At 37.9% G+C, this 144,179-nt stretch overlaps 1 protein-coding gene and 1 pseudogene across 2 annotated transcripts; one reads left to right on the plus strand and one right to left on the minus strand.

Moving 5' to 3' along the window:
* The first annotated feature begins 16,451 nt into the window (after window positions 1-16,451).
* On the plus strand, window positions 16,452-107,992 carry USO1 (USO1 vesicle transport factor). 2 transcript variants are annotated; one of them, XM_057726041.1, is made up of 25 exons: window positions 16,453-16,698; window positions 43,312-43,398; window positions 43,476-43,540; window positions 50,270-50,346; window positions 64,003-64,103; window positions 65,254-65,356; window positions 65,560-65,615; window positions 70,686-70,806; window positions 79,281-79,459; window positions 83,631-83,771; window positions 85,908-85,996; window positions 86,388-86,542; window positions 86,961-87,172; window positions 88,830-88,850; window positions 94,891-95,001; window positions 95,325-95,443; window positions 95,595-95,776; window positions 96,426-96,547; window positions 99,327-99,465; window positions 100,792-100,955; window positions 101,526-101,615; window positions 103,886-103,984; window positions 105,244-105,351; window positions 106,325-106,540; window positions 106,979-107,992. In XM_057726041.1, exons 1-25 carry the CDS (start codon window positions 16,633-16,635, stop codon window positions 107,066-107,068), a joined length of 2,913 nt encoding a protein of 970 aa, XP_057582024.1. In that variant the 5' UTR covers window positions 16,453-16,632; the 3' UTR covers window positions 107,069-107,992. The 2 variants fall into 2 exon arrangements, with proteins under 2 accessions (XP_057582025.1, XP_057582024.1); XM_057726042.1 differs by lacking the exon at window positions 88,830-88,850 and having other exon boundaries at window positions 16,452-16,698.
* On the minus strand, window positions 23,152-23,960 carry LOC130848105 (40S ribosomal protein S3a-like; annotated as a pseudogene).
* Window positions 107,993-144,179: the final 36,187 nt, after the last annotated feature.

Raw genomic sequence — 144,179 nt, forward strand, 5'->3', positions numbered from 1 at the left:
TATAAGCCACTGAGTCTATGGTATTCTGTACAGTGGCTCAAATGGAGCAGGACCCTTGGGTAATAACAAACCAGCTCTGAAGACCCTTAGCTTCAATTCTATGAGAGGATATAAGCTAAAGTTGGCTAGTTCAGTTTAATGGGAAAAAAAAGCTTATTGAACATACCACCACATACCAGGTACTAAGCACTAAGCTATTACTAAACATTAACCATAACTTATAACTTATTTAAAAGCCAAAGTGTAGTGTGTGTTTGGACCTCTTCTTGAGTTAGCAGATGACTCAATATGAGAAACCAGGATAGCAGTCTCTTCTTGTCTACATATGTTCTGGCAAGATCACAGCTTTGTCTCAGACTGGAAACAACTGGGAAACATTGTTACTGGGTGGACCTCTGTAACCCATTGGTTAGAGTTCCCCTTCTAACAAATTATCTACTTCTCCAAAGTGGATGCGCTTACCTGGGGGAAATACCAGGGTTAAGCTATACCAGTGGTCAGGAGCAACCAACGACGTGGCCAGGGATAGATGTGGACAATCAGGAGAGGGCACAGGCTCTGCAATCAGAAAAATTTCAGCTCAAATTACAGTAGTTGAGCTTTGTGACCTTCCCAAGTTACTTAACCCTGCTCTTTCAACAGTTTCCTTTTGCAAAAGGGGATGAAAGTAAGGAGATTGAGACAGTTAATGGAGACAATATATGTAAAGTGCGTAGCACAAGAAATTGTTGGTAGTAATTGTTGTCGTTAGGAAATAATACCAACTACCACGAAACTCAAGTAAAACTGAACAAGCCAAAGGGTCTTCATAACAGGATGCACCAAATCTCCTTTCCTCCCACCCTACCTTACACTCTGTAAGCCAAGATAAAGGAGAACACAGGCAACAATAATGAGGCAATATTTATTAAGCATAGCTCCTAACTGGGCCAGGATGGACACCTGACCCAAACTGAGCCAGTCAGATCCCCAGAGTCATCCTGAGTCAGTTACTGGGAGCTGAGCTGTGAGGTTACATTGAGTATGGGCTGGGGTCCGGGCAGTGGCCAAAGCCACCTGCAAGCCTGGAAGCAGAGAGACCGAGAGTCAGCAGAGAAAGCAGGAGAATGGAGTAGATTCACTGAAAAAAGCACAGACAAGATTATGAAGCCTGACATGGACACACACCCACACACACACCCACGCTACCTGCACGTTGACTCTCCAGTGCTCATGAGGCCAGGCTGTACTTCCTAAAGATTTCCTTGAAGGTTCCCCTGTATCCTTACAAGAGACCCTTCTTTGACCTGAGTTCTTTTGCAAGACTCAGGATGGACCCCAGACTCTCACAAAACTTCACAACCTTAAGGGATGCAATTTCAGAATAACAGGAATAGAAGCACCATCGTGGTTGAGGTGAAAAGTGAACCAGAGAGAGGATGGATGATGTAGAGATAGAGATGTACGTATAAACCTTGGTATCTACATGTTTTAAATTTTGTTATTTTCAGAGACCCAGAGGTCTCTGACAGTTAGTGAACTGTCATTCAAAAAATGTGAGCAAGAACTGTTGGTGGGAATGTAAATTGATAAAGCCACTATGGAGAACAGTATGGAGGTTTCTTGAAAAACTAAAAGTAGAGTTACCATATGACCCAGCAATCCCACTACTTGGCATATACCCTGAGAAAACCATAATTCAAAAAGACAACCTCAAAAGCTGGTACAAAAGTGTAAAGCAATTATATTCCAATAAAGAGCTTAAAAAAAAAAAAGACACATGCACCCCAATGTTCACTGCAACACTATTTACAATAGCCAGGTCATGGAAACAACCTAAATGTCCATCAACAGATGAACAGATAAAGAAGATGTGGTACATATATACAATGAAATATTACTCAGCCATAAAAAGGAACGAAATTGGGACATTTGTAGAGAGATGGAGGGACCTAGAGGCTGTCATACAGAGTGAAGTGAGTCAGAAAGAGAAAAACAAATACCATATATTAACACATATATGCAGAATATAGAAAAATGGTACAAAGCAAACGGTTTCCAAGGCAGAAATAGAGACACAGATGTAGAGAACAAACATATGGACACCAAGTGGGAAAAACCGGGGGGAGGGATGAATTGGGAGATTGGGATTGCCATATGTACATTACTAATAAGAAAAAAAAATCAAATTGTACACTTTAAATATATGCAGTTTACTGTATGTCAATTGCATCTCAATAAAAGTTCTTAAAAAAAAATATGTGAGCAAGAGGTAAGCTACTGAATGAGCAGAGGACCTGCATTTGCATCTCAGTGGGCCTGTTACTGATCTTTACCTTTTTTTTAAAAGTATGTATTTATTTATTTATTTTGGCTGCACCAGGTCTTGCGGCGTGTGGGATCTTCAGTGTAGCATGTTTAGTTGCGGCATGCATGTGGGATCTAGTTCCCTGACTAGGGATCAAACCCAGGCCCTGTGCACTGGGAGCTCAGAATCTTACGCACTGGACCATGAGGGAAGTCCCATGATCTTGACTTTTTATTCATTCACTCATTTATACCTTAATCATTTTGTGAGAGAGATGATACATTCTAGGAGTATTTGACAATGTGAGGGATTTAGAAAGGTCACAAATATATATCTGGGGAATGTCCTGCTCCTAAGGCACTTTTTAAAAAAGAAAAACTTGGACTTTCCTTGGTGGTGCAGTGGTTAAGAATCTGCCTGCCAATGCAGGGGACACGGGTTCAATCCCTGGTCCAGGAAGATCCCATATGCAGTGGAGGAACTAAGCCTGTGTGTTGCAGCTACTGAGGCTGCGTGCTACAACCACGGAAGCCCACATGCCCAGAGCCTATGCTCCACAACGAGAGAAGCCACCACACTGAGAAGCCCGTGCACCACAACGAAGAGTAGCCCCCGCGCTCCACAACTAGGGAAAGCCCATGTGCAGCAACGAAGACCCAAGGCAGCCAAGAAAAACTTGGCTATGAAGGGAAGGAGGAAGGGGAGGCTAAACCTGGGAAGGCTTCTGGATCTTTGCCCAAGACAAACTCATATAGGTTAAGGTTGAATTTATTCCCGGAATCCTACCACTGTTCTTTTTTCATCTGTCTTGCCCTTCCTAAATCACCTCTTGCCACAAGTCCCTCATACTGCTTACTCTGAAACCCACTCAAAACTACCCTTCCCAGATAGTATCTAATGGTCCTCTTTTCTTTTTTTATGTGTATTTATTTACTTATTTATTTTTGACTGCATTGGGTCTTTGTTGCTGCGCACAGGCTTTCTCTAGTTGTGGCAAGCAGGGGCTACTCTTCATTGTGGTGCATGGGCTTCTCATGGCAGTGGCTTCTCTTGTTGCAGAGCATGGGCTCTAGGTGCTCGGGCTTCAGTAGTTGCGGCTCCGTGGGCTCTAGAGCTTAGGCTCAGTAGTTGTGGCACACGGGCCTAGTTGCTCCATGGCATATGGGAATCCTCCCAGACCAGGGCTCGAACCCATGTCCCCTGCATTGGCAGGTGGATTCTTAACCAGAGCCACCAGGGAAGTCCCAATGGTCCTCTTTTCAATTAAAGTGTTCATTCTCAAAAAGCATAGCTCTCATTTATCTCCTGAAGTATATGACAGAATTAATTCACACTAATATATGAAGGACAGTTAAGCATGATGAGATACTCTTTTCATTCATATTTGCATTTTAAAAGAAGATGTTTGTTGATCCAAAAGGCTAAGTCCTTCATGGCACACTTTTATGCCTTGTAAACATCTGTTGGGAAGATATTTTTTGATCCAAGGGTCTTTCCAGGACCTTTTATTTTTTTTTTTTTAATTAATTAATTAATTTTTTGGCTGCATTGCTTCTTTATTGCTGCGTAAGGGTTTTCTCTAGTTCTGGCAAGTAGGGGCTACTCTTCACTGCAGGGCATAGGCTTCTCAGTGCAGTGGCTTCTCTTGTTGCAGAGCACAGGCTCTAGGTGCTCGGGCTTCAGTAGTTGCAGCATGTAGGCTCAGCAGTTGTGGCTCGCGGGCTCTAGAGCGCAGGTTCAATAGTTATGGTGCATGGGCTTAATTGCTCCACATCTTGTGGGATCTTTCTGGACCAGGGATCGATGGATTCTCAACCACTGCACCATCAGGGAAGTCCCTCCAGGACCTTTTAAATCACACTGTCTACCCCTATTAGAATATGTTTCACAAAGACAGACATTTTTATCTGTTTTCAATCATTGCTGAATCTCCAATGTTTACAACAGTACATGGCATAGTAATTGCTCAATTAATGTCTATGGAATGAATAAATGATGATACCAGGATTCAAATCTAAGTCTGTCTGGCTTTAAACTGTAATGTTCTTTCTACTATATGAAGCTCTATCTCTTTCTTATAATTAATCTCTTCATCTAACTTACAGTAAAAGGAAAAGAAAGAGAAGAAGGAAAGAAAGAATGGAAGGGAGGGAGAAAAATAGATGGTACCAAGATTGATGAAATGAAATTCAGGTTCAGGCATCAGCTGCAACATGGGGCCCCTCGGGTCTCTCCTCAAAAACAAACTAATAGTTTTGTCAGGTGCTCCAGATGTTTCTCTTCTGAAACTGTTTCTACTTAATATATTTTCTAAGCTTGTTATTATTTGTGAGTATTTAGAGGAAAAAAAGGGCATCTTTGTTTAAAGAAAAATTTATCCAGAAGAAATTATGGAACAGTTGAAAGAAGAAAACATGACCCATATCTTTCCACCAAAATATAACCACTCTGAATTCACATCTTACTACATTCCTTTCTAGGCTTCTTCCAATGCATATATTTTAAATACTTACCCAATTTTATTTATTTTATTTTATCTTTTTTTTTTTTAATTTTTCCTTTGGCTGCCCCATGCAGCTAATGGAATTAGCTTGTGGTATCTTAGTTCCCCGACCAGGGATTGAACCTGTGCCCCCTGCAGTGGAATCGCGGAGTCCTAACCACTGGCCCATCAGGGAATTCCTCATATATACATTTTAAACTTAGCTATTATCATTCAGTATATACAATTTTGTATCCTGATTTATCACTTTTCTAAAAACTACTCCATCAGTTTTTATTTCTGTCATGTACTGATATTATTATTCTCCATGATGTTCAGTGTAAAATTCTGAGTTAAATGAAGTGAGATTTTCTGCTGCCAACTGGTATTAAAATTTCATGCTCTTTCATACAGATTCTGTGACAAGGGAATTTTAAAATTCCAATTCTTATCGTTGGCAGGAGACAAAAGAGTTTTACAATTCTCTCCTTCTGTTAAATATTTTAAAAACTGCAAAGAATCAATAAAACACGTGGTTGTGTTTATTTATAATGCTGAGCAAACACCCTTATTCTCTAACCATTTTCCCCTCCCAAGTCTTTCCAGATTATGATTCCTGGAGGAATTAATAGCCATTGCCCCAAAAGAGAACAAATGCCTTGGACTACATGGAGAGGAACACACCCAAATATAAAGAAATTTAAATCATGTTTTTATTAATTTACTATATACATAATGTTATCTTCACCTAGTAAATAGAAGCATTCCACAACAGTTACAATTAATATAGTTTTATATATTAATATACTGTAGAGGTAGTTTTAGTCATATAGCTGAAAAGATTTAAGCGAATACAGAATTTCTAAAACCAGCAAAAGGAAACTATGGTGTAGGGACCAGACTAAGGTTTGTAGACCTGATCTGCTATTTACTAGCTATGTGACCACAAGTGATCAAAAAAACAAAACAAATAAACAAAACCCTGTTCCCACAGGTTGGGGAGGGATATTTTAAAATATCAACCATGTTACAGGCTCCTTGGCAGATGTTTTACAAAGACCATTTAATTTAATCCTTACAATGATGCTATTGGGTTGGCAAGTTGTAGTAAGTTTTTATTCTCCCCTCTTTACTAAGAAAACCCCAATTTTATTGGAGGTAGCAATATGCTTATACCAAAATGAAATAATGCATTTCCCAGGCTCTCTTGCAACTAAGGTTGGACACAGTTCTTTTTTTTTTTAAACTTTTTCTTTTTTTATTTTTTACAATAAACTGCATATATTTAGAGTGTACAATTTGGTATCCCAATCTCCCAATTCATTCCCCCCCCAACCCTCCCCGCTTTCCCCACTTGGTGTCCATATGTTTGTTCTCTACATCTGTGGACACAGTTCTTAATAAAATAGGTAGAAGTTGGAAGATGGAGCTTCCTGGAAAGGTTTTTACACAAATAGCAGACTGGCAACTACTATTGATTCAGGTAAGAATTATCGATGGATGCTAAAACTGGAGGGTGAAAGTTTGATAAGAAACAGGATATTATCAATATTAAAACATATCCCCCAAATGTTATTTATTAATATTAAAGGGAAAAATAGTTAAATGTACAGTAGAGAAGTTTGGCAGACAACACCTCAAACAGATGATCAAAATTAACATTGCTAACAGTGGAACAAAGAAATGTTATGTACTTCCTGAGGTGATGCACTGTGAGAAGGACAGCACTTCTGCGATATTCCTAGCAAAGATGCCAAAGAGGCACCATCTGTAATCAAGAAGATCAGACAAACCCCAATTGAGGGGCATTCCACAAAATAACTGACATATTCTATACTCTTCCAAATACCAAAATCATAAAAGACAAAGAAAGACAGAGGAACCGTTCCAGATTGAAGGTGACTATAGAGACATAACATCGAAATGCAATGTATAATCCTTGCTTGGATACTGGGCCAGAAAAGAAAATAATGGGACTCCTGGCAAAATCTGAATAAGGCCTGTAGATTAGATAATTGTAGTGATATCAGTATTAATTTCCTGGTTTTGACCATTGGACTATGTTATTTAAGAAAACGTTTTTGTTGTTAGGAATTAGACACTGAAGTAAAGGGACATCATGCCTATAAATTCTTTTCCAGATGGTTCAGGGAAAAAAAATGTATATATTTAGAGAGAAAAAAATGATAAAGTAATAGGGGTAAAAATGTTAACATCTGAGGAACCTGGGTGAGAAGTTTTGGGGAATCCTTTGTACAATTTTTGCAATCTTTCTTCAATTCTAAAATTAGTTCAGAATAAAAGTTACAAGAAAAAAAGAGGGTGATGGATAGGTAACTTGTTGATAGATAATCTTTGTCCTTGACCTTTTCCCTCTTTCTTTCCAGATAAGGATGCAACTATGACCAGCTTGTAACAAAACACAAGAAAACCTCAAGCCAAGTATGGCTTAGCAGAAAAATTCCAGCTTAGATGCCAGACAATTTGTTTTAAGGCATTCTTTGGTTTTCTGTCACAAGGCAGAAGGTAATCAAAACAGATACAGCAAAGTTAAGTTTAATTTGCAAGACTACACCATTCAAAAGTGGCAGGACTAAAATGAAAACCCAGTTCTGTTTAGGTTTGCAAACAAAACATGCCATTTTGATCTATACCATGCTGAAATAGGAACAAGAATTTTAGCACTCCAGAATGAGCCTATAGTGGGAGAGAACCTATAGCAGGGCCTGGCAGAGAGGACAGAGATGCAAATGTTTGCTGAATCAGTGGTTCAGGAAACCAAACACATCTGTTTTCAGTATTTTGCTATACCGAGCTATTTTTAAGTACTGAAGAAGAAAAAAAAGCTGTATTTATGTGGGTGTAATACTCTAGCTGCAGATATTAGTCAGCAGTTTCATTCAGTTTCTTGGATCTCTTCTGCCTCTCTCCCCTTCCTCTTCTTTGCCTCTTCTCTCCTTCACAGAAGCCCTTCTAACCCCCTCTCATTATCAGTTGGCTCCTGCAACTCCATCTCCCACCCCACCCCTCAAAAAGAGGGCGAAAAGCTCTATGAACAAAGTGGTTCATTCTGCCAGGGAAGGCAGGAGTTAGCCCACAAGAAGGACCATCCTCCCTAAAATGTCAAGGAAAAATCAAAAACAGGGAGCCCAAGTCTCTGGCCAGAGCCAAGTAGCTACTACAGACCGACATTCCGAAAGCTCCAGGCAGGAGAGTGAAAGGTACAGGAAGGCACTGAATTCAGGTCCAACCAACCCATCAGATATGCAACTCTCCTGAAGTAGAAGGACACAGCAGAACTTAGAATCACTAATTCTATTAAAATGAAACGTGTTAAATTTGTAGTTTCATTGATTTGTTTTAAATGGTTATGAATTTTGAATTTAAAAAAAGATCGTGATATTTATTATACCATGAAATAAGTACCCAATACCAGTATGGTCATTTTGCTCTGACCCAGAAACCTGAACCAGCCGTAGATAGCAGCTCCCTCACAGGAAGGAGGCTGGCTATAGCAATGACCTATTTTTTTTTTTTTTTTAACTTTTTATTTTACATTGGAGTATAGTTGGTTAACAATGTTGTGTTAGTTTCAGGTGTACAACAAAGTGTTCAGTTATACATGTATCTATTCTTTTTCAAATTCTTTTCCCAATGAGGTTGTTACAGAGTATTGAGCAGAGTTCCCTGTGCCATACAGTAGGTCCTTGTTGGTTATCCATTTTAAATATAGCAGTGCATACACTGTCAATCACAACCTCCTTAACTAACCCTCCCGCCGCCCCACCTTTCCCCCTGGTAACCCTAAGTTCAAGTTTGTTCTCTAAGTCTGTGATTCTGTTTCTCTTTTGTAAATAAATTCATTTGTATCATTTTTAAGATTCCGCATATAAACGATATCATGAGATATTTCTCTTTCTCTTTCTAACTTACTTTACTCAGTATGACAATCTCCAGGTCCATCCATGTCGAGCAATGACCTATTGAGACCTTGGATTCTGAGCTATTTAGGACTCACTGTGCACATACATGGGAGAGAAGGAACAGTTTAAGGACTTGGGTCTGGGTCACTTTGGGTTTCACAAACTGCGGCCCTGCCCTGGAAAGGCCATGTGTGTATGGGGGTATTGGAGGTAGGGACAGGGTAGCGCAGAGCGTAAGCTGGAGCTCTTCCAGTTCTTCATACTATTCACTACTAGTGTTGTGTTTGAGATCCCGGGCAAGGCAGCATCAGGGAATAGTCAAGCCAAAGAGAAGACTTCTCTCCTCTGCCTCTCTGTGCTCATAATCTGCTCATCTTCCATTCCTCTGCCCATGGACTCCTGAGCTGCTGGCGACAATTATGTCCACACCCAGCTCCCTCTTCTTTCCTCAAACTGCATGCCAGTTCTGGACCCTCCACCTAATAGGGGAGTTACTGAGCCTACCTCAATTATACATACAATGTGTTCACCAATCACAGGCCATTGGTTGCTTATAGTCAACATCATTAAATAACTGGAACTGGGGAGAGAGGGGACCTTAGAGATATGGACTGGCTTTGAAAAGTTCTGGTCCAGGTCAGTCACCATCCTGCTAGCCTAGAAGCTCAATCTACACTGACAGCCTCTGATCTCAAGAGAGAACCTACAGAGTCCCCTGCTCTTGTACTCACCTGGACCACAGATTCAGGCAAATGAGACAGTCAGCTGCAACTTGCTCTGGGTCATGAATTGCTGATGAACGTGGCAATGACTCCATAATAAGTCATCTTAAGCTTCCATGGAATCTTGGCATCACCAACTAAGGCGAACTTCAAAGGACTCAGCCTAGCTGTGCAATGGGGTAGTAAAATCTTCTACTCCATCCTGGCTATCCAGGACTTGCCTGTTCAGCTAGTTGGGGGAACACAGCAAGTATGGAGAGGTGACAGTCAAATTCTCTATAGGAGGTAAGAGTCCCTGGGCTGGAGAGGATAAATTTGTCCTTCAATAAACAGTCTTATAAAAAGTCCGCTGGAACTGAAAATGGGATTTCCTAGTTTAGGTGTTTCATAAATAAGCAATTGTCTTTATTGTATTTTGCAAAGAATGGAAACACACCTGGACTGTACATTTTTAAAAGAAGGTGTAGCTATAGCTTGCTTGCAGATATAAATACAAAGCAATGTAAAATTACTTTTATTAAATAATGCAACATGATCTTTTGAACCTTTCACAGAGCAAAACCTTTCACAGCACTGATGCAAGCAAATGCTAGTGGCACTGCTAGGAAAATATTTTTCAAAAAAAAATTGGCAAGCAGTCAAGTCCACCAGGAGATATAGTGAGCATCTATCCTATTTTTCCTATCCAGATAAACTTTTTTCTGCCACAGTAGTCCAGCTTTCCTTTGAAGAAAGCCCCTGTTCCCTTGTTCTTATGCCATATGAGCTGAGGGGAGGATTCCCACTGCTTGTTTTAGAGGTGGGCGTATGAATCAAGGCCAATCAGAGCATCTCACACACAGGACTATAGGAAATGGCCCAACACAAAGGCACATGCTCCAATAAGATCCAACCAGTCATAAGAGGACTTCTGCTATGATTCTAAGAAGAGAGGTTAGGTTAGGTTCCTCTATGAACTTGGTCCTGGGAGATTACAGGACTGCAGCAACTGACAGCTAACTTGCCCTTGTACAGAGCCAGAGAAAGAAACCAATATAAAGGGCAGAGTCCAGATATAATGAAAGCCCAGATCCTGGAGAGATTATCTTGATGTCCCAGATCAAGCCATATCTGAAGTAACAGACTTTCCAGTAACATGAGCCAATAAAGTTTGAGTTGAGTACTATTACAGGGTAGTATCTTTAAATGTTCGGTTGTTAAGAAATTGATGATACATACCAAAGATACCTGAGTCTCCACTCTAACCTTTATTGAGTACTTACTCTGTTTCATGTACTAAAATACTAAGCACATTAAAGCTATTATCTAATAAAATCCTAACAACAACCACATGAGAAGGATACTATTATTGTTCCCAAAACAGGTAGAGGAGGACTTTGCATTCTGGACTTTAGTGCATGTGAAACTACTTGACTATTCTAAGTCCTTGCCTTGGTCCTCTTTCACATCTCCTAAGAGAGGTGGCTGTCCAACATTTTAGCCTCTGAATCTTTTTGTTCAAATGACATAGGACAGGGCTTCCTAGGTGGCACATTGGTTAAGAATCCGCCTGCCAATGCAGGGGACACGGGATCGATCCCTGCTTCAGGAAGATCCCACGTGCCACAGAGCAACTAAACCTGTGCCTAGAGCCCGTGTTCCACAACAAGAGAAGCCATCGCAATAAGGAGCCCGTGCACCACAATGAAGAGTAGCCCCCACTCACTGCAACTAGAGAAAGCCAGTGTGCAGCAATGAAAACCCAACGCAGCCAATAAGTAAATAAATAAATTTTTTTTAAATGACATAGGAAGTATAAACAAATGAAATCAATCAAATGGAGAAGGATGGGGGACCAGAACCCTCTTTCTTGCACCTTCTCTTCCAAGGAATTCCTAGGGCTTTAAAAAATATTTTTTTAAAGTATTTCATGATACATGATAAGAAAGGATGAAGAACACCTCTTCTTGTATGGAACAATTTCCAAGATATATTAAATGGGAAAAAGTAAGGTGTAGAACAGTGTGTACCATGTGCTACATTTATCTGTGTTATTAAAAGAGAGTACATATACATATACATATATCTGGAAGGATAAACAAGAATTGTTTATATTAATTGCCTGGGTGGCCAAGGAGTAGTAGGGAAACTTTTTGCTAAATACCCTTTTGCACTCTATATTTTAACCATGTGAATATATTACCTGTCTTAAAGAAGGAGACGGAACCGATGCTGACAGCAATAACTGCATTAGTGTAATGAATTTCAAACAAAACTGAGCTTGCCACTGCGAGGCTGAGATGGTTCTCCCATTGGGCTGCTATCTGATCCTAAAAATTTAAGTCCTTTCTTCCACTGACGTTTATCTTTACATATGACTAACTGTTAATTACTAAGTTGGTTACTGAAAGCCAACAAAATATTCATAAACTAAAATTAGTTAATAAAATTTTCCAAGGACCCTGTTTCTGACTCTGTTGAGGAAGTCTGGCTGCCATGCAATGCAGCAACACTGCAGAATTTCTGCTTCCAATCATACAAGCTGAAAGTGGGAATTTCCTCATGTGGGGAGTTCATTCATCCATTAAAGAGCTACCAATCGCTGACTGTGTGCCAGATACTGTGCTTAAGCACTGAAGATAGGACCATTTACAAAAGGGCCCAAATCCCTACCCTTATGGGTTTACATTCAGGTGGGAAAATATATAATAAACAAGATTCCATTAATCCTATGATGAACACGTCTTCACATTTTATGAAGCTAAAATTGGGATGCATCTTTTGGTAGATGGCATCTTACAGTCAGTCTTTCTCTGAGGTGCATTTGATGGCATCTTAAATCTGATGAAATACATGAAAATGATAATATATAGGAGAATAATGTACCAGACTGATAAGTGCTACAGAGGAAAATAAGCAGACCAGAGGAAAGAGTATGGGGAGGTTGCAACTTAGAGCAGTCAGGAGAGACCCAGGTAACATTTGAGCAGCTTTAAATAAGGTGAAGGGAGCGAGGCATTTCTCTATGTGGGTAGAGTAGCAAGCATCCAAAACACAGGAAAAAACAAGTATAAAGGTCATAAGGGGAAATCCAATTTCAGAAACACAAGGAAGCCAGTGTTGCTGGAGTGGATGGAATAAAGCAGGAGGTGAGGTCAAGGAGAAAACAGAGGGGCCACATTACACAGGGATTTGTAGACCGCTTTTCTGCTTAGTGCATGATCATTGCCTTGAGTCTAGAGAGGTCAGATAGCATAGTACACAGGAGCACAGGCTGCAGAGTCAGATTGCCAATTTATGTCCCAGCTCTGCCACTTCCTAGCTGCATGACATCAGACAAGTTGCTCTCTGTGCCTGTTTCGCCACCTGAAAGATGGGGCTAATAACACTACGCATAAGGCTGTTGTGAGGATTAAGTAAATTATTTCGTGTAAAGTCCTTTGAACAGATAGTCTAGCAAAGATAGAGCACAAATGTGTTTGATACTGTTATTATTGATTCATTATGAATTTCAATAGCTGCTTTATCATTATCAATTTATTTGGCTGTCTGTTTGGTTAACGGATAAAATTAATGCACAATGTTATCAACAATATTTTTGAACCCTGATTTTCCAGTAACTAGTCTTTAAAAACCTGTATGTGATATATTTCAAACACAAATTATCACCTCTACTCATCCCCCTAAGCAGGTATGGACAACACCATACCCCATCACCATCACCCTTAACCATAAAACAATCTTGTGCAATGATATTTCATTGTTATTGTTGAGTTTGCCACTAGAAAGTAAGAAAGGATGGGGGGGACTTCCCTGGTGGCGCACTGGTTAGAAATCCACCTGCCAGTGCAGAGGACACAGGTTCGAGCCCTGGTCCAGGAAGATCCCACATGCCGAGAAGCAACAAAGCCCATGCACCACAACTACTGAGCCTGTGCTCTAGAGCCCGTAAGCCACAACTACTGAGCCTGCAAGCCACAGCTTCTGAAGCCCACGTGCCTAGAGGCCATGCTCTGCAACAAGAGAAGCCACTGCAATGAGAAGCCCGTGCACTGCAATGAAGAGCAGCCCCATTCGCCACAATTAGAGAAAGCCCATGCACAGCAATGAAGACCCAATGCAGCCAAAAAAAAAAAAGAAAGGATGAGGAAAGTGGGCCACTGAACTAGGGGACTGTGGGAAGCAATTCTAAAACTGGATTTCAAACCAATGAACTCTGTTAGTTGCTCTGTTGTCAGAAAAATCATTTTTATTTACCCAAGTTAAAATTTGGGATTATATGTATTTTAATGATTCATGGCATTCTTATACTGAATATTTTAGACTTATGAAAGTAAGAAGTATAATGGCGTAAGTCAGGCAGCCACAATTTTTTGTTTTCTCTTTATTTAAGAAATGGTTCTTAAGCATCTGCCAGGTTAAAGAAATTATGCTAGATGATTAAAGGGTACAAACAGGAAAAAGACGTGGTCTCTGACTTTTCTCTATAAAATCAGTGGAAGTGGATTTGCATGTAATCTCCTTTCTCTTCTGAGTCCATTTCGTGGCTGCTCCCCTTTCAGACCCCCTACTGGGGTTAAAATTAGCCACTGTGCCCTCTCTGCCTCCTCTTGACCCTGGAAGCATCAAACAGCTCCACCCCTCCCCAAACACCAGGAGAGAGGCAAGACTATGAGATCAAGCAGAAATCTGGGGGCTCCACCCTCATCTCCTCTGCACCAAACTGTCCATCCCTCCTGCCCATGGTCCTTCCTGGCCAGTGGAGGCTGCTAGGGAAGAAAATGGGTCAAATGAAGGGAAAACTCATAGTATGCTGTTAGTGACTTAACTACACTCACCAAAATTTAAAACAAAGCAGGGCATTTTGAAAAGGCTAGTACCTTAAAACAATTCTGCTAAGATGTCAAGGTGCTGCTTTTTATTACCAAATAATACACGTAATAGATTCGTGAGCCCCACTCCATCTCGGAGCTTTATCCCTGATAAAGGGCACTGGGAGGCGGCGAGGAGAGGCTCAGAGAGGGGTGAGGCTTGGGGGCTGGGTGAAGTTCTTTGCACACATTACTTGGTAATAAAAATGCTGAGCATTAATTGGTTACTTTTTTTAGGCTGCCACGAAATTCCCCCATGGAAAAATGTCTGAAGCAAAATGTCAAGTGTTCAGTTTTAAAGCACAAGGACAATGCTTAGTGTATAGTATTTTTGGCAGTATGATCCCCACCATTCTCCAAGTCACCCAGGCTTAAAACCTTGGCACTAGGAACTTGCACCATAGCCTTTGTGATATGTGTTATCTGCAATTCCACCTTACAGATGAAAAAAGGACCTTTCTCCTCAGCATTATAGTCACATATCCTTTAATGTTTTGTTCATGTATCCATCAATATCACCTTTTATGGGACAATGCTACGCTACACAGATATAAAAATGAACAACATAGTCGTGGTCTTAACAGCCTGGCTCAACAGGCATTTATTGAGAGTTTCCCACATATCAACAACTGCAAAGTGCTAGCACATTCATATGTATCTGGATTTCAGGGAGAGCTTTCAGAAGATGCCAGAGTTAAGTCTTAAGGAGCTAGCAGGAGTTTCCTTGATGAAGTGGAGGGAGGCAAAGGGCATATCCAGGGGTATATTCAGAGTATGTGGGGGAGGCAGGCGCTAGAAAGACAGGCAAGAGCCAGAACATAACAGGCCTGTACACCAGGGTAAGGAGTTTGGATTTTATTATGGAGAGAATGGGCAACAACTGGAGGATTTTCAGAAGAAGACCAACATGGACAGATGTTTTATCACTGTTAGGCTCACCCAAGGGTGAACTGGAGACTGGACTGGAAGGAAGCCGGGCTTGAGTGCCGACAAACTAGTTAGGAAGCTATCGCTGTAATCTTGGTGAAAAATAACATAAACTATGTCAGAGGCAGAGAAGATGGAGAGCAGAGGCCTATTTGAGAAATATTCTATAAATAGACATGACAGGATTTGACTACTGGACACGGTGGGGGTGAAATCCAGAGTTTCAGATTCCTCCCAGCTTCCTCCTTCTAGCTTAGGCAATTATTTGGCTAGTGGTACAAATGAGCGAGGCAGGACACGCAGAAGAAAGCACACTGATTTTGTTTTCTTTAAGGGAGGTTGGAGAATCTGAGACCTGGGGGGCATCCGAGTATGAATCAGTTAGCTAACTTGACCCTGCGCTGTTTAGGTTCAAGACATTTACAAGACTACTGCACAAGCGTGTGTACCTGGCACTCTCATTTTGAAAGAAACAAGGCATACCGATTTGAAAAATGCCACTTTTGCATGCAAAAAACCCCCAAACAAACAACATTGAAAATGTAGGGGTTTAGAGTTAATAACAAAACATCATGCTACTAGCTGCCAAACTGACACTGCAGATCAACGGATTTTCTCGAGTAAGCTAAATGCAGGTTCGAATGGTTTCCTCCTCACACCACTGGAAAACAGCGGTGCACCTGGTGTTTAGATCCAGGAATTCCTTTTAGCAGGTTGGAAGAGCAAGGGCTGAGAAATGCGCCCTCCCGTGGCAGTGGAATGAGGGGGCTCTAGCACCCTTTTTACCACTAAACAAAGCCCTGTAAAGAAATGCAATTTGCGGGGATGAGAAGGCCACAACGCTGGAACTGCTACACCGCAAAACCAAAAGAACCCTCCCGGGGGCCGGGACCCCTTACCTGTCACGTCGGCCGAAGGAAAATTTCACTTTCGACTCAACAAAATACGACCCCAGATTTGACAGCTTGCACTAAATCCCGCTCGGCGAGAATTAAACACCCTGCAAGCCAAAATGCGTACAGTATCCGGATGCTTTCCAGCCCGCTGGGCCGGGCTCGGACCACGTGGGTGGTTGAGGCCAGCAGGAGCGACCAGAGAAGGGCGGGAGTAGGAGGCGTGTCCTTGCGGAGGGAGGCGGGGCCTTGCCGTGGGCGGAGTTTGGGCGGACCAAGGCTGCGGGCCTCCCCTCGCTTACTCTCCACCTTTGCCTTCGCCCTTCGAGCCGCCACGTAATGCCACGTCCCCGCGCATGCGCATCTCGACTGGTGTTGGAGGCTGTTTCCGGGCTTAGAGGGCTGGAGCGGCCGCCTAGTAGGAGGCCGTGGTGGCGGCGGCCCGGGAGTGCTGAGTGCGGCCCTGGGGGCCAAGGCCCTGCGGAGGACAGAAGAAGTTATCTTTTCTTTCCCGAAAGGGCCGGTAGAGGCGGTGGCTGAGCGGCGAGATGAATTTCCTCCGCGGGGTTATGGGGGGTCAGAGTGCCGGACCCCAGCATACAGAAGCCGAGACGGTGAGAGGAGCGGCGGGTCCGGGACTTAGGAAGGGTCCGGGCAGGAACCGGGACGGAGGACTCGGGGGCCGGAGGTCACCTCCCGCGCGTCACCGTGGGCCGGGAGTCCACATGCGCCTCCCCCTGTGACCCCGTGCCTCCCTTCCTCTCCTGAAACCCCCGAGTTATTCCCTCACGTCCCCAGCGCAACACCCAGAGGCGGCTTGGCCGTGCTGACAGCAGCGCCGCAGGCCACTTGGTGGTGGTCCGCGGGTGGTACCGCCTGGGAAGGCATCGGTCCGGGGCAGAGGTGGCCCGACCTGTCTCCCACGCCCCTAGGGGCCGCGGGCCTGGCCCTCGCGTTTCGCTGGCGTCTCCATTGGCGGTGAGGAAAGCCCAGCGCCCTCCCTTGCGGTCTGGAATGGGGCTTTGGGGAACACTGCAGGAAGGTTTACAACCCAGCTGTTGACCAGAGCAGGTGGCTAAAGATAAAACGATAGTTTGGAGCGCAAAGCTACCTGCTCCTGTCCCTTCAATTGGAGACAGGTCGTTCTGCTCGGACCCCGTTTTTCAGTCTCAAATATTTGGAAAATACTCGCTTGGGTGTTGTAAGGATCTTTCGCGCTCAGCACTTTGGGAACACATTTCCCTTCCGTTCACCTCATTCAGAAGTCTGAACTCGTGGTAACAGGATTTGCAGCGTCACTTTAAAAAAATTGTTAGCTACTGAAAACAGTATTTGATGAGTTGGTTCGAGTTTAGGTTTAGGATAAATCTACTTGGAAGCTTGGTTAAGTGTCTGTGAGAAATGAGTGTGACTTTTTTTTAAACTAAGTTTTTAATTTGAGAGTGATTTTAGAGCTACAAAAAAAGCAACAAAGTATGATATTTTAAAGGTAAACTTTGAATAGTATTCGGGGACATTACTGGGTTGTCTATGAACGTGTATCCCATGTTCTGTGTTACTAGGACCCTGAAGGGTAAATAATAGCTTTCATTTGTCAGGCTCTTACCTTGTGCTGGGTACTGTGCTCTTTATAGTTCGCATTCTCTTTAGATCCCTAACCACCCTGCAAAATAGGTGATAGTACCCTTACTTCACAAATGAAGAAATGAGGCTTAGAGAGGTGAAGTAACCTGACCTAGGTCACACAGCTAGTAATGAGCCAGGATTCAGCCAAAGTTTGCCTTACATCAAAGCCTAGGCTTTACTGCTGATAGCCTGTATTTTAATACTTATCTGGGAATTTTGGAAATTTATATAATTATTAAAATTTTACCTCATAAAATCTGAGTTAAAACTGTTTAAAGCAGAAGCTGAAAGCTGGTGACTCTGTTTTCCTTCATTTGAAAATCAGGAGATTTCTCATACACACACACACATGCACACACACACAAACACAAACTGATATTTGGCTTCTCTTGTCCATTCCTACCAGTGGCTTCAAAGCAGCTGAGTTGCACTATTAGAAGACCATGCTCTCTCCAAGTTAGCATAGTCACAGACCACTTCTTCAGCTTCTGTTCATGTATTTTACCTGTCTGATATTTTTGTTTGAGGCACCAAGTTTTAAAGTGTGGTTTATTAGAGCTTGCTTTGGAGTTAGACCTTGATTTGAATCCTTGTCTTCCACCCCTAATTGGATTGAGCAGGTGAGAGGTGGCCAAAACCCTGTAAGTAAAATAAGGAAAATGCCTACTCTGGGTGTAAGGAAGATTACGTGAAATAAGAAATAGAGCCTAGGACTTAGTATGTGCTTAATAAAGGCTAATTTTTATTACATGTTTATAGGGAAAGAATACTCTTTCTTTTTTGGTTATAGTTACCCTTGTCACAATGACTTCTGAAGAAAAGATGATGTGCAACTAATTGGGTGTAGGATTTTAAAGCTGAAAGGCCCTTTGCAGATCATCCAGGTGGAACCCGCTCATTTTACAAGTTAGGAAACTTGAGGCACAGAGCACTAAAGCAACTTGCCCAATATCGCAGAGCTGAGACTAGAATTTGATCTTGCCACGGTTAATGGAACAACATAGCTTTTATGTCATGATTTCAAAGTCATACTTGAGTATCACATGTGTACTTTGTGTACATAAACTGAAAGGAAAGTGAGAATCCTTGTTCTTGCCTGGCTTTGAATGTGTATAGTCAAAATCGGAAAACTAATGTCTTCTGATGAGAATTAATAGTTTATTCTGAGTTACAGTATGAATAAAATTTATTTCACCATCTCATTCCATCAGGAAGAAGAATAGGCATAAGGGGTCATGGGTCACTAATTTAGAAGTATTTATAGAGCATTAGTAGAGTATCTTGGTACAGTATTAGATCTTTTAATTGGTGATTTGATGTGACCTGGATATTCCGGTTGCTAGAGCTTAGAATTTCTAACTTCTGCATTACCAGTATTTTGTAGGTTTGTCCATTTCTGCAAAATTAAATTATTTTTATTGTGGTTTTCCATCTTTTTTGCTTTTCTCTTCTCTTTCCTATGGAAAACCTCTTTTCCTTGTCTAAATTCTACCTCTTCCTTAAATCCATCATCTATCCCTGCCCTAATTTGCACCCTTTACTTCTTTCCCCCACCAAACTGCAGATAGTCTCTTTCCCCTCTGTGTAATCTTTTTTTTTTAAACATGGAGACCGTTAAGTCTTTTTTTTTTTAATTTATTTATTTATTGGCTGCATTGGGTCTTCGATGCTGCACACGGGTTTTCTCTAGTTGCGGCAAGCGGAGGCTACTCTTCGTTGTGGTGCACCGGCTTCTCATTGCGGTGGCTTCTCTTGTTGTGGAGCACAGGCTCTAGGCGCATGGGCTTCAATAGTTGTGGCTCATGGGCTCTGGAGCGCAGGCTCAGTAGTCGTGGCTCACGGGCTTAGTTGCTCCGTGGCATGTGGGATCTTCCTGGAGCAGGAATGGAACCCGTATCCCCTGCATTGGCAGGCAGATTCTTAACCACTGCGCCACCTAGGAAGTCCCCCTTCTGTGTAATCTTCACATTTTAAATAAATTGTTCATTTCTTAGGCCCTCTACCATTTTCTACCCTTTAAATCTGTCCCATCTCTTCTAGACTCTTAGGCATCTTTTGGGCAATGTTCATATATGTTTTAATCTTTGTTTTTCCATAGTAGCACTCAATAAATATTTAAGTGAATTAATTATGGTGTTATGAAAGAAATCACAGATCTGTAATCATAGCAGCTTACAAATTACCAGGTACTAAAACAATACTTTTTAAAACCTGTAGGAATCAAAGTTCTGGAATGACTGAAATTCATTATGTCAAACTTTTTACTTAAAGGAGTTTTCAGTTTTGCTGTGCTTTGACTACTTTCCTGCTTTTTCTTAACTAAAGTGTTTTCTAAATGTGTGAGTTCTATTTTTGATTGTATAGTACCTAGCTTTTCATACTCTCAGTTTAAAAGTAGCTTTGGACTGTTATTAAGATGTTCTTTAGAGACACAGTAGTAAATATTTGTGTTTGTATCATGATAGTAATTTTATAAAGTTTGGAATATTTTAAGTCCAGAATTTCATTCACATTAAACCTTTCATTTTCTAGAGTCAAATATTTTTTGATTTGATTTCTTTTTTTCACTGCAGTAGAGAAAGGCACTGATTCTGATGATTGAAGCCTCCTTAGCCTTGGCATACTTTGCTAGATCCAAATAAATACTAATTATAGTAAAAATCCTACTCATTCTTTTGAGCGCTCAGATGTTTAATTTTCCATCTACCTTCCAACTAATATCTTTTTTCAAAGCGAGTTTCTTGCAAAATCCAAGAAAAGTGTTAACTACATTTGATGATAAATGGGGGCGGGGAGGCCAGGTTCTCTTCTCAGATTGTGTCCCAAGGCATGAAAGTTGCAAAGTCCAGAAAAGATATGCAGAATTACTATACTGTTAAGATGTCTCTTTTTAGATCAGACTTTGGTCAGCCGCCTTAAAAAAGCAAAAGGGCTAACAACATGGACACAGCTGTAGTTTCTTTTAATAAAAATTGTTATTAAGGAATGTGCACTTAAATTTAGACATAGTTTTGGTTTAGTCAAGCACATTGTACACCACGTTACTATAAATGTGTAGCCTGAATCTCCTGTATCTGGATTCGTGTTTTATAAATTCTGCATTAAAAACCAGGTCAGTAACAGGTATGTGTTTTCTCTCTTAGCTCTCTTACAATAACAGTGTGAGAGAAGGCTATAATAATGATTTGTGTTTTGATCACTTCTATACCCAGCCAAAGATGTCTCTTATATTCTTTTTAAGTAGTATCTATTGAAAACTACCTGCCTTTTTTGAAGGTTAATTACGTATAGATTATATGTATCATTTAAAATTTACATACCAAAGCATGTCCCAAAGAATGTGAGTAGATGTACTTGAAAGGGTTTTGTTACTAACGAAGTGTACCGAGTGTTGGTCAAAAACAAAACAAAAAACCTGGTGTTTATACACAGTTTATTAAACAGTCACTATGTTATGTTTTCAGATATTTTCAAGGTGAAGATATAAATTGTGTTTACCAAATGTAAATGATCATATCCTAATTTTTCCTCCAGGAAACCTTGTAGGTCTAGTGTTCTGAGGAACATATTTTGGGTAATATCATCCTAGAGGACATATTTTTTAATGGAATGCTACATTTTAGAAGTCTTTCATTATCATCAGTTTTATGGAGTTCATGAAGTGTTGCCTGTTTGGATACCTAAAAGACAAATAATTCCTGATGCTTTATGATTTGAGAAGTAATTGTAATCACCTTTGAATTATCTTTTAGGAGAGAATATGAGAATTTCTTATATAATTAGTTTCTCTTTTTATACATTTACCTCTTATTATACTGCTTTGCCTGATTTTTCTGTCATAGAAAAGGCATGCTTATATTTTTATACCTCAGGCAGAAATGCTGTAAACATTCTTTGTGTAAAAAGTTAGTCACCTTTAAATTGAAAACTTTTGTAGTGGTAGACTTTGAGATGCTAGCGTTTATGATAGGTTATTTGGTAGACAAGTTTCGTTATGATGCCTTGCTTAGGAGGGTGTGCTTTTGGAAAACATAATTCATTTCTTAGAGAAAGCATGGAGTATAAATGTAGTATATTATGTTGGCTGATTTATTGGTAATTGTAATGGAAATAGATTGTGTTAGGTTTATGGATTTATCTGCAAAGGGGCTGGTGTTTGACTTTGTAATGTTCCCTTTTTTTTTTTTTTTTTTTTTTTTTAGACTGTAATAATTTAGGTCATCTAAAGATGTCTGGCTTTTGCCTTTTTTTTTTTTTTTTTTTTTTTGGTAAAAATATTCTCAGTTGTAGAGTTTAATTTAAAACTAATTTCTGGCTCTTTCTTATATTTGAAAACAATAATTTTTTTATTCCATTAAAACAATATAAATGAATTGACTGTTGACTAACATGAATTAGTTTAATCCTATAAGTCATGGTTGGGGAGGTTTTCGCTAGAGAAGTTATAACTATGTTTTAAGCTTCATGAAGGTAAAGTTACATCAAGTATTAGGTACTTGATAAATATTTGTTGAATACATGATTGGTTGAATTTGATTTTTTAAATTGGCATTTGTGACTAATTTTTGCATGTCAAATAGTTACTGAATACTAAAAAAATACGGATTTCTATTAGGAATTGTGAGAAAATGTTGCAAACTACATTATGTCAGTGTCCTTTAAATGTGCCTCACCATCCTAGCTTTATGCCACCTTCTTTTTTTCGCTTTTTACTTCTCAGTATTTTCCTTGATAAGTGGGATTGTGAATCTCACATGGCAATTACTGAAAACAAGGGTCCTGATACATAATCACCTGCATGAGACACATGATGTTATACATCTTATTTTACTAATTACCTTTTTATTTTATTACACAAAATGGCAAACAATGCTAGTAAAGTTTAAGTCCTCTGACTACCATCTGCAATTTTGGTTCTCTTTCCTTAAATAACCACTATATATTAGTTTGTTATAAATCCTTCCAGACCTTTATTAATATTAATAATCATGCAGTATAGAATTATATATTTGTATGAGCATATTTATCTCTTTTCCACAAAGATACACTGTTTATAGTGTTCTACAGCTTATCTTTTTCAATGATTGATATTTCTTGGAGATCTTTGCATGTTAAAACATACAGCTACTTGATTAGAAGTTATTTAAAATATCAGATTTTTAGTTACTTTTCTTAATTACACTATATCCTTTTTTTTTTTTTGGCACACGGGCTTAGTTGCTCCGCAGCATGTGGGATCTTCCTGGAGCTGGGATCGAACCCATGACCTCTGCATTGGCAGGCGGATTCTTAACCACTGCGCCACCTAGGAAGCCCCAACACTATATCCTTTTCTAATAGACTATAAAAGCATCTTGATAACAGGATCCATATCTAATTCATCATTGTGTTTATTTATTTTATTTATTTTTTAACAAATAATATCTTTCATTTGTCACCATTAAAAGTCTGATTTTCAAACAAATTCTTGGACTGGTGGCTCATATCCATCAGCTCATTCACCTTTAGCACCTGTCTCATCCCCAGTAGCTTTTCCAGAACTAATACCTTCACCATGTAGCTCCATGAGTTTTCCCAGTTCAAACTTGGGTTTCTTCAGCATTTTTACTTTTCTAACAAAGACATCATGGAGCGGGTAAATAGATTGGCAGGCCTTTTCTATGTCTTTTCCAGTGCTGTCTGGAATCAATTTATTGACCACCTCTTTCAAGTCATTTGTCTGCACCTCTCGGGTCATGATTTCCATCATCTTCTTGTGGATCTGGTGGACCTGCTGGTGCTGGGCATATGAGGTCTTCCGAATCTGATTGTTTCATTTTTTAGTAAAACCCACACAGAACAGACAAAGCAAATAACCATCCGTAGTCTTGACACCAACGTGAGCTTCAATCATGGTCTGCCATTTTTTGACCATGGAGCACATTTTGGCACGGGTAAGATCCATGCCATGGAAATTAGTCAGGCAGTTTTTGCCGTGAACATCCTCAGTAATAAGCTTGAATTTTCTAAACGCAACTTCATCATTCTGCAGATCAGTAAGGCTCACTTCAAAAACACGACCCTTGAGGCCATCAGATGCAATTTTGGTTCCTTGAGTTCTCGTGACTAGTGTTTTTCCAATATTTCTTATATTGAACATAGCTGGTGCTTTCACATCATACCAATCTTTCTTAGAAAATGGGTCAACCACTTTCTTCTTGGCTCCCTTTTTACTGCCTTTCGTAAGGCACTTGTTTTTGCCGACCACCATGGTGCTGCTCAGAGAGCCAAAAGGCCATCATTGTATTTATATCTGATTAAATCTATGAGGTTATCCACACTCTGGCTATAGAATTTATTTTAATTAACTTTTTTTTCTTTTTCTTTTTAAAAAACGATAGCTTTTTGGTTTTTTGTTTTAATTTTATTTATTTATTTATTTATTGGCTGCGTTCGGTCTTTGTTGCTGTGCGAGGCCTTTCTCTAGTTTTGGGGAGCAGGGGCAACCTTTTGCTGCAGTGCGCAGGCTTCTCATTGCAGTGGCTTCTCTTGTTGTGGAGCACAGGCTTTAGTACTTGTGGCTCGTGGGCTCAATAGTTGTGGGTCGTGGGCTCTGGAACACAGGCTCATTAGTTGTGGCGCACAGGCTTAGTTGCTCCGAGGTATGTGGGATCTTCCCGGCCCAGGGATGGAACCTGTGTCCCCTGCACTGGCAGGCGATTCTTAACTGCTCTGCCACCAGGGAAGCCCTTTAATTAACTTTTAGAAAAGACAAATACATCATTTTTTGACATAATCTCCTTGCTTTTCAATACACTTTGTCTGTCTGTCTGTCAACAAGCTTTTGTAGTCCCTCATAAAAAATGTTTTAGGCTGAGCTGCAAGCCACAAATGCACAGCTGTCTTCACTTCATCAGAAGTGAATCTTCGTCCTTATAGGGCTGCTTTCAGGGGACCAAACACGTAAAAGTCCGATGGAGCAAGATCAAGACTATAAGGAGGATGCTTTAACACCTAAAAACAAAGTTTTTGCAGAGTGTCAGCAGTGTGGGCAAAAGCGTGCAGATGTGCACACCTTCAGACCACAAAAAATGAATCACTGCTCTTCTTTTGTGCAAATCACAAGTGGGGCATCCATTTTTGCTTGCACCACAGTTACAAAGGAACTGATGTAACATGTTCACACCTGCACAGCAGTGACTGGGGAGACAGTAGCCTTGAATGGAAAGCACTGATAAGACAGTGTGGCCAACAGAAGTTTTAATATAACTGGAGTGTGGATAATTTTTGACTCAATCTCGTAATACCTAGTTAGCATAGTATGAATTATGCTGTCTTAAGTTTTTGCTTCTTATCACCCTTTTCTGATCCTTTTGAATAAAACTAACTCTGGGTTAAATTTTACTCATATACATTTTTTCTCTTTAGAACTCTTTTTTTTTTTTTCTTTTTTTTTTTCTCTTTAGAACTCTTTTTTGTTAAGCTTTAGTATTCTGTTGTTTAATGCAAGAATCACAGACTCAAATCTCAACAGTGTCGGTTGGGTAACATCATTGTTCAGGGAAGCAGGTCAGGTTAGGAAGAGAGCAGAGGTCTGGGATGAAACTTGAGCCTGTATATCCTGCCTTGAGACTGTAGCTAGTGCTCAGCTTCAGCCAGTTGTTACAGAGAGCCAATTTAATGGCTTTGAATCCCATCCTACCACATACAGTTCTGTGAACTTGGACAAGTCATTTACCCACTGTGCCTCTGTTTCCTCATCTCTAAAATGTGGTTAGTAATAGTGCCTATCAATAGGATTTTGGTGAAGATTAAATTTAAAAATATAAAGAACTTTAGAATATAGATGGCACATAGTGCTATATATGCCATATTTTAACAATTCTGTGGTGCACTGTAGCATTTAAACATCTCTGAAATCAGGTTGCATCTTGTAGTTGTAATTGGCAGTATTTTTTTTTTTCTTGGCAATACATTTAAAAAATGGTAGATCTTATAATCAATGGCTTTTTTTTTTTCCTTTTTACAGAATGTTGGGGTTTTTTTTAATATTTATTTATTTGGTTGTGCTGGGTCTTAGTTGGGAGCAGGCGAGCTTCTTGGTTGTGGCTTGAGGGCTCCTTAGATGCAGCTCAAGGGCTCCTTAGTTGTGGCATACATGTGGGATCTAGTTCCCTGGCCAGGGATTGAACCCAGGCCCCCTGCATTGGGATTTTGGAATCTTAACCACTGTGCCACCAGGGAAGTCCCCAATAACTTCTTAAATTGTATGAAACATAGTGTTAGCTATCATTAGGTATGAGCCTGATCTTTTTTCAAGTTAGAAATCTGAAGTTTTATATGAAGTCTTTTGATTTTGAACTGCTGGCTTAAAAATTATTTTAGGGACTTCCCTGGTGGCACAGTGATTAAGAATCTACCTGCCAATGCAGGGGACATGGGTTCAGTCCCTGGTCTGGGAAGATTCCCACATGCCAAAGAGCCTGTGTGCCACAACTATTGAGCCTGTGGTCTAGAGCCCACGTGCCACAACTGTTGAGCACACGTGCCACAACCACTGAAGCCTGCATGCTTAGAGCCTGTGTTCAGCAACAGGAGAAGCCACTGCAATGAGAAGCCCACCCACCGCAATGAAGATTATAATGCCCCTGCTCACCACAGCTAGAGAAAGCCCACGCACAGCAATGAAGACCCAATGCAGCCAAAAATAAATAAATAAGTAAATAATAAATCTTTTTAAAAAATTATTTTAAACACTGTATAGGCCAAATAGATTTTCCAAAGGTTTATAGCAAATAAGTACATTATTAAGAGGTAAAATTGAGTATTTTTAATGTATTCTAAGTTTTGAGTATTAAGTAGCCTTGGAATTTAATTTATTCTTCCATCTTGTAGATGATGAAACTGTCTTAGAAAGATTGTATTTAAGATGTAGTCAATTCTTGTTATTCATTGATTCCATGTTTGTGAATTCACCTACACGCTAAAATTTGTTTGTAACCCCAAAGTTAATACATGCAGCAGTTTCACAGTGATTTGTGGACAGGTGCAGGGTAGCAAAAAATCAGTCACTGATGTGTGCATTCCTAACTGAGGTCAAACAAAAAAATATTCTGCCTCTTGTCAACTCTTTTTTTTAATTGAGATTTATTTATTTAGTTATTTAGTTATTTTTGGCTGCATTGGGTCTTCATTGCTGTGTGCAGGCTTTTCTCTAGTTGGCACAAGCGGGGGCTACTCTTTGTTGCGATGCTCAGGCTTCTCATTGGGATGGCTTCTCCTGTTGCAGAGCATGGGCTCTAGGCCCATGGGCTTCGGTAGTTGAAGCACATGGGCTCAGTAGTTGTGGCTCTTGGGCTCTAGAGCACAGGCTCAGCAGATGTGGCACACGGGCTTAGTTGCTGCACAGCATGTGAGATCTTCCCCGACCAGGGATCAAACCTGTGTACCCTGCATTGGCAGGCAGATTCTTAACCACTGTGCCACCAAGTCCCTTGTTTCAACTCTTATACTGTAAACAGGTGCCCTTTTCACAGTCTGTTTAGTGTCATGTGTTTTGCATTTTTGTGCTTTTTTTTTTTTTTCCTCTGTTAAAACTGGCCCCAGATGTATTGCTGAACTGTTGTCTTGTGTTCCAAAGTGTTGTATAAGAAAGCTGTGATGTGCCTTATGGAGAAAATATGTGTTAGATAAGCTTCCCTCAGGAATGAGTAATAGCGCTGGTAGCTGTGAGTTCGTGTTAATGAATCAAGGGTATATATTGAATAAGATGTCTTTAAACAGAAGCACACGTTAAACAAGGTTATATATTGGATCCATTGATGAAAATGTTACCAGAGGCTCATAGGAACATAGCCCTGTATTTCCCTTAGGCACAGTCTGCTAATTCAATGTTCATGGTGACTAGAGAACATAACTATCACAAATAACAAGAATCAGCTGTGTTCAGAAAGTAGATGAACAGTGAGTCAATCACATGGTATGTTAGAGCAGGTAATAGAATAAGAGCAAAGTCTAGTATATTCTGGAAATTTCTTTAGATGTTTGTGTTATTGAAGCAGTAGTTCAAAACATGCTTATTATAAATAATTCAAATCAGTATATAGTCTAAAATTGCCCCTTTCTTCCTCTCTTCACAGTCTCATTTCCCATTACCGGGAGTAATCTCTAATGAAGTTTGGTGTACATCCTTCCAGCGTGTTTTCTTTGCATTTACCAATATTTTTGTTTCACAAATGAGTTTCTTTATAAGAGTGAAATAGTCGTATTCATAGATATTTGATTTTTTAAAATGTTAACAGTATGTATTAGAATTTTTCTATTTACTAATCCCTGAACATAGTTTTTTTCCCAGAGAGCTTTTAAAAATATTTGTAAATTTCTTTGTTTCAAGCAAATAGGCTGAAGTATCTTTTCTTGTTACCAGTATTCTATTCTGTAACCTTACATATCTTAACTGTACAGTTGATCTTTGAACAACACCAACCCTGTGCACAGTGGAAAATCCTCATGTAATTTAATTTATAGTTGACTCTACGGTTCCTCCATATCCTCGGATTCAACCAACCGAGGATCACATAGTACTGTAGTATTTGCTATTGAAAAAAATCCGAGTCTCAATGGACCTGCACAGTTCAAAACTGTTGTTCAGGAGTTAACCATATTTACATTTCTGTTGATTGAGGCAGTAAAATTCTGAGAAGGTTACTTGTTTCAAGTCTACAGAATGGTCATCTGAAATATTGTGCCTTGGTAGTATGCTGTGATAATGAGTACTTTGGTAAAAGGCCTAGGGACAAATATTTCTGGCTTTTTATTAAAGTAGACTGGATTAATTTTTTCTGTATTATAACTCATTCTTTTGATCAATAATGGCAGCAAAATATTAACTGAAAAGGAACAAGATGATATTAAAATCTGTGGGATTTAGACTTGTACATCCTTTCCCATGTTCCCATCATGTAGATGAGAGTGTTGAGGACTAGGACAGGAGTCTGTGACCTCAAACAACTGGTAAATTTATAAATTTTGCTTTAAACTACTAAGTAGCCTCTTTGGTCAGTTTCTGAGAGAGTAAGTGAGTTGCTAGTAACAAAGTCTCTCACCTCAGGATCCCTTTTGGGACACTGAATAAACATATCCTCCAGTTCTAAAAAACTGTCCTTTTTCCTTCTGATGTTAACATCCTCATTCACTCTGCTTCCCTACTTTTCTACTTATTTCATTCTTGTTACCCATTACCCAGACGTCCACCTATATCCAAATCATTGCTCAGCTTAGGGCCTTCTGACCAGCTATACCATCCACAGTAGTACTCTCCACCTAGTGTGTCTTATTCCCCTAATCATTTCCCTCATTGCGCTTATTATTTTCTGTATTTATCTTGTTTTTAATTTATTCTGTTGTCTCCTTACTATTATAATTTCATTTGAGTTAGGTACCTTCTATAGTGATTCACTGCTGTTTCCCCAAAATAGAATTTTGCAGGGCCCAGCAAGATATTAAGCACTTTAATAGTATTTCTCAAACCGACTGTGGTGAAGGACCAGTTGGATTGTTTTTCCCCCCAATTTCCAATTCATCACAGACCAATACTTTTGTAAAATATAATAAAAATTAATTTCTAGGGAAAAGAAATGACAGTACACACACACACAAACTCATGGACATACAATATACAAGCCCAGTTTGTTTGTTTTTTTTTTTTAACAACCATAAAAGTATCCAGTTGTTATAGAAGTGTCTGATGCTTAGTCCCAGTTTCTTTTTCCTTTTTTATTAAAGTATAATTGACTTATTATATTAGTTTCAGGTGTATGACCTAGTGGTTTGGTATTTTTGTACATTGCAAAATGATCACTGCTATAAATCTAGTTACCATCTGTCATCATACAAAGTTATTACAATATTATTGACTGTATTCCCTATGCTGTATATCCCATCTCTGTGACTTATTTATTTTATAACTGAAAGTTTGTACCTCTTTATCTCCCTCACCTATTTTATGCATCCCACCCTCCTGCTTAGTCCAATTTCTGAACTTACCTTGTCACAAACCACTGCTGTCTGGTTGCACTGACCATGGCCCCCATTTGGGTAGCAGCATTCTAACATTTGTTGAATGAATGAATGAATGAATCACCAACTTCAAAATTATGGCACTGAATTCTTCAGACTCTATTATTTCTTTGACCTTACCGAAACCAGAATATTCTGAGATATAGGAGAGTGATTGCTGATTCCTATTGAACTTCAACTAGGCTATTCACTGATGCTTTTTCATTCTCTGATTCTTTTTTTTAAATGACAAAAGAGACATTTGAATACATGCTTGTTTAAGGAAAAGCTGTAGAGAAGTGTATAAAATGAAAAATGAAAGTCCTCCATGAATAGGCATTTAAGGTACTTCTGTTTTGTTTCTTTTTTTTCTAACATTTAATTAGTTAATTAATTTTATTTTTGGCTACATTGGGTCTTTGTTGCTGTGCATGGGCTTTCCCCTAGTTGTGGTGGATGGGGGATACTCTGTTGCAGTGCGTGGGCTTCTCATTGCAATGGCTTCTCTGATTGCAGAGCACGGGCTATAGGCACATGGGCTTCAGTAGTTGTGGCATGCAGGCTCAGTGGTTGTGGCTCATGGGCTCTAGAGCGCAGGCTCAGTAGCTGTGGCACACGGGCTTAGTTGCTCTGCGGCATGTGGGATCTTCCCCGACCAGGAATCAAACCTGTGTCCCCTGCATTGGCAGGCAGATTCTTTTTTTTTTTTTTAATGGATATACCACATTTTGTTTATCCATTCATCAGTTAATGGGCATTTGGATTGTTTCCACTTTTTGGCTGTTTTTTTTTTTAAGAACATTTATTGAGATACAGTTAAACAATAAACTGCATATATTTAGAGTGTACTGTTTGGTATCCCAATCTCCCAATTCGTTCCCCCCAACCTTCCCCACTTTCCACACTTGGTGTCCATATGTTTGTTCTCTACATCTGTGTCTCTGTTTCTGCCTTGCAAACCAGTTGATTTGTTCCATTCTTCTATAGTCCACATATATGTGTTAATATATGATATTTGTTTTTCTCTTTCTGACTCACTTCACTCTGTATGACAGTCTCCAGGTCCATCCATGTCTCTACAAATGTCCCAGTTTCATTGCTTTTTACAGCTGAGTAATATTCCATTGTATGTATGTACCACATCTTCTTTATCCATTCATCTGTTGATGGACGTTTAGGTTGCTTCCATGTCCTGGCTATTGTAAATAGTGCTGGCAGGCGGATTCTTAACCACTGCGCCACCAGGGAAGTCCCTTGTTTCTTTTTCTATTACAGTGCTACAGTGGTTGTTCTTGTAATTATGACTGTATATGTGCATATGTTGCCCTAGGACAAATTTCTAGAAGTTGAATTCCAAACAGCAGCTGTTTCAGACATTTTAAATTCAGTTCTTTCAAATATTCTTTTGTCTTATCTGTATCTTCAGCCCTTTCCCATTGCCACAACCCTAATGCCTTTTTTTTTACCTTGTCTGTTATAATGAGCTGACATTTTTTTCCGTAATTTCTTTCTGTTCCAGTTTGTCCTTATTATCTCAGCCAGGTTAATTCTTTAAAAGTGAGTATATTAATTTCTGAAGAACTTACATATAGGGCTGACTTTTTTGTAAATACTTGGTAGCTTCTGATTATAGCTTTCCCAAAGTAAAGCTCCAGCTCCCTTAGAACAAGGGACAACCCTGGCTGGGTAGGTAAGTCCGAGGCTTATGAGGGTCCTTACTGGGCTGTAGTGCAAGTGGATGCTATTCACAGCAACTGAATTAGTGTTCCCCTGTACACACACACACACACACACACAAATCTTGTAGACCCTATAGTTTGCAACAGGTGCTCAGGCTCCCATTTGTCTGTATAAGAAGCAGTGTAGAATAGTAGAAAGCATGTGGGCTTTGAAGTGAGGCATCTGTAGCTCACTTAGAATCTGGACTGTATCACCAAACTGGCAGGGTATTTTGGAGTGCATTGCTTTATCCCTGAACCTTAGTTTCCTCTCCTGTAAAATGAGTTTATTAGTTTAGGTATTGGATCAGCTGCTATAACAGAGGTCTAACCAAGCTAAAAGTTTGTGTCTTTCTCCAATAAAAGTCCAATTGGAAGGCAATCCTTAGGGTAGGTTAGTTATGTTCCTCGGGGTGGTATGGGGCCCAGGTGCTGCTTTTTATCTTGTTCTGCCATCCCCTGGGATAGTGCCCTTGTTTGGATTGTTGAAGGTGCTTCATTACCAGCTGGTTCAAGTTCCAGGGTGGGGGAAGGAGAAAGAGGAATGAAGAACAAATAGCTTCCTTTTAAGCACGTGACTTGGAAGGTACAAAGAACTCATTGGCCAGAGTATAGTCACTTTCTATGCCTAAGAGTAAGGAAAGCTTGGAAAGTAGTTAGGTGGACAACCTTTGTGCCCAGCTAAAACACAGAGGGTTCTGATAACTAAAAGAAGGAAAGAATGCATAATAAAGCGCAGTCATACTGCATTGTGTTGGTTTTTCAAGTCAGGAATAAATGGAATAATGGTCTTGAAATCTTCAGCTTCTATACTGTTGCTAAAAAATTTTTTCTTGGTAAATGTCAAGTGAAAAATATAGACCTGTGTTTGGCCTAAAACCTGGCTAAGTCTTTGTAGGGTTTGAAACATATATAATATTTTCCTTCCATTTGGTTTCCGTTGTCTGTAAAAGGTAGCAACATACCACTTTATTATGGAGAGATCACTTATTCAGAATATTGTCTGGAATATTATCAGGAGGTAATAAGGCTTTCACATAGCAAAAGTAGAAGTTGTAGAGTCCATGTACTCAATCTTGATTTCAAGCCTGGGTAATTTGCAGTTATAGATATATTACTATCTAGCCTAATTATCAAATTTCTTAGTAGCAAATTAAAATCTGCAAAATTTGAATGGTCTGTTAGAAACATATATGATGGAAATGACAGCGAAAAGCCTGATAGGATAGAAAATTAATACAAAGGAATCATAGAAGTTTGGTAATGATAAGTTTGTTAAACATTTATTGAGCATTTATAGGTGCCAGGTACTATGCAAAAATGTTTATATTCATTACTTCATTTAACACCTAAGACATCCTTATATCTGGTATTAGAGAGAATTTAGGCTTAAATGCTAAGAAAGCTTAAACAAAGCTTCTTTGTTTAAAAAGACAGGAAAGGGCAGACTCTTCAAATGGATAACCAGCCCTACTATGTCAGCTCCTTGTTGCTCTGATGTGATAATCAAGAGAAAGAAGTGCTCTTTTTGATAACTGAACTTCAATAGTATTGAGAACAAAAGGACTTCAGTAGGAAGGAAACGGGAGTTTATGTAGTCCTGTATTTCAAGCTCATGGGAAAAATCAGAAACACTGACTATTTAATACCCTCCTAAGTTCTTCTGTATTTGCTATGTTAGTTATTCTTGGCTACATAGCTCTAACCCGCTAGCTATTATCCTGATGTCCACTTTCTTTATATAAATTCCTGCCTCTGGATTTACTGTATCCTAATAATGATTATTCACCTGATGCTTAGTCTGTGTGTTAGTTTGCAGTGGCAGAAAAAATTGTACACAGCTACATAATCTCAAAACAATACTTTTCTTACTAAGTAGATGGAAATAATTTTCTAATTCTAACTAAAAGACCCATTCTAATAAAAACTCTTTAGGCTCAGTTCTTTATGATTTCTTACTGCAAAATACATAAAAGAAAGATACCTATGCACTCTTACTACTTTCATTTTGGTCTCATGAAGTAGATTTTGAATGAAACGCTCAGGTGATTTCCAAAATGATAAATTATGCACAAGTAGCACCTCAAACTCAGATCATAAAATTTTTTGAAAATAAAAAAAAAAAGACAGGGAAGGTTGTAATTAGTCTTAGATGCTATCAGAAATCACTAAAATGAAAAGACCATTTTGGTGCCTGACAGAGAGTATCTGAAATAGCTTAATTATGATTCCAGATAAATTAGTTGTTCTTCTATTCATTTTTGACTCTTACTGGTTTACAGTATGGTTGATTTTAGTTTGTCTTAAGTCAATAGAGAGAAAGTTCTGATTAAAATCTCCAGTTGGGAAGAATATGTACTTGCTACTAAAACCCAAGTTTAATAGATAAAAAGCATGTTTATAGTCTTTTTTCCCTTTTTTTTTTCTTTTTTTTCCTTTTTTTTTTTTTTTCCTTTCTTTGGCCGCATCGAGCAGCTTGCGGGATCTCAGTTCCCCAACCAGGGATTGAACCCAGTCCACAGCAGTGAAAGCCCAGAATCCCAACCACTAGGCCACCAGGGAACTCCCAGCATGTTTATAGCCTTTTTTTTGTTTTTAGAACTTTCATTGAAATATAATTGACATAAAGTGTACAATTTGATATTTTTTTCTTATTAGTAATGTATACATGGCAATCCCAATCTCCCAGTTCATCCCACCCCCCGCCCCCGCTTTCTCCCCTTGGTGTCCATATGTTTGGTTCTCTACATCTGTGTCTCTCTTTTTGCCTTGCAAACAATTTTTCTATATTCCACATATATGCGTTAATATACGATTTTTGTTTTTCTCTTTCTGACTTACTTCAGTCTGTATGACAGTCTCTACGTCCATCCATGTCTCTACAAATGTCCCAATTTCATTCCTGTTTATGGCTGAGTAATATTCCATTGTACATATGTACCACATCTTCTTTATCCATTCATCTGTTGATATAGTCTTAAAAATAGTCTTGATACATATTTACCCAAACTCAGGAATGAATGGATTTTATTTCCATAAATATAAATACTACACTTTAGTGATGAATTTTTAAGTTCCGTTCTGCAACCTTCCAAAAAAAACTAGTGATTTGCTTATTAATCAGAGCCAATTGAAGCAGAAACACAATTGAAGTCGTTAGAAAAGAAATGTATTTTTAGCTAACAGTTTAATCTTATATAATCCTATTTTTCCCCACATTATTTTAGATTGATTATCATTCCCAGAAATAACAAGCCTTTAAAATTATTGTAGGAAATTCCCTGGCAATCCAGTGGTCAGGGCTTGGCACTTTCACTGCTGAGGACACAGGTTCAATCCCTGGTCGGGGAACTAAGATCCCACAAGCCACGTGGTGTGGCCAAAAATAATAATAGTAAAATAAAATTACTGTAAAAGGAAAGCCTTCTTTTTCTTATTTTTTATTTTGGCCATGTCACGTGCCCCCTGCGTTGGAAGCGCAGAGTCTTAACCACTGGACTGCCAGGGAAGTCCCCGAGCCTTCATATTTTAGAAATCTCCTTTGGTGTATTATTTTAATAGAACAAGTATATATATATATGTGTGTGTGATACAAAAATTATTCATAGATATATAAAATTTATAGACTCAGACCAGTTTTCTTATTCTGAATATGAAATGCTATTTTCTACATTAAAATATGTGTAGACAGTTATAAAGTAAGAAATCGTTTTCTGTGCCTGGCATAATTCTTGACTCAAGAGTGGCATCCTTAATATACCATTCTTAAGCAGTGTCTGTCTTAGTCTGTTTGGGCTGCTGTAACAAAAATACAATAGATTAGGTGGTTTGAACAATAAACATATTTCTCTTAGTTCTGGAGGCTAGGAAGTCCAAGATCAAGGTGCTGGCAGATCCTTTGTCTAGTGAAGGCCTGCTTCCTGGTTCATATACTGCCATCTTCTCTAGTGTCTTTGTGTGGCGGAAGGCATGAAGGAGCTCTTTGAGGTCTCATATAAGGGCTCTAATCCCGTTCATGACCTATGCCCTAATCACCTTCCAAAGGCCCCAACCTCCTAATACTATCACATTATGGGTTAGGATTTCAACATATGCATTTTGCAGAGAAATAAACTAAACATAGCAGTGTCACTTTCAGATAGAATTGACTACTTTTTCTTTTGTGCACCTGATTTATGAGCATATACTTACATACCTTTAATTTATTATTATACTTTATTTACAATACTGTCTTCCTGTGCAAGTTCTTTGTGGCCAGAGACCGTATCTTATTTTGGTTAGCACAAGAACAAATACATACATGCTCAGTGTGTGTTTATTGACTGAGTGATGACTGTGCATTCTAGTCTAAAAAAATATTGGACTTTATAGGCAATAGGGAGCCATTGAGAATATTTTTATTATGTTTATTTTTATACATTGAGTTGATTTCATATTATTTTGATCAGCAAAGATAGCATCTTTTAAAGATGAATTCAAAGATGCATTAAATCAGTCATGAAAATATCCTAGAAATTCCAATAAAACATAAACCAGTTCACTTTATTCCATTATTGCTCTTTTCTGTTTGTAAAGGTAATAGTTGTCCTTTATTAAAACTCAAACATCAGAAATAATGTAGAAAATGAACATTTCCAGCAACCCACTAAAAGACAGTATGGTACATAGTCTTAATTTTTTCTACACGTTTGCATAGGTTTTTTTTCTTTAAAAAAAAATTTTTTTTAAGTCAGCCTCATTTTTTTTTAATTTATTTATTTGGTTGCACCAGGTCTTAGTTGTGGCCAGTGGGCTCCTTAGTTGTGGCTTGCCACCTCCTTAGTTGTGGCATACATTCTTAGTTGCAGCATGCATGTGGGATATAGTTCTCTGACTAGGAATCAAACCTGGGCCCCCTGCACTGGAAGCATGGAGTCTTAACCACTGCACCACAAGGGAAGTCTAAAAAAGTATTTCTTTTTATGTTTATAACTTTTACTCTATCAGTAGAATCACATTAATTATTCTTTTTTAAAAATTTTTATTGGAGTATAGTTGATTTAAAATGTGTTAGTTTCTCTTAAAAGCTTTTGCACAGCGAAAGAAACCATAAACAAAACTAAAAGGCAACCCTCAGAATGGGAAAAAATAATTGCCTATGAAACAACAGACAAAGGATTAACCTCCAAAATATACAAGCAGCTCATGAAGCTTAATACCAAAACAGCAAATAACCCAATCTACAAATGGGCAGAAGACCTAAATAGACATTTCTCCAAAGAAGACATACAAATGGCCAACAAACACATGAAAAGATGCTCAACATCACTACTCATCAGAGAAATGCAAGTCAAAGCCACAATGAGGTATCACCTCACACCAGTCAGAATGGCCATCATCACAAAATCTGGAAACCACAAATGTTGGAGAGGGTGTGGAGAAAAGGGAACTCTCCTGCACTGTTGGTGAGACTGTAAGTTGGTACAGCCACTATGGAAAACAATTTGGAGGTTCCTTAAAAAACTACAAATAGAACTACCGTATGACCCAGTAATCCCACTCCTGGGCATATACCCAAAGAAAACCATAATCCCAAAAGAAACTTGTACCATAATGTTTATTGCAGCACTCTTTACAATAGCCAGGACATGGAAGCAACCTAAATGCCCATCCACAAATGAATGGATACAGAAGGTGTGGCATATATATACAATGGAATATTACTCAGCTATAAAAAGGGATGAGATGGAGCTATATGTAATGAGATGGATAGAACTACAGTCAGTCATACAGAGTGAAGTAAGTCAGAAAGAGAAAGACAAATATTGTATGCTAACTCACATATACGGAATCTAAAAATGGTACTGATGAACTCAGTGACAAGAACAGGGAAGCAGATACAGAGAATGGACTGGAGAACTCGAGGTTTGGGAGGGGGCGGGGGGTGAAGGGGAAGCTGAGACGAGGCGAGAGAGTAGCACAGACATATGTATACTACCAACTGTGGGATAGATAGTCGGTGGGAAGTTGCTGTATAACAAAGGGAGTCCAACTCGAGGATGGAAGATGCCTTGGAGGACTGGGGCGGGGAGGGTGGGGGGGACTTGAGGTGGGGGGAGTCAAGGAAGGGAGGGAATATGGGGATATGTGTATAAAAACAGCTGATTGAACCTGGTGTACCCCCAAAAAAATAATAAATAAATAAAAATTTTTAAAAAATGTGTTAGTTTCTGCTGTACAGCATAGTGAATCAGTTGTACATATGCATGTATCCATTCTTTTTTAGATTCTTTTCCCATATAGGTCATTACACAGTACTGAGAAGACTTCCCTGTGCCATACAGTAGGTCCTTATTAGTTATCTATTTTATTTTATTTTATATTTTAATAAATTTACTTATTTATTGACTGTATTGGGTCTTCATTGCTGCATGCGGGCTTTCTCTAGTTGTGGCAAGTGGGGGCTACTCTTCGTTGCACTGCATGTGCTTCTCGTTGTGTTGGCTTCTCTTGTTGTCGAGCACAGGCTCTAGGTGAGTGGGCTTCAGTAGTTGTGGCATGCGGGCTCAATAGTTGTGGCTCACGGGCTATAGAGCACAGGCTCAGTAGTTGTGGCACACGGGCTTAGTTGCTCCGAGGCATGTGGGATCCTCTCGGACCAGGGATTGAACCTGTGTCCCCCACATTGGCAGGCAGATTCTTAACCACTGCACCACCAGGGAAGTCCATTAGTTATCTCTTTTATATATAGTAGTGTGTATATGTCAATCCCAATCTCCCGATTTTCTCTCTCCCACCTTCCCCCCCAATAACCATGTTTGTTTTCTACATCTATGACTGTATCTATGACTCTATTTCTGTTTTGTAAACAAATTCATTTGTATCATTTTTTTAGATTCCACATATAAGCAATATCATATGATATTTGCCTTTGTCTGAAGTACTTCACTTAGTATGACAATATCTGTATCCATCCATGTTGCTGCAAATGTCATTATTTCATTCTTTTTTATGACTGAGTAATATTCCATGTATATGTGTGTGTGTGTGTACACCACATCTTCTTTATCCATTCCTCTGTTGATGGACATTTAGGTTGCTTCCATGTTCAGGCTATTGTAAATAGTGCTGCAGTGAACATTGGGGTGCATGAATCTTTTCAAATTATGGTTTTGTCCAGATATATACCCAGGAGTGGGACTGCAGGATCATATGGTAGCTCTATTTTTAGTTTTTTAAGGAATTTCCATGCTGTTCTCCATAATGATTGTCCAATTTATATTCTCACCAACAGTGCAGGAGGGTTCTCTTTTCTCCACACCGTCTTCAACATTTATTGTTTGTAGATTTTTTGATGATGGCCATTCTGACTGGTGTGGGGTGATACCTCATTGAGTTTTGATTTGCACTTCTCTAATAATTAGTGATGTTGAGCATCTTTTTATGTGCTTTTTTGGGCATCTCTATGTCTTCTTTGGAGAAATGTTTGTTTAGACCTGCTGATTTTGTGATTAGGTTGTTTGTTTTTTTTGATATTGAGCTGCATGAGCTGTTTATATATTTTAGAGGTTAATCTCTCTTTGGTCACTCTGCATATATTTTCTTCCATTCTGTGGGTTGTCTTCATTTTCTTTACGGTTTCCTTCGCTGTGCAGAAGCTTTTAATTAGGTCCCATTTTTTAATTTTTTTTATTTTCATTGCTCTAGGGAGTGGATCGAGAAAAGATCTTGCTACGATTTATGTCAGAGAGTGTCTGCCTGTGTTTTCTTCTAAGAATTTTATAGTATTCACATAGTTTATTAATGGTATAGTTTTAAACCAAAATGAGCTCATGCTGAACATACTATATACTATTTTCTTTTTTTCACTTAATATGTCTTGGACATCTTTTCATGTCAGTGCATATGGATCTGCTCTACTCATTTGATTAATTGCATAGTGTATGTGTACTATATGTTAGTTAACTGTTTTCTGATTGGTGGATGAACCTTTAGATTCCACCCCCCTTCTTTTTTTCCCCAATAAACAGCATAAATTTATTGCTCATAGTTCTGTAATCTGGAAGCCTGAGATCAGGGTGCCAGCATGGTTTGGTGAGGGCCCTCTTCAGGGTTACAGATTGCTTATTTATTATATCCTTATGTGATGGAAGCTAGATTTATTTTTTTTAGCTGTTAAAATATTGCTACAAAGAACATTCTAGAATATAACATTGTGTAGTTGTGGGCATACTTTTAAAGTATAAGTTCCTAGAAATAAGAATGCCTGGTGGGAAGGGTATGAACATTTTAAGTTGTAAAAAATTTTTGCCAAATTGACACTTTTTTAGGTTACTTTCCCTCTGATAGAATGTAAGCAAGTTCATTAATCTATATCTTTGTCTATCCTATATAGTTCTATTTTTAAAAAATTTTAAGATTTGTTTTATTTTTAAAATCATTTTATTGATGTATATAGAAAAGTACACGTCATATATGTAAACCTCACAACCTGAACACATCTAGGTATCCAGCACCCAGGTCAAAGAACAGAACATTACCAGCACCCTAGAAGTCCCTTTTGTGCTTCCAGTCACTGCCTGCCCCCGTGAGCAACCACCGTCCTGACTTCTAATAGCTTAGATTAGTTTTGCCTGGCTAAGTTATAAAAATGGAATCATACTATTAATATGTGGTATATTTTAATTTTTGTGAGTCTGGTAGATTAAAAATAACATCATTGCTATTTTAACTTGTATTGAATATTTATCTTCATAATGACTAAGATTATTATCTTTATGTATATCTCAGAGCTTTTTAAAAAAATTAACGAGGCTTGGGACTTCCCTGGTAGTCCAGTGGTTAAGAATTCGCACTTCCAATGCAGGGGGTGGGGGTGCAGGTTTAACCCCTGGTTGGGGAACTAAGATCCCACATGCCACACACCACGGCCAAAAAAAAAAAAAAATTTAACAAGGCTCAAACGTTAGCATGTTAGAACACAAAATAAAAGATTGAAAGTGAAAATGAAGCAAACCTCCAAACTCTAGGATTATGATCATCTCTCTCCAATATTCCTAAAGTTAAGTGTCTCCACCAGCATTAAATAGCTTTCATGTTTCCACCTTCAACAAATAATGATTAATAAGAGCTTTTGGACATGGAAGTTCATGTTTTGACACAAGTCTCTCTGTACACCAGCCAAAGATGGGGCCGACCCTAGAGTTCAAGCCTTGCAAGGTACTGGGGCTAAGTACTCTAAGCAAGATGAGAGTCTCAGATTTAGAACCAGTGCTTGAGGTTTAGGGCTAGGAGAAAGCGGAAAATGCCTTCCTTTTTTCTAGGTAGCTCTAAACTACCTAGAAAAAAATTATCAAAAGATGTGTAAGACCCAAGTAGAAGAAATTATAATCATACTCAGAAATACTCTCTTTGGCCTAAGAAATTCTTCAAGCTGAGAGTACTGAGATTCATGTTTTCAGGAGATTTATGTAGTTGTTCTCATGGTAAAAAGAAAACAATTATAGTAGAAAACTATCAACCAGTTATTTAATAAAGAGATAAAGTTTTATTATTTCCATTTTGAAAAGTCAATATAATTACTATGAAGTAAATACAATTTAAGGGAAGAATAATTTCTAATTGTGAGCAATTAGAATGAATAAAATCAGGAATTAAAGCTAGGCTTGGTTAACATACTGTATTTGCAGCATGAAGAAATGCAAATCAGTAAAGACTTTTTTGTTTGTTTTTTAAATTTTTATTGGCTGTGTTGGGTCTTCATTGCTGCACAGGGGCTTTCTCTAGTTGCAGCGAGCGTGGGCTACTCTTCATTGTGGTGCACAAGTTCCTCATTGTGATGGCTTCTCTTGTTGCGGAGCATGGGCTCTAGACATGTAGGCTTCAGTAGTTGTGGCACATGGGCACAATAGTTGTAGTTCACGGGCTGTAGAGCACAGGCACAATAATTGTGGCACACGGGCTTAGTTGCTCCACAGCATGTGGTATCTTTCTGGGGCAGGGATCGAACCCGTGTCCCATGCATTGGCAGGTGGATTCCTAACCACTGCACCACCTAGGAAGTCCTGTAAAGACTTTTTTTTTTAACATTTTGCAGTTTTATTGAGATATAATTGACCTATGATTTGACATACATATATTGTGAAATAATGACAACAATACAATTAGTTGTAGTAAAGACTTTTAGAAATCCTGCGGTGCAGAAACCTATTTAATTTTGTATAATCTTGTGTTTCTCACTGGTTCTGTGATCATAGGAAGTCTGTTAATATCTTCTAAGACACTAGAAGTCTATAGAACATAATTTGGAAGACACTATATGTATTTAAACACCATTAATTCCAATGCATAGGATGCGAAAGTTTGTGGTATACCAAAATTATATTTATAGAATCTTAGTAAGAACTGTCATTGAAGAATGAGTAATAACATAATAAAATAGTACCAAACTGTTAGATCTATAAAGGACCTGTTCTTTATCAAATGTTTAAAAACTGTTCTTTATCAGGTGTTTTCCGAGTATTTTCATCTATTCTGTGGCTTATCTTTTCATTCTCTTAACAGTGTCTTTTGAAGAACAGGAGTGATGAAGTCCAAATTATTATGTTTTTCTTTTATGGATTGTACTCTGAGTATGTGTCTGAGAAAACTTTGACCAACTTAAGGTCACAAGGATTTTCTCCATTGTTTTCTCTAGAAGTTTTATAGTTTTTAAGTTTCCAGATTCTTTTGTAATGCAGTTTTACATACACACACACTTTGGTACTTTTGCTACAGTGGGCTCACAGTTTACATATAGTTTTACAACTTGTTCTTTTTTTCCCACTGTTTATTAAATCACAGTATTTTCATGTCAGTACAGTTAATTCTTTTGAATAGCTGCATAGTATTCAGCTGAAGAATGTATCACAATTTGTTTAGTTTTTCTTCTCTTGATGGATAGTTGTTTCCAATTTTTTCCTATTGTAAATAATGCTCCAAGGTTTATTTTAAAATTCAGTTCAAGTTTTAATTCCTGCAAATTTATTAAAATTTTGGAACATTTCACCCTTTTAGATTTTTGTTTTTTAGTTTCTTGGCTGCGTTGGGTCTTTGTGGCTGTGCACGGGCTTTCTCTAGTTGCAGCGAGTGGGTACTACTCTTCATTGCAGTGTGTGGGCTTCTCATTGCAGTGGCTTCTTTTGTTGTAGAGCATGGACTTTAGGCATGTGGGCTTCAGTAGTTGCGGCATGCAGGCTCAGTAGTTGTGGCACATGGGCTTAGTTGCTCCTCAGCATATGGGATCTTCCCAGACCAGTGCTTGAACCTGTGTCCCCTTCATTGGCAGGCAGATTCTTAACCACAGTGCCACCAGGGAAGTCCCTCACCCTTCTAGATTTCGAGGCACACTCAAAACTTTAAGTTTTTGATGAACAGTTCTGACTTTTCTCATTCAAATATGTAGTGGAAATATTAGTGAAATTATGATGTAAACAATCATTATTTTAAAAAATTTTTTATTAGCTTCTCACCTTGTACCATAACCCTGATGGATCATGCACCCCTCTTGGTTCAAACAGCTGTAATAGGTATTTTGGAAGCTCTGGTTCTACTAATTTCTCCAAATTTCTCAATTTATATGACTTACTTTATTTGACTTCTGTTCCACCACTTCCACTTTTCAGGTCTCTGTGAAAAACCTATTTGATCTCTGTAACAAGATTATAATACTGCCTAAATAGTTATTTCAGTTTGTGAAATACTATTTCCATGACATCCCATTTATTGATTTTTTTTTTTCAAAATTAAATGGTATAAGTTTGGGGGAAATTTCATGTTTCTTTTTTGTTCTTTTTATCCTATTAATGCTATTTCATTTTTCCCTGACAGATTCAAAAGCTTTGTGATAGAGTAGCTTCATCTACTTTGCTGGATGACCGAAGAAATGCTGTGCGTGCTCTCAAATCACTATCTAAGGTCTGTAACACTTTATCAGTTATTAAGTTTATTAAGTTGGATATTAGTTACTTAAATAACATTTTTCTTTTGTGCAGAAATATCGCTTGGAAGTGGGAATTCAAGCTATGGAACATCTCATCCATGTTTTACAAACAGATCGGTATGTCTCTAATGATTTTTCTCCCAAATTTTTCTTGAAAATTTCATTAGTTTTAGAGTCACTGTTCCGGAAATGATTGACATATGAAGGCTATTAAGTTTTTACTTTCAGTTGTCATTTCAATAAACAGTTATTGGACACTAGGTGCAAACCACTGTGCTAATAAGCATTAGGACAGACATAATCTCAACCTTCAGGGGTTGAAAGTTTTCCATTATGTAAAAATGGAATAAAGTTACTGCTAATTAAAGGCTTAAAATTTAGAGTTTGGATTGACCAAATGAATGTGTTGAATTTCACTTAAATGTACTCTAATGTACTATTCTATAATATAATGTGCATATTATGGTATATCAGTTACCCAGACTTTCTTTTTGAGGGGAGAGAAATAAACTGTGCTAAAAGAGTGAAGTCTTAAGGGAAAAAAATCACTCAGCCCAGTTTTTGCTCTTTCAGTTTCTCTTTAAGAGAGAATCTGCATCTTTGGTTTTAATTAAGAACTCTACATGAATAACTTTCAAATCTTACCTCTAGTTAAATATATCCTACAAGCTTTAGCTACTCAGTGGACCATATCCACCATATCAATATCTCTCAGAGGTATCTTAAATTCAGAATGTTTAAAAGTTAATTTGTCTCTAGTTGTCCTACCCCTGTTCCATCATATCCCCCCAACCCACCCAGTTCACTTAACTGCCTTTTGACCCAAGTTCATCCCAGTTAGCACCTTTCCATTAAATCAGAAAACTGGAGGATTTGTGCTGAACTCATCCCTCTTCTTAACCCATTATGCCCATCCAGACCAAAAAAAAGCTAGAAGCCTTGAATTCTTTTGATTTCCGTTGTTGGTCTTAGTTCTGGCTCTTAATAGCAATCACTTAAGCCATTTTCATAGCCATTGTATTAGTTACCTGTTGCTGCTTAACATGTTACCTCAAAACTTACTGGCTCAAAATAACAAATATTAATTATGTGACAGTTTCTGTGGCTCAGGAATTCAGAAGTGGCTTAGCTAGGTGATTCTGGCTCAGGGTCTCTCATGAGGTTGCATGCAAGATGTCAGTCAGGACAGCTGAAGACTTGACTGGGGCTGGAGTATCTGATTCCAAGATGGCTCACTCACATTGCTGTTGGCAAGAGGCCTCAGTACCTCACCTTGTTGCTCTCTCTATAGGACTGCTTGAGCATCCTCTTGATATGGGAACTGGCTTCTCCCAGAGCAAGCGATCCTAGAGAGAGAACAGAGAGAAAGCCACGATGCCTTTTAGGACTTAGTCTCAGAAGTCACAGATCATCAGTCTCATCACATCACATTCTGTTTTATTAGAAGCAAGTTAATAAATACAGCCTACACTTAAGAAGAGGAGAATTGGGGTCCACGTTTTGAAAGGAGCTGTATCAAAAAGGTTTTTTTGACATATTTTAAAACCACCACCACCTCAAACTGTATTCTTTACCTCTGATCTCTTTGTCCTTCTGTTCATTTCAAGAATTTCATTTCATTTACAGTTCTGTTTGAAATGTAATGACAGAAGATTTACATTTCAAACAGAAATGTAAATCTTCTGTCACTCACCTATTTAATGCATTTCACCAGCTTAGTGCAGTGTGAAGTCCAAGTTCCTTAAACAAAACAAAACATATAAGCTTTTTAAAGATCAAGATGCTTCCTGTCTAACTTCACAACTCCTTTTTAAATTATATTTCAGCAATGCCCAGCTGCTCGTTCACACCAGTCAGAAACTTTTCTATTCTCCCCAGTGTAACCCACATTGGCTACCTTTCAAAGCTAATTCTTTTTTTCTTTTTAATAAATTTATTTACTTATTGACTGCTTTGGGTCTTCGTTGCTGCACATGGGCTTTCTTTAGTTGTGGCGAGTGGGGGCTACTCTTCGTTTTGGTGCGTGGGCTTCTCATTGTAGTGGCTTCTCTTATTGTGGAGCACGGGCTCTAGGCGCGCGGGCTTCAGTAGTTGTGGCTCGCAGGCTCAGTAGTTGTGGTGCATGGGCTTAGTTGCTCCGCGGCATGTGGGATCTTCCTGGCCCAGGGATCAAACCTGTGTCCCCTGCATTGGCAGGTGGATTCTTAACCACTGCATCACCAGGGAAGTCCCCAAAGCCAAGTAATTCCAATGTGTTTCGATAAATCCACTGAATGTGTCAGGACTGTCTGCATTATTAACACCAGAGTGGGCAACTGCAGTAGGCAGAATAATGATCCCCCAAAGATATTTATATTCTGTCACTATGACCTATGATCGTTACCTTAGAGGGCAAAAGGAACTTTGGAGATATGATTAGGTTATGGATTTTGAGGTAAGGGAGATTATGTTGGTTTATCCAGGTAGGTCCAATATAGTCCTAAGGCTTCTTAAAAGTGGAAGAGGAATGCAAAAGAAGAGGTCAGAATGAGGTAACATGAGAAGACTCAACCTGTCTTTTCTGGCTTTAAAGATGAAAGGGGGCCTCTAGAACTAGAAAAGGCGAGGAGATGAATTCTCTCCTTAAAGCCATCGGAAAGGAAGGCAGCCCTGCCAAGAGCTTGATTTTAGTCCAGTGAGACCCATTTCAGACCTCTGACTTCCAGAACCATAAGATAATGTTATTTGGGTGGTATAAGCCACAGAGTTTATAGTTATTTGTTACAGCATCAATAGAAAACTAATAAAGTAACCCAAGTTAGTTGTCTACTTTAAACAATATTCCAGATTATGAGAAAATGGATCTTAGATCAGAAAAACTTTAGTGTGATTTTTATACATGCATATAGTCTTTTTTATTTCATGTGTCTTTATATGTACATTTTCTCACCTAGTCTTATAAAGTTGGTAATGAAATGACTAACATCTTCATATGGAAAACAGAATCTGCCTCTTATGTAAAGTGGCCCTTATTGTCATTTTTAGTGCACAGTAGAAAATAAATGTGTAGATACTCTTAATATAAAGGTTAAGAAATATATTTTTTAAAACAATTATTGCACATTTACCATGTGCCAGACACCATGTTTAGAAATAGGGTGTACCATATAGTCTTGTGAATGTGTGAACTAATAATTGATCATGTTAGAGGCTGATGGGTGTTTTATTATGCCTCTGAGACAACAAACAAAGCCAAACTTCTCTGAGCCTTCTTGTGTTTCATGCCTTCTCTTGTGCTAAATTCCCTTTCCGTTTGCCTCCAATACTTTTCTGTTATCTTCTGTTCTCAAAATGTTCTGTGAATGTTTTCTTAACTTCATTGATTGCAGAGATCTATGTTCTGCAGCCATTTTTCCACTTCTCATCTTCATTACTCTTTTATGCTTCTGCTCTTGGCCTAACACTCTCAGAATCCTTCAGTTGAATCCCCTTCATCCTTGGCTGCATCACAGAGAGCTGTGTTCTCTTTCTTGGCCTGGCTTGAAACTCTCCATCTGTCCATGGGTCTGCTTCTCTTATGCCCATCTTGAGAAGAAACTGCTCATTCTCCCAAGTCCCACACTCAGGGCCTCAAAGTTGTCTGATGGAAACTAATGTTCCCAAACCATGACACCTCAGTACTTTTTTTTCAAGTGTACATTTAAGTGGTTTTAGTATATTCATAAAGTTGTGCAACTATCACCACTATCTAATTCCAGAACATTTTCATCACTTCAAAAGAAGTGCAGTATCCAGTAGTTGTCATTGCCTATTCCCTCTTCCCACCCAGTGCCTAGCAACCACTAATCTCCCTTCTGTCTATATAAATTTGACTATTTGGGACATTTCATATAAGTGGAATCATACAACGTGTGGCTTTTGTGTCTGGCTTCTTTCACTTAGCATAATATTTCAAGGTCCATCCATGTTATAGCATCCCTTTTTTGGCTGAATAATATTCCATTGTGTGGATATACCATATTTGTTTATTCATTCGTCTGTTGACAGACATTTGGGATATTTCCGTTTATTGGCTGTTATAAATAATGCTGTTATAAACATTTGTGTACTAGTTTTTGTATGAACATATTTTTATACAAAGGAATGCAATTGTTGGGTCACATGATTTAACTTTTTGAGCAGTTGCCAAACTCTTTTGCATGAGGCTGCACCATTTTGTATCTTCATCTGCAGTGTATAACGGTCTAATTTCTCCTCACCAACGCGTGTTTCTGTCCCTTTTTTTAACTTGGCATCTTATTGTGGTTTTGATTTGCATTTACCTAATGACTAATGACGTTGAGCATCTTTCCATGTACTTATTTACCATTTGTGTATCTTTTTTATTTTTTTAATTTTTCTAAATTTCAAAATATTATTATTATTATTATTATTATTATTATTATTATTATTATTATTATTATTTGGCCCTGAGGCATGTGGGATCTCAGTTCCCTGACCAGGGATCCAACCCATACCCCCTGCAGTGGAAACACATAGTCTTAATCACTGGATCACCAGGGAAGTTCCCTTGTATATTTTTTTAGAAAAATGTCTAAGTCTTTTGCCTGCTTTTAATTTGGATACTTGTCTTTTTATTTTCCAATTTATATGTACATTCTGAATACAAGTCCCTTAACAGACATATGATTTGCAAATTTTTTTTTCCCGTTCTTTAGGTTGTCAAAAGGACACTATCAAGAAAGTGTCCTTTGAAGGACAAAAGTTTTTAATTTTGACAAAATGCAATTTATCTGTTTTTCCTTGCTTATGCTTTTAGTATCAAATCTAAGAAACCATTGCCTAATCAAAGGTTTTGAATATTTGTACCTGTGTTTTCTTCTAAAAGTTTTATAGCTTTAGCTCTTACATTTAGAGCTTTTATCCCATTTTGAATTAACTTTTGCATATGGTGTAAAGTAGGGGTCCAGCTTCATTTTTTTGCTGGTGGATAGCTAGTTGTCCTAGCACCATTTGTTGAAGAGACTGTTCTTTCCTCATTGAATGGTCTTTGCATTCTTACCAAAAATCAGTTGAAATAAATGTTAGACTTTATTTTTAGGTTCCCTGTTCTATTGATCTATATGTCTATCCTTATGCCAGTGCCACAGTCTTGATTTTGTAGTAAGTTTTGAAATCAGAAAATGTGAGTCCTTCAACTGTGTTCTTCTTTTTGAAGATTATTTTGGCTATTCTGGATACTTTGAATTCCCATACAGATTTATGATCAGCTGGCAGCTGGGATTTTTATAGGGATTGTGTGAATCTATAAATCAAGTTGGGGTATATTGCCATGTTAACAACATTACATCTTCCTATTCATGAACACAGAATATCTTTTCATTTATTTGAGTTTTAGGTAATTTCTTTCAACAGTGTTTTGTAGTTTTCAGTGTACAAGTCTTATACTTTAGTAAAATGTATTCCAAAGTATCTAAATCTTTTTTATGTTATTTAAATGGATTTTTTAAAATTTTATTTTCTGGTTGTTCATTTCTAGTGTATCGGAATACAGTTGATTTTTTTATATTGAGCATGTGTCCTTCAACTTTGCTGAATTTGTTTACTAGTTCTAATAAATTTTTAGTGGATTCCTTAGGATTTTCTATGTACAAAATCATGTCATCTGTGAATAGAAGTAGTTCTAGGTCTTCCTTTCCCATCTGTATGCCTTTTATTTCCTTTTCTTGCCTAGTTGCTCTAGCTAGAACCTCAAGTTCATTGTTGCATAGAAGTGGCTAGAGGAGACATCATTATCTTCTTCCTGATCTTAGGGGTAAAGCATTTAGTCTTTCACCATTACATATGATGTTAATGGTTGGATTTTCATTTTGAGGTAGTTCCCTTCTATTCCTACTTTCTCAATAGTTTCTTAAAAGATGTCCTTCAAAATTTCTCAAAAACATAAATAATAATTTTAATGACCCACTTCATTTGAGATTTACATCCTCTGGTTGTGAATCCCTTTGTCCCTCATCTTTGCTTTCACTCCTAATCACTTTTTCATATTCACTGAATCTTTCTGACCTGTCTTTCACTCCTGCTTTTCACTCTAAATCCCATCATCCTCCATCATGCTTTCAAAATTTGTCTATCAGCAACTAAAAAATCTTATACTTCCTGAAACAAAAGAAAAAAGAAAAATCTTATACTTCCTGATATTATAAATAGTACATGTTTACTATAAGATTTTTGTTTTTAGAAAATAAAATATAGATCAGGGAAACAAATTCTAGAGGTCCAACTAGATATAAGTGTTATTTTTATATAAGCATTATATGTGTTATATAAACATTATATATATATTATAAAACATATATATAAACATGCACACAGACTTAAAATTACCTGGCTTATACTAATTTTGCTGGTTTTAAAGTTGGGTTTATTTTACAAATTTATTTATAAGTTTTTCTTAAAAAATATATAGACACACATGAATATATATTTTTTGCTAGATGGGATCATTCTGCACATTAATTGTTAATATTCAATTTTTTCCTACTGGCATTAAATCAGGGGTGTTTTAATTACCATGTCATTAAACATTCTTTAAAAATATATTTTTAATTGCTGCTATATGTATGAATTTACCACACTTTTTAAAAAAAAGTTATTAGACATTTAGGTTGCTTCTAATTTTTCACTATTATAAATAAAAATAAACCTTTATACATCTTTACAGTTTGCAATCTGATATTTTCTTAGGGTAGGTTTTCAGAAGTGGGATTAATGTTTTATACAGTCTTGTTAAATAAGAGTTAAAATAGTCATAACAACTTATACTCTAACTAGCAGTGTATAAGTATAATAATTTCTTTCTTCCAGTTCGGATTCTGAAATAATAGGTTATGCTTTGGACACACTATATAACATAATATCTAATGATGAAGAAGAAGAAGTAGGTAAGTTTCTTTCACTGTGTTTTCTGTACGTAAAATCAACTGGATTGTGCCAATTTTGCTGCTTTAAGGTTGAGTTTATTTTATAAACGTATTTACAAGGCTTTTTTCTTTTTTTCTTCCTTTTTTGTTTTCAGAAATCAATAAAGGGAAGACATTAGCTTAGTTCCAGAAAAGTATCTTTAAGATGATTGCTTTGTATGTGATTTGGAGATGAAATTAGAGTCTTCTTTTTTAAAAAATATTTTTCCCTCTCTTTGTATTGATTTTAGTTAAGCAGAATGGATGTTAGTAATCTCTAGATTAAATAATCATTTTTGGCTATCGATTAAAAATCAGACTATTTTATTTATGTTACCTGGTGAGCAGTATGAAGTTAGAGAGTTTTTTCCTGATATATACTTAAACTTTTAACATAGTATGTTAACTTAAGAGAGCAACAGTTTTTTATATTTAGAAGGTTTGTTTTGTTTTGGCGGTGCCAGCACGGCTTGCAGGATCTCAGTTCCCCAACCTGGGATTGAACCCAGGCCACAGCAGGGAAAGCCTGAAATTCTGACCACTGGCCCACCAGGGAACTCCCAGCAAGTGAAATACTTGACTGGAAGTCTATACATTTTGCTCCATGTATTATAAAAACATGCCCTGAGTAACATTTTACAATGCTATTGAAGAGTGCTTTCCTCATATCACATTGGTTGTTGCAATAGGACATGGCAGCTTCTATGCAATCAGAAGGGTGATGTTCATGCATTTTATAAATTTAATTTAGATGGAAATTATAGGGTCTTCCAAACTCTTTAAGTACACAAGTCATAAAGAAATGTAGATAATATTGTTTGCACATATTTTATTGAAATAAAAAAAGAACAGAAATATATGTAGATATTAACTTCACAAAATACCAGTAGTAGGAACATTTGAAACTGGGTTGTGTTGAATAGTCACAATTTCTTAGACTTGAATATACTTTTTCTTAAATTTTTATTTCTCTGTGATGTCTGGCTGACAGCTTAACTTTGTTAATTTCTCAGGGGTGAAAAATCTTCAGTAAACATAATTTGGTTCCCATGGAAAAAGAGGCTGTCAGTCACATGACAATACTTAAATACAGTACACACAGGAACACACTTTGAAGTAAACGATATTTCTCCTAGTCATTTCTCAGATGAGAAAATTAGGTGCAATACACTTGTTAGAAAACACGAAAGGAAAACACTTTTTCTCTTAGTTGTTTCAGATTGAAAATTTAGCTCTTTTCTAGTTTGTCGTGGATAATTTTTGTGTTTTAAAAACGTGTATAGCGGGGTTGTGAATTGGGAGATTGAGGTTGACATATATACATATAATATGTATAAAATAGATAACTAATGAGAATGTGCTGTAAAGCACAGAGAATCCTGCCTCACTTTGCTGTACAGTAGAAACTAACACAACATTGTAAAACAACTACACCCAGTAAAATAAATAAATAGATAAATAAATAAACAAACAACCCTGTATAGCATCAATTAGGTAGTTTTCCTGTTTTATAAATTTGCAATCTAATAATGTTTAAAGTCTAAATTTTTGCTTCTCTTAATGTATTTGGGCTCATTTTTAATTCGGCATCTAAAAATGATTCTTTGGATGAAACAGGATAAATGGTTCTTTGAAGAAACAGTAATAAATCATTTTTTCTAGGAGAGATTAAAATATGAACTTAGGCTGATAGCCTGAAAGAGTCAATTTTTTAAAATCTAGATATTGAGAAATATGGCTTTCAGTTCTATTATGGATACACTCTCTTTACAGCTTCATCAAAAGATAATTCTGAGCTGACATAATGAACTTCATTTTACAGTTCTTTACCTTGGGGATATTTTAATAACCCTTCGATTTATTGATAACCGTGTCTCATAATCCTATATATATACCATATGCTGTATCTCTGTTAGGATATCTCAGATTTGCGTAAAATGAGTATGTCTCTTCTTTCAAGAGATTATATTGCTTATTGATGTTTTTAAGCTCTTATTTATTTTATTGTGAATACTACTACATAAGAAACTGTTCTTTATCACCCACTTTTTATTCATTAATTTCTGTCTACCTTTTCAGATGATGTTGAAGGTAAAAGATTACATTTAATATGCACGATGCTTTTAGGCATAATTTCTGATAATATAAAAGGACACCATCAAGTGGGTTTCTTCTGGCTGGTACAAAAAATCTTGAGATTTGTTTCACTATGTAAGAATTCCTTCATTAAAGAGGAATATTTGATAATCTTATATTACTATTTATTGTTTCTATAGCTACTAAATCTAATGTCCAGAACACAGAAAATATTCTAATACGTATTTTAAGAAAATTAAGCTTTTTCTCTGATAGGATGATCTGTTCGAATTACTTTTTATATACTTCCTGGGGAAAAATTTTGAAGCAGTTTATTTAAAAATAAAAATAATGTTTAAATATGTATACATATAGATGTATGCAGATGAGTCAAAAATTATCCACACTCCGGTTATATTAAAACTTCTATTGGCCTCACTGTCTTATCAGCGCTTTCCGTTCAAGGCTACTGTCTTCGTGTCACTGCTGTGCAGGTGGAATGTGTTACATCAGTTTATTTGTAACTGCGATGCGAGCAAAAATGGATGCCCCACTTGTGATTTGCACGAAAGAAGAGCAGCGTTCAGTGGTTTGTTTTTTGTGGTCTGGGGGTGTACCTGGTACCGTTATTTTTCAAAGATTTTGTGTGCAGTATGGAGAAAATGTTTTGTTGCAAAGAAATGTGTATGAATGGATAGAGAAGTTTAAGGAAGGGAGCACAAATGTTAGCCATCATGAAGGAGCCAGACGCCCATCCACGGCTAACGGCAACATTGAGCATACATGTGAAATGATTGTGTAGAAAAGACGAGTAACAGTGGATAAGTGTGGCAAATCACTTGCAAATCAGCCATGGCTCTGCCTATGAAATAATCCACAACAGACTTAGGTTTCAAAAAGTTTGGAATAAAGGCAGAGGACTGCTAACTATGGACGTTGTGATCTTGCATGACAATGCATGTCTACACACTTCTGCCCACACTGTCGACACTGCAAACGCTTCTTTTTGAGGTGTTAAAGCATCCTCCCTATAGTCCTGATCTTGCTCCATTGGACTTTCACCTGTTGGTCCCCTGAAAGCACCCCTATGAGGACGAAGATTCACTTCTGATAAAAAAGTGAAGACATCAGTGCATTTGTGGCTCACAGCTCAGCCTAAAACATTTTTTAATGAGGGAATACAAAAGCCTGTTGACGATGGACAAAGTGTATTGAAAAGCAAGGAGATTATGTTGAAAAATGATGTATTTGTCTTTTCTAAAAGTTAATAATAAATTCTATAGCCAGGGTACTGATAATTTTTGACTCACCCTTGTATACATATAAATTTTACCTGTATTCAGTAAGAACTGGAAGGTATCCCAGTTCAGAGAATACTTATGTGTTGATATTGTCCCTTTAAAATAATGCGTGCACAGTAATGCCCGGTTAGTGACATTTTTTATATTAATTGGTAAAACTAACCAATATTGTGTTTATTTTTTCTGGTGGTTCTTAAGTTCCATTTACTTTTAACATTGATACTTCTTTTCCTCAATTAAAGTAACCACATTTTATTTCGTTTTACCAATTTTCCTGAGATCTTTAACTTTTTAAAATGAGGAAGAAAAAAATCCTTATCTAAAGTAGGTTTAAAATAGTAGATAACAAAATTGCCTTTACCTAAAGAGAAACTAACAAAGAAACTAACTTATAAAGCTGTATAGTTACCTTTTGTGAAATTTGAACCCCTTGTTTGAAAGCAGATAATATTGAGCATTATGCCTTGACTCTTGTGACAATGCTATTTCCTTGATGAGTAATGCAGATCAGTAGTTGTTGTTTCTCTTATTATTTCATCTTATTTGTATAGAGCTTTAAATTTTACAGTGTTTTTGTGTCCATTATCTTATTTGATCCTCATAGCAATCTTTGAGGTAGGTGATATTTTTGTCTTTTCTAAAGATGAGAAAATGAAAACCCAGAGATCATGTAACTTTCATAGTTATTGTCTAATAAGTAGGGTAACAGAATTTTTTTTTTGATACTTTTTTTTGTATTCCATAGATTTCTGATTTAATAAATTATGGCCATTCTTCTGACTAGATTCTTTATTAAATCTTGTAATTTATATAACTAGTTTATACGATGTGGACAAATGTTAAAAAATATAGGTCTACTTGTTTAACTAATTGACCACAGTGTAAAAGAAGGTTACTTGATATTCCCTTACTCTGAGTTAGGACTACTTTTATTAGAATATCTCTTTCTAGAAAGCAGTTTTGTCCTCCATAATATGGGTTATGAACTTGGCATGGAGTGGAGTTTCAAAGAGAAGGTCCAGAATGTTTTTTAATACTATTTATACTACTTGAAAAAAATACAACTGTAAAAAATACAACTGTAAATACATTTGAAAATTAGAGGTATATACACATATTTAGTTAAAAGCCAGTTACATAAATAGGCCTGGAATGTTTCCAAAGGTATATAAGGACTTTTTAAAAAGCAATCTTTCATTTCATATACCTGTCTTAGGTTTATTTTCACTATACTATCAAAGGGCCGTTTTGTTCTTTATTTAATTTTTCATTTATCTTATAATAAAAGGACATTTACTTTTACAGGTTATATAAGTATAAAAAATAGTACATAAGCTATAGGATGTAAAAATTAGACTTAGCTCTAGAATTTTTTAAATAATTATATTGTATGAGAAAGGATGGTTTGCTTGTCTTATACCTTTGGTTGCATGTAAAATAGATGCACTATCTCATGAATCTAGTTTTGGTTTACAACCTTTAGATATAATTAGTGTAATAGTTTTAGCTTAATTTACTTCTACATCAAAATAGCTTTGCATGTTACTTTAATTGCTTAGCAAATTTTTGTAGGACTCTACATTAAAATTTCAGAAGTGCTGTCTTATGACTGTAACTTAAAGGAAGTGGAGTATATTCTCACTAACACTTTTTTAGTTGATAATATTAAACCAGAAGGAGACATAGATCCTTGAACAGGATCATATTTTACTAGTTCAGTTCAAAACATAGATCTTAATTATATACTGCTAAGCTATAGTATTTTATACAGTATAGCTACAGAATAAATTGAATGTACAGTGTTAGTCTACTTTCTGCTAAATTATTAGCTTGTGCTCAATGCATACATTGAATTAAGCTTTTTCTTGGGTTAAACCTGTGTTCCTTAAAGTATAGCACAAAAGTCCTAGAGTTCTCTGTATTAAAAGGTGTCTATAGTTAAACATAACATACTATATCCCCCTCTGAAAGTTCACAAAATTTACATTAATATACTAAATGCTGAGAATTCTGCAGTAAAGAAATCTATTCAGTTTTGTTTAATCTAAATACATTTGTACACCTCTACTTGCTTTCATGAGATACCTGTTAATGTGCCACACAGTCCTGCATTTTGAGAAATACTAACCAAGGCTTAAATCTACAGCTTAATTGTTTGTATTTATCCACATAAAAATATTTCAGCATTTTAAAAATATTTTATTTTGAGCTCTTCTCTAGAGGTCACACACAGTCTTTGGGCCCAAGGGCATTATCTGTCTTATAAACAAGATTGGCCATTTAGTATTTTAAATAATAAATAAGTTCCAGATATTAAAAATTGGGAGCTTTTGCATCAATTCTTAGATTTTAAACTTATTTTTTTTATAAAATCCGAAGACTGACAACACCTGGGCTTGCATTCTCCCATGGCAGCAGTCAGCTGGAGCTGAGTAACTGCTGCTTCCCTTAGGACGGATTCGGACTCTCCATCCTTTCTGTAGTCTTACACCTGGCCTGCTTCATTCACATACATTACTGTCTTGCCCCTGAGTTTATATTCTCTACTATATTCATACCACTCAAATAAAATAAAAACCATTGTAAAATAAATTATATTTCAAAAGCATTATTTTATTAATTATGTATCCACGTGTTGTCTCATGCAATAAATATGAAAATATGCAAATGCAAAATAGCCCTACAGAGCATCACAATTAGGTCATTGCATTGCTGTGATAGTGCTTTCTAGGGGGAGACAGTTCTAAGGGGGAGACAGTTAAGTTACTTGGTCTTTTCAACATAGATTTCTCATGTATTTGGAGAGCTATTCTCTTGGCATGTATGGGCCACTTTTTGTACAGTTTTCTTTTTTCTTTTTTTTTAATTAATTTATTTATTAGCTGCATTGGGTCTTCATTGCTGTGCACAGGTTTTTCCCTAGTTGCAGAGAGCAGGGGCTACTCTTCATTGCGGTGTGTGGGCTTCTCAGTGCGGTGGCTTCTCTTGTTGCGGAGCACAGGCTTCAGTAGTTGTGGCACACAGGCTCAACAGTTATGGTTCACAGGCTCTAGAGCGCAGGCTCAGTAGTTGCAGTGCATGGGCTTAGTTGCTCCATGGCATGTGGTGCCGGGGTCCAGCCCAGGCAGGATCCAGGGAGTCCCTTGGGAGGGGTAGAGTCGGCGAGAAAAAAAAGAGACAGAGACAGGAGAGAGAGAGAGAGAGAGTGTGAGAGTGTGAGAGAGTGACTTTAATTTTTGCTCGGGTCTTATATATCTTACATCTTGTTATGTGGATTTTTCCATTAGGGGCCCCATATCCCTCCCCCAAATGTCCCATTGATTCTGCCGGGGGCCCGTCCTTAGTCAGGTGATGAGTCTTCTATGTAATCATTAGTTCTTATCAGTTCTTCGCGTTCTTGTTTTGTCCTTCCAGTGGTTACAAGGGGGAGGGGAGCACAGGATAACAATCTCTAAGGGCAGGCCTCTCAGGCGCCCAGGCTTGAAGTGACAGACACATTGTTAGCAGGTTAAACTTAATTAGTGGGCTACATTCTCTATGCTCCGTGACAGCAGACATACAGGACATGGACATAACATAGATACCCGTAATATTCCGTTCTTATAAGGGAAGAGTGCATGGGATATTTTATAGGCAACTTTGGTTTGACGGACCCTCACTTCAGAGGTTTGGGATAATTGTGATTGGGTGAGGCAGCATTCCTGATCACAATGCATGGCCCATTACGGCCTAATTGCCAGCATGGCCCAAGGGTGGGGATAATAAGTTTAAACATTCCTCCATTACCTGGGCCCCCTAAGGGTCTAAATGTGATTTCTTTGTGGCCCATAGAATTTCCACAACACCAAGAAAGCGGGGGGTAGCCACCATTCTTGAAGGCAGCGTTGGCGCCCCTCACGCAGAGAGCTCATCATTCCTAGAAAGAAAAGTACACAAAGGAGACTCATAGTAAAACTAAATCTCGGAGAACTCCGGTACTTCCAAGATGCCTGCTTTGCAGCTCTCCCGAACCGAAGATGCCTTCATCGGAATTCCCGCCTTGCAGGCCATTCCCGAAGTGCTCGGCCTTGCCTGAGCCTTTAGGCAATCCCCGGACGGCTCCCAGCAATGTGGGATCTTCCCAGACCAGAGCTCGAACCCGTGTCCCCTGCATTGGCAGGCGGATTCTTAACCACTGCGCCACCAGGGAATTCCCTACAGCTTTCTTTATCTGCTTTATTATCTATAGAATTTCATTAGAATTTGGGTAGGTATTTGTTATTGGTACCATCCCCCACAAAGCCATGGTTTGTTAGAGTTCCAGGATAGCTAAAAACAAGATAGGCTCATTAGCCCAGTGAATCTTGTGAAATTTTATTGGATACACGGCATTTACATACCATGGGAATCAGGGCTTTTATTCATGGTTGATTCCAAAGAGGGAGATTTTCAAAAGATTTTATTAGCTCCCAAATTCCCATATTTTTTCCAATTTCTTTGTCATCTCCCTTTCTGTCATCATATCACCTTGCAAATAAAATGGGAATGGTGTGCACTCTTGGTACTTACCTAGTCTGAGTTTTTTTCCAACTCTACTGTTAAATTCACCTTTGAGCATTGAAAACCACAATGTACCATGCAAAATTTTACTTTCAGAGGTGTTTGAATAATTAGGGCACAGGATTTTATCTGCTCCCAGTGCAACAACAGGAAATCTTTTAAGCAGATCAATCATAGATATTGTCCCTTGAGTCCACGCTAGTTATGTTCGAGTATTAGACTTCCTTCTGATTAATATTAGGCCTTTGCAGCATCAAGCCTTTGCCACCTTAACTTAATACCCTTGACATAATAATTGTGCAGTAACATGGTGATAACTTTCAAGTGTAGTTTTTTTTTCATCCCTTCACGCCACTCTCTACTTGTTTTTCCTGAAATAATGGAAATATTTCAGTGGAAATAATGACTGCTTCCCAAAACAATTCTTCTGAAGCCACCATTAATCTAAAAAATTAAACTTAAAGGGCAAAAATTAATAGTTTACTAATGTTAAAAATGCAGCAAATTTATTTTTATTTGGCATCCAAATAGTTATAAACTCAAATAACTACATATTTTTGTAGATTGCATACACATTTTATGAGAAAGATTTATAAGGTAAAATATCAGTAACAGGATTTGTTTATAGACAAGCATGTTTCTGGGAATATCATAAGATATGTGTTTTTTAAAACATCTTTTACATCTTGGTAATAATACTCATTAACCTTACAAGAATCTCAATTTTTTTGGATCATCAAAAGAAGATTGTTATGTTCTGTATAACTTTAAAATTTGAGGGAATTCCCTCGTGGTCCAGTGGTTAGGATTCCGCACTTTCACTGCCGAGGGCCCAGGTTCAATCCTTGGTCAGGGAACTAAGATCCTGCAAGCTGTGTGGCACAGCCAAAAAAAAAAAAAAAAACTTCATAATACATGTAGATATATAGCATGTTATAAATCTTACTACTGTGATTCTTAAGGGCAATTTGACCCCTCCCGCCACCTAGAGGACATTTATCAACGTCTGGAGACATTTTTGGTTGTCATAACTTGAGGATAGGTAAGGGAGTGCAACTGACATCTTGTGGGTGAAGGCCAGGAATGCTGCTAAACAGCCTATAATGCATAGAGAGCCTCTCACAACAATGTCATTGTCAACAACAATGTGACTGAATGGATAAATATGGGCTTAATTGGTCTGACTCAGAAACCTTTGTGAACTTCTTCCTTTTTACTGTATTGCCACTCAGGAAACTACTTGACTACTCCATGCCCCAGCCATTCTGTTCATAAACAAATTACTTCTGCCTGTGTTAGCATTGCTACTTCGTTTCTCAGTCATGTTAGGTTCAGAGACAGGATTTGCTCCTTTCTCCTTGAAACACTTCTTCACCCATTTCTCAGTCTCTGCTGTCCCCTGATTTTCTTTCTGTCTCACTGGGCTACTCTTTCTTTATCTCCTTTGCTGCCTTCTTTCTTGTCTCCCCAGCCTCTTAACATTGGACTGTCCCAGGGCACAGATTTCTTTCCTTCTCTGTTCTTTCCTTTGGTGATCTCATCTAGGCTTGTGACTTTGAGTATAGTCAGTATGTTTGCCTCTCAAATACATATGTCCAACCAGACCTCTCCACTGATATCCATAATTGTATATTCAAATACTTACTTGGTATCTCCAGTTGGATTTCTTCTCCCCACACACTGTTCTATTGAATTATAATTGAAATATTATAAATGTACAGATGTGCAATTTGATGAGTTTTGACATACGTATAAACCCATGAAACCATCATCACCACCACCAAAACGATGAACATATCCAAGTTTCCTTGTGCTTGTTTGTAATCTATTTCTCCTCCTTCTATCCCCGTTCAGTCATAGATCTGTGATTAGATTACATTGCATTTTTCTAGAATTTTATGTATATGAGATCATACAATATATACTTTTTGGTTTTTTTGGTCTGGCTTCTTTCACTCAGCATAATTATTCTGTTTCATTCATAGTGTATATCAACAGTTTAGTCCTTTTTATTGCTGAGTAGTATTGATATTTTGTTGTATGAGTATATAACAATTTGTTAATCCATTCACCCACTGGTGGGCATTTGAGTTGTTTCCAGGTTTTTAGCTGTTTGCATGAAGCTTTTATGTACAAGTCTTTTTGTGAACATATACTTTCCTTTCTCTTGAGTAAATACCTAGGAATAGAATGACTAAGTGATATATTAGGTGTGAATTTAACCTTATAAGAAACTGCCAAACTGTTAATTCAAAGTAATTGTACCATTTTACATTCCCACTGGTTGTGTATGAGAATTTTAGTTCCTCCACATCCTCTCCAATGCTTGATATGGTCTATCTTTTTAAATTTTGGCTGTTCCAATAGGTGTGAAATAGTATCCTATGGTAGTTTTAATTTGTATTTTCATAATGAATAATTATATTGAACAATTTTTTATGTGATTATTTGCCATCCATATACCTTTCTTTGGTGAAGTGTTTATTCAGATCTTTTGTGCATTTTTTACTGGGTTGTCTTTTTATACTTGAGTTGTAAGAGTTCTGTATATATTCTAGATATAAGTCCTTGTGATATATATTTCACAAATACTTTCTCCCAGTCTGTAACCTGCCTTTTTATTTTCCTAATTTTGTATTTTGAAGAGAATTTTTAATTTTGATTAACTACAGTTTATCAGTTTTTTTCTTATGTAATTTGGGCCTTTTGTTTCCTATTCATGAAATCTTTGCCAACTCTAAAATCACTAAGATTTTCTTCTGTGTTTTCTTTTAAAAGTTTTATAGTTTTAACTCTTATGATTAGGTCTGTGAGCCAGTGGGTCTATTTCTGGACTCACTATTGTGCTGGTCTCTATGTCTGTTTTTTTGCCTACATGACATGCACTGGTTACCCTACCTTTATAATGTCTTGAAATTATGTAGTGTAAGTCCTCCAACTTTGTTCTTTTTCAAAATTCTTTTGGCTCTTTTTGGTCCCTTAGACTCCTATATTAATTTTAGAGTCAATTTGTCAATTTCTACACACGAAAAAAGCATACTGAGATTTGGGACTCTGTTAAAACTGCAGATTGATTTGGGGGCAAACTGACTTTTTAACAATATTGTGCCTTCTAATACAAGAACACAGTATATGTATTATTTAAATATTCTTTAATTTCTCTCAGCACCACTTTGGAGTTTTCAAAGTATGTAGGTCTTATACATCTTTTATCATATTTATCCCTGAGTCTATAATACTTTTTGATGCTGTTTAAATTGGTGTTGGTTTTTAAATTTGAATTTCTAATTGTTCATCACCAGTATATAGAAATGCAGTTGATTTTATATATTGGCCTTTTGTTCCACAGTTTTGCTAGACTCTCTAATAAGATTTTTGTAGATTCCATAGGATTTTCTACATAGACAAACATGTCATCTGTAAATACAGTTTTACTTCTTTCTTTCCAGTCTGTATGCCTTTTATTCTTTTTCCTGCCCCATGGCACTAAGATCTCCAGTATGATGATGATTAGAATTGGTGAAAGTGGATATTCTTGCCTCTTTCCTCATCTTAAATGGAAAGCATTCAATCTTTTACCATTAAGTTTGATGTTAGCTATGTTTTTTTGTAGATGCCCTTTGTCATCCAGTCTTATGACTTTCCATATCATTATGTTTATCATTCTAACGTATATGTCCAACCCAAACTTATCCACTGACAGCTATGCTTGTGCTTACTTGATTGATATCGCCACTCCAATTTTTATGTCTCAAACTTAACACATGCAAAACTAAACTTCCGATTCTCTCTACACTCTCAACTTGCTTCTTCCAGTGTTTCCAGTCTCAGTAAGTGGCAATGCCATCCTTCTACTTCTTCAGGCTGAAAGCTTAGAATCACTCTTCCTTTTTTTTTTTTTTTTTTCTCTTTTCGTACCCCTCTAAGGAGTATGCCAACAAATCCTTTTCCTTCTATTTTCATAAGAATTATGGCCACTGTCTAAGCCACCTTCACCACTTACCTTAATTATTGCCTCCTAACCAATCTACCTATTACTTCCCTCTTTCCCTGACATCATCTTAACCCAGCCAGACTAGTCTTCTTTTTTTTTTTAATACAAGTATCTGCAGGTTATTGTCGTTTTCTTTAAATAAATTTATTTATTTATTTTATTGGCTGCGTTGGGTCTTTTTTGCTGTGCGTGGGTTTTCTTTTTTGAGTTGCGGTGAGTGGGGGCCACTCTTCCTTGTGGTGCGTGGGCTCCTCATTGCCGTGGCTTCTCTTGTTGTGGAGCACAGGCTCTAGGCGCGTGGGTTTCAGCAATTGCGGCATATGGGCTTAACAGTTGTGGCTCGTGGGCTCTAAAGCGCAGGCTCAATAGTTGTGGTGCACTGGCTCAGTTGCTCCGCAGCATGTGGGATCCTCCTGGAGCAGGGCTCGAACCGTGTTCCCTGCATTGGCAGGCGGATTCTTAACCACTGCGCCACCTAGGAAGCCCAAACTAGTCCTTTTAAAGTAAAGTATTTTTTGTTTAAGTAATGTAGTTTTAAGGTTCAGAAACAATGAATTCTTTTACTGATACAAGACATGATAAAAGAAATATTTCTTAGGGCTTCTGAGAAATAAACATAGCATATTAATCAATATGCCAGAATACTAGGTTATATTAATAACCCAGAATATTAAAATATTTCTTTTCTCCTTTGGGCTCCTTTTTCTCTTTTCTCTACAAATAATTAGATGAGATTATCGCTGTCACTGTTGGATTGTGTTGCTTTTCTTGTCGTCTGCTGGGTTTTTTCCATTTCTAAAGTATATTAATATTAAAATCTCACATTTAAAAAAGAACTCTTTGAGAGATAATAAATATGTTTGATTCTGACTGCCGACTCCATTAGTTTATAGTCACTGCCTGGAGCAATATGTGGAAAAAGATGAGCTGTGTCTGGAGTGGATAAGGGGATAGGAGTGTAGTGTATTTGCCATCTCTAAATTGCATTTACAGTGTAGGCAGATTTTAAATGATAATTTGCTTTGGCAATTGTTGCTTCAGTTTTTAGTGATCCTTTACATTTTTTCTGACAAAGTATATTGAGAAAACAAATAGTTTGAAGACTTCTAAGTGTTAAGAACAACTACAAGAATAAGTAAAAATTAAATGCAAATTCTGATTTTATTGCCAAATAACCTTATAGGATATATATGTTGATTTGTTTGAAAAAGATACTGAAAAATCTGTAGATGATTGGTTTAATTTTAAAATTAAATTAACACAATAACACTACGGGTCAGCGAGGACTATATGTTTAGTAATGTTGGGGGGCGGTTGAGGTATACTTTATGTGCATTAAAATTTATTCTTTGGGTTTGTATAGTCCTATGTGTTTGGGCAAATGTATATAGTAGCATAACCACTATCACATTTGAGATAGACTATTTCCATCACCTCAATAAGTTCCCTTGTACTCTAATTAGAAGTTTAACTTAAAAATGACCTTGAGAAAATGTGAAAACCTAAATATATTTTCTTTGAATATCGTATTTAAACATTTAAAAAATAAAAGTTTATTTACATGACATTGAAAGTTATTTTAAGGACATGTCTTTCCAGCATAATTGTGGTGTCACTTCCAGGCACAGTTCCAACAAAATTATCACTTCCGCTTAGCTTCTTCAACAAAAAGGATACTTTAAAATAACAAAGCATCATATTCAAATACTTTATCTTTGACTATTACAGAAGAAAACTCCACAAGACAGAGTGAGGATTTGGGAAGCCAGTTTACGGAAATTTTCATTAAGCAGCCAGAAAATGTCACTCTTCTATTATCTTTATTGGAGGTAAGTAAAGAACCTTGCCATTTTTGTCATCTTAATAAGTTTTTTTTGGTTGCTTTTTTGGGTGTTATTGAGGAAGCAGCGTATATATATCTTCTTAAGATAGTGAAATTTGTTGTATCATTACAAGAGATTCACGTGTTTTAAGAACTATGTAATCTCTTAAAATACTGTCTGCTTCTTATTTCCATTTTACAAAGTGCTGTTATATCTACTCAATAACAGTTTAATCAGTTTGATCAATTTATATTAACTTCTTTTTATTGCTTTTTATTTATTTCTTTCCTTTTTTTTTTTAAGCTCTTTATTGGAGTAAAGTTGCTTTACACTCTTGTACCAGTTTTTGAGGTACACCAAAGTGAATCAGCTGTATTTATGCATATATCCCCATATCCCCTCCCTCCTGTTCTCCCTGTCCTGGCCCTCTAAGGCATCACCCATCATTGAGTTGATCTCCCTTTGTTATACAGCAACTTCCCACTAGCTATCTATTTTACATTTGGTAGTGTATATATGTCTATGCTACTCTCTCACTTCGTCCCACCTTCCCCTTTGCCCCCCGCCCCCCTAACCCCGTGTCCTCCAGTCCATTCTCTGCATCTGCATCCTTATTCTTGCCCTGTCACTGGGTTCATCAGTACCATTTTTTTTTTTTTAGATTCCATATATGTGAGTTAGCATACAGTATTTGTTTTTCTCTTTCTGGCATATATTGATTTTTTAAAGTTTGCCAGAGTTTTTTTGTTTGTTTATAGTTTTGTATTGTTTTTTAATATTCATTTATTTATATATTGGCTGCGTTGGGTCTTCATTGCTACGTGAGGGTTTTTGTCTAGTTGTGAGCGGGGACAACTCTTTCTTGTGCTGCGCAGGCTTCTCAGTGCGGTGGCTTCTCTTGTTGTGGACCACAGGCTCTAGGTGCATGGGCTTCAGTAGTTGTGGCTCATGGGCTTAGTTGCTCTGCAGCATGTGGGATCGTCCCAGACCGGGGATCGAACCCATGTCCCCTGCATTGGCAGGCAGATTCTCAACCACTGCACCACCAGGGAAGTCCCTGTTTATACTTTCTGGTACCATACTACTAGTTGAAAAAAAAGTTTTGCTTGAAAATGTGAATTACAAATGTTAAATATTTTAAATTCTTATATTGTAGGAGTTTGATTTCCACGTCCGCTGGCCTGGTGTGAAGCTTCTTACTTCTCTTTTAAAACAACTAGGGCCTCAAGTGCAGCAAATTATTTTAGTCAGTCCTATGGGTAAGTGACTCATCTTCCTAATATTATTTTGATTTAAAAGTAAGGATATAAAAAACAAAAACAAACCAAAAACAAAAAAATAAAAGTGAGGATCATTCCTAAAGAGGGGGGACTGAAATTATATGTTAATAAATTGTTTATAATTTGAATCACTATTTGTATTTTTGATCTGCCTGCGTTTTTCACATGGTTATATGTTCTAGGTGTTTCAAGATTGATGGACTTATTAGCAGATTCCAGGGAAGTTATACGTAATGATGTAAGTTAAATTTGAAAAAAAAAGTCTAAGAATATGCAGCTTTTTTTCTCTTTTTGAAAATGAAATCTTTGTTGACCCTTATTCATTGTGATAAGAAGTAAGGTTTGGAAAGCTGGAATGGTTTAGACCTTTTAAAGTTATATACAAGGCCACATTATTTCTTTGTTTCCTACCTATTCAGTATTTTGGCTTAGACAAATGATTTTGCTATTCAAATTTATGCCTTCCACAAGTTTAGGATTTCTTCTGTTCTTTTCTGAAAGGTTGTACTGACACCAAACTCTGCTTCCAGAAAGAGTAGAGGAAACATCCCAAGACATTGAACTGAGTAATAAACTTAACAAAGTGTCACATTTGGAATTCTCACCCTTAATTGATTGAATACCTATTTCAAAGGATTTTCCTTATAATCTCTATTTAACTATAGAGCATGATTTGCTCTGGAGTTAATTTTTCATTCTGATTTATTTATTTGCATATGCATTTGAGTATTTTATATTGATGCAGTATTGCTTTGTTGCTTGAACATTTTTTTTTGTTATCTACAACTTGATGAAAACCATAATACTTTAGACAGCAATTTGAAAAATCTTTAAAATTAAAATTTAGCACTAGGGGATCTTATCAAGCTAATTCAGTCCCTGTATTTACACTGAGAAGCCCAAGACTCACAGAAACCAAGTGACTTGTTCTTTGTTAGTGATGTGTTATTCATCTTTGTATTTGTGGCCCTGTACCTTTCTCATCTTAAGTGCTAATTAATACCATTTGGATTGCTTTTAGTCTCACAACTGTTTCGTGACAAAGCAGAGACAAAACTAAAATGCTCTTGACTTCTAATCCACAGACAGTTTTTTTTTAGCTTTGCATTTAAAATTTTGTGGTGCATATGTCAATGCAGTATTATAAGTGGTGAAATGATATAGTAATGTAACTCATGAGAAGGACTTTTTTTATTCTTTAATATTCTTTTAAGAATTGTGTGCCTATCTATTAGGAATTTTGAGTGTCTTTTCTTGACTAAATATTACTATGTATCTTAAACCTGAATTTGTTGTTCTGTTCCTCTCTTGGCCCTCAGTTTAAATAAGATGATACCGTACAAACCACTTAATAAAGAAATTCTCTCTTCCTGAATTGCTATTAGTCTCATTATCATTTATTTTCATTTTCAAATATAATATGTGTGTGTGTGTGTAACTGCATTATCTTGGTTTTGTTTTTTGATTTTTGGTGGGGGGCGGTTTTAGGATTTACTTCTCTTTTTGTTGTTTATTTTTTGACAATGTGGGGCCTTCGTTGCTGCATGCAGGCTTTCTCTAGTTGTGGTGGGCAGGGGCTACTCTTCACTGTGGTGCTCGGGCTTCTCAATACGGTGGCTTCTCTTGCTACGGATCACAGGATCTAGGTGCTCAGGCTTCAATAGCTTTGATTTGAAGGCCCTAAAGTGCCAACTCAGTAGTTGTGGTGCACGGGTTTAGTTGCTCCATGGCATGTGGGATCTTCCTGGACCAGAGCTCAAACCTGTGTCCCCTGCATTGGCAGGTGGATTCTTAACCACTGCACCACCGGGGAAGTCCTTTTGGTTCTTAAATATACCATTTCCTTTAACTCTCTACTCTTTTTTTTTTTGTTTCTGCTCCTAATCTTTTTTCCTCAGTTTTTATTTGAGGTAGATAAAATAATTCTCTGTGTTGGTTTTCATTAATTTTACGGTTAGGGATTAAGTTTTATTTTTGCTGTAATGTTTAGATTTTGGAGTTTTACAGCCATCTTTCGTTTGGTTTCACAAATTCATTTGAATTTTTTGTGGATACTTATTTTCAAACATTATGCAATAAAACACATAATATACCACAGTTGACTCCAGCAACCAGAGGAAACTAACTGGCACCCCTGGTGATTACTAGTGGCACTCTGTGACTGCCTAGAATAATACACTGCTTTCCCCCCACCCCTCTTTTGTATCTTTTTCTTTCTTTTTCCTTCTTTTAAAATTCTCCTTTCATTTCCTTCTTTTCTTTTTTAATATTTCTCATTGCATTCAATGACAGTTATCAACATTGACTAACCTCTTTGGGAGCCTGTTGGTAAAGATTTTTAGCCTCAGTTTGTTTTATATTTGAAACATTGATTTTGATCTGAATTTAGAGAATTAGTTGGTCATTTATCATAGATGCACTGAACTATCATATTTATTTATGTTACTTAGTGCTTACAAATTAGCAAGAAAGGTTGAGAAAATTCTAGGGAGTAACTACCAGCTCACTTCTAAGTAATAGACTGTAATTTCATTCTTTAGTTTTTAGTTTTTTATTTTGAGAAATGTAAACACAAAAGTAGAGCGGATATAGACAGACCCATCCCCTAAACTCACTGATTTTCAAGATTTTATGATACTTGCTTCATCCTCCCCTCGCCTCACCATTCTTTATTTTTGACTAGACTACTTTTTTAATATTTATTTATTTGTTTGCTTTTTGTTTGCACCAGGTCTTAGATGTGGCAGGCAGGCTCCTCTTAGTTGCAGATCACCGGCTCCTTAGTTGCAGCACCTGGGCTCCTTAGTTGTGGCATGTGAACTCTTAGTTGTGGCATGCATGTGGGAGCCAGTTCCCTCACCAGGAATTGAACCCCAGCCTCCTGCATTTGGAGCGTGGACTCTTAACCACCAGGGGAAGTCCTTTGACTAGAGTATTTAAAAGGAATCAAATAATCTGTATAATTTCACTGTTACATACCTCCGTATACATGTGTGTGTGTAGGTGTATGTGATTGCTAATATAACTACAATGCCAGTATCACATTTAACGAGATAACTTTGTCTTAGTCCTCAGTTTAAATAAATAACTATTCAGTACGCAAGTTTCTCAGTTGTCTCATAAATGTCTTTTGCGTTTGGTTTCCTCAAATCAGGATCCAGACAAGGTTCTCTCATTGTATTTGATTGTTAATGTCTGTAAACTTTCTAAAGGGCTTGATTAGGTTCTGGTTCACCTCTTTGCTTTGATATTTCATAAGTGATGCAATGTACTTAATTTTGCAACACATCAGGAAATGTAATATCCGGCTGTCTCACTTGTAGTGATCAGTTGGTTTGATTCAGGTGGTGACAGCCAGCTCTCTCCATGGATTCCTTCATCCATTACATCAGATCATTCATTAATGATCATTGCCTGAGTCAGTAATTTTGTTAAGAGGTTCAAAATGATGATTTCTATAATTGTCATTCTTTTACATTTATTCAGCTGTAATCTTCCTCGAAGAAGAACTTTACTTCATCACCCAGTATATCTTTATTACTCTGAATTATAATTCGTATATGAAAGGGAGGATAAATAGATAAATCCCTTTAATTACCAGCTTTTATTTTTTTTAATTAATTTATTAATTTATTGTTTATTTTATTGGCTGCGTTGAGTCTTCGTTGCTGCACACGGGCTTTCTCTAGTTGCGGAGAGCAGGGCTACTCTTCCTAGTGAGGCACGGGTTGCTCATTGTGGTGGCTTCTCTTGTTTCAGAGCACGAGCTCTAGGCTCGTGGGTTACAATAGTTGCGGTGCGTAGGCTCAGTAGTTGTGGCCCATGGGATCTAGAGTGCAGGTTCAGCAGTTGTGGCGCACAGGCTTAGTTGCCTCGCAGCATGTGGGATCTTCCCGGGCCAGGCTAGAACCCATGTCTCCTGCATTGGCATGCAGATTCTTAACCACTGCGCCACCAGGGAAGTCCCAGTTACCAGCTTTTAAAGTAAGGAATTGGTGCCCACTTAACTTTCAATGACCAATGAGTATACTTTTATTTTTAGTAACATTTTAGTGGATGTGTTTGATTAGAGATATATGTCTCTTAATAGTCAGGGAAAAGAAACTGGTATGTATTGAGAACTTAGGTTCTATAGGAGTTATTTTATCTCCTTTAGTTCTCATAAAAACCCTTTGACAAAGATACCATCCATGTTTTACACATGGGTATACTAAGACTTACATTACATAAATTACGTACAAAGTTTATGTAATTTGCTTCAAGTTGCTCAGCTAGTAAGTAGAACTTTAAAAAACCCACTTTATCTAACTCATAGCCTTAGTGTTCTTTCCACTGTATTCCTTTCTCCCTTTGTTAGCAGTTAAACTCAAGTTAGCATTAAGTAGGAGAATATGACATGTAAAAATAACCACTTTTGCTTTCTCTTTCATCTTAATGTTGAGACTGGACAGTCAGAAAAATGAATGGGACAAGCCCAGTAAGGCTGTGGCATTTTTTGTCTTATGTGAATACTTATTTGCCTAGTACTGACAGCCAACAGCTTATTTGCCTCTTTGGAACTTTTGAACTACCTAGTTGCCCTTCCTCTTCCTCTAAGAAATATCTGCTTTCTTCATTAAATATTTTCTGTCTCTTTGACCATTATGGTATTGTTGGGCTCCTGTGAGCTGATAAAATACTTGTTGTTTGATAGTGAAATAAGCAAATTGTTAACATTGAATATTTCTTGAATGATAAAGAGGTTGCAGAATATATAAACTAAATTTAGCTCAACAGGAGCTGAGAAAAACTAAATATCAGAAGCAAAGACTACTGAGAATTGTCTCATACTAGGCATACTGTTCATGAGGCGTGAATTCTCATTCTTCTTTTTTTCTATCAACTTAGAAACAAGTTTTGGGAATTTCTGGGCCAGATAATTGCAAGAATATCTGAACTTTCCCTGCTAGAATGTGATGGTGTTTATTGATTTATATTCTTGATTTCACAATTTCTTATTGTTACTGTTGTGAACCCTGTACGAAGGCATTACTGAGACAGATGTAATCGTGTTCAACTCTTCTAGACCAGAGTGAAAGCCATGTAATGATTGATGAATATGTAAGAATTGTTGTATATTTATATTGTATGGTGAAAAGAGAACTGAATTGGTTCTCACCTTCTCTGTCCTTGTTTTCCCTATCTATAAAGTGAAGGAGTTGGACTTGTGAAATTCCTGTCACTTCTAACATTCTGTGGTTTTTAAAGTAATTTTTAAATGTCTTGTAAAAGTTGTATTCCACTAAAGATTGTCTTTCTTCTCCATAAGGGCGTCTTACTACTACAGGCACTAACAAGAAACAATGGAGCAATCCAGAAAATTGTTGCTTTTGAAAATGCCTTTGAGAGACTACTGGACATTATGACAGAGGAGGGAAACAGTGATGGAGGTATAGTATGAAGAGATTGATTTGAAAACATTCCTTTTGTTCTCACTGGATTAACTTCTCAGGAATGCAATTGAAGGGAGAAATGAGGACATATACTTTTTTTGTTGTTTTGTTAGATGTTGAGAGAGGCTTCCCTGAGGGAGGGCAGATACTTTATATTCTTTCTTTCTTCCATTGTGGTGTGTTGAGTATGGATTTCTTTTTATTTATCCTGCTTAATATTTGTTAGACTTCCAGAATCTATTGGTGTCTTTCATCATTTCTGGAAAATTTCTTCAAATATTGCTATATCTCTTCAAATACTGCTCTCTTCAAATACTGCGCTGTCACATTTTTTCCTATCTTTCTGAACTCAGATTCAGTTCTCTGTCATCTGATTAGATTCTCACTTTATCATCTTACTTTCTCTTCTGTGTTTTCTGTCTTTTTATCTTTCTAGGCTTTTTTCTTGATTATTTCTTCTAACCTGTTTTCTGTTTCAACAGTTCTCTCTTCACCTGTATTTGGTCAGCTCTTGAATGTGTCCATTAAGTTGTTTTTTGTTTCTTTAAATTTATTTATTTATTTATTTATTTATTTATTTATTTATTTTATTGGCTGTGTTGGGTCTTCGTTGCTGCACACAGTCTTTCTCTAGTTGTGGCGTGTGGGGGCTACTCTTCATTGTGGTGCGTGGGCTCCTCATTGTGGTAGCCTCTCTTGTTGCAAAGCACGGGCTCTAGGCATACGGGCTTTACTAGTTGTGGCACATGGGCTCAATAGTTGTAGCTCATGGGCTCTAGAGTGCAGGCTCAATAGTTGTGGTGCACAGATGCACAGGCTTAGTTGCTCCACAGCATGTGGTATCTTCCTGGGGCAGGGATCCAATGCATGCCCCCTGCATTGGGAGGCAGATTCTTTTTTTTCTATAAACATGTGTTTTATTTATTTTTTTATTTTTATTTTATTTTTACAATAAACTGCATATATTCAGAGTATACAATTTGGTATCCCAATCTCCCAATTCATTCCTCCCCCCCAACCCTCCCCACTTTCCCCACTTGGTGTCCATATGTTTGTTCTCTACATCTGTGTCTCTATTCCTGTGGGAGGCAGATTCTTTTTTTTTTTTTTAATGTGTTTATTTTATTGGCTATGTTGGGTTTTCGTTGCTATACAGGGGCTTTCTCTAGTTGCCGAGAGCGGGGGCTACTCTTCACTGTGGTTCACAGGCTTAATTGCTCCACAGCATGTGGTATCTTCCTGGGGCAGGGATTGAACCCATGTCCCCTGCATTTGCAGGCAGATTCTTAACCACCATGCCACCTAGGAAGTCCCGGGAGGCGGATTCTTAACCACTGCTCCTAGGAAGTCCCTGTCCATTAAGTTTTTAATGTTTCTTTTCTAGAAGTTCTGCTTGGTTCTTTGGCAGATTTGCTAGGTAAATTTTTTATAACTTGCTTTTCTGTGCATATATTTTCAACTTATTTATTTGAATATAAGAAACAATTACTTCATGATCTCTGTCTAATAATCCCAATATTCTAAGTCTTTTTATGGGTCTGGTACTTTGCTCTGCTGGTTCTTACGCATGGTACAACGTTTTCTGTGTACATGGTTTTCTTTGACTGTGTTTTGTGCTGTACTTAACAGAATTACTTATAGGAATTTGGATCCTAGCACGAAAGTAATTTCTTTCAGATAAAATGTGTGTTTTTGCCAAGCCCTGGGGGTGCAGTTTATCTGGGGTTACCTTATTCTAGATTGAAGACTTGATACTTCCTGGACTATTCAGGCAATGCAAACCCAAGCTACAAAATCTGTGAGGACTAGTTAACTTTTTATTATGTGCACCCTGAGGATATATCCTTTTGAGGTCCCAGTTTATTAGGTGAAGAGTTTTCTGTTAGATTCCTTCCCTACCTTGTGTATACCCTTGGCTTTGGTTTATTTTCCCTCTGTCCCATGAGACTCTTAAAATGAAAAATTTAGATTCATCAAAATCGAGAAATGTACTGCCAGCCAAAAGATACTTTTATACTTAACTAGCTGTGTAGGTATCCATTTTCTCCTCATTGTAGCCTGCTGTACTATCAGTTCTTCATTGCTCCTAGGCTTTTTTTTTCTTTTTTTAAATTCAGCATTTTTAGTCATTTTTAAGGAGAAATTTATCAGAAAACTTAGAGCTAGAGTCAGAAGAGAAATATGAGTTTATTTGCATTCACTGAACTGGAGTTAGCAAGTAGTATAGTATAAATTGACAGTTGGCTTACTAATCTGGAGGGCAGGGCCAGGCTGGAGAGAAAGATTTGAGAGTCTTTAGAATATAGGTAAAACGAAAGTAGATAAACAAGAAAGATTAGATCAGCGGTCCCCAACCTTTTTGGCACCAGGGACCAGTTTCATGGAAAACAATTTTTCCATGGATGGGGGAGGGGAGGGGTGCTGCTTACTCCTTCTGTGCTGCCTGGTTCCTAACAGGTTGGGGACCCCTGGATTAGATGAGTCACTTAGAGTAAGTGAAGAGTGAGAAGGGAAATGCTAAGACAAATCCTAAGGTATACAAATTAAGAGATCATAAAGTAAGAGGTGTTGGTAAAAGAGACTGAGAAAAAAACGGTCTGTGAAGCAAGAGGAGAACCACACTTAGAAGGGTTGGGGGAATGGGTAGCACTGTTAGAAGTCGCTGAGATATCAAGATAAGGACAGAAATGTATCTCTATAGGACTTGAAACATGGACACCATTGGTGACCTTGGGGAGAGTATTTGTGTTTAGTGGTTGCCTCAGAATCCAGATTGCAGTGTCAGAGGAGTGAGTTAGAAGAGGGAAAATAGAATAGTAGAGAAAACTCGTATCAGGAATTTGGTAAAGTCAGGGGAGAGCCAGGTGAACAGAAACTGGAGGTTGACAAGGAACTATTTTTCTCTTCTTAAATTTTTTATTGAGATATGAAATATTTCAAACAACAGAAAATGGCATAACAAACACTTGTGTACCTACCACCCAGTTCTTTTAAATAAAGTATCCTTCTGAATATAATCTCACAATTTGCTGTTTTTTAATTTTTTTAATTTTTTAATTTTTTTGGCTGTTCCACCACACGGCGTGTGGGATCTTAAGTTCCCCGACCAGGGATTGAACCCACTCCCCGTGCAGTGGAAGCACAGAGTCTTAACCACTAGACTGACCTGGAAGTCCCACAACTTGCTGTTTTTTATTCAACATTGTGTTTTTGAGATTTATCCATGTTGATACATGTTATTCTAGTTTATTCATTTTAAGTGCTATATATTATTCTGTATTATGAATATACTATGATCTATTATTTTCTTATTGAATTGACAAGTTGTATATATTTTTGCTAATATAAACTGTTACAGTGAATGTTCTTTATGTATTTACTTGTGTATTAAGTTTCTCTGTATACCTACAAATAGAGGTGTACTTTTTTTTACCATTACCAGATATTGTCAAATGGCTCTCTTAAATGGCTTTATCAACCTATACTCCATCAGCAGTGTTTTCAGGTTCCTGTTTCTTCTCATCCTTGTCAATCCTTCCTTGCCAATTTGATGAGTATGAGATATCTTATTGAGATTTTATTTCATTTTCTTAAATTAATGAGCTTAAGCATATTTACATGGGTGTTAGTCACCATCTATTTTTGTTTATCTTTTACCCTCTAAATTACCATTTTGATCATTTTTATATAAGATCATTCGTTTTTTTCCAGTTGATTACTGAGGGTTCTTTATATATTCTGGATACTAATCATTTGTTGAGTATACATGTTTCAGTTATCTTCTATTTGTTTATAGTGTTTCTATTAAAGTTTAAAATTTTACTATAGTCACATGTTGGTCTTTTTATAGTTTATGCTTTTATGTTTTGTTTAAGAAATCCATCTCTACCTTAGGGTCATAAAGAGAGTTTCCGTCACTTTCTTATACTGAAGACTTTTAAAATGTGCCTTTTACATTTAATTAATAGGGATTTTGCATTTGAATGATGTTAAAAGATTTGTGATCAAATTTCCGTATGTGTGAAGATACGCTTCTGAGTTCTCTATCATGTTCCATTAGTCTGTCGAGTTCTACACTAAAACCATGCTCTTAATTACTAAAGCTTCACAATAATCTCCTCTCTGTTAGAATATAGGAAAACTGTCCTATCTTGGCCCTCTTCAGAATTGTCTTACACATCTTTTCCTTTTATTCTTCACGTGAATGAAACTTATTTGCTTGTCAAGTTATCTGAAAATCCCACTTGGGATTTTTTTTTTTTTTTTTTTTGGGGGGGGTACACCAAGTTCAATCATCTGTTTTTATACACATATCCCCGTATTCCCTCCCTTCCTTGACTCCCCCCCCCGCCCTCGAGTCCCCCCCACCCTCCCCACCCCAGTCCTCTAAGGCATCTTCCATCCTCGAGTTGGACTCCCTTTGTTATACAACAACTTCCCACTGACTATCTATTTTACAGTTGGTAGTATATATATGTCTGTGCTACTCTCTCCCTTCGTCTCAGCTTCCCCTTCCCACTTAGGATTTTGATTGGGAATATATTGAGTTTAAAGATTAAGGAGAACATCATTGACTTTTTCTGTCCATGAACCCAGGTATATATTTTTATCTACTCAGGTCTTCTTTTATGTCTTTCAATAATGTTTTATAATTTTGAGCACGAGTTGTACACCTTTTTTTTATTAGATTCATTCCTAGGCATCTTATACTTTTTGTTACATATGAATGGGATCTTTTTTAATTATATTTTAAAATTGGTTACTACTTGATTTTTGTATCCTGATCTTGTATCCAACCATCTTATTAAACCATTAGTTCTCACTGGACTTTCTGTGTAGATGTAAATTTTCTACAAATAAGTGTTATCTTTTTTCTTTCTTTTCAGTTCTTATACCACTTTCCTTTTCTTCGTCTCATTGCACTGATTAGAATCTTTAGTACAGTGTTGAATAGTTACTGACTTTAATGAGAATGTTGATGTTTCACCTTTGTTTTATTTTTGCTAAGAGTTTTTATGATGAGTGAGTCTTGCATTTTAGCAACTTTTTCTTTTCTACGTCTTTGGAAATTATCAGATTATTCTCCTTTACTAAGAGGGCTTTTTCTTTAAAATAGAAGAGACTGCAACAACTGTAAGGAAGCAGAGAGGGGGCAGAGGTATGATAGAGAGACCAAAGTAGAGGTAGGAACTGGCTTTTTGAGATAGGAGAAGAAAGAGCACATCTTCCATCATAATGAGGGAAAGCATAGGTGAAGATGCAGGCCCTTTTTCAGATTTGGTGACAGGGAATTGAGTTGGAGGTAGAGGCATATGCTGAGGGTGAAAGAGAAGGACACAGTTGAGAATCATGGAGAAGACTGAAAATAGTCTTTTGGAGATTAGGAGAGCTTGTTGACTATTGAAATTAGGAAGGTTTCCAGGCAAGGATAAATGCCCCATTGAGGGTGTTCACCATGATTTTATGGCAGTGCAGGCTGCTTGATTATGTGATTCTCTCATCTCCCCCAGTACTCAGCTGTCTAGGTACAGATATAGAAAAAAGGCAGGCAAGCAGTTTTTGACAGGATAGCACCTTTTCCATGCAGGTGCTGTAAAAAGACAGTGAGACAAGAGAATTCAGCAAATTACCTATAGCGTAGAAGAAATGAAGATCTGTATGTGCTAAACTAGATAAGGAAGGCAGTAAAAAACAGAAAGACTTGTTGATGGGTTGACAGTCTCAGGGAAGCCACAGAACAGATATATTGAGAAAACTTGAGCTGGAAAGGTGGGAGGTTTTAGTAACAGAGTAAGGATTATCTCTGAAGATGAGGCCAGGGAACTGAGGGGTCCAGATATTAGATGGGTTGTCATTGAAATTGAAATCAAGAGTGATTGCAGAACATGGAGATAGAATGAAAACTTTGAGTAAGACACTAGGGTTTTCTGTGAACGAAGAGTAGTGACTGAATTTGTTACAAAACTGCAGTGAGTTGCATGTCAATTGTATCTCAATAAAGGTTATAAAAAAAAACTGCAGTGAGAAGTGGTAATAGATGGTACAGCCAGATGGCCTGAGCCTCAGTGAGCAAAAGTAATTTAATCTTAGATGAAAGAGAAAATGGGTAAGTGGGACTTCACTAAATTGACAATTTAGTCTGCAAAAGACACTGCTGAGAGAATGCAATGATAAGCCACATACTGGAAGAAAATATTTGCAAAACACATCTGAAAAATGACTTGTATCCAAAATATACAAAGAACTCTTAAAGTTCAACGATAAGTAAAGAAACAACCCAGTTAAAGAATGAACAAAAGATCTGAGCAGACACGTCACCAAAGAAAATATATAGGTGGTATATAGCATATGAAAAGATACTGAGCATCGTATGTCATTAAGGAAATGCAAATTAAAACAATGAGATATCACTATATGCCTATTAGGCAAAAATCCAGAACACTGACAACACCAAAAGTAAGCAAGGATATGGAACTCTCATGCATTGCTGATGGGAATGCAAAATGATACAACTATTTTGGAAGGCAGTGTGGTGGTTTCTTACCAAGTTTAACATACTCTTAACGTAAGTCCAGCAGTCACACTCCTTGGTATTTACCCAAATGAGTAGAAAACTTATAGCCATACAAATCCTGCACATGAATATTCATGGCTGCTTTATTCATAATTGCCAAAACTTGGAAGCCACCAAGATGTCCTCCTGTAGGTGAATGGATAACCTGTGGTACATCCAGATAATGGAATATTATTTAATGATAAAAAGTTACCAAGCCTTGAAACGTCCTGGAGGAATCTTAAATGCATATTGCTAAGTGAAATAAGCCAGTCTGCAGAGGCTACATACTCTATGATTCCAACTGTATGACTTTCAGAAAAGGCAAAACCATATAGAGACAGTGAAAAACCAGTGGTTGCCGGAAATTTGGGGGTAGGAAGAAAAAGGAATGAATAGGTGGAACACGGGATTTTTAGAGCAGTGGAACTATTCTGTATGATACTGTAATGGTGGGTACATGAAATTATACGTATGTTGAAACCTATAGAACTTATACTACGTATGTTGAAACCTATAGAACTTACAACATAGAGTGAACCCTAATGTAAACTATGACTGTGAGTTTATAATGTATCAGTATTCATTCATCAGTCTAACAAGTGTACCACACTAATGCTAAGCAATAATAGCAGTGGAAACTGGGAAGGAGAAAGTATATGGGCATTCCCTTTATTTGTTGCTCAGTTTTTCTGTAAACCGGAAACTGCTCTGAAAACTGGTCTGGGTTTTTTGGGTGTTTTGTTTTGTTTTCTTTCCAGCCCTGCCGTGTGGCTTGTGGGATCTTAGTTCCCCAACCAGGGATTGAACCCAGGCCCTCAGCAGTGAAAATGCAGAGGCCTAACCACTGGACCACCAGGGAATTCCCTAAAATCTGTTAATTTTTAAAAAGCAATTAATTCTTATAATCATACAGTTTAGTAAGAGCAAAAATGTGGGTGTACTACACAGAGAAACCTACTCACTGTGAGCATCCAGCCTTAGTCAAACGCTTTGCAGAGGAAACAGAGCTCATTGGTTAGGAAGCCTGAGGAGTGGCCAGACATCTGCAAGGAAGACCAGGAGGGAGTCAATAATGTTTTAGAAACCAAGGGAAGAGGAAGTTTCAGGGAAGAGACATAGAGACAACAATGTCAAGTGCTTCTTAGAGAAGATTCATGATTTCATTCATTCAACAGAGATTTAGTAGTAACATCTGATATCTTGTCTACAGCTGATATCTTGTCCTTTTTTTTGGCCTCACTACGTGGCATAAGGGATCTCAGTTCCTTGACCAGGGATCGAACCCGCTCCGCCTGTGGTAGAAGTGTGGATTCTTAACTGCTGGACCGCCAGGGAAGTCCTGAAATGTAGACTTCTTTAAAAGCCCATTTTACTTTCTTCCTGGAATGCTTTTCTGCATCCCACCCACTTCATGTGAATAATTCCTGCTTATCTTTCCCATCAGTGTTTATTTTATTATTATATATATTTTTTTATTTTGGCCGCACTGTGTGGCATGTGGGATCTTGGCTCTATACCTGGTGAGGAGACAGAGGTAAGTAGGACATTCACAAATTCCTGTCTTCATGAATTATAATCTAGTGGAGAAGACAGATACTACATAATAATAAAAGGAGCAGGCTACTGTGAAAGCATGTAGCTGGTGATCCTAACCTACTGATTTGATCTCGCTAATCATTCCTGAAGAAATGATGTGTGAGCTGGATTTGAAGAAAAAATGAGAGTTACTGAGGTGAGTGGGTAGTTGAAAATAGAAGTCAAGACATCACTGGGGGCCCTGAGAAAGAGCAGGCTCACTGGCATGCATACTGAAGAGATGCTGAGCATTGAGAGTTTTCTTTTTAAAATGTTTGAGGACTGAATTTTCCTCCAGGTTTTATTAGCCTTAACATTCCATTTTACATTGTTTCCCCAGGTATAGTAGTGGAAGATTGTCTGATTTTGCTCCAAAACTTGTTAAAAAACAACAATTCCAATCAAAATTTTTTTAAAGAAGGCTCATATATTCAGCCTATGAAACCTTGGTTTGAAGTTGGAGATGAAAATTCTGGCTGGTCTGCACAGAAAGTGACTAATCTGCACCTAATGCTACAGGTATACTGTCCTTAGACATAAATGTGATAAGAATTCTGCCAGTGATCCTTTCAAAGAAAAGAAAATGGCTTGTGTTCTTTTGTTGTTGGGTTTTTTTTTTTTGTAATTAATTAATTTATTTATTTGGCTGTGTTGGGTCTTCATTGCTGCACACGGGCTTTCTCTAGTTGCGGAGAGCAGGGGCTACTCTTTGTTGTGGTGCGTGGTTTCGTCATTGTGGTGGCCTCTCTTGTTGTGGAGCACGGGCTCTAGGTGCATGGGCTTCAGTAGTTGCGGCACATGGGCTCAATAGTTGTGGCTCACCGACTCTAGAGCTCAGGCTCAATAGTTGTGGCACATGGGCTTAGTTGCTCCGTGGCATGTGGTATCTTCCTGGGGCAGGGATTGAACCCGTGTCCCCTCCATTGACAGGCGGATTCTTAACCACTGCACCACCTAGGAATTCCATGGCTTCTGTTTGATAAATCCAGGATGTTGAGCTGGTTTCAGATGTGCTTTAAGGGGGGGAAAAAAGCCTTTTAATATGGAGATTTGCAGTTACGAGCAGATATAGAGATCCCCATACACATGCCCATCTCTTGGCTTCAGTAATTATTAACATTGGCAGTTTTGTTTCATCTTTTATCTCGGTCCCTTGCCCTGCAGGATTATTTTAAAGCAAATTCAAACATACAGTTTCCTGATAGGTTTTTCACAAGAAAATAATAGATTAGTTTGTTGAGTTGAATTTTTAAAATCTGCTTTCTTCAATTAAGGTTCTAATATCATAAATTTTAATATTCAGAATATTAAATTCAGTAAACATTTACTGAGAGCCAGGCATTGGATGCTTGGAAATGAATGGTAATATCCTGCTTCCAAAGATTAATAGTCTTGAGTTTTAAATCTAGTACAAGTTAAATTGACAAATCAGGTGTAATTTTATTTAAGCTTTATGGTGAAAGTTTGGTGGTAATAGATAGTAAAAATGAAGACAATAGAATCCCAAATGAATTCTACATCAGAGAAAATTATGAAGTTTATAAGTATTTTACTTATTTATTCCTTTATTGAATTCCCCTTCTCCAAACCCTTAAGTTTATACTGGTCTCCTACCTTACTGACTCTCTAGTAATTCTTATGGGTCTTTGAGTGTCCCTGAATTGTGTCTGCATCTCTGAAGCTGTGCTCTCAAAACCAGATGGTTAATCAGACTGGGAGTTATAATCTGCATATTGTTGCATGTTGCCTGCGTAGGGTTGATTGGTAATTAGGGTGACCATAGTTTGCCAGGCCAGTATTCATTTTGTAATTACCAATAGTGTCCACTTTCACTTCAAAAGTGTTCCAGTTTGGATAATAAATTATATAGTTAGCCTATTTAGAATATGCCTAAAAACAGTTAGGAAAATATTTTACAGAAGAAACATGGGCAGAGAATTTCTGTTTATACTCCCAGAATAAAATAAATTCCTCTAGAAAAGAAGTAATTTTCAGAATGTGATTAGAGAAAATGAAGGGATGCTTCATTTTCTCTGCTTGAGCAGCTTACTCATGTTTTCTAGCTTAAGGTACTATGTAAAGAATTATTTTTTGTGTGCTACAACTAAGGAGCAGGCAAGCTGCAACTAAGGAGCCCGCCTGCCACAACTAAGACCCAGTGCAACGAAATAAATAAATATTTTTTTTTTAAAGAATTATTTTTGAAGAAAATGTCACTTGTTAAAAAGGGAAAGTACTATTTTACCCCCCAAAAAAATTTAGAATAGAGTGCTGCATATAAACAGAAAAACACAGTATTCTATTATATAGTAAGTTAGTTCTTTAAGTATTCTTTACTTTTAGAAAGTGGATAAACTAGATACTAATGTTGAAGAGCATAAACTTCAAAATAAAGAAATTGAGGTTAATTCACTTTAATATATTCTTCACTCAAAGATTGAGTAGTTAAGATAATCATAGCTTCATAGGCCATAGGTTATCTTCTGCTTTTCAACCTGTTAGAGGGCTCTTCCTTGATAGGTTTATTGCTTATATTTAGGATTGCTTGTATTTCAGGTTCTCTATTATGTACCAAATGACAGTGCATTATAAATAATGATAAACAATCCTTTTTGGAAAGATATATCCTAGTTGGAATTATTCATCATCACAACTATGATTATGATGGAATTCTAAGCCACTAAAAATTGAAATTGATCTGCTTGAGGATCATTCATTCAAATTTTGCAAATTAAATTTGGGGGAAACATCTTTTTGAAAAATTTTTTAGTTGTAAACTTTTTCCTGGAATGACAATTTCATGACTAGTTCTACCTACAGGAATCCCTTCTATGCCATTTTTTGGATGGATACTGCCAGTGACTCTCAGAAAGCTCGTGACCGTATGACAGACTCCTTTTCATTATTATTATATTTGTTATGGTGATCTGCAGTCAGTATCTTTGATGTAACTATTGTAATTGTTTTGGGGCACCACAAATCACACCCGTGTAAGAGGGAGAACTTCATTGATAAATGTGTGTGTTTGCACCACTGACTGACTGTTCCCTGTCTCCCTATTCCCTGAGACATAACAATATTGAAATTAGGCCAGTTAATAACCTTACAGTGGCCTCTAAGTGTTTAAGTGAAAGCAAGAGTTGCATGTCTCTCACTTTAAATCGAAAGGTGGAAATGATTAAGCTTAGTGAGGAAGGCATGTTGAAAGCCTTTATAGGCCAAAGCTAGGCCTCTTGCACGAGTTAGCCAAGTCGTGAATGCAGAGGAAGAATTATTGAAGGAAATTATAAGTGCTACTCCAGTGAACACATGAATGATAAGAAAGTGAAACAGCCTTATTGCTGATATGGAGAAAGTTTTAGTGGCCTAGATACGAAGATAATCAAACTAACAACAACATTTCTTTAAGCCAGAGCCTAATCTAGAGCAAGGCCCTAACTCTCATCAATTCTATGAAGGTCGAGAAAGGTGAGGAAGCTGCAGAAGAAAAGTTTGAAGCTAGCAGAGGCTTGGTTCGTGAGGTTTAAAGAAAGAAGTCATCTTTGTAACATAAGAGTACAAGGTGAAACAGCAAGTGCTGATGTAGAAGCTGCAGCAAGTTATCCAGAATATCTAGCTAAAATAATTACTGAAGGTGGCAACAGTAAACAACAGATTTTCAGTGTAGCTTTCTATTGGAAGAAGATGCGATCTAGGACTTGTGTAGGTAGAGAGAAGTCAGTGCCTGGCTTCAAAGGTTTGAAGGACAGGCTGACTCTCTTGTTAAGGTGACTTTAATTTAAAGCCAGTGCTCATTTACGATTCGAAAAATCCTATGGTTCTTAAGAATTATACGCTAAATCTTTTCTGCCTATGCTCTATAAATGGAACGACAAAGCCTGAATGACAGCACATCTGTTTACAACATGGTTTACTGAATATTTTCAGCCCACTGTTGAGACCTACTGCTCAGAAAAAAAAAAAGATTCCTTTCAAAATGTTACTGCTCATTGATAATGTACTTGGTCGCCCAAGAGTACTGATGGAGGTATACAAGGAGATTAATGTTGTTTTCATGCCAGCTTCCACTCTGCAGCCCATGGATCAAGGAGTAATTTTGACTTACAAGTTTTATTATTTAAGAAATACATTTTGGGACTTCCCTGGTGGTACAGTGGTTAAGAATGCACCTGCCGATGCAGGGGACACAGGTTTGATCCCTGGGCCGGGAAGATCCCACATGCCTCGGAGCAGCTAAGCCCATGTGCCGCAATTACTGAGCCTGTGCTCTAGAGCCAGCGAGCCACAACTACTAAGCCCACATACTGCAACTACTGTAGCCCTCGCGCCTAGAGCCTGTGCTCCATAATAAGAAAAGCCACTGCACTGAGAAGCCTGTGCACCACAGCAAAGAGTAGCCCCCTCTTGCTGCAACTAGAGAAAGCCCTCACACAGCAAGAAAACCCAACTCAGCCAAAAAAAAATAAAGTTAAATTGAATTAAATTAAAAAAATTTTTTAAATTAAACAGCATAATGTGATATTCACTGTAACAGAACCATGGCCACAAGAGCATGAAGGAAAGAGCCTCTAGATCTGGCTGAGCAGTTGAGAGAATCCTTCACATAGGTTTTCTGTTCATATAGATCAAATTTGGCTCCAGATTTTTCAAATCTTTAAAAGACAGATTTTGTGTTCTCTTTCTTTTGCAGCTTGTTCGTGTACTGGTTTCTCCTAACAATCCTCCCGGTGCCACCAGTAACTGCCAAAAAGCTATGTTCCAGTGTGGCTTACTGCAGCAGCTTTGCACCATCCTAATGGCCACTGGAGTTCCTGCTGATATCCTGACTGAGGTAAACCAAATGAAGGCAGAGGCTACTCTGTTAAAGTTGAAATCAGGAAGCCTAGGAAGAATTAGATTTCAGCTGAATGAAGAATAGTAATTGTTAACCATTCTTATATATTAAATTCCTTATTGACCCTATAAAATATAATTAGCATAATGATGACAGTATCGATTCCAAAAGGTATATTCATTCCTCAAGTTTAATAGTATATAAATAATGTTAAAGCTTAGACGGTTTCTCATTAATTTTATTCAAAGGAATGTACAGTATGATTTATGTTTTTAATTTTGAAAACAGTATAGCTTAGTCAAGTAAGACTTGAGTCTTATTCATAGAATAATAAATTATTTTTCCTTGACAAATGGCATTTTCTATTTCCTGCCTATTAAGAAAAAGAAGTTAGTTTGAAGAAAAGAAAGGTTTATTTTAATTTTTTTCTCAGATTAACATGCACATTAAAAAGCATAGATGATGGTAAAAGTTTTATAACAAATGGTGCTGATGAACCTAGTGGCAAGGCAGGAATAGAGATGCCGATGTAGAGAACAGACTTGAGGACGGGATGGGGTGGAGGGGAAGCTGGGACATAGTGAGAGAGTGGCATTGACATATACACACTACCAAATGTAAAATAGATGGCTAGTGGGAAGCTGCTACAGAGCACAGGGAGATCAGCTCGATGCTTTGTGAAGACCTAAAGGGATGGGGTAGGGAGGGTGGAAGGGGACTCAAGAGGGAGGGGATGTGGGGATATGTGTATACGTATAACTGATTCACTTTGTTGTACAGCAGAAACTAACACAATACTATAAAGCAATTATACTCCAATAAAGATGCGAAAAAAAACAAAACTGTCTTTGGACTTCCTCTTCCCTCCCCTAAGCCCCACTTACCCCCATATAACTCCTTGTCTCACCAGTAATTTATATTTAAATCAATAATCAGGGTTTATAGTTTTATGACTATTCCAATATTGTTTCTTGCTAAGCCAAACAGAGCCCTGTATCTTTTTTTAAATAACCTATTTCTTTCATGAGTTATAATAGTATTCTTTTTTCATTTTACAGATTTTCTATGTACGTATCATATGTTTAACACATTGTTCCCCATTCCAGACCTTCTTCTGGAAGTCCTCCATCCTCCTGCTCCAATATGGGCTGCTTATTCTCTATTTCTGGCACACATTTCTCATCCTGGAACTTTCATTCACCATTCTCCAACGATCCTTTTACCTCTCTCTTAACTTGGGGATTCCTTGGTGATCTCAATTCTGTGTCTTTTTCTCCCACCCCTTGGTTCATTATCTTATTTTACTTAACTTCCTAAAAGAGGGTTAAATGGCAAGATAATTTTTTTAGCTCTTTCATGTCATTCCTCCACCTTCAGAATTAACCTAATGTTTGGTTAGGAATGGAATTCAGAATTGGAAATCATTAACACTCAACTTTTAGAACATTATTCGAGTGTTGCTGTTAAAGAGTGTGAAGCCATTTTGAATCTTAATCTTTTTGTATAACTTTCTTTCTCTCTCTGGAATCTTTCTTTGTTTATGATTTTCTGAAGTGTACTAATGATGCACTGTACTACAGACCTCACCCCCACCCCCAATCATTTTTGGCACTCACTGGACGCTTTCAAGCCAGAGACATAATTACTTCAGTTCTAAGGATGTTTTACCTATTCCTTGACAATTTCCTTTCTTCTGTTTCTGCAACTATGAATCAATTGTTGGACTTTCTGGACCCAGTTTGTCTTTTTATTCTGTTTTCTTGGAGGTTTATTCAACTTCATCCTTAAACTGAATTTTAAATTTGTTCTAATTTTGATTTTAAGCATCCTTTTCTTGTTTTGTAGGAATGGATTCTATCTCTTAGAAGATATTATTATTAATTTTAGTTTTTTGAGATTTTAAATACATGTGGTCAAGTGTTACTTTTAGGAGGCCTACACTTAATGTTTTAAAATGTTATCTCAAGAAAGTGTTACAAGACTATAATGCTGTCACCGATGGGGGGGGGGGTGCTAAGTTTGGGCATTTAAAAGCAAAAAGCAAAAGAATATAACATTTTCTTCTTTTGAAAACAGATTTTCTCCCTTGACTGACTTTCTCTAAATTTTCTCCCCCACCCCCATTCATTACAGACCATTAATACTGTATCAGAAGTTATTCGAGGCTGCCAAGTAAACCAAGACTACTTTGCTTCTGTAAATGCGCCTTCAAACCCACCAAGGTAGGAAAAGTAAGATAGATCCCACAGAGAAAGGAAAAACTTACTTTGGTTTTTTAGTGTGCTCATATACATATCTTATTCTTTTAAGAAGTTCAGTTGTGTGTTTTGAAACCAATTCTCTGACAAGATAAATATGTTAGTATTTTAAGAGTTTGTGGTCTTTGGAACTTACGAATTTGTACTCAGATATCACTTCCTAGCTATGTTCCTTAAGCAAACAGGTCACTTCGTTTCTCACAGCTGCAATTATCTTTTCTGTGAACTAGAGATGAAAATAGTTACTTGCTGGTGTTCTGGCTATGGTTTTCCAGTCAGAAAAAATGATTAGTGATTGATTTGTGTACCTGGATTGCAGTGTTTCTTTCTGTTCTTTTCTTTTTAAATGCAACAGACCAGCCATCGTAGTACTTCTTATGTCCATGGTTAATGAAAGGCAGCCATTTGTATTGCGCTGTGCTGTTCTCTACTGTTTCCAGTGTTTCCTGTATAAAAATCAGAAAGGACAAGGAGAAATTGTGTCAACACTTCTACCTTCCACTATTGATGGTAAATAATTTAATTCTAATTTCAGTTTTAAAGTAATTGTCTTTTAAGCTTTTAATGGTAAAATAAATGTGTAGTAGATATTTAAATGTAGAATATTAGAATGTAAGAGAGTATTTAAAATATGGCATTTCCTTGAATTTGTTTTAGAAATGTAGTTTTTAATTAAACCTAATAATTTCTGGAATTTATCATCATCAGTTTGATGCCTAAAGTATTCTAATATTTCTTTGTTCTGCCACTTTTCTTTCAAGGTGGTTTTTTTGTCATCTTTCATTTTGTTATGAAAAAACAGACTCTTGAAAGTGTTCTTAATACTACTAATTAACAAATTTTTAAGTACTGTTTCATACTACTTTTTGTGTGTTTGGAAAACAACGTAATTAATTTTTACATTATTATTTGCCTGTTGTTTTTATAGCAACAGGTAATACAGTCTCAGCTGGTCAGTTGTTATGCGGAGGTTTATTTTCTGCTGATTCACTTTCAAACTGGTGTGCTGCTGTGGCCCTTGCCCATGCTTTGCAAGAAAATGCTACCCAGAAAGAACAGTTGCTCAGGGTTCAACTTGCTACAAGTATCGGCAACCCTCCTGTTTCTTTATTGCAGCAGTGCACCAACATCCTTTCACAGGTAAAGTAGCCAGCGAAACTTCTCTAAGGGGGGAAGAAAGTTTCACTTTGATGTCAGTGATACAGGGATTTAAGGATGTCCTTAGTAGATGCAGATGAAAAAGGAGAGAGGCAAGGACTACTATTAGCTCATTGTCACCAGAAATGGTTTTGTGGAGAGAAAGCAATAAATATTCTTATAAGAATGGTTTTGCCAAATTGTGAATAAGGTCTGCATCATGATGGAAACACATGCTCTGGACAGAAAGGTGGTTTTGGGGGATTTGTTTTCTTTTTGTATCATCTACACAATTCTTACACGTCATTTTCTGTGTCTGCTTAATAGCTGAATTTGGATCATTTATGAGAGGGAATAGAATAGAGTGGTTCGTAGCTGTGTACCTCGCTCTTTCTCTTCTCAGAGCAATTGATCTTCCTCTCGGAACACAAAAATAAAATACCAGTCCATTGCTTGTATAGTTAAACAGTATGCCCCTTGATGTTTGTGAGCGCTCAAATCCTCAAACCCCAAGGCATATAATTTACCTAGTAAGACGTGGATAACTTAAAATGTTTGCATTCCTTTAGACTCCGAATGAAAACAGCCAAGCGTCATCAAAATATGGATGCTGAGGCATTTAGGAATGTCCTTTACTATTATTTTCTCACATGTGCCAGCCTTGCTGTTAAACAATTCAAGTGATTTGCTCACATGTGCCAGCCTTGCTGTTAAACAATTCAAGTTCATGCTTCAGCAAAACTGTAGAGTTATTGACATTCATAGTCACTCAAGGAGAGTGAAAATGTACATAAGTCTAAAATTGCTCTGCCACTGTTATTATCCTGCCCCTTCCCCAGGGTATGTGGAGTCCTTGTTAATTTTTAATTTTGCCACACTTGTTTTATTGTGAGCTTTGAGAGAAACATCAGTGCCATACATAGGAAGTTATAAATGAAAGCTTAAAGAGTCACTAGTGAAAAGGGAGTTGAACACTTCCTTTGTTGCTTAGAATTGATTTACTTTGATTGAAAGCCTATTTTATCTTTATCATTTATCTCTCAGTGATTTTTTAGAAGTACCGCGAAATATTCACATTCTTACTTATTTAATACTTGTCATTCTCTTTTTGCTGTGTGTGGAAAACAGCTATTCTTTTCTTTTTTTTTTTTTGTTAATTTTTTATTTGAGTATAGTTGATTTACAATGTTGTGTTAGTTTCAGGTATACAGCAAAGTGAATCAGTTATATGTATACATATATCCTTTTTTAGATTCTTTTCCCATATAGGTTTTTACAGAATATTGAGTAGAGTTCCCTGTGCAATACAGTAGGTCCTTATTAGTTATCTATTTTATGTATAGTAACGTGTAACAGCTTTTCTTAAGCCAAGCAAATTAACTGTCCAACTATCATCATCACATACTTCGCTCTAACATTACAATTACAATTAATGCCTAATGAGAAAGTGTCTTCCCACTCTAAGTAATCACAGTGGTATAAAGTTATCCTTTCTCCTCTAAAATGTATGTATACACTGTTGTATAACAAAAGGTTAGAACTATCCTGTCCCAAATTTTTGGCTTGGGTTTCTAGAGAGACTGTATTTGAGGGATTTTTCTAGATTTACATCTTTCTAAAGCGGTATATTTATGAATAATTTTTAATGTATAATTTGCAGGGTGATAAGATCGACCGACGGGTATGTATTACTTGTTTGGGCTTAGGCATTTTCCTCCTACAACAAGTCTTGTTCTTTGTCTTGGGTTTTTCTGATTGGTTTTTTTAACTGCTTGTTTGAAGTTATATTCTACTCACACTTGTATGTGTCAGCAAGTTAATCTCTATCATGACTCTCCAGTTTTTCTCTGCGGGGTATTGTAGTGGTGTTACTAAGGACTATGGGAATGAGAATCTGAAGCTGTACTTGTGCTTCCTTTGGGGATGCTTGCACTTTCTGGAATTCCTTGATTTTGGGTTTTTGGTGTTTTTTGATGTGATTTTTCACCCAAGCTTGCTTCTTTATTTCCAATGAAACCTTTTCAAAGGTAGTAAAATTTAAGATTAAGAATTTTGTCTTTAATCAGTATATGAAAGAATGTGATGACTTTTATATTACTTAGGTTATTGAAAATATGCAATAGTAAGTATAATTTTGAAATTTGAAAGAGTTTAAATATTTTGAGTTAGTCTGGATGTAACTCATATGCTACAACTATCATTAGGGATTAGTTTTTGATGCGTGTTGGGGGAAAGTGTGATTTGTGTTTGGTTTTGGTTTGTTTTCTGGAATATTTGGCAAAAAAGACGTATCTTAATTCCATATTTGGTCATGTGTTCAATTATGCTGTGCGGATAGTAATAACTGAGGTCCTATTAGGAATTGTATCTTTGTGTATGAGCATGATTTAACACATGTTGATAACTCACACACAGACATATTTGGCAGCGTTAGCTGGCAGAATTTAAGTATACGTGTCATTCATTTAAAAGGGAAATTTTTAGAGGTATAATTTATATACAATAAAATGCACAGAACTTAAGTGTTCAATCTAATGATTTATGATGGTTGAATATACTTCTGTAACCACCACCCAAAACAAGATATTCCGTATAGTATTCAGAATCCCAAAAAGTTCCATCATGTCCCTTTCCTATTAATTCTCGGTCCCCAGAGTCCACCACTAGAAAGTGAATTGATCATAATACTCTAGATCCTCATTTTAATATTTAAACACTAGAAGTTTAAAATGTTAGCTTTTCATACTTTTTTAGTGACCAATGCAAAAAATACTAAACTTGAAAACCACAAAGTAGTAGTATGAGAGATTTTTATTTAGAAGATATAATAGGTGCAACCTAATAGCTTATGTTAAAGATGATTCAGCTTCGTTTTATTTTGTCTGTGGTTCTCTTCTATCCTGAAAATCTGTGGTTTCTAGTAACCAAACCTTCAGAATGCTCTGAAACTGTAATTTCAGTGTTCGTTTGTTTTCCAGATCTCATCAGTGGCTCACAAACTCTAGGGGGCTGAGAAGAGATAGGTGCTTTTTCTTGACTTAAACCTGTAAACAAACATACAAACAATATATAAACACACAAACAAAATGAATACTTTTAGTTAGAAAGTAAGGTGTGGCATTCTTTTCCTTTTTTTGTATACTTTTAATTTTTTTTTCTTTTTTCTTTTTTTTTTTTTTGGGCGAGCCACATGGCTTTTGAGATCTTAGTTCCCCAACCAGGGATTGAACCTGTGCCCTCGGGTAATGGAAGTGACGAGTCCTAACCACTGGACCACCAGGGAATTCCCAACTGTGGCATTCTTTCAGCTGTTTAGCTGTTTTATCTTGTAAGGAATCCATCAGAAAATCAGAGAGCATTGAAATAGTATATTTTGATAGCTTTTATTGCTCAATTTCTAATTTTATTTTTTGGAGGGATAGAGCAGCTTGATCAGGATTTTGTTGGTTTTATCTTACTATCAACATTTTATGATAGTACACTGGACAAATACTATAACATTTTTGCATTCTCTAATAGTTGATTTTTCTTTTGAATTTTGGAAAATTTCAAAAAATAGAAAGTAGAAAGAGAATAATGTCCCTCATTCTACTACCCAAAGGTAAACTGGTAAAATTTCAGGCTTTTTTTTTTTCCTATGCTTTTTTTTTTTCCTATACTGGTTATTTACATAGCAGTGATCATACATTAGATTCTGTTTTGTATTCAGCATTTTTTCTTATAAGTGTTTTCCATGTTATTAAACACTAAATCAACATCACTTTATATGGTTGCATAGTACTGGGTTGACCAAAAAGTTCATTCGGGTTTTCCCGCAAGACGTGAAAAAACCCAAACAAACTTTTTGCCTAACCCAGTATTTCACTAAATAGCTATAGTTAGTTAACCATCTCCTTATTTTTGCACATTTAATTATCTCCCATTTTTTCCCTGGTATAAATCATGGTTTGATGAACACCAAAATAATGTAGTCTGCACAAAAGACCGTTATTATAAAGTCCTCACTTTGCATGTTTACAGTATGCATGGATTTCCGTCAACACAGCAAAGCAAAGACTGCCTGTATTTTTCTCACTTTAAAAAAAAAATCCCAGCAATTATATTGTTTTTTTCTTTCCCCAGTTCAAACTTTTGCCATCTCTTTTAAATTGGGGGCATTAGTACTGCTTTTAGTATTGCTAGTAGATAGTCGTAGCGTCACAGAGCTAGAAAGGATGATAATAGTTTATAACATTTGCAGAGCATTCATTGTGTACTATGTGCTATTCTCTAAGTTCTTTGCATGTATTAACCCATTTAATCCATGAGATAGGTATTAACTATTACCCCTGTTTAAGGATGAGGAAGAGCAAGCAGTTAAGTAAGTTGCCTAAGGTTTCATGGCTGTTGAGTTTTAGAACCAGGATGTAAATCCTGGTATCCTGGCTTCAGAGCCTGTCCTCTTAACCTCTTTGAGATCATTTAATCCAACTACCACTGTTTACTAAATGAAGAAATTAGGGCCCATGTAGCATATTGAACTTGTACAAGGTAAGGCAGTAGAGATTTGGTTCTTCTAATTCTCAACCAAATATCATTTTCACTGATATCATACTGCCACTCTTAGAATTAAAACTTCAGTCCTTAAAATTTGAGGTGGGTAATACATGGTTTAAAAGTCAAACTGGTATAAGAAGTCTTGGCCCAGACTTCCTAGGTGGCGCAGTGGTTAAGAATCCGCCTGCCAATGCAGGGGACATGGGTTCGAGCCCTACTCTGGGAAGATTCCACATGCCGCGGAGCAACTAAACCCGTATGCCACAACTATTGAGCCTGTGCTCTGGAGCCCATGAGCCACAACTATTGAGCCCGTGTGCCGCAACTATTGAAGCCCATGCGCCTAGAGCCCGTGCTCCACAACAAGAGAAGTCACTACAATGAGGAGCCCGCGCACCACAATGAAGAGTAGCCCCCACTCTCAGCAAGTAGAGAAAGCCCATGTGCAGCAATGAGGACCCAACACAGCCAGTAAATAAATAAAATAAATAAATTAATTTAAAAAAAAAAAGAAGTCTTGGCCCCACCCCGCCCTAGTTCCCCACCTCCTGTTCTTTTCTTCTACGTCTGGAAGTATATTTTTTCTGTATATTCCCTGTCCTGTCCCTTGGTGTTTTGTTTTGTCTTGTTTTGTTTTTTTCACTTAATACCATTGTGCACTTCTACTTGCAAAGTAGAAGAGATTACAGTGTACTCAATTATGTGTTTCCCCACAACCTCACTAACAGCGTGCTGTCAAACTTGTATCTTTTTTGCCAGTCTGTTGATAGGTGAAAAATGTTATCTTAGGGAGTTTTAATTTACATTTTTCACACTAAAAGCTGAATAGCTTTCTATATATTTATACATCATTTGAAGTTTTCTTCATAAACTCTTGTATCATCTGCCCATTTTTCTATTGATTTGTTAATCATTTCTTCTTTATAGGAACTCGTATTAAGGAACTTAACCCTTGCCTGTGATAAGTTACAAATATATTTTTCCTGATATGATATTGGTGTTTTGAAATTTTTTTTTTTCTTTTGGCACTATTGTTTTATTGCTTCTACATTTGAAGTCATATGTAGGCCTTCCCCACTTCAATATGTTAAGGAATTTGCCAATATTTCCATCTCATACCTTCTGGTTTCATTTTTGCATTTAAATCTGTTCTATTTTTCTCTGAATCGTGTGAGATATGGATCCTCTGATCTTTTTAATTGCTCTCTAGTTTTCCCAGAATTTTTGAAGTCTGTCTGTAACCCACTGATGGTTATAGTCTATCTTTTTCTTATACTAAATTTCCATTTGTACCTGGATCATTTCTGGACTTTCCGTTCCATTCCTTGATTTCTATCTGTTCATGAGGTAGTATCATCTTATTGCTCTCTTTCATTTTTTTACCATTTCCCTCTTTATTCTTGCTTATTTTTCCATGTGAACTTGAGAACCAGGTTGTTTAATTCAAAAAAAAAAAAAAGAAAACCTGTTGATATTTTTATTTGGAGCACATTAATTTTACAAATTAATGTAGAATCAATACCTTCATGATCTTGAGTTTTTCTCTCTAAGAACGTGTCTCCTATTGATTTGTGTCTACTTTTGTGCTCTTTAGAAGTGTTTTTAGGTTTTATACAGTTTTGATTAGGCTCATTCCTGAGTACTTTATCTTCTTTTGTTGCTATAGTAAACAGGATGTTCCATTCTATCTTCTGCCTGGTTCTAACTAGTTATGTTTGACTTTGCTCTTCTTAACCTTCAGTTAGACCCCAAAGGACATAGTTTTCAAAATTGAATCTCATTCCATTTTTGTTTACTCGGACGTCAGCCAGTGATTTGATAGAATGACCTTGTATATACAATGGCAGTATATTTGGTACCTGCAAATGGTATTCCAGTAATAAACTTTTTATATATAACCAGGGGAAATCAACAAAACATTCACATTTATAACTTAAGTAATTAGTTGTAAATTCTCTATGGCACATTGTCAGTTGAGAATAGCTATATTTTTAAACTTTTGAGTTTACTTGGGTGACAAGAAAATATATTGTGGACAATAATGACATAAAGGCAAGGAAAAAATAAAAATAATGCCTTATGTAAAAGTTAAATTCATGCTGATTAATGCTTACTTGGTAAGTCCTTTGAAGAGGTCTAATGTGAATGTGTTTAATTAAATAGTAAATATACTTGAAAAAAGATTATAGAAAGGCCGCAATAGTGACACCAAGGTTCATAAAATTAGAACAGTCTAGGTGAGTGATAGAAATTTTTCAAAACACAGTAATGGTTACTTTAAATCCATTCCTTGTCTAGATTTTTGAGTAATTGTGTTTTGAATATTTTCTGCAATTACTCCCAAAGTGATTCATTTACTGTGCTGTTTTCCATTATTTTGTTTCAAGCAAGTTTTGCTTTCCTTAAACAAAAATACAGGTTATGTAATATAATGTGGGCAATGGCAATATTATGAGCTAAGAGAATATCTCATATAAGAGATGCAAATGTGTTGTATTAAAATTTAGGAAACGGTAATGTTGATGGACATGCTTAGTTTTCAGTATTATTTAACATACTTGGCAGCAGTGTAGTTAGTGGTTGGAGGCACTTAGCTAGTTTAAATAAATCCTTTTCTCCTTCATTATGTTTGTGATTTCTCATTATTTTGCATTCCTCAGGGGGTTTGTGACATGGTTCATTTACTTTCTTGTTAGAGAAATATATTCTTTAATGGAATTTGACTAATTCAGGAGGTTATTTCTTTGTATTTTTGTTGATGTTTTTTGAAGGAGATAGAATTTGTCCTTTTATGAGAGACTTGTTTTTAAAATTCCTCTTGAAACATCATAAATTTGCCAGTAAATTTATGTTATTGTAAAGGGTTTTAGGATTGATAAATCTTTTTAAGCATCCACATCATGTATTACTTCCTTAGCATATCAGATTTTGCGCTAATAGTGTTTTAGATAACCTGGTGTATGCTTACGAACATGGATCAAGTCTAATTTCTGCTGTTTATCTTGGGAGGTGCAGCCCAAAGAAGACACGAGAAAACATTCTCTTGTTCAATTTTTAAAATCCAGATTCCTGACACATCTTTTATAAGATGTTAAATATCTTTTTACGCAGATAGGGAAGGATCTTCGGGCAACTGTAAGTTTGAAAAAGATAAAACAAGATTTCTGCCAACTTGTTTGTTGCAGGGAAGCAAAATACAGACAAGAGTTGGATTACTAATGTTGCTTTGTACCTGGCTTAGCAACTGCCCCATTGCAGTAACACATTTTCTTCACAATTCAGCCAATGTTCCATTTGTATCCTTTATGTTTTAGTAAGATACATGTAAGTATTTATCTTTTTTATCTTTTCTGTTTCTTCTCAATTAGAGGTAGCTGCATGCCCCAAATATTTGAATTCTCTTTATGTTGCGACCTTTTAAACTGTTAATGTGTGATAATGATGCTTGCTTAAGCTGTGTGTGTGTGTGTGTGTGTACATGTACCATTGTTTTATGCTTGCTTGGACTGTGTATAGAATTTCTTGTAGAAACCCTTACATGAAATACATGTCAAATTGAAATTGTAAAACAAAGTACGCTAGGTATTATGAACCAGTACTTTTCTTAACAAAGATTCAGCTTACAGGACAAATTGCAGAAAATCTTGGAGAGGAAGAACAGTTGGTCCAAGGCTTATGTGCTCTTCTGTTGGGCATTTCGATTTACTTCAATGATAACTCACTTGAGAGCTATATGAAGTAAGTAGGGGGAAGTGCCAGGATAAAATGACTTACTAATGTCATTAAGAGATAATGATAAAATTTTTCTGCCAAAGTATAATGTAGACCAAGCTTTTATGTTTTGTTATGACTTTTTTTTTAAAGCATCTCAATATGCTTATCTCTGTAGAGAGAAACTAAAACAACTGATAGAGAAGAGGATTGGCAAAGAGAATTTCATAGAGAAACTAGGATTTATTAGCAAACATGAGTTGTATTCCAGAGCATCTCAGAAACCCCAGCCAAACTTCCCCAGTCCAGAATACATGATATTTGATCATGAGTTTACAAAGCTGGTAAAAGAACTTGAAGGTAAGACAACAAAGTTTATCTTGATATTCATTAGAAAGTAGTACCTATGGGGGCTTCCTAGGTGGCGCAGTGGTTAAGAATCCGCCTGCCATTGCAGGGGACACAGGTTCGGTCCCTGCTCCAGGAAGATTCCATATGCCGCAGAGCAACTAAGACCATGTGCCACAACTATTGAGCCTGTGCTTTAGAGCCCGTGAGCCACAACTGTTGAGCCCATGTGCCGCAACTACTGAAGCCCACGCGCCTAGAGCTCGTGCTTCACAAAAAGAGAAGCCACGGCAATGAGGAGCCCCGCGCACCACAACGAAGAGTAGCCCTCACTCACCGCAACTAAAAGAAAGCCTGCACACAGCAAAAAAGACCCAACACAGCCAATAAAATAAACAAATAAAATAACTAAACTTATTAAAAAAAAAAGAAAGAAAGAAAAGTAGTACCTATGATTATATTGTGTGTGTATGTTCTGGATACATACAGATTGTATGATAAGCCTAAAAGTATTTTTTTCCTAGCGCTTGGCCCGCTTAAGGACGTTTGGCATTCAGTAAGATTGGAAAGATGATTTCTTATCTGTCATGCAATTAGGCCGTTTGTTTTTACTGATTGTCTTAATGATAAAACAGTATTTTAAGTAAGTCTTCTTTTACAGGTGTGATAACTAAGGCTATTTATAAGTCCAGTGAAGAAGATAAAAAAGAAGAAGAGGTGAAGAAAACATTAGAGCAGCATGACAGTATTGTGACTCACTACAAAAATATGATTCGAGAGCAAGTATGTACTGATAAATTGTACACAATCTCTGTTATACTAAAATTATAGCTACTTCTCTACTTTAGGGAAGAATTTCTCTTGGCATTTCCAAATGTAGGAGGATACACAAAGTAACACTCATCATTTTCCTAAATAATGCAAAAGTATCTGAGTATTCAACAAACTGAGAGCTTAGTATGTGCTAAGCAAGTCTAGTGGTAAAGATGATCGGAGGCATATGGCAGCACTGAGAGGCACCTCATTTGGCTAGGTAGCAGCAGGAGCTTGGAGAATACAGAGAAGCTGAGTCCTAAAAGGATAACTGTGAGTATACTAGGCAAAAGCAGAGAGAGGGAGGAGAGGTGTTGCTGGCATGTACACAGAACACTTGTTGGCTGCATAAAGGAGAATTTGAGCGGCAAGGCTAGAGGGAGGGAGCCCAAGAAGGAGGTGGTGGTAGTGGGTGGAAATTGGGGAACTGACAGTTAACGATGATTGTGGCTGCTGGTTTTTGTTTATTTCATTCTAGGTGCTCACTAAGCACATTGAAACACTATCTCATTTAATTTTCACGACATCCCTACAAAGTAGTTGATATCTTCAGTTTAGAATAAATGAGGAGTCTGAGACTGAGAAAATTTAAACTTGTCCAGAGTCACTCAGTGATTGGTGGAACAGAATTCAAATACATGTGTGTTACTGGGATTCTAAAGCTCACATTAGGTGGTGTAGAGGGTACAGACCTGAGAAACGTGGAAACCAAAGAAGATAAAACTGACAGGACTTGGTAATGATCCGATGTGGGGATGAGGGATCTGAAAGGGTCAGATATGATCCTTAGATCTCTGTCTTTCACAACCGGATAGATGATATTAAATTAGATAGAACAAGGGACTTCCTGGGTTGCACAGTGGCTAAGAATCCACCTGCCAATGCAGGGGACACGGGTTTGATCCCTGCTCCAGGAAGATCCCACATACCGCAGAGGAACTAAGCCCATGTGCCACAACTGTTGAGCCTATGTGCCACAACTGCTGAAGCCCATGCGCCTAGAGCCCATGCTGCACAAGAGAAGCCCCCTTGATGAGGAGCCCGTGCTTGCAACAACTAGAGAAAGCCTTTGTGCAGCAATGACGACCCAACGTGGCGAATAAATAATTAATTTAAAAAAATTAGAACAAGAGGGAGCCGATTTACTAGAGTGGGTAATGATGAGTTAAGTAGAAACTACATTTTCAAAATCATCAATTGACATTTTCTTTGCAGAATACCAATCAACCCCGCACTTGCATAGTGTTGAGCACCTTAAGCCTTCCATTACATTCCTTCAGGATGTGTTTCTTGGTTTTCTTCTCTCATTTAATTCCTCACTGTGGTATATATACCTTTATTGGAATGGAATTCTAGTAGATGCTGCAGTATTATCTGTAAAATGAGATTACTGGTGTTAAAATTCCAGTGTCATGAAAACAATACACGGGGCATTTCACGTGGGGCAGGTTGCTACCCCTTCCCTGCAGTGCCCTCCACTCCCTGCTGACTGTGACAGCTTGAGGCAGGTGTGGCAAGTAAGAGGTTTTAGGTAGAGCCTTCTAAATGAGAGCTACCTGTGTATTCTTCTCTTCCCCACAACCTATATTGTTGAGAATGAAATTCTAAGAAAGAATAAAAATAGCCTAGTGGTATGTTTTGCATTCCATCTGAGCTTTTCAGCTTATAAGCAAATTAGTAAATTAGAATCATCTTTGAATGATGCAAATTTGAATCATTACACTACCCGTAGTTATTAGGAATTTACATCTAAGTACAAATTTGGAGTCATTTCCAGATGGTAAAAATGTAATCTTTAGAGCAATGGGAAATAAATACTTGGTATGTGATATTTTAGCCTACACTGGGAGCTGATAAATATGGTTGATTTGGAAGAAGAAAAGAGTGATTTGACGCAATTACTATAATCACTCTTCTTTAGAAATGTTAATTTTAAATATTCTCACCATTTCGAATGCCATTTGGCAATTAGGCAACAAGCATCGAGAGCTATAAAATGTTTATGTAAACTTTGAATTACATTTTAGAATCCATCCTAAGGAAATTCTCCAAAATTCAGGACCATAGTTATATGGACTAAAATGTTTATTGTAATAATATTATCATTTATAAAAATGAAGAGCAGCTCTCAGTGTTGCTTTTGAGTATAAATTGTATTGCATCTGCTGATTAATATTGGGAAATTTTGATTGAATAGTAAGCAAATTAAAGGTTACAAAATTATATGTGGACTGATTATGACAAGTTTAAAAAAACTTGGATTGGAAAAAGTTCGAAGAAAATAAAGACATAGATCAAATTCCAGCTAGTTACACTAGGGTAATAAGAGATGAAAGCTCTTTTTTCAGAATTCTAAATGTTCTGTTATATGATTGTCTTTTAATATTAAAAGTGATACAGGTGCACACATATACTAAACTTCTTAAATAATTTGGTATAAATTTCTTAAATAGTTTCATGGACCCATAAAATGAAATTTTTAAAATTGACCTCCCACCCCCAAACCAAAAATTAGAGTGAGATTGCTGGCTGTGCCATGTAATGGAGCCTTGAAATCCTACAGCTCTGCTGCACGTTAATTGGCCTTGGTACATATATTAATGAGTTATTGCTTAATTACTGAGTGATTTTGGAAATGTTGAGTGGTTTAACATCCTCACCCAAAATAATCTCTAATTTTTAATTTGTTCATCCTCTTCATGCTAACTAGTTTGAATTTAAAACACTTCAATTATGTTTTGTTTCACAGGATCTGCAACTTGAGGAATTAAAGCAGCAGATGTCTACATTAAAATGTCAAAACGAACAGCTCCAGACAGCAGTCACACAGCAGGTATCTCAGATTCAGCAACACAAAGATCAGTATAATCTTCTTAAAGTACAACTAGGTAAGTGTAGCTAGCCATTCCTTTTAGTATCCACAAGAGCTGGACAAAGTCAAACATTATTTTTGTGGACTAGTCTTTCTCTAACAGATTAATCACTGTGACAAACATGTAAGAGTTTGAAGTCCAAGCTCTCTGCTCTGTGTTTGATTATCTGATCCATTGATTGTCAACCTTAGCTACCTATACATTAAGATCCCCTGAGATTTTTATTTTTTTAGTACCAATACTGAGACCCCACTGAGGTTTCTCATTTAATTGGTTGGTGGTTGAGTCCAGGCATCAGTGATTATTACAAGCGCCCCAGGTGATTCTAATGTATAGCTAGTTGAGAATGATTGGTCTAACCTTTTCATTTTCTTATCTACAAAATGGAGCTGATAGTAGCACCTGTGTCATCTGAGAATTAAGTGAAATAATATACATAAAATTCTAGTTCAGTGCCTGGCACATGCTAAGCGCTCATATACTTGTAAATAGTCTCATTTCATACTGCTTATGATTGGAGAATGCTAGAATGCTAATTAGAAATATAGTTAATTTTATTTATATGAAGGTGACCAAAATTTTCAGGAGAAAATACCTTTTATTTCCTCTATTTATGACAATAATTTGTCAGTTCTTTTTTGTCCTTATGGAAAGCTATTCCTTTGTGAATTTTTTTTTTTTAATATTTATTTATTTGCCTGCGCTGGGTCTTAGTTGCAGCACCGAGATCTTTAGCTTGCAACATGTGGAAATAGTTGCGGTGTTCAAACTCTTAGCTGTGGCATGTGGGATCTAGTTTCCTGGCCAGGGATCGAACATGGGCCCCCTGCATTGGAAGCTCAGAATTTTAGCCACTAGACCACCAGGGAAGTCTCCTGTGAAGATTTTTAAAGGGATTTTATCTTCTCTTATGGTAATTGACAGAATTAGACTTGAAACTACTATAATTCTAATCTTGATCACTAAACCATGCAGTTTAGTCTTAAGACTATGCTGTTTTCTTCCCAGAAACCCTGAAAATATCAGTTAATTATTTTTATCAATGCACTATTTTGCAGTACTTCCCTGGTGATCCGGTAGTTAAGACTCCACTCTCCCAGTGTGTGGGGAACAGGTTTAATCCCTGGTCAGGAAACTAAAATCCCACGTGCTGCACACACGGCATGACCCCCCCCCCAAAAAAAAAACGAAAAAACCTATTTTGCAGAGATGAAATGTGCTAACAAAAATGCTGCCAAAGTAATTATTAAGGAAATTGTATATTTATTTTATACTTGAATCGTCAATTAAAAAAATGAAAAGTTTCATGCTGGCTTTTCAAATTTTATTCCTGTCTAATAGGAAAAGAGACTCAGCATCAAGGTTCTTACAGTGATGGGGCTCAGATGAATGGTATTCAACCAGAAGAAATTGGTAGGTTGCGAGAAGAGATAGGAGAATTAAAAAGTAATCAGGAACTTTTACAACACCAGCTGGCTGAAAAAGACTCTTTGATTGAAAATTTGGTAAGTGAATGTTGAAAAGTTTTAAACAAGAGGTCAAGAATAATTCTCATTATCCTGCTTGCTTATTTTTCTGAATCCCTTAAGCTAAAGTATCATATTAAGGTTTTAGAATATGAGCTCTGGTGTCAGACTGTCTAAAGCTTCAGTGCTTCCTAGCTAACTGAATTTGAGCAACTTAGTTAACCTATTTAAACATGTTTCCTGAGCTATAAATTGGTGGTGGTGATCTCTGTCTCATTGCTGTGAGAATTAAATGAGATATTCTGTATAAAGCTCTTTTAATACACGGAAATCGCTCAATAAATACCTGCTTTTATGCTCTTTCTTCGTAAGACCTCAGTTAAATGCCTAGATTTAATAAATTACTTGGTATAAGAATAAATTAGCTATAGAAAATTTGTAGACAATCTGTGCTATGTTGAAATGTTATTTTGGGTATAAAATTTAAAATGTCAATGTGAAATTTTTTGGTAAATGTATACCAGACATAGCTTATATTTGTACAGTTTGGTTTTTTCCTGTCTCTTTAAACTGAATTTATTTCATAGTTTACTTCTATGCTCTTTCTAGAAATCTTCCCAACCATCACCTGGCACAGATGAACAGTCTTCAGTGACAGCTTCAGCAAGAGATTCTGAACAAATTGCAGAATTAAAGCAGGTTATTTTTCAGCTTGATGCAAGCTCTGTTTTGTCTTGTTTTAATTATAATAGCGTAACAGCCCTATAGTTCCATTAATCAAGAACTGCTTTGTCAGGTGTAAGCAAACTTTGATAGTGAAGACAGCCATTTGAAAATCCAGAAGCTGTTTTAATTATACAATAATGGTATTTTGCTTTTTATTGTTTTTATTTTTCAATGATGTTCTTTTTAACAGATCTCAGCATCTTACCCAGATTATTTGTATATTATCAGTAAACTAACAATTACGGAAATTTTAAGTATATTTATAAGCCATAAATATGAAGATGTAAAATCTTATGCCTAATTTTCATGAAAACTGCTTGGTTAAATGTATTGGGCATTTAAATCATTCTATCCAGAAAAATGTTGGTTTTTAGAATTAGAAAAGGGAAAAACAAGAAGTAAACTTGTGTATATCTGAATTAGATGACTCTAGCTGAAAAGAAAAATAAATTTTTCTGCTCTAGTAATTTTTATTTTTTAGAAAAGCAAAGCCTTTTTTTCTTCCATCCTCCTCTCCTTCCTTCCTTTCTTATAAAAAGAATATATTTCTTTCTTTTCTTTTCTTTTCTTTTCTTTTTTTTTTCTTTTTAAGTAATATTAAAGAAAGAAGTGAACAGCCTGGCCAAGCTAGGATTGACTTCCTTCTCCCTCCAGTAGTCAGCTGGTCCTTACTCACTGACATGTCTGATCTGATGGGAATGACTGAACAGAGAGAAACAAAATGTCTTGTTTTGATAATGTCTGTGTACCCCAGAGTAGATTCTACAATCAAACATTTTAAAAATTTATAATAATTTGTATTAACAATTTACAACTCTCCAATATGTGTCCATAATGTTTTGTTCTTGTGAGGAAGAGTAATATGCTATTTCAATTTTATTAATTCTAGAACTATATTAAAATTAAAGGAAATTCAGTTATTAATACATACCCTTAGTTTGTAAATCCCAAGTAAAATTTTTTACTTTTTGTGTTTCCCAAAGATATATTTTAAATGACAGTTTTGTTTTTTATAATACATAGTAAAAACACTGTATAAAACAAAAACCAAAAAGGTTCATAATTTCCATGTTTACATAACTCATTATGATAACTGAAAAAACAAAACAGTCAAAGAAAAGGTACATATGTACAGTGATAGAAAGTTTTAGAGAATAAGAAAGCTTTTTACATGACAGCATACCACTACTTACCCAGTATCTCCAGACACTGCTAGATGTCGTGGGGGAAGATTGCCCCTGGTGGAGAACCACTGTTGTAATTACTTATTTTGAGGGGAGAGAACAAGAAGTTTGGAAATTTCAACATTAATAATACATAAACTTTCAATTCTGCCACTTTCACTGCAGTACTGCTACTTCCACATTTTTTCCTGTTTTGTTTTTGTTTTTTGGGGGGGGCCACACCATGCAGCATGTGAAATCTTAGTTCCCCGACCAGGGATCAAACCTGTGCCCCCTGCATTGGGAGCTCAGAGTCTTAACCCCTGGACCACTGGAGAGGTCCCTACTACTTTCATCTATGTTTGGTAGCCCTCTAGTCTAAAACCATCCTATTTTGCTCTTTCCAAATAGTATACTTCTAGTCTTCCACCAGGAGAAAAGGAAAAATTAACTGGTGTATGAGATTAGGACAGGGATTTGGTGGTCTATTCCTAATCAGGCTTTCAACCAACCCTGCTGTTTTTGACTCCATTTTTACTCACACTTTTCAAAACATCTGGTGGTACCAGTTCCCAGGCCCTTTGGTAGTCATGCATTGTAAGTCAGGTAGCAAGCAGTGTGGCTTTCTAAAAGGTTAGCATAGGTTTCAGCTCTCTCAGGTATGCTGAGTCAGTTACCGCTGTCATTTGCTTTCTGAAATTTGCCAATTTATTGCTCTTTTCTCTTCTCTTATTCTCCTCCCTTGTGGGTTTCTCCCTTCTGCCCACCCTTCCTCCATACTTCTCTCCCTCACTCCTCCCCACCTTCCTTTCCCTTTCCCTTCCTCCTTCCCTTGATAATTTTTTATTCTGAATCTCACAAGGAAGCAGAGGTGAACATGTTTAATGTACACATTTAATTCTCCATCTTGAACCCAAAGTTCAAAAATAGTTCTTTCACTTAAATTTTAAAACTTAAGTTGTGATTTTAGAGAGAAGGGCCAAGAAAGGAAATAATTTTTTGTTTCTTCCTGTAAATAGACATTTCCTTGATGAAATTAATGCTATTTCATATTACGACTTAACTATTTTTGTCTCCTAGGAACTGGCAACTTTAAAGTCTCAGTTAAACTCACAGTCTGCAGAGATCACCAAACTACAATCCGAAAAGCAGGAGCTGTTACAGAAAACAGAAGCATTTGTAAGTTAATTATTTTTGTGTTCTGAAAGGTAGTAAACACAAAGTTGAAAGCTTATTTCTCAGCCACTGTGGAAAGAAGCAAAGATGTCAGATAGCACCTTCTATTCAGGTTATTCATTAACCAGAGTTTCAGTCACATAGGCTTCTTGGTCATGCAGACATTTGTATTATAGTCTGACTCACCAGGTCAGTTTAATCAGTTAGTTATGGTTCATTTTGTTGGTATTTTATGTTTTACCCCATCTTTGTCTCCTGCAGCCTAACCTGACAGGTTTTCTGCAGGTATAAAATTGTCAAAAACCTTGTTGGCGACCCATGCAGTTTGCAGGGTTCCAAGCCACCAAGCAAGAAGCTCCTCTTGGATGCCTCCCCAGGAGCCATATCTCTGTTCCAGCTTCCGCAGACATGGTTGATTAGGTTCATGTGTCACACGAGTAACCGCTTCAGAAATGGTTGTCTAGCCACACCCTTGATGTTTCACTAGAACATGCTCTGTCCTTTATTGCAATAGGGATAGGCTGAGAATCTTCTAAGTCTTCAAGTTCTGATTCCCTTTTGCTTAACAGTTCCTTCTTCAGTTTATCTCTGTCCTCTCACATTTTACTATAAGCAGCAAAGAGAAACCAGGCCACACTTTAATGCTTTAGTTAGAAATCTGCTCTTCTAAATAGTTCTTCCGCAACACTGGAATACAGTTCAGCCAAGTTCTTCACATTATAACAAGGATCACCTTTCCTCCACTTTCCAATAACATGTTCCTCATCTCTGAGACCTCACCAAAACCTTTAACATCCATCCTTCTACCAGCATTCTGTTCATGGTGATATATGTTTTCTCTAAGACCATAGAAGCTTTCTCTACAGAAAGCTTTATGAACCCTTACTGGAATTGCCTTTAATGTCCATATTTCCACCAACAGTCTCTTCGAGGCAATTTAGACTTTGTCTAGCATGAACCTCAAAATTCTTTTAGCCTCTCCCCAAAGCCCCTTCCACATTTTAAGGTATTTGCTTAACCCAGCCTTCTTCATACTCTGATGAGAACTGATGCCATAACACTCCTGATTCAGCCTCCTGCTCCACTGTAGGGGCAGCTTATCTATCTAGGGAAAGCACTTTATTGCAGGTAAATACATAAAGAATTAAATTTTCTGTTATTGGAAATAAAATTTCAAAATAGCGAGAAAATGAAATCATCTTTGGAAATTCATGTTGATTGTAACTTTAAAGGAACATTTTTTTCCCAATTTCTACTTTCAGGCAAAATCAGTTCCTGTACCAGGAGAGAGTGAAACTGTAATGGCTACAAAAACTACTGATGTAGAAGGAAGACTGTCAGCATTATTACAAGAAACTAAAGAATTAAAGGTTGGTTTTGGTGAAACTTTTATTCATTGCTTATTATATGAAATGAACTCTAGGAAATTTGATTTTATTTCACTTAATTTCTCAAATTCTTAGATTTATGAAGGAAGTTAATGGGGTGTAATTTAATCTCACATATGTCCATTCTATTTTGATGACTAAAGACGGCACAAATGAAGATTTTTAAATGCCATTTCAAATAGTGGTATTAAATATATAAAATAAGATTGTATATGAATGTACTTTGAAAGTAAAAACAGATTTTAGTAAAAGTAAAAAATAGTTAAGTTTGCTTATCAATCACTAATCACACTAAGAAACGGGTATAGATTTGGCTAATATACAAGCCACCTGTAAGTTTTCCATAGACTAAGGAACACAGGCATATTAAATCCTGCCAGCCTTTGTGTGACAGAGAAATCAAAATAGATAACATGGAGAAGAAAAGGAGATAATAGTAATAAAAATAAAAAATAGCAATTAAAACGTGGAAAAAGATAATGTGTGATTTTGCCTTTTGGATTGTGGTCAGATTATTTTATTTTTAAGACATGGATTTTACTTGAAGCTATTTTTCTTTCCCATTTAATTGTATGTGTGAAGTTGGGTAGAATTTTTTTTTAAACTTGAGTTCTAATTCTGATGCTAACCAGGCTTCTGCTGTAAAATGTTTTATGTCTTTATTCCTCTGATTGTCTGAAATGGTAGGATTCTTTGAGGAATAGGTAATTAAAACTATTTTTTGGTTGTTGAACTCTATTTTTCACAGTAACCATCTTTGATGTATAGCCTAACATAAATTCTTATTTTACTAGATGAGTGTGTGTGTGTGTATTTTAAACTTCCTGTTCCTCTAACCCCAGATTGTTCAGATTGGACAAGTACAGCAATTTATCATAGAAAGAACATATTTGTTAAAACCGTAGGAAAGTGAATACTAATTTTAGATTAGTGATTTTCACCTTTCTTTTCTTAGAATGAAATTAAAGCTCTGTCTGAGGAAAGAACTGCTATTAAAGAGCAACTGGATTCATCTAACAGTACCATTGCCATTTTACAAAATGAGAAAAACAAGCTTGAGGTGGACATTACAGATTCTAAAAAAGAACAAGATGATCTCTTGGTGCTGTTGGCTGATCAGGATCAGAAAATATTTTCATTAAAGAATAAACTCAAGGAACTTGGTCATCCAGTAAGATTGCAGTGTTTCCAAAAATGATTTATATTGTTTCTTTATGATGTATTTTTAAATATTGTACTGTCACATGGGGATGTTGTACCTGTATAGATGTGTACAGATCAGGCATGGACCTGTAGGTACATGAACATGGTATCATCTGCACTGCTCTCATGGTATTCAGTGAATTGACTTAAGACACAGATTAGATAGTTTCCATCTTTTGCTGTGTTGGTTCAGGTCTGTGTGTAGGAGGTGTAGCAAGTTTACCTATGTATCTCATCTCATGTTGAAAATGACAGGGAGCCTTAAACATGAAATCAAGAAAATCAGATGGCCTATAATCTACTTTAATTTCCAGAGTAAAGAATTTATCAACAGGGTATGTGTATCATTATGTGTTGAATGTGAAGTGAACAAATCCTCAGTGTTAAATGTATATTTTCCCTTTAGGTCGAAGAAGAGGATGAACTTGAATCCGGAGACCAAGATGATGAGGATGACGAAGATGAAGATGATGGCAAGGAACAGGGTCATATCTAGCTTTACTGTCTCTAGGAATGAGAGAGATTATATTGTAACTTTGAAGATGGAGTCTTAAGACAGAGCTTTGGTTTGCCTCCACAGAAAACAAAGATTTAGAAACCAAGTGGAAAACATTCACTAATAAGACTATTGATGTATTTTTTAAATGATGCCACCCATGTTGATAATCCTGTTATTCTAACTTTATGTAGAACACACATCTTTTATTGAACTGAACTGTCCCAAAATATAATTTGCAAAAAGCTACAGACACCAAAAATATAACATTTTCAGGCATGTGGTGGCAGTGCTATTTGCCTTAGTTCATTGGTTGTTTATATTAGTTCTGTATTTGTCTGCTGTTTTTACTTTTCAGAATTTGTGACTTTAAGTACTAACACATTTGATTTAATGTGTGTTGGAATCATTGTTTCTAAATTCAGTATTGGAGTTCTTAGCTAATGATTTCCTTTTAAAGAAATGGATTTACTTAAAGGCAAGATAGCATTATTGTCAGTACTCCATCCAGTGTGACTCCTAAGATGAGCAGGATAGGACAGTTTAGAATGAGTGCCTTGACACTTGACATGGCTGCATTCTGTACCTCAGTGAAGAAGGGTGTTAGCACACAGTGAAGAGGATAGTGTTTCTGAGAAACTTCTGCAACAGTGTATTAGCATGTGTTTGGTTTTGGTTTTATTTTTAAGCTAAACATTAAAACAAATTACAAGTTAACAGCTCATACAACTCAGATTTAGTATTATTGTTTGATTATTATTAAACATATTATGTTCCTAGTTTTAAAAAGACCCAAACTATGGTTTATATAATTTATTGGCATTTTTGCTGAATAGGTTTAAGTCAGATAATAGATTTTTAAAGAGCAATGAAGCGGTGTCAAAATTTAATGTTTTCGTAATAAAAATAGATATGTTCACTTAATCCCTGGTCATGGTTCCCTTTTCTAGATTTTGAGAGTAGTATTCTTTGTACAAGATGAGGCAGGGGGAAGTGGTGAGAGGAGTCCTTCTCTTACTAAGTGGACTTTGCTATAACTGGATGATGACAGCAATCTTATTTAAAGCTAATAATTAGGATTCCATAAGATTGGAGGAGGCTAATTGGAGCAAAAGCAGAAGAAGTTGGAGAAGGGTTGAGTTGTTTCTAAATTGAGAATTAGAGTTCTTTCTTCACAGTGATTTCTGTTTAAAGAAGTGGACTTACTTAAAGGCAAGATGGCAAGAGTTGGGGCATAATGTGTATGACCTGCCTCCTGGCTTCAGGAGTAATTTGAGCAGTCCACTAAGGGGCTCAGGCTTTTGAAAGAAGTATCTTCACGTGTCGTGAAAGGGGAGAGGGCTGTGTGTCACAGAGCACCCGTGAACGAACACTGCACCGCGCCCCTGCCCAGCCCCCTGCTGCCTCGTGATGCCTCCATCTGAGATGGCATCTGTCATCAGAGAACCGCATGATTGTTACTGGACCAGCTCGGACTGTGAAGTTTTCCTAAAGTTGACACCACGTCATAAACATTTCAGGCTGATGTTATAAGGATAAAGAAAAATGGGTCAGGAGGAAGAATAAGACTTCCGGAAATAATGGAATACCAGAGATCTTCAGAAAGTAACATCTGCAGAATCAGTGACAGTTTGCCAAAGTTGAGTCACACAGGCTGGCTTGGAGTAGAGAAGACACAATAAGGCCTCAAGCTGCACAGTCCAGCCTGCAGCCCAGGAGGACACCTTCCTAACGTAGCTATAGTGTTTTGGGGTTTTGTTTATTTGTTTGTCTTTGCCTGGATTACCTCTGGAGCCTCCTAAACTGGTCTCTCCGCGTCCAGGTGGTTGTTGCCCCTCCAGGCCATCCTCCATATTCACCACAGTAAGCTTTCTGAAATGCAGATAGGAGCCAAAGAGATTGCCGTTGCCTACTGTTTGGAGTCCTTAGCTGGGTGGATAAGACCCTTTGTGCTCTACCACTTTCTAGTTTAGCTCCCTTCGAGTATATTTTAGAACCATACCAAGATATTTGCTGTCATGGCATATATCCTGCTTTTTCATTTCTCACTTTGCTTTTGCACATGTTCTTTCCTCTGCCCATTTGTCAGTCCTCACATTAAAGGCTATTTCCGTGTATTGAGAGCTACAACAGTGGAGCAGTCAAACAGCACAGAACATACTTGTCCTTATTTGAAGTTTTATTCAAGTATAGTTTACACCTCTGTCACACTGGAAAGAGAAGAATAATCACCCAAAGTTAGTGCAAAAGGTAAAGTAACAGCTCACATTTTAAAGTCTTAGGTTACTACTTTGAAATGATGCTGACAGAAAAATCAAACCCTTGTTTGATTGTTTGAAAGGGTTTTTGTTTTGGGGGGTTTTTTTTTGCAGCTAGGTAAGGGCCACATAATGTTCATCAGGACCAAAATCTTTACTGTTATAGCAAAATGTATTAATTCATTCAATGAATATTTACTGAGTGTATAATGTGCTGAGTACTGCTGTAGGTACTGGGGATGTGAATGAGACAAAGTTCCTTCCCCATATAACTTACGTTCTAGAGGAGAAAACAGTAAACAAGTACATAGGAAAATGTCAAATGCTTTGTAGCTTCTGGAAAGGAGTTTGCGTTTTATTCTGAGTTTGATAGAAAACCAGAGGAGTGATTAGATCTGATTTGTAGTCATAGATTACTTTCTCCACTATGTCGAGAATTGTCTATGGGGAGAAGGCAAAGAAAGAAAGCCAGGGGACTAGGTAGGAAGCTATTGCCCTCATCTAAGCAAAAGCGGATGTAGTTCAGACTACACTGTAGGGGTGGAGGTGTCTAAAGTGGTAGGATTTGGGATATGTTTTACAGGAAGAGCTGTGAGGACGCGATGAATTGCACGTGTCTGGGGAGTAGAGGAACAAGATGAGACTAACTCCTGGGGGAAGGCGGGAGGAGCAGGTTTGGGGTGGGATCTAGAATTGTGTATTAGGCTTGCTAAATCTGAGACCCAAGTAGATACAAATAGATAGATATTGAGTAGGCAGTTTGGGACTCATTAGGGTTGGTAAAAATATACAGATGGAATTTAAGTTAACCCAGCAGGAAAAGTTCTTACAGGGTGAATGTAGAGAGAAGGCAGCCAAGAACTGAGCCTTTGGGCAAGTCAGTCTTTAGTGGTGGGAAGCAGCTTAAGAAATATTAGATGAACAATGAAATCATCTTAGCCCAGAGCTTTTGAGCCTTGAAATTAAGGGGAAAACTGAGCAAGCTCTGACCTTTATAAACTGATTTCTTACTGCCATTTTGGAAAATGAAAACTTAATTCTTCTCAAACAGCTTTAATGAGACACAGTATTCTATTAATGTAGGCTATTTCTTTACTAGTGAACCTAATTAACCTGTGGGGTTTTTTGGTTGGTTGCTTGCTTTTTGTTTTGTGTGTGTTTGTTTGTTTTGAGGAATCTGCCCTGTTAACCAAATAGAAGGTATGTATCTAAAGAAAATATCTGGACTTCCCTGGTGGCGCAGTGGTTAAGAATCCACCTGCCAATGCAGGGGACACGGGTTCGATCCCTGGGCCGGGAAGATCCCACATGCCGAGGAGCAAGTAAGCCCGTGCGACACAACTATTGAGCCTGAGCTCTAAATCCCACGAGCCACAACTACTGAAGCCTGCACACCTTAAAGCCCATGCTCCCCAACCAGAGAAGCTGCTGCAGTGAGAAGCCCGCACACCGCAACAGAGTAGCCCCTACTTGCCTCAACTAGAGAAAGCCCGCGCACAACAACAAAGACCCAACACAGCCAATAAATAAATAAATTTTTTAAAAAACAGAAATCAGTAAAGAAAATATTTGCTTACGATTACATTATATATCCTTTGAAAGCTTTTATTTTAATGCAAGTTATTTTATCATATTGTCCCTTTTGTGGATTAGTGACTTGCTTCCCTTCCAGAAACTCTAAAATTATTCTTGCAGTTTTTCTATGTCTGCAACTCAGAAACTTTAGTATTTTTCTATAACCTTTCAAAATGAAAATTAAAATGTTTCCAAAGGGAAAAAATTAAGGTATGACACATACCCATCTTAAATGTGGTTTCCCTCCCTGGGCATTGACTCATTTTGTCTAGACATAGGTTTTTCCATATTCACTCTAAGTAACTGTGACTAGTTGTTTTAGTTTGAAAAAGCTTTACACATCAACTTCGCTACAATTATATGTTACTTTTGATTTTGCTCATTACAGAAACTTGAAACCACTTTGTAATTATGTTTTTCTACCATAAGAATGTAAACAAATGAGTTCCAGTATCTACTTTGCTGGTCGTTTTTCAGCTCTGGCTTTTAATTCTAGATTTATTTAAATGTATTATTCTCTGAATCTAGTGGAATATCTGTAGGGGTTAAGCTCACCATTTTGTGACTCTCAACGAGTTCTTTCACCCCTCTGTGACACTTCATGCTAGTATCTTATGAAATAACTTGTTGCCTAATATCAGGAAGAAGGTGAGATGCAAACTAGTTGCTGTGTTGAACATGGGGTGGGCTTTCTGATTCTTTTTCACCCTGGTGTTCTAGACCCAAAATGAGGTTGCATAAATAAAGCCTGTAAAACAAAAAAAGTAGGCAACTGTCTTGCAGCAAAAATGATTAGCATTTTTAAAAGTAGGGTGAGCTGAATAAAAGCCTAAGTATTACCTAGGTTTCTATATTGCATTACAAATCACCACAAATTTAGTGGCTTAAAATAATACATTTATTATCTCCACAGTGTTTGGGTCAGGAGTCAGGGCACAGCTTTACTAGGTGCTCTGCTTTTGGTCCCAAGGCTGCAATCAAGATGGCAGCCAGGCTGTATTCTCATCTGCAGGCTCAACTGGAGGAGAATCAGCTTCCAAAACTCATTCAGGTTGTTGGTAGAATTCATTTCCTTACAGTTGTAGAACTGAGGGCTTCAGTTTCTTACTGGCAGTTGGCTGAAGTCTGCCCTCAGCAACTGGTGGTCACCCCTATTTCCTTGCCTCACGGGGTCCCTCAACATGCTTCCTAACTTCATCAAGCCAGCAAGGGGACGCTCTAGCCCCAGTCAGCCAGCGAAACTGAGTCTTATATAAAGTAGTATCACCACAGGAGTGACACTTATCACTGTGCCATAGTCTATTGGTTAGAAGCACATCAGGTCCTGTCCACTCTTGGGAGGGAATTACACAGAGGCATGTATACCAGGAAGTGGAGATCGTGGGATGCTGCATACTTTTATTTTCTTGAACCCTAATTCTTAATCTGTGAGGTGTTTTCCAAAGTAAGGTGTGCGTGTTGGGGGTGGGGCGTGGGGCATGTTGAGTGTAATTGTAAGGGGGTAATAAATTTAACAGCAAGTGTGTGTGTTAAACCCGACCTTATTCCAGGCTGGGATCCCTATAAATGGAGAACTACATAGGTCAGAGTAACTCACAGTGATCGGTAATAAACATACCAGTATAAAGTTACCAACCATAATCTAGACATAATGTCATAAATTTATGTCCTCAGACCAGTTCTTTTCTTGGAGCTGCATATACACTTCATTGTCTCCAACTGGTATCGCAAAGGTGTCTCAAATACATGTTAAAAACCAAATTTATGTTCCTTCCCTCCCTAAACCTGGTTCTCTTACATGTTCATCTCAGGTAGACTGGTACCATCCTCTTTTCCAGTTGCAGAAACAAGAAATCTCAGTCTTATCCTTAGTACCTACCTCTATTTTGGATTTTAATCTGTAAGAAGTTCTCATTTCTGTCCATTTTCTTCCATTTGGGGGGTATACTTTCCCTGGCTGTTCTCAATGGCTTGCTCTGATGCAGAAGCAACCTAACAAGAAACTGAGGGCAGCCTTCAACCAACAGCTGGCCAGAAACTGAGGTCTTCGGTCCAACAGCCCAGAAAAGAACTTAGTCCTGCCAACAAGCGCAAAATGAGCTTGGAAGCAGTTCCTGCTGTTGAACCTTGAGATGACTGCAGCCCTGGCCGCCGCCTGATTGCAGCCTTCCGGGAAACCCTGAAGCAAAAGGCCCAGCACAGCCCTGCCAAGATGCCTGACGTACAGAAACTGGGAGATAAGTGTATATTATTTTAAGCCACTGAGTTTTGGGATAATTTATTATGCAACAATAAATAACTCATCCACATAGTATGGTATGTAGTACCTAGTTCCTGTTCCTTTATCATGTCTCCTTTCTAATTTTGGTAGTTTTTACCATTCCTAATTTCTGCCATATAAATTGGGATGAAATCTAATTTCCCATGGCCCTGTTCATTGATCATAGCTTGAATCCTTACTGTCATGCAGTCTTTTTTTTTTTTTTTTTTTTTTTTATTTTATTTTTTTGGGGGGTACACCAGGTTCAATCAACTGTTTTTATACACATATCCCCATATTCCCTCCCTTCCTTGACGCCCCCCCCTCGATTCCCCCCCACCCTCCCTGCCCCAGTCCTCTAAGGCATCTTCCATCCTCGAGTTGGACTCCCTTTGTTATACAACAACTTCCCACTGACTATTTTACAGTTGGTAGTATATATATGTCTGTACTACTCTCCCGCTTCTTCTCAGTTTCCCCTTCACCCCCCGCCCCCTCCCATACCTCGAGTTCTCCAGTCCATTCCCTGTATCTGCTTCCCTGTTCTTGTCACTGAGTTCATCAGTACCATTTTTAGATTCCGTATATGTGAGTTAGCATACAATATTTGTCTTTCTCTTTCTGACTTACTTCACTCTGTATGACAGATTGTAGTTCTATCCACCTCATTACATATAGCTCCATCTCATCCCTTTTTATAGCTGAGTAATATTCCATTGTATATATATGCCACATCTTCTGTATCCATTCATTTGTTGATGGGCATTTAGGTTGCTTCCATGTCCTGGCTATTGTAAAGAGTGCTGCAATAAACATTATGGTACAAGTTTCTTTTGGGATTATGGTTTTCTTTGGGTATATGCCCAGGAGTGGGATGACTGGATCATATGGTAGTTCTATTTGCAGTTTTTGAAGGAACCTCCAAATTGTTTTCCATAGTGGCTGTACCAACTTACAGTCCCACCAACAGTGCAGGAGAGTTCCCTTTTCTCCACACCCTCTCCAACATTTGTTGTTTCCAGACTTTGTGATGATGGCCATTCTGATTGGTGTGAGGTGATACCTCATTGTGGCTTTGACTTGCATTTCTCTGATGATGAGTGATGTTGAGCATCTTTTCATGTGTTTGTTGGCCATCTGTATGTCTTCTTTGGAGAAATGTCTATTTAGGTCTTCTGCCCATTTGTGGATTGGGTTATTTGCTTTTTTGGTATGAAGCTGCATGAGCTGCTTGTATATTTTGGAGGTTAATCCTTTGTCCGTTGTTTCATAGGCAATTATTTTTTCCCATTCTGAGGGTTGCCTTTTAGTCTTGTTTATGGTTTCTTTTGCTGTGCAAAAGCTTTTAAGTTTCATGAGGTCCCATTCGTTTATTCTTGATTTTATTTCCATGATTCTAGGAGGTGGGTCAAAAAGGATGTTGCTTTGATGTATGTCAAAGAGTGTTCTGCCTATGTTTTCCTCTAGGAGTTTGATAGTGTCTGGCCTTATATGTAGGTCTTTAATCCATTTGGAGTTTATTTTTGTGTATGGTGTTAGGAAGTGTTCTAATTTCATTCTTTTACATGTTGCTGTCCAATTTTCCCAGCACCACTTATTGAAGAGGCTGTCTTTTTTCCATTGTATACTCGTGCCTCCTTTGCCAAAGATAAGGTGCCCATATGTGTTTGGGCTTACTTCTGAGTTCTCTATTCTGTTCCATTGATCTTCCTTTCTATTTTTGTGCCAGTACCATACTGTCTTGATCACTATGGCCTTGTAGTATAGTTTGAAGTCAGGAAGCCTGATTCCACCAACTCCATTTTTCCTTCTCAAGATGGCTTTGGCTATTCGGGGTCTTTTGCGTTTCCATACAAACCGTAAGATTTCTTGCTCTAGTTCTGTGAAAAATGCCATTGGTAATCTGATCGGGATTGCATTAAATCTGTAAATTGCTTTGGGTAGTACAGTCATTTTCACGATGTTGATTCTTCCAATCCAGGAACATGGTATATCCCTCCATCTGTTTATGTCATCTTTGATTTCTTTCATCAATGTCTTAAAGTTTTCTGCATACAGATCTTTTGCCTCCTTAGGCAGGTTTATTCCTAGGTATTTTATTCTTTTTGTTGCAATGGTGAATGGGAGAGTTTCCTTAATTTCTCTTTCTGCTCTTCCGTTGTTAGTGTATAGGAATGCAAGAGATTTCTGTGCATTAATTTTGTATCCTGCTACTTTACTAAACTCATCAATGAGTGCTAGCAGTTTTCTGGTAGAGTCTTTAGGGTTTTCTATATATAGTATCATGTCATCTGCAAAGAGTGACAATTTTACTTCTTCTTTTCCAATTTGGATTCCTTTAATTTCTTTTTCTTCTCTGATTGCTGTGGCTAACACTTCCAAAACTATGTTGAATAACAGTGGTGAGAGTGGACACCCTTGTCTTGTTCCTGTTCTTAGAGGGAATTCTTCCAGTTTTTCTCCATTGAGAACAATGTTGGCTTTTGGTTTGTCATATATGGCTTTTATGATGTTGAGGTAATTTCCTTCTATGCCCATTTTCTGGAGAGCTTTTATCATAAATGGATGTTGAACTTTGTCAAAAGCTTTTTCTGCATCTATTGAAATGATCATATGGTTTTTATCCTTCAATTTGTTGATATGATGTATCACGTTGATTGATTTGCGTATATTGAAGAATCCTTGCATCCCAGGGATAAACCCCACTTGATCGTGGTGTATGATTTTTTTAATGTGCTGTTGCAGTCTGTTAGCTAGTATTTTGTTGAGGATTTTTGCATCTATATTCATCAGTGATATTGGTCTGTAGTTTTCTTTTTTTGTGACATCTTTGCCTGGTTTTGGTATCAGGGTGATGGTAGCCTCATAGAATGAGTTTGGGAGTGCTCCGCCTTCTGCAATATTTTGGAAGAGTTTGAGAAGGATGGGTGTTAACTCTTCTCGAAATGTTTGATAGAATTCGCCTGTGAATCCATCTGGTCCTGGGCTTTTGTGTGTTGGGAGATTTTTAATCACTGCCTCAATTTCTGTACTTGTGATTGGTCTGTTGATGGTTTCTATTTCTTCCTGGTTCAGTCTTGGAAGATTGTATTTTTCTAAGAATGTATCCATTTCTTCCAGGTTATCCAATTGATTGGCATATAGTTGCTTGTAGTAGTCTCTCATGATGTTTTGTATTTCTGAGGTGTCCGTTGTGACTTCTCCTTTTTCATTTCTAATTCTGTTGATTTGCATCTTCTCCCTTTTTTTCTTGATGAGTCTGGCTAATGGTTTATCAATTTTGTTAATCTTCTCAAAGAACCAGCTTTTAGTTTTATTTATTTTTCTTATGGTTTCTTTCCTTTCTTTTTCATTTATTTCTGCTCTGATCTTTATGATTTCTTTCCTTCTGCTCACTTTGGGGTTTCTTTGTTCTTCTTTCTCTAGTTGTTTGAGGTGTAAGGTTAGGTTGTTTATTCGATCATTTTCTTGTTTCTTAAGGTAGGACTGTATTGCTATAAACTTCCCTCTTAGAACTGCTTTTGCTGCGTCCCATAGGTTTTGGGTTGTTGTGTTTTCGTTGTCATTTGTTTCTAGATACTTTTTGATTTCCTCTTTGATTTCTGTAGTGATTCCTTGGTTGTTTAATAGTGAATTGTTTAGCCTCCATGTGTTTGTATTTTTTGCAGTTTTTTTCCTGTAACTGATATCTAGTCTCATGGCGTTGTGGTCTGAGAAGATGCTTGATATGATTTCAATTTTCTTGAATTTGCTGAGGTTTGATTTGTGACCCAAGATGTGATCTATCCTGGAAAATGTTCCGTGTGCACTTGAGAAGAAAGTGTAGTCTGTCGTTTTTGGATGGAATGTCCTATAAATATCAATTAAGTCGAGATGGTCTAATGTGTCATTTAAAGCTTGTGTGTCTTTATTTATTTTCTGTTTGGATGATCTGTCCATTGATGTAAGTGGGGTGTTCAAGTCTCCCACTATAATTGTGTTACTGTCGATGTCCCCTTTTATAGCTGTTAGCATTTGCCTTATGTATTGAGGTGCTCCTACATTGGGGGCATAGATATTTACCATTGTGATATGTTCTTCTTGGATGGATCCCTTGATCATTATGTAGTGCCCTTCCTTGTCTCTTTTAATAGTCTTTACTTTCAAGTCTAATTTGTCTGATATGAGTATTGCTACTCCAGCTTTCTTTTGACTTCCATTTGCATGGAATATCTTTTTCCATCCCTTCACTTTCAGTCTATATGTATCCCTTGGTCTGAAGTGGGTTTCTTGTAGGCAGCATATAGAAGGGTCTTGTTTTTGGATCCATTCAGCCAGTCTCTGTCTTTTGGTTGGAGCATTTAATCCATTTACATTTAAAGTGATTATTGACATGTGTGTTCCAATTACCATTTTCTGAATTGTTTTGGGTTTGTATTTGTAGGTGTTTTCCTTTTCTTGTGTTTCCTACTTAGAGAAGTTCCTTTAGCACTTGTTGTAAGGCTGGTTTGGTGGTGCTGAATTCTCTTAACTTTTGCTTGTCTGGAAAGCTTTTGATTTCTCCCTCAAATCTGAATGAGATTCTTGCTGGGTAAAGTATTCTTGGCTGTAGGTTTCTCTCTTTCAGGACTTTCAGTATATCCTGCCATTCCCTTCTGGCCTGCAGAGTTTCTGTAGAAAGGTCAGCTGTTATCCTGATGGGTTTTCCCTTATATGTTGTTTGTTGCTTTTCTCTTGCTGCTTTTAATATTTTTTCTTTGTGTTGAATTGTCGTTAGTTTGATTAATATGTGTCTTGGTGTATTTCTCCTTGGGTTTATTCTGTATGGGACTCTCTGTGCTTCTTGGACTTGGTTCATTATTTCCTTTCCCATGTTGGGGAAGTTTTCCACTAGAACCTCTTCAAATATTTTCACAGACCCTTTCTTGTTTTCTTCTTCTTCTGGGATGCCTATAATTCGAATGTTGGTACGTTTAAGGTTATCACTGAGGTCTCTGAGGCTGTCTTCTAGTCTTTTTATTTTTTTTTCTTTTTCCTGCTCTGTGGCGTTTATTTCTTCCATTCTATCTTCCAACTCACTTATTCGTTCTTCTGCCTCAGTCATTCTGCTGGTTAGAGCATCTAGAGTATTTTTAATTTCAGTTATTTTGTTATCCATTGCTGTTTGTTTTTCTGAGTTCTTATGAACTGTTTCTTGTACTTTCTCTAATTTGTTATCGAGATTTTGTATCATTTTTACTATCATTACTCTAAATTCTTTTTCAGGCATTTTTCCTATTTCCTCCTCATTTATTTGGTCTTGTGGGTTTTTTTCCTGCTCCTTTGCCTGCATGGGGTTTCTTTGTTTCCTCATGGTTGTCCAAGCTTTTGGGGTTGCTTGTCCTGGTGATAGAGGTGTTTATAGAAGACTGTCCAAGCCTCAGACTAATGTCCAAGTATTGGATTAGACGAATATTCAGTCTAGGAAACACATACATGTATAAGACACACAATTATTGAATCCGTTAGGACATAAGGCTCTAGAAAGACCTGACAGAACCCCAGTGTGCTATCAGATATTCAGAGAGAAACCCAGCAGAAATTGACAACTGAAACAGAACAAATCAGAGACAAAAGCAAAAGCAAACAAACAACAAATAACACCCTACACATACAAACATCAATCCAGGGAGATTTTGTAAGCTAGGATCAAATATAGAAATGAGCTGGAGTACCACCAGAGAGAATGGAGATTCTCAGAATGTAATTAGACAACTGTACTAAGAACTAAGATAAAGACAAAAGCCTAATATTAATACCAAGGCAGTGCATCATCTGGAGAATAGAGCAAGGAGTCTGAGCAGACCGATAGTGTTGCTTATAAGTATGTTAAGATAAAATACACTTAAAATGGTTGGAAGAAAGGGGAACAGAAGAGCGTAATGTGGTTGGAAATATGCAAAGAAAAAGGAATAGAAGTGTATAAAAGAAAGGGATGAAAGGAAAGTATGAAAGATATTTTGTCCGTACTACCAAAAACTTAGCTAGATATAGAAGTATTTTAAAAGGCAAAAAAAAAAAAAAAAAGAGTAAAAAATATCCTTATAAAATTATGTTGTAAAACTTGTAGATCCCTTAGGGCTAAGATCGTGTTTAATAAATCAAAAAAAAAAAAAAAAATCCAGAACTGATCCCCGAATGGACCAGTTCAATAGGTATTGATACTACTATTTCTGTTTCCTTAGCGTCTCAGCTGTAAGTGTCCTTTTCCTTGCCTTGGGTTTTTTTTTTTTGCGTTATTCTGTGACCAGCAGAGGTTCCTTTATTGTTCGTCTGTAAGCCTCGGTGTGTGGGGAGGGAGAGGGTGCAATAGTGGCTCCTTCTCCTGGGAGGGAGTGAGCAGTGGCGCACTGTTGCTTCAGTCAGGCTTGGAGGTGCCTGTTGCAGAGGGTGCTGGTGGCTCAGGCGTACACAGAAAGTCTTAGAGTTGGGCCTCTCTCGGGGTTTTTCTTTTTGATGCTGGTTTTTTTTTTTTTTTTTTTTTTTCTCTCTCGGCAGCCTCCCTGCTGCTGGCGTTGCAAGGAGTTTTAATCTAGCCCCGCCCGAGCGCCTGAGGGTGCTTGTTATCCCTGAGTGCCTTATGTGGCCCCGCAGGGCGTCTCTCCGCTGCCTGTTGCAGAGGCGCAGAAAGAGAGAGAGAGGCTATGCGCGCGGCTCCTCCCCCCCGCCCGGGAGCCTGCAGCCTCCAGCCGCCATCATGGCCGGGCAGCTCTCAGGGATCGGCACTCCTCTCCGCGGACCTCCTCCCTCCTGTCCTCTCGGTCCGTCACCCTACCGGCAACAATGTTTCTCCCCCTGAACCAGCTCTCCGGTTCCCACGCTCCCGCTCCTGGACCCTCCGTTCAGCCGCGGATCGATGTCTCGGTCCGGGAACGCTGAGCTGCGCTGCGGACCCTCCGTATGTTTCTCACTCCCTCCCGTCTGCCACAGCTCCGCCGCTTCACCCTCTTTGAGCCCTCGTAGATGCCTCCCTACCGGCTATGTCAGGTTCTCCGCAGCCCTTTCCGGTGTCCGAGGCCGTCTGCTGGTGTTCAGCTGGTTCTCTGTGGGAATGACTGTGTCCTTCCGTGCATTCCCAATGCATCTGTGGAGAGGGATGCACTCCACGTCTCTCTACTTCGCCGCCATCTTTTTCTCTACTGTCATGCAGTCTTAAACAGCAAACATGTATCCCCTGAGTCTGCTCTCCAAGCAGTCTTTTCTGCTCCTTCAGATGTTCTTTAGTGGTTCCTGGGATAAACCCTGTCTATGTACATGGTGCCCAAATTGAGTGGAAAGAACAGTCACCTCCACGTTCTGAGTATTTTCCTTGTCTGACAGCTGCTTACTCCTTGTAAAGCAAGGTCAGTACAATTCTCAGTAAGTGTTGGCCAAGCACACAAAAAAGTCATGTTCAATTTAATGTAAGACTTTATTAGCTTTGTGGGAGACAGTATAACTGCAGATACAATATAATCGCAGGCTCATTTCTTTGCCTGTTTTCCATCAGTGCTGTGGTTCAGCCATTCTGTAATTGTGCAGTTGTTCTTTGGACTCCCAAGGATAAGATCTTTTATACCTGCTTCAATTTAGACTTGTGAGGTTCCTCTACATTGCTGCAACCTTTTCGGATCTTTACTATATCCTGATTTTTATCATAAGCACTTCATTTTTGCCATCTCTAAAAAAAAATGGACAAATCATTTTGCTCTACTGACCTCACCAGGTTATTGCCACAATTCAACATGCTCACACATGGGAAAACATCGTAAAATTTCAAGTTTAAGAAAAATTATAAACTCTATAATTGATATTGTTCATGGATTAAAGCAACTGTTAAATATCTAATAAAGATATACAATAAATATGTGACAAAGCTAATAGAATTTTGAAGCTAATTTTAAACTACCGAGTTTATTTATTTGTTTATTTTTTATAAATTAATTTATTTATTGGCTGTGTTGGGTCTTCATTGCTGCACCTGGGCTTTCTCTAGTTGCAGCGAGTGGGGGCTGCTCTTCATTGTGGTGTGCAGGCTCCTCACTGTGGTGGGTTCTCTTGTTGTGGAGCACGGGCTTGGGCTTCAGTGATTGTGGCACACAGCCTCAGTAGTTGTGGTGCATGGGCTCAATAGTTGTGGCTCACGGGCTCTAGAACGCAGGCTCAATAGTTGTGGTGCACAGGCTTAGTTGCCCCTCCACATGTGGGATCTTCCTGGAGCAGGAATTGAACCCGTGTCCCCTGCATTGGCAAGCGGGATTCTTAACCACTGTGCTACCTAGGAAGTCCTATACTACCTTATTTAATATATCACTTACATCTAAATAAATTTTCTAATATTGTATAAATAGTATTTTTCTCATTGATAAATAGTTAAAAAGCATCTTGTGTTCAAAAAAATGACAAAGCATATAATTGGGTTACTTGGTTAATATTATACTTTGTCTTAATAATAATCTCTCAGATTCTCCCACATTAGGACAAATAAATAAATCAATTATGAAAAAATTACATAGATATTAGAGTCAAAGAAGTAACTTCGTTCAAGTTTGAACATGAGCATTTCTTTACTCTGGTCGTATTTGAAAGTTATTCCAGTATACTGTTATTCAGTGATGGATTTCTCATATTGAAGCACTCTTTCTCACAATTTAGTAATCTTGAGTCATAGTAACTACCAGTATTCAATGCAAAAAAATTATCAAGCATATTTAAGTTACCTTGAGTTGTAAGTAATAGAAAACTCAATTCAGAAAAGTAAGACTGGAAGAATTGGAGACAACATGCTTTGAAATGTTTTGGTCTAATGGGGAGTAGAAAAATGGGCCATAGCTGCACTAGGATGTGGGGTCCAATGTGAGAGATTTTTAAGATAGGAAATACTAAAAACTACACAGATGGGACTAATCAGCTAGAGAATAGGAGTGTTTACAGTTGCTAAAGTAATGTCCTTGAATAGATGAATGGGGATAGGAGCTAAAGCACAAGTGGAGGGTGGCCTTAGAGTGAGAGTGAACAGTACATCCACAGTAACAAGAAGGGAGGTGGAGGATGTGGAGATCATTTGGTATGTGGTGGTGGGGATGTGTAGAAGTTCCCTTCTTATTGCTTCTATTTTCTCAGTTAAGTAAGGAAGCAAGATACCAGTTGAAAGAACTGGGAAAGAGGTTTGAGGAAGGTGGAGAAGTTGTGAAAACAGACATCTTAGAGTGGAGCTGGGAAACTCAATGGACCAGGAAATAGGAAAATGTAGGGGTTTTTTTTTTTTCTTTTTTTTTGGCTGTGTTAGGTCTTCGTTGCTGCGCATGGGTTTCCTCTAGTTGCGGCGAGTGGGGGCTACTCTTCCTTGCGGTGTATGGCTTCTCATTGCAGTGGCTTTTCTTGTTGCAGAGCATGGGCTCTAAGTGCACGGGCTTCAGTAGTTGCAGCACTTGGGCTCAGTAGCTGCGGCACACAGGCTTTGCTCCGTGGCATGTGGGATCTTCCCGCACCAGGGATCAAACCCGTGTCCCCTGCATTATCAGTAGATTCTTAACCACTGTGCCACCAGGGAAGTTCCAATGTAGTTCTAAGAATCAACTTCAGACACAAAAATGTGTGGAGAAATGAAGGCTCATCTTCTTCTATGTCCCTTCTTAAGAGCCTGAAACCTTTCCTTAAAGCTCTCAATTTCCTCTGAGTAAGGGTTAACATCAGGCCTGGATCTCCAAACAGATTTAGGTCTGCCTGGGATCTGCCTTCTCACAGCACTGTTTCCTTGGCAACTACCATGTTAAGCTAGAGAACAATCCTTTGTGCTGGAAGCTATCTGGCTTGTTTTTTGTGAAATCCCCAATCTGTGGAATTGCACCTGCACTGCAAGAGCTGTAAGTTGGCACTCAGAGAGACACTGGTGAGAAACCAATCAAGGGAACCCATGAACCTGGAATTTCCTTAGCAGCTATATGTGACCTGGGTAGGTGATGGGGCCAAGAAGCTGTATGCTTGGGTAGCCCCTGAGCCTCCTGATGGCATGAAGGTGGTATGCAGTCAGTATTCCTGTCTTATATCCCTCTATAAAGTAAAAAAATGAAGTATTAGAATAAAGTCTATTATATCATGTGGGTTTGATTGACAGTCAAAACTTGGCATTTGAAGAAGGATTGGTATTTAAATCCTTAACTCAATTTGTATCTTCCTGTCGCATGGCCAGAATTGGCTCACAGACCCAATTACTGGCAAAGGAAATAAGACCATAGTGATTGCCTTGACTAATTGTAATTCACCCCTGGGGTATGGTGGATAAGTGGGCCGTGCTTCTAAAAGCACACAGCTTTATACAGCCACTATGGAGAACAGTATGGAGGTTCCTTGCAAAACTAAAAATAGAACTACCATATGATCCAGCAGTCCCACTACTGGGCACATACCCAGAGAACGCCGTAATTCAAAAAGACACATGCACTCCAGTGTTCATTGCAGCACTATTTACAATAGCCAGGACATGGAGGCAACTTAAATGTCCCTCAACAGATGAATGGATAAAGAAGATGTGGTACATACATACAATGGAATATTACTCAGCTGTAAAAAGCAATGAAACTGGGACATTTGTAGAGACATGGATGGACCTAGAGACTGTCATACAGAGTGAAGTGAGTCAGAAAGAGAAAAACAAATATCATATATTAACACATATATGTGGACTATAGAAGAATGTTACAAATCAACCAGTTTGCAAGGCAGAAATAGAGACCCAGATGTAGAGAACGAACATATGGACACCAAGTGGGGAAAGTGGGGAGGGTTGGGGGGGAATGAACTGGGAGATAGGGACACCAAATTGTACACTCTAAGTATAAACAGTTTACTGTAAAAAATAATTTTTAAAAAGAGTAGGGAAGTATGTGGGAAGTATCAAAAATAAATTGACTAAACAATCTTAAAATGCTATAAGATGAGTAAAGTGAGAAATGACAGGATCAACCACACCATGTAATTTGCTAACTTTTAGAAATAAACTAAGTTCAAAAATTCTAAAAAAAAGCGCACAGCTTTGTATGGGAGGGACATACTGAACAAAATGAAGTTTATGTTAAGAAGGAGAAAAGATAAGGACCAAGGGCTGGCAGTGAAAGGAGATTGGGTAGAGGATCAATTGCATCTGCTGTGTGTATTTAAGCCATATGCACTATCAGGATAAAATAGAACCTTCTCTCAGGTCTCTGTAGCTGTTTGCTGAGACAGAGGGATTGGTGTCCAAAAGTGCTACTTAAAATTGACTGTTTGGTGTTAGACGTGAATTATATCACAGACCAGATATGTAACCCAAGCACTAAACCCAGTCTTCCCATTTTCCAATATAATGTTCAGACATATGAAATTCACATGTTATGGCTTTAAAAATATTTTGAATGCTAAGTCCTATCACATAATTTATATTTAACATATTTTTTTGTGATTGCCTGTGTAGAGCACTATAAAATTACCAGTGCCTGAAGATTAGTTGAAAAATGCATTACTTCAGTGTCTTCCTAAACAAATTTTTTAACTTTTCTTTTTTGGATTATAGTTGCTTTACAATGTTGTATTAATTCCTACTGTACAGCAAACTGAATCAGCTATCCATATACATATACCCTCTCTCTTCTGGATTTCCTTCCCATTTAGGTCACCAAGGAGCATTTGAGTAGAGTTCCCTGTGCTATACAGTAGGTTCTCATTAGTTATCTACTTTATTTCTTTATTTAATTTTTTTGGCTGCATTGGGTCTTCGCTGCTGTGCTTAGGCCTTCTCTAGTTGTGGTGATCGGGGCTACTCTTTGTTGTGGTGCACGGGCTTCTCAATGCAGTGGCTTCTCTTGTTGCAGAGCATGGCCCCTAGGCACACAAGCTTCAGTAGTTGCAGAACGCAGTCTCAGTAGTTGTAGCACACAGGGCTCTAGGGAGCATAGGCTTCAGTAGTTGTGGTGCATGGGCTTAGCTGCATCGCAGCATGTGGGATCTTCCCGGACCAGGGATGGAACCCATATCCCCTGCATTGGCAGGCAGATTCTTAACCTTAACCACTGTGCACCCAGGGAAGTCTCTTCCTAAACAATTTACTTTTTACTCGCTGGTTCTGTTGGGGCCCAGGGTAGGCCACCAAAACGTGCCTCAATGGCATATTGATTATTTTGAATTAAAATTACTTAAGAAATGGCCAATGCAAAAGGGACACTTTGACCTTCCTTTCTATCTCCCTGAAACAGGAGTTAAATCTCTCATGTGAAAGGTGCACTCCTTGCATCTGGAGGTATAAGGACACCCTTAGCTGCCAGAGACAGCTGACTCTGCCACGTTCCCGCTGTGTGGCCTTGAGCAAGTTATTTAACCTCTCTGTGCTTCAATTTCCTCCTCTGTAATAGTGTCTGTGCCTTAGAGCTGTGGATTAAATTAGTTATGTATATAAAATGTATAGAACAATGCCTGGCACATAGAAAGCCCTATATAATTGTTAACTGTTGTTGTTGCTGCTGTTATTGTTATTACTGAAAGAAACCTGGCTTGAAGTCAAAGGACTTGATTTAAAATCTCAGCATATTCTAGGTTACTAGACTCAAGTGACTTGAGGTCACTTTATCCCATTACTGACTGAGCAAGTACCTTAATCTCTTAGAACTGATTATTTCTTCACCTGTAAAATTGGAATAACATTCATTTCTAGAGAGGCCATGTAGAGCAATGAGTAAAAGTATGGACTCCAGAGCTGGGCTGCTTGGGGTCAGATTCCAGCAACACCATTTTTAAGCTGTGCGACTTTGGGCAAATTACTTAATGCCTGTGTGCCTCAATTTCATTACCTGTAAAATGTGATAGTAATTGTACCTTATGTTCATAGGAACGTTATGGGGATTAAGTGAATTACTAAGAGTTAATATATGAGAAGGTGTTAGAACAGTGCTTGTAAATGCTCAGGAACTGATGGCACATATTCGAAGTGCTTAATAAGTTTTAACTAGTATTCTTCTCTTACAGAGTTTTGAGGATTGACTATATGAATAGGCGTGAAAAAGTGTTTTATTGAAAATACTAGTCAAATGTGAAGACTTTGGAATCTGCAGTATAGTCTTCTATGACTATGTAATTATGCTTAACCCGGCTTAGCATGCCCAGGCAGCAGTAAACATTTTCTTCTGGAAGTCTGTCCAGCTCAGAGCAACCCCCTTAACTGCCTCCTGTAAGTGGGGATGGGCCCTGGCTGCTGCGTTTGTAGCTTGCGAATTGTAGATACAAAAGCTGACACTTGGCCCTGGTTCCAGTATGACTGAGCACGTTACATATCAAATTCAGGACAAAGCTTTGCACCCTGAGATAAACCAAAAAAATGGAGTCATTCTGACTGGTTCTGATCCCCAATAATAAAGCCTTAACTATTTGCTGTAAACCTGGACTCCCTAGCCAAAATAATTTACTCCTGATATCTACCATGCTGATATCTATAACATGACCTTTGTCAAACTGATAGTCATAAAGTTGCTGTTTTCTCACCATGAGCAGACTAGTGTAACTGTCATAACCTTTGTAATTTGAGTTTCTTTTCCTTCAAATACTTGTGTGGTTTTTTGTTCGTTTGTTTGTTTTCATTTTTGTTTTAATTTGGGAAGCCTATTGCCTTGTACTCTTTGCAGGTAAACTTTATCTTTCCTTTTCTAAATATTTCTGTCTTGACTATAGCAGTTGATTGGACTAGGGGTTGCACCAGTGACCCAAGATGTCAAATTCTCTGCTCCAGGAATTTGTATTCATATTCTTTTTCAGCTTCTTAAACCAGAAAGATGTGAACTGGAGGGCTGTGGAGTAGCCATCTTCACCAGACGCGGAGCAGAGAGGTGGAGAACGTTCACTGCAGAATGAAGCCGAGGCAAGATGGGGTGGGAATGAGAGAGGGGTTGGAGGACAACCCTACCACCCAATAGCCCGGCAGCCTCCATCCTGTCACAGTTTTATTCACTTCATAGCACGAATCACTGTCTACAAGTGTTTGTGTCTCTACACCTACAAGAATGAATGTAAGCCCTGTGAGGGCAGGAACATTGTCTTGCTCATCTTTGAATCCCAGTGCCTAGAGCATTGCTTGGCATTTAGAGGGCAGTCCATAAATACTGACTGGATAAATGAATTCTATTTACTTGTTCACATTCAAATTAGAAATCTGAGACCTTCTGTCCCATTGTTTCAAAGATGTCAATATCTGCTTTGAGTAATTACAAATTTAACAAAGTTAGGGACATTGACCAAATAATAATTGCGTGTAATTAATTTTGAAGCCTGAGACTTTAAAAATTATAAAGAACGCGCATTGTGTGGCATGGGTTGCATTATAGCATCCCTTCAAGAAGGCAGGTTTCGTGGATCATCATGTAGAGTGATCAGGGATGATTTCTTCCAGTCAGGCCGGGGGTGATGATGATGAGCCCTTAAGAAAAGGAGAGGGGGCAGCCGTCTTGTTCCTGTCTTCACCATGAAACCCAGGGGCATAGGCATATAATTGCTTGGTTCTTGAGGTGTGACTTACATGATTATATTGATGAGGAAGATTTGAAATCTACAGTTTGAGGCCTGCTATGTGAACCCTGCCTGTTAATAATTGCATAGGAATGATTGATATAAGTATAAAATGTACTGTTCCTGCCTCTGCGCACCTTTGTCTGAACTCCCGTGTCCTGTAACCCTTAGCAACCCCCACCTTCTGTAACCACCTGTAATTTATAGAAACTGTGTAACCAAGCAGTTAGTACCAACTGTAGCTATATGTCTTAATCTAAGAAAGGAGAAAACTGGCCGGAAACGGGGCCCAGAATTTTTGGAGCGTTAGCTCGTCTGGTGCTGCCGGCTCAATAAACCTGAGTTCTCCAACTTTCTGCGTGTGGTGCTTGATTTCGTGGGATCAAGTTCTGCAAGAATATGTGTGACTTTCATTATCCTTTCTTCAAAAGGCCTTTTTCTTCCAAAATGTTCAAAGGAATGCCCATTATAAATAGCAAATTAACATGGGCATTTTGTGCAATTAATAGTTATGAACCAAAATTTTTCTTATATTATCCACCAGTGCTTATTAATGATAACTCTGTTTTGACCGTGATGAGTATTTTTCTGCAGGTAGGTATTTGATCTTTGTTAATACAGAGATAAGTGATTTCCCATCTTAGTTAAGAAGTAATATGGATCTGTATGGTTCATTTTGGTTTGTTGTCCACTAACTTTACCTTCCTGAGCCAAGTATTTCTCTGTGGGGTAAAATGCCATTTAATAAACTTAAGTACTCCTTGACTTTTTAAAACAAAAATATTTATTATGTCCATTTTTCTCCAAGTTTCCTTCTTTTTGAGCTTTTAAATTTTCTCTCCTGTGCATGTGCATGTGCGTCTGTGTGTGTGTGTATGTGTGTGGTGTGTTGGAAACAGATTAAACCCATTTGGGAGGGAATAATTGTTTTTTCCAGAGAACTCACTTTCAAATTATGTGACAGAACCTTTTTATTATTTTCTAATTGGAGTTTACTTGCTTTACAATGTTGTATTAGTTTCTGCTGTACAGCAAAGTGAATCAGTTATACATATATCCACTCTTTTTCTAAATTTCCTTCCCATTGAGGTCACCACAGAGCATTGAGTAGAGTTCCCTGTGCTATACAGTAGGTCCTTGTTAGTTATCTGTTTTATATATAGTAGTGTATATACGTCAATCCCAATCTCCCAATCCATCCATCCCACCCCATCCCCACCCCCTTTGGTAACCTTAAGTTTGTTTTCTACATCTGTGACTCTATTTCTGCTTTGCAAATAAGTTCATCTGTACCATTTTTCTAGATTCCTATGTGGCAAAATGTTTGATAATATTTTAAGCCCTTCTGACCCGTATTGAGCTTTACAGAGGGTCTACTGAGAGTGATGACTCCTCAAGGCACGGAGCCTGGGACACCACGGCTTGTTCCTGTCTTCACTACAAAACCAAGGATCTGCTCCTCTGTCGACGTGCTCCACTGTATTTACGTTTATTTGGGCAAATAAACATTTACTTGAAGTCCTCTTTTATGAATACTTTGTTGAGCCATGTTCTCCATACTTTTTCTTCGTTCATTCTGACTTTCATTTGCTTTATGTTAGTGTGATAATGCCTATGCTTTTGTGATAATTGTGTATATATATTTTTTTCTTCTTCTTTTCTTTAAGAACGGAGGTTAGTTTTGTTGTAATTGACTTGAAAGCATTCTCAGAAGTGATTTGCGGGATCTTGGATGAAAATGGACCCTTTGTTGGTCACTGTACTTGAAAGTTTTCTTACTATTTGTTACCTAACAATTGAGTCCTCATTGCAACAAATTTGATTCTTTATCACTCTTTGCATTTTAAAAAACTTTGAAAGTTTTGGGCTTTGGTCTCTATTTACTAACTTTCTTATTTTGTTTAATTGAAATCGCCAAAACTGATTAAGTTAAAATATAATCAAATTGTGAGAGAACTATAAATCTCCATGAATTAAAAATTGTATTCATTGTCAAAAGAATATTAGAATAGAGAGTGACCTTGGAGGACTGCTGTGTTTTAGAAATCTGTACACTGAACTCTATCCCTGTTATTAAAGAATTACAGATGGGGAAGATTTATCTATTCATCATTTATTACTGCATCAGCCTCACCAATTACCTATTGACTGTCTAAATGATGGTAAATTTTTTAAAGGCTTGAAATACAAATGTTTCTTTTTGGGCACAAGCACAGAAGCTGAGCCTACTGTTAATGGCCTGCTTATCCAATTGCCTTTAATGGAGATAAAATAGCCATTAGGATCTTTTCCAAGCCCTTGGGTAGCAGATGAAAACTGTGCAATTAGTGCAGCAGAAGCTTTTGGTTTTGAAGTCCCTGCAGCTCTAAGTTTGACTTTAAGCAGCTGTTTGCAATAGTAGATTAGATTATTTCTGTATGTTTCTTATAACATGAAATTTCTGTTGTTTTTCCTTTTTACCAGATCTTCATTTATTCAAGGTCTTTTTGATGATGTACCTTAGCCAGAATTGGCCAGTAGGGTGCACCTTGTATGGCAACTTGGTGTACTGGGTTAAGATCATGAGACCACCTTTTGCTCAGTGGCAAGAGACATGCTGCTTGATTAGTGATGTCTGCCATGGGAAGAGAATGGATATTGGTGATGGGCTGTGCATCTGACATCAAGTAAGCCCAGTTAAGCCTTCAGACAAGCTTTGAAAGCCACTAAGTTACCATTAATGTGTGGAGGAGGAAATTTTTTCCTCTTCTCTCTTAGGTTTGTCTAGTGAATGGGGTCTGCGAATTCACAGAGAAAAGACAGAGTAACAGGAGAGAAGGAATACAAATTTATTAGTTTTTTATGTGCACAGGAGTTTACAGAAAAGTTAAAGAAGTGACTAGACTTGGGGACTTATATACCATTTTAACAAAGGAAAGGGGAGTTGACATTCAAAGGCCGATAAATTGTGGAGAGGTGATTAGGATATTTATGGGAGAACTAATGGGAGATAAGGATTATTTTAGTAAAGTCTGTTTATGCAAACTCATCTCAGTGTTGACTCCCAGTCTCTGATGATAAGAGGCTCTTCTTTTCCTGGTACAGTGGGGACGCACTTTCCTAAAGGGAAATTTATAGCCTGCTTTCAGGCAGACAAGGGAAGGCAGAGAGCTTTCCTATAGCTGTTGGTTCTCAATTGTCTTCAGCTTAAAATAATCCTTGTGCCAAAGTGGCGTATCTGGGGATGGCCCATCGTGATTCCCTTCAAATGCTAACCTATTTTTCAGAGTGGAGGACGGCGTTGTAAGAAAAAAGTGAAAGTGATTGTTTTCCCAGCTCCTTAACTTTGATTTTGAAAATGTCGTCTCCTCTCAATCTCCCTTGAAAGTCAGCAAGTCTATAAAGCAAGTGAATTAACTTACAATTCTAAATTTTCTTTCTTACTACAAGAGCTTTTGTGATGTCTAAGACTCTGAAGTACAAAAAACTATTCCAAATTACAGAAGGGCCATGTGAAATCTCTCAGGTTGCTCTGTTTTTGCCCAGCTGCATATTTTTCTTCCTTTTCTCCTGTTTCTTCGTCCCACTCTAGCACGTGTTTTGGTGATGACAGCCCCATCTGTGTATTTCCTTTTACTTTCTTCTTCTGAATTCTTTTTTAATACACATGCAGTACAGGTGCAGAAAAGTTCCTGTGGTACTTTACAGTTGTAAGCACTAGGATTTCTATTTCCACTTAAACTTTTCAACTTTTCTTAATGTTTCTGTGTTATGTCTAGAAATACAAAAATATAAATCATTCTGGTACTGCAGGATTCCCTTGTGTCTGCCTCTTTTTGTCTTCAGATTTAAGCTTCATGCCTAGTGGTGTGCTGGAGCTGCTCATTAATCTTTTAGGGATTTTGTGAGCTGGTTTTTAAACATGGCCATTATTAAAAATTGAATTATATAAATTTACAGTTAAATAAATTATATTAAACGCATAGGTAATAAGTACTCTAAACTCACTACTTCCTAATTATTTCACTGTACTATCATCTATGCTCTTGAGGATGTTTATGCCAACTCTGTCTCTCTGTGTGGAGGAAACACTGTATACACCTCTTCCCAACTCTGAATTTAGTGATGTCATGGCAAAAACCACAAACTGGAGTTTTATCCTCCCCAGAGAGCCAGCTGTTAAACATTTGCCAGCACAGGACCCCTCTAAGCCCATAAAATGCTGCTTGATCATATATTGTTTTAGTAACCAAATCCTCACTTTTGCTGTGTTTAACATCATTCTTAAGATTTGTGCAACCAGTTCATAGAAGTGTTCCTATCAAGTCATATGCTTTGTCCTTTCAACCTTGTCCAAACAGGATGGTTTTACCTTCTTTTTAGACAACAGAAGTTGTCTAACAGATCAGCTTTCATTTCATTGAGTAGGTGAGCTTCCTCCGTTGGGTCAGCTCTAAGTTTTTCATTTCATTTACTGCAGACAAGCACTACTAAATTCTCTGAGTGAATCTCTGTTAGTTGAACCGTAATCAAATTGAGTAGTTGCTGCAGCTTTTCAATGACAGTCCTCTGCCTAGCTTAGTTTCTAATTCATGCTCCCTCTTCCTTATCATCTCTACCAATTCACTCTCTGAAGACACATTGTCAGTGCAGCTGTTTCCACTTGAAGGAGATTCTGTTTGATTTAACTGAGAAGAAAACTGGTGTATTTTTTAAAATCTCCTGCTAAAACAGTCCTTTTCTGAGGCTTTTCTTTTAAGAATTTTTCAATTTAGAATTATCCTATTTTTTGTCATCTGGGGTTTCTCTTTTACTGTGGAGGTCACAGCTCAAGTGTTGGAAACCAACGACATCAGGATTATCTCAGTGGTCTAAAGAGCAGGAATTAAAAGCACAAATGACCAACATCAGAATCTTTCCAGGGATTTCCCTGGTGGTTCAGTGGGCAAGACTCTGTGCTCCCAGTGCAGGGAGCCTGGGTTCAATCTGTGATCAGGGAACCAGATCCCTCATGCATGCCACAGCTAAGACCTGGAGCAGACAAAATAAATAAATAATAAATATTTTTTAAAAAGAAAAAAACTAATAAGACTTGATCTATTAAAAGAAAGAAAGAGGGCTTCCTAGGTGGTGCAGTGGTTAAGAATCCGCCTGACAATGCAGAGGTCACGGGTTCGATCCCAGCTCCAGGAAGATCCCACAGGCCGCGGAGCAGCTAAGCCCGTGTGCCAAAAAAAATAAAAGAAAGAAAGAGAAGAAAGAAAGAAAGAGAAAAAGAAAGAAAAATCTTCCCAGATTTGGTAGAGACAATTTGAAAACAGGAGATTCCAATCCCTAGGGCAGGAAAAAAAAGTAAAAATAAAAAGATAGGACAGGGCAACAGATGGCAAATTCCTATGGATTCTCAGTTTTGCCTGCAATTGGCTTAAAAAAAACTTATTTCAGAGATGGTTTAGAAGTTGCACTGTTTTATTTTTAGGTAACAGTGAGAAATTGCCTCAAAGTGTACGTGCCAAAATCGCTTTCCTGGTTCTGTGGAGCTTCCTTATAGAAGAACTTCATTTCTACAGGGTTGATGATTGAGGTGAATCCTGTAATAAAAATAGGCAGGTTCACAGGATACCTCCCCAGGGGTGATTGACTATGACCAGGACCACCTGAGCTTTGGATACTTCCCTGGAAAGTTGCTTCTACACACAGACAGCACAGGCAGATGTGGGTCTGGGCCTTCTCCTAAGAGATGGGAGCACTGAGCACTTCAGCTTACACATCTCCTCGGGGCTCCTTAGTTGGGGAGGAGGTGGGGAAGCTGGTGGTGTGAAGTGGTCCCTCTGTTGGGACACCTGGAGTAGTCAGAACCTGGGGTGTCGGGAAACCTGGCTGACATACCACAGTAGGTCCCCAGGTTCCCAGGTACAGAAGCCTCTCCATGTCCTTCCAATGTCTTGGACTGGGCAGAGGGGGCGAGGACAGGGCCTCTCAGAGCTGTGCTCCCCAGCAAGGGAGGAGCCAGGGTGGACGGACTCTGTTTAGGAATGACGGGCACTGGCTGAAGCTGGATGCGTGCCACTGTGCTAACAGTGGGTCTTATTCCATCTGGCGCTCCAAAAACTCTGGAAGGCCACGAAGCTGGCAAGCACACTGCCTTCCTGTCATAAGCATTCTCTGGTCGCTCTTTTAGTCTTTGAATTGGCTGTAAGTAGAAGGACAGAGAAACCGGTTAGAGAAAGCACTTTCTGGCTGGAATATACAGGCAGCTCCATGCTAATTGACAATTTGGACCTAAAAGAACTTCTCTCTCTCTCTTTTTTTTTTTTTTTTTTTTTGAGGGAGCGGTACACAGATGACTTCTGCCGTAGATAAAGGGAGTGTCTGAGGCTGGGGTGACATGCAACTGGTAGGTGTGGTTGAAGTTGGGCTAAACTGGGAAACTGGTTTGGCTTTTGCCTGATTTGCCTACATTTTCAATGCTGTCTGTCCTCTGAGATACAAACTTAGAACATGGGGAAGCAAGTCCTGGGGACAGGTCCATGTCAATGTCCCCAAGTAGAAAAGTCCTAAAGTATACTTAGATCCCTGCTGTACCCTGGCCACTGCCACCAGAGTCATTTCTACGGGGGTACTTTGACTAAAAAGTTAAGATCGGCTAGATATTTTCTTTCTTTTTCATTTTTCTCCCCTTTATTATCAATGTGTCACAATGGTAGGACATTTTCAGCAAAGAAATGTTTTGGGCACAACTGTGCTATATTCCACAACCCCCATGACTAATCAATGTCCTTTCATTTGGTCTAATATTTTTATATCCTTCTTGTCTCTGTTGACCTATTTTTCATCACCAGTTTCCTATTAAAATAGTAAAGTGCCACAAGCAAATAATATAAATAGGTCAAGGTTTTTCTTGAGCCCAAGTTCTGTTGGTCTTGCTAAGGGAGCCACAGAGCTTTTTAGGCAAGAGTTACAGCCTACAAACATCCTAGTCATTGTGTCCTAAATGATTAACTTTTTTGTTGGTGTAATTGTTATTTTAGTCTTAGAATTTCCTTCAGGATGATATTAGAATTGAAATGGTTACTTTCAACTTTTTATCTTCTGAACTTAGCTCAGTACCAACTTTTCCTGGTATGACAGACGAATATTATACGCAAAAACAAAAACAAAAACAAAACTTTTCTCCCTGAATCCAAAACACTATTTGGGTTCAGTACCCAAGAGGTCTGCAAAATTTGACACATATTTTACCAGTCCCTCAAATATTACCAGTGTGCTAAGTTTCAACAACTCAAGTATGGACTTCTCGTGTAAATGATACCAAGCAGGGCCCTGTGGGGCTCGTAGGCACAAAGCCTTTCTGTGTCCCCTGTCTGTCTTTGATTATAGGAAAACAGCTTCCATGACCTTCCCAGAGTTCCAGTGGGCAGATTCAAGCAGCTGTTAATTAGCAAAAGGAGGGGATGAGAGACCTGGGAGAAACAGGCAAGAGCAGCCTTGGGGCAGGTCCTGTTTCCCCAGCAACAATACACACAACACTATCTTTGAGCTATTTTCCAGAAGTTGAAACTCCCTCCAGGTGCAAGAAGTTAATGATTAACAATGGTACGCTGCCCACAAGCATGTAGACCCCAGTCCAGTTGGACCTGAAGGTTGATCTCACCAACCCATCAGAAGAGTGCAGGACTGTTACTGCCTTGATCCTTATCGCCTACCCCTGACCACAAGTCCCAACTATGAGACCTCTCCCTGGGCTTCCTAGGTGGCGCAGTGGTTGAGAATCCACCTGCCAATGCAGGGGACACAGGTTCAATCCCTGCTCCAGGAAGATCCCACATGCTGCGGAGCAACTAAGCCCGTGTGCCACAACTATTGAGCCTGTGCTTTCAAGCCCGTGAGCCACAACTATTGAGCCCATGTGCTGCAACTACTGAAGCCCACGCGCCTAGAGCTTGTGCCGCACAACAAGAGAAGCCATGGCAATGAGGAGCCTGCGCACCACAACGAAGAGTAGCCCCCGCTCACCGCAACTAAAGAAGACAGCACACAGCTAATTAATTAATTAATTAAAAAAAAAAAAACCTCTTTCTATTCCCCAGAGAGAGGGGCACAGTTCTTGAGGCACTAGCCACTGTGTTCCCCTGTTGCCTGGCAAAGTAATAAAGCTATTCCTTTCTACTCCTCCAAAGCTCTGTCTCCGTATTTCTATTCGGCATCAGTGAAAAGAGGCCAGGTTTTTCTGGGCAACATAAATTATCTAAAACAAGGGTTCCTAACCTGAGAGAAATTCTGCCCTCCAGGGGACATTTGACAATGTCTGGAGACATTGTTGGTTGTCACATATGGAGGAGAGGGGGTGTTGACTTTAAAATATATATACACAATGTGAGAGTTGCGAGTTAAGTTTTATTTGGGGCAAAATGAGGACTGCAGCCTGGGAGACAGCATCTCAGATAACTCTGAGAAACTGCTCCGAGGAGGTGAGGGGAGGAACCAGGATATGGAGGAGTTTTGCAACAGAGGACAGGTAGTCAGGAATGTCAAAAGATTATCCTTAATTAAAGAAACCAAATATCTCAAGTTGAGGAATTTAGCACTTTTCTATGTATGGGAAGATGCAAGCTTTGGGCTCACTGAAATCATTCCTTTGATATGCACCTTAGCTATCTGAGGCCTGTATTTTCACATCCTGAGTTTCCCCAGGGCTCAGCACAGGGAGCGGCTTGCAGTCTCATGGCTGCTAGACGGCGGGCATTCTTTTCAGCCCTGAGCTCCCTCGGCTCACGCTGAAGGGCTACAATTGTAGATGACTGTGACATCCTTTGTTTATTGATATGGCAGGAAATATTAAATTTATCTGCGTGCTATTGGCATCTAGAGAGAAGAGGTCAGAGGTGCTACTAAACATCCTACAATGCACAGAGCAACACAGCAACAAACAATTATCCAGCCTCAAAAGTCAATAGTGCTGCTGTTGAGAAACCCCAATCCAAAGCAACAATTCTTTTGGGAAACATAAATGTTGTTGACTTACCAGCATCTGAACTATATAGTAGCTTTTTCTGTACCCAGGACTGCTGTCACTGCTCTCTTCTGGCAAACTAAGCACCCCTTTCTATAAACAGAAAAACAAAGTTGTCTTAGAACCCCTTTTTTCTTTTGGTCCGTTGCTGCCTTTCCAAATGGATACAGCGGGAAAATTTTTTTATCCTGGATGTTCCTGTACTCTTGTTATGTTGTTCTTCAAGCAAAAACTCTAAATGAGTGGTTGCAGCCCTTGATGAATAATTTATTTAGCCCAATGATATAAATTTACTATGTGGAAAAAAAATAGGATTTAAAAAACTCATTCTTGTGATATACCACATAATCTCCTAAAGTGTTAGTTTTCCAAACAGAACACAGTAGCTATACTTTCAGATCAAAATCACATTGTTTAAACCAAGCACCATCATAAGACTAGCAGAGCAAGGAGCAATTTGTGATTTAAATGATGAAGATAGAAGCAGATAAGAATGTGTTCCTGATTGCAGGAGAAAACCTACTTGAATTTCATCAAGGAAATTGGTGTGATCACTGTTTGTTTCACCAGGCTGTTTTTAAATGACAAGGGTCTATTAAAATCACTTTAGGGCTTCCTAGGTGGCACAGTGGTTAAGAGTCTGCCTGCCAATGCAGGGGACACAGGTTTGATCCCTGCTCCAGGAGGATCCCACAAGCTGCGGAGCAACTAAGCCCGTGTGCCACAATTATTGAGCCTGTGCTCTGGAGCCCGTGAGCCACAACAATTGAGCCCATGTGCCGCAACTGCTGAAGCCCACGCACCTGGAGCCCGTACTCCGCAACAAGAGAGGCCACGGAAATGGGGAGCCTGCGCACCGAAACGAAGATTAGTCCTTGCTCTCTGCAACTAGAGAAAGCCCGTGTGCAGCATCAAAGACCCAACACAGCTAAAAATAAATAAATTTATAAAAAAATAAAATCACTTTCGTGGTAGTGTTGGCGTCTAATAATTAAATACAATAAATGTTAAAAATAAATTATTTAACTATGAAATTATTTAAAAGTGGCTGTGAAGTAAAACCATCCTACAATGCTTCTGGCATGCTTGCAGACACAGGATACTGTGGAAGGGCTTCTGCCTGAGAGAGACTTTAAGGATATGGTCAGAATTTAATTTAGATCTCCGTTCTGTTTTTTCACTTTCTAAAAGAAAACCCACACCAAATTGGGAAGTAACAAAAATGCATAGAAAAATCTGGATAAACATGCCCCATCATATGGTAATATTATGGATAGTTTTTATGATAAATTATTTATGATTTTTCTACCATGAGAGTGTAGAAATTTTATAATCAGAAAAAGTTATTTTTAAAGGATTTTAACTTAAAACAGTTTTCTTATTCCTCTCATTCAATGCATCAGGAAACACACACACTCAATTGTTTAGAAAGCCTCTCTACAATCCGAAAGAAAATTAAAAATTAGTCCTTCCATAAGTCGGTTTTAAGGAAAAAAATTTAATGATAGGCAGTGGAAGGGAAAGGATTTACAGGGAAAGTAAGTCTTCTTTCACTCCTGTCCCCCTGCTTCTGTCTCTATACCTATAATACAACATACAGACAATATGTGCTTTTAAAAATACAAATGAGATCATACTGTAGATATTGTTCAGTCACTTATCTTTTCTCATCTGGCAATGCACTATACACAGTTTTCCCCAGCAGTACCTACCACATGATATTTCACTGTGTGCTTGAATCACAATGTTTGAGTTTCCCTGTTAGTGGGTATTTAGATTGTCATTTGCTATTACAACTACTTCTGTAATGAACATCATAAGCATTATTTTAAAAATAGAAGAACAAACATCAGGATGCAATGTTTGTTTTGCCTTTTTCAATTAGGAAGAATAGCGATCTATTTTTTTTCTACTGAAGTATAATTGATTTACAATGTTACGTTAATGCCTGGTGTACAGCAAAGTGATTCAATTATACATATATACATATTATTTTTCATATTATTTTCCATTATGGTTTATTTCAGGATATTGACTATAGTTCCTTGTGCTATACAGAAGGACCTTGTTGTTTATTTTATATATAGGAGCTTATGTCTGCTAATCCCAAACTCCTACTTTATCCCTCCCCCATCTCCTTTCCCCTTTAGTAACCATAAGTTTGTTCTCTATGTGTGTTAATCTGTTTCTGTTTTGTAAATAAGTTCACTTGTGTCATATTTTAAATTTTACATATAAGTGATATCATATGGTATTTGTCTTTCTCTTTCTTACTTACTTAGTATGATAAGCTCTAGTTGCATCCATGTTGCTGCAAATGGCATTATTTCATTCTTTTTTATGGCTGAGTAATATTCCACTGTGTATATATACCACATCTTCAGTAGTAATCTATTCTTGCTAACTGCTAAAGAAGACCAATACTCCAGTTTTACCTTGACAGAAATGCCCATGCAAAATTAAGAAATTTTAAAATAACTATAGTGAATTTTAAAAGTAAAAAATAACTTCAAATAGGATGTGAATGACAGTGAAATGTTTTCATAGTGCATATATTGTGTAACCCAAAGAAAGAAACATGCTGCCATCCTGCCCCAGTCAGTAATGCCTGAAAAGCTTAGGGCATCTTATTGTAATGAGGGTTGGAATATTCCAGTCATTACTTCCAAAATAAGGTATAAAAATGCCTGCCTTTGTACTCTTAGGAAATAAGCTGATCATACATTAATAATCTGGACTCTTAACAGCACCAGTATTTGCACATTTTTAAATTTGTGTTCGAAACATCTATAAGTGTTGCAAACTCCCAGGTTATCTTACCTAGAGCATACTAAGCATAATTTGCATTTTATCGGTAACCTCGGGCCTCTATAACAGCCATCCTGTGATAGCCCCAGGAGGGTGTTCACAGTTATGTTCATTCACCCCTGCCCTAAATGATGCTAAACTGAGGTTCAAACAACATTTTGGTTTGTGACAGAGGGCTAAGGAGAGGAGTGGTGTGGCTGTGTGTTGTGTTGTGTTTATCTGATCTCCTGACAATCAGAACCTCTGGCTACAGACTGACATAGAAATTTATGGGGTATAATTGATGAACCCATTAAAGCCCAGTAACCAAACTGAACATGTCTAGTAAGAGATTATTTGACTAAGAGGCTTGAAGAAAATGGATGAAATAATAGATGAAAATGCAGTTGGTAGATAGGATTCTTAAAATATCAAACCTCTGAGGGAGGGAGAGTTGGTTGTAGCCAAAAGGCAAAAAAAAAGGAATCCTTGATAGCAGAAAATTTGAAAATATTATTTCCAAGTTCTGTTCCAACTTTAACATTCTGTGAGGCTATGCTTGCACTTTCACTAAGAGGTCCCATTTGCAACCACAGACACTCAAGACCCCAAAAGCTGTTTTCCTAAGAGTGTAGTGGTGGTTAGACGCAATTTAAAAGCAGAAAAGGGCTTTTCTCATCTTCTGAGAGGGCCCACACTCTGTCTGTGGAGTGTGTTTCTCTCTCAATAAGTCCACTTCTTACCTATCACTCTGCCTCTCACTGAATTCTTTCTGTGTTGAGACATCAAGAACGTGAGCTTCATTAAGTCCTAAAACCAGGAAACAGCCTGCATTCAGCCTCCATGACCTTCCCTGAGTTCCAAAGGGCAGATTCAAACAGTTGCTAATCAAGGGAGGAGCAGCTAGGAAACCACCTGAGCCAAGGTTAAAGGGACCAGGGGCTTCCTGGGTGGCACGGTGGTTAAGAATCCGTCTGCCAATGCAGGGGACACGGGTTCGATCCCTGGTCTGGGAAGATCACACATGCTGCGGAGCAACTAAGTCCGTGTGCCACAACTATTGAGCCCATGTGCTGCAACTACTGAAGCCCATGCGCCTAGAGCCTGTGCTCCACAGCAATGAGGAGCCCACGCACCACAACGAAGAGTAGCCCCCACTCACTGCAACTAAAAGAAAGCACATGCACAGCAAAAAAAAAAAGACCCAACACAGCCAATTAAATTAATTAATTTTAAAAAAAAGATTAAAGGGACCAGAGAAGCTCATCAAGATGAGGTGACCTGACCACCTGAGACCCTACACACACCCTAATCTTGTCAGCAACGCCACCCTTTTGAAACTGCAGAAGAAAGAAGAATGCAAGACTGTTCCGGCCTTGATCCTTATCACACACCCTTAACCACAAGACTATAAGACCTCTCCCTATTCCCCAGTTCTTGAGGCGCTAGCCCACTGTGTTTCCTCTTTGCCTGGCAAAGAAATAAAGCCCCTCTTTCTTTCTCCTCCAAAAAATTAATTAAATAAGTAAATAAAAGCAGAAAAGAAAGTGTCTGTGTGAGGGAGAAGAAAATGAAGCATGACTACAAACCAGGAGAAAACAGAATTACTACAGCTCTTTTTCCTAGAAGACATCATATAACTTGAAACTATAAACGCTTCATATTCAGTGCCATAGATTAAAGCAAAATAGGATGCCATTCTATAAACAGTTATAATTTTTTAAAAGGAAAGAAAATGGCACAAGTATAAATATATATCAATCATTTATCTTCTACTTCGTAAATACAAAATGCCCAGTATATGTGAAAAGCAAAAGGTTATGAATGTTGAAGGTGGTTTGTGTCAAGAACAGGAAATTGGAAAGATATTTCCATTGAGAGTTACATCAAAGTTTGGTATTTTCTGGGTTCCTGGGATTCTAGGCGGCGGAAAAGGTAGCAGTGAATACATGGCACTGCCCGGATGCACTAGCATCGTAAGAAAGCCATCAGCAGCAGATGCTCCGTCCCCGTGGTGGCCTCTCCTCTCTCTCCCTCCCTCCGGTCTCCCTTTCTCTTCCTCACAAGTCTGAATGAGCGAGATCTTATCCAGAAATTCCGTCTGCCAGGCCCCTCTAAGATATCTCCCTTTCAACATTTCAATGACAGTGAGGAAGCCTACTTGTGAGGCACTCAGACTGCTGCCTGGAGGCCAGGAAGATGGCACCTGATTGATCCTCCAAGGCAGTGAGAGAGGTGCTGATGTGAGCAAAATTTCTCTGTTTCACGCTGAGGGAAGGGGTTAATAGTTGGCCTTTCCATAGGGCAGTCCTGAATCCTAGAAAGCCATGAATTTCTAGAGGGTCTGCTTGAAATTTTATGCAAAATATACACACGGGGATGGAAGATCCAGGGTTTCATCGGTTCTCAAAGGGATATGACAATGACGCCAAAAGAGGCGAAGACAGTGGCTTGGGGCATGTCAAATAACCCTGGATAACCCTGGTGCCTCAGCACATCCTTAGACCCCATGTGGTGTCCCCAAAGCACTCCTGAGCCCAGTCTTAACACTAGTAGCCCAGTGAATGAATCCAATTTCAATTCCTCCACTACCTAACCCTTATCTCTATAGAAAGAGGGGAGAGTGTTTTATTTTACTGTGTGCCATTAAAGGCTATTTTTATTGTTCTTACTTTTTTTTATTTGGCACACGGGCTTAGTTGCTCCGTGGCATGTGGGATCTTCCTGGAGCTGGGATCGAACTCGTGACCTCTGCATTGGCAAGCGGATTCTTAACCACTGCGCCACCTAGGAACATAGACATGATTCTTATACAAACATAAAAGGAACAAGTGTCAAGGATTATATTTAACTCAATTAATGAGGGGACTGGCAAGCTGTTAGGACAGTTTGAAAGAGAACTCAATGTACCACACATTTATGCTCGGATAAGGGAAACTGAAATGAATTTACAGATAATGCTAAATTGGCACAACTGGTCAATATCACAGGCGATAATCAATTGCATCCTACCAGACAGTTTGCATTTCTATGCACAGCATTTAATTACATTACTATCAGTTTTGTACAAGTGAACTTCTATCTCTCCAGAGTTCTAGAATAGTCAAAGACAAAGGTGACAATAACTGGGATAACCAGACTAGCCAGAATGTCACTAAATTTCAGTCTTTTACGTTTTTTCCTTACTCTGTCTTTATTCTTAGGATATTTTCTTTGAGACGGGTCTTATGTTAGTGGCCACAAATTCAGTATGATTTAGGGGCACAGAAAAGACTCTTTATTATCACCCGACACTTACCTACCTGCCTGTAAGAATTCCACGCTAGGACCTTTAGTCTTTGAGCAGGCCTGGATTTAAGCCATGCAACGTAAATGAACCCCCACAGAAAGCAATGTCTACAGGGTGCCTTACAGCACACAAAGCTCTTTCATGTACATGATCACATTTGATTCTCACAGCAACCCATTTTATAAATGATGAGATTGGGAGGTTTGCCTGAGGTGACAATGACCTGGTGAGTGATGTGCTAGGGATGCTGTTCTGGTTTCAGAAGATGTCCACTTCCTGCCATGCTAACATGCCTTACAAGACCAATGCTTCTGGGACAGGTCCTACTGAAGGCAGACAGAGGCACAGGAAGAGGATTCACAGAGTCCCTGGACACCATCATCAATAACGGGAAGTTCATTCAACATTCATGACTCACACATTTATTGAGCACCTACTACGTGCCAGGCACAGGGGTAATATTATTGAGCAAGACAGAGACCCCGTCCTTGGGAACTTAAGTTCTAGCAGGGAAGACACATCAAACAACTAAGCACAGCACGGACTATTCAGTCAGCACTGCTAGAAGTGCTACAAAGAAGGGCAGGGAATGCGCGCGTGTCTGGGATGCTCTGACTTGACCAGGGGGTGAGGAAGGAGGGTCAGGGAAGTGCTGTTTAAACTGCAGGCCCAGGATGACTAGTAGTTAAGGGGTGTTGAGGGGGGAGGAGAGCCGCTCTGGGGGAGGGGTAGACGGGGAAAATATTTCTGACGACAGAAGCAGCACATTGGAGACCCTGAGTCAGATCTCTGTCACTCTCCTTTTCCATCTCTCTCTGTACCCATGGGCTCTTCTCTGCCTCTTCAAATAAAAACATAAACTTAAATATTTTTTAGGTAGAATGTACTGTGGAGTTATCCTTGAGCAGAAAGACCTTCCCCTTATCCACTTTAGTCTCTTTCTCTCCCTACCTTGGGGTCAGTGCCTTAAACATCACTTCTGAAAATTTATTGATTCCTAAGTTACCCTTAGTTACCTTCATTTTAGCATAAATGAATTTAGATCCTTTCTTGAAAGAGGGAATGGATATAAAAGGGTACAAGAATGGGGGAAAAAGAAATAACATAGTCTTATCTCCAGAGTATAGGAAATCTAGATGTCACGTGCCTCTGTGTTCCTATAGGTAAATCTCGATGCTCTGAAAGGGGAAGAGGTGGGAACACACCAGGGGCTACTCACCATCTGAAGTGCGAGAACTCCATGGAGAAAGACCAGAAGACCCACACGGTGTGCCATGCTGAGGTGCTGAAAGCACAGGTGAAGCTTTTTTATTTATATAAATAAACGTGTGCGTGCATATACATAGATGATGTCTTGATCATTCAGCCTTTCCTTTATTTATTGAACAGCCACTGTGTACCATGGGAGGTAGAGCCCAGAAGTACTG

This window comes from Hippopotamus amphibius, chromosome 3 (genome assembly GCF_030028045.1).
Source record: "Hippopotamus amphibius kiboko isolate mHipAmp2 chromosome 3, mHipAmp2.hap2, whole genome shotgun sequence".
Classification (NCBI taxonomy): Eukaryota; Metazoa; Chordata; class Mammalia; order Artiodactyla; family Hippopotamidae; genus Hippopotamus; species Hippopotamus amphibius.

Coding starts and splice junctions, on each gene's coding strand:
- USO1 (XM_057726041.1), top strand. CDS start 16,633: ATGAATTTCCTCCGCGGGGTTATGGGGGGTCAGAGTGCCGGACCCCAG. Junction 95,002..95,324: donor ATTCAGCCAATGTTCCATTT/GTATCCTTTATG, acceptor ACAAAGATTCAG/CTTACAGGACAAATTGCAGA. Junction 96,548..99,326: donor AAAATATGATTCGAGAGCAA/GTATGTACTGAT, acceptor TTTGTTTCACAG/GATCTGCAACTTGAGGAATT.